Source organism: Papio anubis, chromosome 2 (genome assembly GCF_008728515.1).
Source record: "Papio anubis isolate 15944 chromosome 2, Panubis1.0, whole genome shotgun sequence".
NCBI lineage: Eukaryota > Metazoa > Chordata > Mammalia > Primates > Cercopithecidae > Papio > Papio anubis.
Window position 1 is genome coordinate 47316842 of NC_044977.1, and position 104907 is coordinate 47421748.

The 104907-nt window shown below is 40.8% G+C and overlaps 1 protein-coding gene and 1 long non-coding RNA gene across 4 annotated transcripts; one reads left to right on the plus strand and one right to left on the minus strand.

Annotated features, from left to right (window-relative positions):
* The first annotated feature begins 23680 nt into the window (after positions 1–23680).
* Positions 23681–100081, plus strand: KBTBD12 (kelch repeat and BTB domain containing 12). Of its 2 annotated transcripts, XM_009181374.4 has the most exons (7): positions 23681–24058; positions 31262–32443; positions 36203–36473; positions 38583–38733; positions 69213–69410; positions 96478–96660; positions 99906–100081. In XM_009181374.4, the coding sequence occupies exons 2-6, from the start codon at positions 31374–31376 to the stop codon at positions 96657–96659; spliced, it is 1872 nt and encodes a 623-aa protein (XP_009179638.2). In that variant the 5' UTR covers positions 23681–24058; positions 31262–31373; the 3' UTR covers position 96660; positions 99906–100081. The 2 variants fall into 2 exon arrangements, with proteins under 2 accessions (XP_009179638.2, XP_009179639.1); XM_009181375.4 differs by lacking the exons at positions 69213–69410; positions 99906–100081 and having other exon boundaries at positions 96478–98958.
* Positions 60543–94124, minus strand: LOC116273730. Of its 2 annotated transcripts, none has more exons than XR_004182080.1 (3): positions 94037–94124; positions 67176–69004; positions 60543–65021 (listed from the first exon to the last, which is right to left on the minus strand). It is a non-coding gene; the product is annotated as an uncharacterized LOC116273730 (long non-coding RNA). The 2 variants fall into 2 exon arrangements; XR_004182081.1 differs by lacking the exon at positions 94037–94124 and adding an exon at positions 69137–69223.
* Positions 100082–104907: the final 4826 nt, after the last annotated feature.

Genomic DNA, 104907 nt, shown 5'->3' on the forward strand with positions numbered 1-104907 from the left:
CAACCTTTTTTGATCACCTACTCCACCCTGACTCATTCCGATCACCTGCTCCACCCTCACTCATTCTGATCACCTGCTCCACCCTGACTCATTCCGATCACCTGCTCCACCCTGACTCATTCCGATCACCTGCTCCACCCTCACGCATTCTGATCACCTGCTCCACCCTGACTCATTTCAATTACCTGCTCCACCCTGACTCATTCCAATTCTGATTTCCTGCTCTGCCATAACCATTTTTCCCGCCAAACCACTCACCCTGTCACTCTAAGTTAGCCAATTGGAATTAGTTTAGCCTGTGTAGTCTAACCCTAGCCAATAGACACAGCAGCAGGTGCCACATGCATCAGGCATAAGACCCCCTTGCCCTCCATGGTCCAGGTGTGTGCTCACCATTGCTCCATCTGTGAGGGCACACCCTTCTATAGAAGTTAATTGCCTTGCTGAGAAGAAAATAAAAGAACATTTTATATTCAAGTGCTATTTCTTTTGCGGCACCAAAACTTTATAACAATTTGGGGGCTTGCCCATGATTACATTCCCTCTGCGGGTGGTCTCTGGTTCTTTCTCATGAGGAAGCACGCCCTTCCCCCTTGTGGCAGCCTCAGGGGTGAGAAATCAGGACCCCCCCAGTGCAAGGAATAACCCGAGCTCTCAGCAACGTGGAAAGAAACTATCCAGCAACCTAGAGTAAAGGATCCTCACACACTGTGGCAACGGCTCTGTGCACAGGACAAGGAAGGAGAAGCCACAAGACCTGGTAAAGTACTTCCTTGGTGGTCAAATTCTAGAGGGCTAAATGTATGTGTGCACAAATGATCACAAACAACCCTACTTGTGGTGTTGTTCATGTGGATGGTGACAAGTCCTACTGCTGGACAGAGTGAGTAGGTCCTCTCTGGTTCTGTAGCTACCTCATATGGCTTAGGACGGATCCTGCTGTGGGATTTATACTGGTACACCAACACTAAGCGGGCTAATTCTCCACTGGGGGAGCAGCCAGAGAGGACAACATGAGTGGGAAATGTGCAAGGGACCTTCAGAGAGAGAAAGGGAGGAAACAGGTCAACCTTCCAGGGCAGCAAGGCAAGACACTCGCTGGTTTGAGGGGTTTTGCCTTCCAGGACAGGCAAGGCAAGACACCCCTGGTTTGAGGGATTGAGACTTCTGCAAATTTCAGGGGATTGAACTTCACACAAACCTCCAGTAATAGAAAAGGCAAGAAATTTCCAGCAGAGGAAGTTGAGCCTCATCCCAAAAGGTGAGAAATTTCCAGCAAGGAAAATTGAACCTTACCCCAAAACCATCAAGATGGGAGGGATAAAGATGGTAACAAGGATATCCCCCCAGATAGCTCCCTAGGTCTCATGTTAAAATACTGGAAGGATAATGAAAGGAGGCAAGGACAGGTCTTTTTTCCCTTAAAAACAAATAGGGAAAAACCCAATCTGGCACCTCAAATGAAAAGTCAGAGAAGCCAGCCCTCATTCCTAAAGACTCCAGTGCATGAGATCCCCTAGACTATCTTCCTTTGCTCAGTATCCCCAATCCTTTCCCTTAGGCAGCCACTGCCACCTCAGATCCCATTCCAAATCCTTCCTCTACTCATGTTATCCCTCCTCCTTATAACCCTGACTCTTGGGAATTGCCATCCCACCAGCCTGTTCCCTCCCAATCTAAATACCCCTATCTAAAAGGACTCCAGCGTGAGGTAGAACAGTGTAAAAAAGATATTCAGAATTTCCCATTTCCCTCTGTACCTAAGGGGCCAGCCCCGACTCTCTTCCCTTTGAAAGAAGTGCCACAAGGAGGGGAGGCCATTGACTTCATAAATGCTCCCTTTAACCAGTTTAGAAGTCCAGGATTTTAAAAAGGAGCTTAAACCATGTAGTTGAGTGGTTTTGAGCGAGTTTCTTAATCCTGAGTTCTAGTTTAATTGCACTGTGGTCTGAGAGACAGTTTGTTATAATTTCTATTCTTTTACATTTGCTGAGGAGTGCTTTACTTCCAACTATGTTGGAAGCAATTTCTGCACAGCAAAAGAAACTACCATCAGAGTGAATAGGCAACCTACAGAATGGGAGAAAATTTTTGCAATCTACCCATCTGACAAAGGGCTAATACCCAGAATCTATAAAGAATTAAACAAATTTACAAGAAAAAATCAAACAACCCCATCAAAAAGTGGACGAAGGATATGAACAGACACTTCTCAAAAGGAGACATTTATGCAGCCAACAGACACATGAAAAAATGCTCATCATCACTGGCCATCAGAGAAATGCAGATCAAAACCACAATGAGATACCATCTCACACCAGTTAGAATGGTGATCATTAAAAAGTCAGGAAACAACAGGTGCTGGAGAGGATGTGGAGAAATAGAACACTTTTACACTGTTGGTGGGACTGTAAACTAGTTCAACCATTGTGGAAGACAGTGTGGCAATTCCTCAAGGATTTAGAACTAGAAATGCCATTTGACCCAGCCATCCCATTACTGGGTATATACCCAAAGGATTATAAATCATGCTGCTATGAACACACATGTACACATATGTTTATTGTGGCACTCACTATTCACAATAGCAAAGACTTGGAACCAACCCAAATGCCCATCAATGATAGACTGGATTAGGAAAATGTGGCACATATACACCATGGAATACAGTGCAGCCATAAAAAAGGATGAGTTCATGTCCTTTGTAGGGACATGGATGAAGCTGGAAACCATCATTCTGAGCAAACTATCGCAAGGACAGAAAACCAAACACTGCATGTTCTCACTCATAGGTGAGAATTGAACAATGAGAACAGTTGGACACAGGATGGGGAACATCACACACTGGGGCCTGTCGTGGGGTGGGGGGAAGGGGGAGGGATAGCATTAGGAGATATACCTAATGTAAATAATGAGTTAATGGGTGCAGCACCCCAACATGGCACATGTATACATATGTAACAAACCTGCACGTTGTGCACATGTCCCCTAGAACTTAAAGTATAATAATAAAAATAATAATAATAAAGGAGCTTAAACCACTACTAGATGACCATTACGAAGTGGCAGATCAAATTGACCAATTCTTAGGACCTCAGTTATACACTTGGGTCAAGTTATATTTACATTCAAGTGCTATTTCTTTTGTGGCACCAAAACGTTAGTTATAACAATTTGGGGGCTCAGCCATGATTACATTCCCTCTGGGGGAGGGTCTCTGGTTCTCTCTCATGAGGAAGCATGCCCCGCCCCCTTGTGGAGGCCTCAGGCGTGAGAAATCAGAACCCACCCAGTGCGAGGAATAACCTGAGTTAATGTCTATCTTGGGCATCCTCTGTTCAGGGGAAGAAAGGAGTATGATTTGTAGGACTGCTATGATAGTTTGGGAATGTGAGCATCCGCCTGGTGAAAACATTCCACCACGGACCAGAAATTCCCCACCTGAGACCCCCAGTGGGACAATAACAATGCAGACCACTGGGAAAATATGCAGTCCTTAAGGGAGATAATAATAAAAGGAATTCAGGAATCAGTACTCTGAACCTGAAATCTTTCTAAAGCATTTGATATACAATAGGAAAAGGATGAAGGGCCTATGAGATTTCTAGATAAGCTGAGGGAGTAAATGAGGCAACATACAGCCCTCAGTTTGGACAATCCTCTTGGGCAAGGAATGTTGAAACTCCAATTTGTCACTGAAAGTTGGCCAGACATTTCAAAAAAGTTATAAAAGATAGACAATTGGGAAGACTGTCCCCTAAGTGAGCTTCTCAGGAAAGCTCAGAAAGTATACAGTGAGAAGGGATGAAGAAAAACAGAAACAAAAGACAAAAGTTATGTTATCCACCTCCCAACAGATGGCTCCAAAACCAGGTACTTCTATACAGAGTTTCCAGGGAGCCAGAAACTGTAAAGGGTCCAAACTCTCCTTTAAAGGACCCCAGCCTCCATCTGAAGGGCCAAGGTCCTCATGCACCAGGCCCCCTAAAGAGCATGGGGGAGCAGGGTTAAAGAATCCCAGAACTAAGAGAGTGGAAGGGCAAGATAGGCGCTATAGATATGGAAGAACAGACCACTTCAAGAGGGAATGTCCCAAACTAAGAAAGGAGAAAGAAGCCCTTCCACTCACGACTTTCGAGGAAGAATAGGGGTGTCTGTGGCTCTGTCTCTTTCATCTTGAGTCCCACCAGGAGCCCTTGATAAGTTTAGAGGTGGGACCTAAATATGAGCTTATCAAAAACTTGCTCAGGAGAAGTCTAACTGTCTCCTGTGGACTTTTGAGTAAGTCCATCAAGTCAAGGAGCTGAAGGAAAGGCTCATAACTGCCCCTGTTTAGGTTTTCTAGGGAGGGTAAGGCTAAAACAAACAAATACATTTTTTTTTGCAATTCCAAATTAAATTACAAAAATATTTTTCTTAGAAAATTTTAAAAACTGAAGTTGAAAAAACATATGCATAAGGATAGCCAAGAAAATTTTGAGAAAGACAAGAAACTTACCCTGGCACATATTAAAGAATATTATAAAGTTAAAGGGATGAAAGTATAACGTTACTGAGCCAGGACAAACAAATAGTATAGCAGGAAAAAAAAAAGAGTGCATAAATGGACAGAAGTAAATAGGGAATTTGTTATAGGAGAAAGAATTTCAAATCAGATGGATCATGTAATAAATGGGATTGGAACAACTAGCTCAATACCTGGAAAAGACAAAAGAAACCTGAATCTCCATATTACTCTGTTGAACAAAATAAATTCCAAATGGGTTAAAATTTAAAGATAAATATATGAAGTCATAAACCATTGGAAGAAAAACTGGTACATTTGTAATAAACTTGTGTCCATTTTGTGTTGCTATAACAGAATACCTGAGACTGGGTAATTTATTTTTAAAAGAGGTTTATTTAGTTGTTGGTTCTGCAGGCTGGGAAGTTCAAGAAGCATGGCACCACATGAGTTAGGTTTTGGGGAGGGCCACATGCTGGGTCAGAACACACGAAGAGGCAAAACCCACGGGCACCTGCTTTATAACAATGTGCTCTCTTGTGGGAACTAATCCATTCCCAGGAAAACTCCCTCATTACCAGGAGTTCAGCACCAAACTGTCCTGAAGGAACCATCCTCACCAACCAAACACCTCCTACTAGGCCCCACGTCCCAACACTGCCACACTGGGGATCAAATTTCAACACGAGTTTTGGTGAGGACCAACTCAATCCATAGCAACTTGGATGGGAAAAAACATTTCTAATCATGTTGCAACACCCAGAAAACACCAACAACAAATATTTTTAAAACTCCACAGAGTTAGAAGACAAAAGGAGGAAAGTATTTGTAATACACTACAGAAAAAAAAAAAGCTAATGTTTAAAATATCATTTATATCTCAAACCTCAAATAAACCAATAATAAATAAGCAAACTTGTAAGAGAAAAATGGGCAAAGTAGAATGAGAAATATTATGAAAGAATACAAATACAAATGGACAAAACCATGTGAAAAGATTTACAACTGTACCAACAATAAAAAATGAAAATAAAAATAAGATAACATTTTTTGACTAACAGAAGAGTACAGATGTAAAGGACTAGGCCAGGCTCAGTGGCTCACACCTGTAATCTCCGTGCTTTGGAGAGGCCAGGTTGGAGGATCATTTGAGCCCAGGAGTTCAAGACCAGCCTGGGCAACATGGTGAAACCACAATTCTACCAATAACCCCATCTCTACCAATTAGCTGGGTGTGGTGGCACACACCTATAGTCTCAGCTACTCAGGAGGCTGAGGTGGGAGGATCACCTGAGCCCACGAGGTCAAGGCTTTAGTGAACCTTGATCACACCACTGCACTCTAGCCTGAGTGACAGAGTGAGACCCTGACTAAAAATATATAAAAATAATAATAATAATAATAATAACAACAACAACATAAATAAAGATGCAACCTTTAGAAGAGTGTATTACTGATAGAAGTGCAGGAAGAAATTTGAAGTGAAGAGTGAACAGGGGGTCCAGAAAATGATCCAATTACATATGAGAGTTTAGTTTATGATAAAGGTGGCATTTTAAGTTAGGAAAAAGATAAATTATTTAATAAATGATGGATTTACTGTACTATTTAGGAAGAAGAGGAATACTCTTCTTTCATTACAATTGATTCAAGATGGATTAAAATTTCAAATGTAAAAACTACATGCAAAAGAGTACTAGGAAACACAACAGAACAATTTATAATGTTTAGTTGCATCTGTTCAGGGAGGGGGCTCCTAAGTATCTAAGTATGAAACCCAGGAGCCCTAAAAAGAAAAGATAAATAAATCTGATTGAATAACAAAGTTTAAATTCTATGTTTAAAAGCACCATCAACAAAATTAAAACAAAAAAAATTTTTTTTTTTTTGAGATGGAGTCTCACTGTTGCCCAGGCTGGAGTGCAGTGGCACAATCTCAGCTCACTGTCACTGCAACCTCTGCCTCTTGGACTCAAATGATTCTCTTGCCTCAGCCTCCCAAGTAGCTGGGATTACAGGCACATGCCACCACGACCGGCTAATTTTTTGTATTTTTACTAGAGACAGGGTTTCACTATGTTGGCCAGGCTGGTCTCAAACTCCTGACCTCAGGTGATCTGCCTGCTTTGGCCTCCCAAAGTACTAGTATTACAGGGGTGAGCCACTGCACTCAGCCTAAAACACAAATCTTACAAAAGGAAAAATACAATATTTACAATCAATATAACAAAGTCTTCCTGGAGAAAGAGAACCAAAATGTTAACAATGGTTATCTCTGGGTGATCTTTATTTTCTTTTTTACAATGCTTCATATTTCCTTATCATTGAGTATAATATTTTCATAAAAACAGAAACACTTAACAAATTAAAACCAAAGAAAAGAGAATTGTTTATAAAAAATTTTAAAACAGGAGTGGGGAATTGGACTTTCTGAGCCCAAATAAAGGCATGAGAAGGAAAGCAAACCTTTTGCTACGTGGGGCCAGACCCACTTATCTAATGGCATTCCCAAAATCTCCACCTGGGTGTCTCATAGGCTCTCAAACTATTCAACCACAATGCAACTCTTGGTGCCTACACACACAGAGGATATGAGACATCTAAACCTCAGGTGCCAAAACATGAAGTCAATATAGAACTTTTAAAACGGATAAATCAAGAAATAACAGGGTTTGCTATTTTTTTGCTAAAAGCCTTTTTAGTACTCTCATCAGTGAAAAGGGTAAGGAAAGAGGATGTCCCTTTGTCCTTGAGGATGACCCAGAAGTTGCCCACACGACTTCCTCCTACATACCATTGGCCTGACCTAGCCATGGCCATATCTAGCTCTAAGGAGGACGAGGGAACATCGTCTTTATTCTAGGCAGTCAGGTGTATAAATTCTGTTACTATGGAAATAGGGGAGGATGGGTATTGAAGGCCCACATATTCTGCCACAATTCCAGCATAGCATGTAGTACATAACCTTGTCTGTATAAAATATACCCCTACACTCAACACACAGGCACCTTGAAGGATTTGAGGATACTTTAAAAATATTGGGACTTTGGGTAACTTTTATTTTCTTCCTTGAACTTTTCTGTATTGGTTGAATTTTATATAATGGGCATATTTTTCACTATGGCTTTATTTTTCCCAAAATGAATAACGTAGATTAAATCTAGAGCCAGAGACTGTCACCAGGCGTCACAGGTCACCTCCCCAGGAAACAGTCTCTGAGTCTGAAATGTGTGTATAAGTGGCCTACTAGGGAGTGCACGTGGATCAACACCTGTAAGGGGGTTGGAAGCACGACTGGCCAGAGAGAAGCTGGTCTGCCATGCAGTTGCAATCCAGGCCTCAGCTCACCTCCTGGGGGCTCTGCATCTAAGATGACCCTTTGAAATTATCCCAAATTCAGGACCTCTGTGACCTGTTGCAGACAACCTCTAGGAGAGGAAGAAACCTCAGACAAGAGAGCTCCCTTCAGCCCAGGGCAATTCCCGGAGGGGACTGAACTAGAAGCCCTCAGAAGCTAGCACTCCGCTGGTGGAATGCATTTCCATGCTGAAGGGGGCATGTGGGTGGGCACCATTGCAGCCACAATGCCAGGGGTAGAGATACAAAGGCATGGCTTGGGGCTGGTAGAAGGAAGGAAAGGAAAGTGAGAAACATTCTCTTAAACATACTATGTGCCATGTGTTTGTCACTCTGTGTTATTTAATCTTCTCAATAGTCTTGCAAGATGAATCCTTCATTTCACCATTTTTATATGTATAGAAACTGAAGTTCAAGGATATTAGCAAAATCTGTCTAAGAAGAGGCAGTAGGTAAATAATAGAATCAGGATTCAAACCCAGACAGGGACATCTTTCTCCAAAGCCCTCTGCTACCACCAGCATTAAGTCACAAAAATTGAGGCCTTGTTTGGATTGACTAGGATGAAAACTGTTAACAGCATCAAAAAAGGCCTTTAAAACCACGTGGGCAACAAGAACAAAGAAGTGAAAGTTCTGCTGTAAGGGAAGAGTAGTGTAAGTAGATTAATAATAGAAGGCAAAACCACTTCATGCAGCTACTATTTTTCTTCAAATCTCCCTCAGGAAAGACACTGGTTTTAAAATTAAACGTGTGGCAAAAGTGCGTAACCTGAATCTAAGTAGGAAAAAATCACTAGACAAACTCAAATCGAATAACTCTATAAAATAACTGGTCTGCACTTTTCAAAAATGTCAAGGTCAGGAAAGGCAGAGAAAAGCTGAAGAACTGTTCCTGATGAAAGGAGGCTGAAGATAAATGATAAGAAAAGGAATGTGTGCTCCCGGATTGGAGAAAACTGTGTAAAGGATGGCGTTAGGACTTAGGCAAATTTTAATATGGGTTGTATATACAATAATAGTTTTGTTACTGATGTTAAATGTCTCAGTTTTGGTAATTACACCATAGATATGTAAAAGAATATACCTGTTTCTAGAATTACATGTTTAAATCTTCTTTTTTTTGGGGGGGGGTGGGGGGTTGGGGGAACAGAGTCTGGCTCTGTCACCCAGGCTGGAGTGCAGTGGCGAAATCACAGCTCACTGCAGCCTTGACCTCCTGGGCTCAAGTGATCCTCCCACCTCAACCTCCAGAGTAGCTGGCACTGCAGGCACATGCCACCATGCCCGGCTAATTTTTTGTATTTTTGTAGAGACGGGGTCTCACCATGTTGCTCAAGCTGGTCTTGAATTCCTGGGCTCATGCAATCCTCCCATCTTGGCCTCCCAAAGTGCTGGGATTACAGGCATGAGTCACATGCCCAGCCACTTAAGTCTTTAGGGTTGAAGAGTTACAGTGTCTGGAGTTGACTCTCAAATATTTAGAAAAAATAAAATTATATAAATATAAATAAATGTGTGTGTGTATGCACACACACATGAATAAACATGGTAAAAAGCTAACAACTGGTCAATCTAGGTGAAAGTTATATGACGACGCCCTGAAATAGTCTTGCAACTTTTTTGTATGTTTGAAAATTTTTCTTTCTTTCTTTGAGACGGAGTTTCATTCTTGTTGCCCAGGCTGGAGCACAATGGTGCGATCTCCGGCTCACTGCAACCTCTGCCTCCTGGGTTCAAGTGATTCTCCTGCCTCAGCCTCCTGAGTAGCTGGGATTATAGGCATGTGCTACCACCACCTGGCTAATTTTGTATTTTTAGTAGAGATGGGGTTTCTCCATGTTGGTCAGGCTGGTCTTGAACTCCCTACCTCAGGTGATTTGCCCACCTCAGCTTCCCAAAGTGCTGGGCTTACAGGCATGAGCCACTGCGCCTGGCCGAAATTTTTCAAAATGAAAGGAGAGAGAAATATATTCCAAAAGCAGGAGAGCCAGTAGGATGAGAGTATTCAGCCACTCTAAAGGAACTCAGATCTGACAACACAGGCTCCTGATGGGCAAACGTTGCAGTTGACAGAAAGTGGATTATGATCACTGTAAATTGGTAAGCTTGAACTTGTTTCATGAACAAATTCTGGTATGTATTCTCTAATGGATAGTTTGTTAACACTTAGAAAAAATTGTGAGGGTCCCTATGGGTCAATATGATCTCCTCTACAACAGTAAATAAATAAATATATGCAAATTATATCAAACTACCCTTATTTTCTTTTCTAAGATAAATTTTTACAAATGATCATCATCAAAGTGAACCTTAATTTTGGCAAAGTTTTTTTGTTTTCTGTTTTTTGTGTGTTTTTTTTTTTAATGGGTCTCACTCTGCTGCCTGGGCTGGCCTTAACTAGGCTCAAGTGATCTTCCCACCTTAGCCTCCTGAATAAGCTGGGACTATAGTTGTGTGCTACCACATGCTGGCTTGATTTTAGTCGTTTTTAGCTAAGTAGTTCGTACATCTTCCTGGATAAGCCAACACAACACTTGAGGGCATTTTTACAGCAACTTCAACATCACTCAGAGAAAATGGGCTGAATCTGCTTAGGGTAGTATATTAATTTCCTGAGGCTGCTGTCACAGATTTGGGGGCTTAAACCATAGAAACTTATTTTCTCACAGCTCTGGAGCCTGCACGTCCAAGACCAAGGTGTTGGGAGGGTTGGTTCCTTCTGAGGGCTGTGAGGGAGCATCTGTTCTAGGTCCCTCTCCTTGGCTTATAGGCGGCCACCTTCATATTCATGTGGTGTCCCCCATATGTGTGCCTGTCTCCAAATCCCCCTCCTTACAAGGACACCAGCCAGACTGAATTCGAGCCCACTCTTATGGCCTCATTTCCACTTGATCGCCTATATACACAACCTCTCTCAAATGAGGTTGCATTCTGAGGTACCAGGGGTTAGAACTCCAACACATGAATTTGCAGGGGGTGCACAATTCAACCCTTAACAGGGGAGTACCCTCTAGTAGAGTGCCACAAAGCCCTGCTCTGTTAAACTCTATCCAGAGAAGACAAGAGAGGACCCACCGATCCCATTTGGGGACCGTATGAAGATGCAAAGGGAAAACACCAAGTAGATGATGTAGCAGGGAACAGGTTGGGAGCTAGAGGATGGGGCCCATGGCCAGCTCCCTTCCCAAGAGCTGTGCCATCCTGGAGGTCACTGTTTTCCATCCTGAGACTCACATCTTCCTGGGTGGCGTGGGGATTACAGGAGAGAAGGAGCAAAAGGCATTATGCAAACTGTGAGCCCAAATAACCCACTAATCACAGGCACTGCCGCCTGCTGGGAGGCTTTACTAGGAGCTGCTGAGACGACAACTGGTCAGCTGGATCCAACAGTCACTGCCTCTACAACTGTCTTGAGTGGACTTGGAAGACAGGGATTTACTAATTTTCAAATCCAATTGTGTGCATTTTCATAAAACATATTCAGACTTCCATTCATCTCTATTCTTCAGAAGAGTTTAAACATTCAGTCCTTTGATACTTCACAGCTTCCCTCTAGACGCCTTCTTCTCAGACTTCTCATGCCATCTCCCCTCCCAATCACCCTAAGGGGCCATCCAGAGCCCCCTTATTTCTTCCAGTCTGACTTTTACAGTAAAAGTCTATTTCTCCACACCGCCATGGAGACGGCTGATGTTCCTGCCTCTGCTTCGGCTGCCATTCCTTCTGCTCACCCTGTCTTAACCCCACAATCTCCTTCCTCCTCTAAGGTTTAGAATATCCCCCTCACCAAGGGGTCTTGGTGTTCACCTTTATACAAGATTTTGCCCTTCTATCTTAACACGTCCTTCCTTAGCATGAGGTCCTCTCAGGCCTCAATGGTGTTTCCCAGGTTTGTCTCACATGATCTTAGTCTGCATCATACCCAGACCCACAGTCACATCAGAAATCCAGAGGTCCCTAAGTCAAGGACATTTAGGAAATGCTTTGTCTCTTAACCACAGGATCACTAGCATCTTTAAGACTGCATTCTAATTCTCCAAAAAGGGACGTAGAACTTGGCATTTTCCAAACTGTTCTTAGAACTCTGTCCTCCTGAATATCCTGAGGGACTGATGTCCCATTATCACAAGTGCTGATCTGGACCCAGCGTCCCCACTTCCTGTTGTTCTGTGAAAGAGATGGCCAACTGTTCACCAAAAATCCTTTCTGCCCTTCTTCTTGGACCCAGAGTCAGACTAGTTTCCCAAACTTCCTTGCAGCTCGATGTGATCATGTAACCTAGTTCTTCCCAGTGGAATGTGAGCAAGATGAGACGTGCCTCCTGTAGGCCTGACCCACACAAATCTCCCACATGGTCTTTTCCACACCCTTTCCCTTCTGAGTGAGCAGGAGGTCATGGCAGAGCCACCAACAGCCGGGGCCCCAGCGGTCACGGAGGAAGCTGCCTTGATAGCTGACACCTGCCTGAGGCTGCTGCCTGGGCAAAAGATAAGCTTCTAGTGTGGTAAGCCACAGCATGCTGAGGCCGGTGATTCCTCAGCCTCACTCTACACTGCCTGCTTTCTCCTTTACTCCACGTAATTTACCCTCTGCTCTCTGTCTTGCCACTGACACAGCCTAGGAACATTGTCAGTGAATTTTTAGCCAAATCCTGAGGCCTTGTCCCAGTTCTTTACCTCTTTACATAATCTGACCCTCTTCACCACCACTTCCTCCTTGCTGGGTATCTGCAACCACGTTGTCTCTGTCTGTTGTTCTTCGGCTGTAGAATATTTAATCTTTTTATCTCCTTCATTATCTTCTCCTCCCCCACTCTTTCCCCAGCTTTCGGTGTGCCTCTGCTCATTGTCTTTGGTCTTGCTTTTCTAACACAGTTTCATCTCTGATCTCATGGCTTCTATCATCTCATCCATGCAGTCATTCAGGGCTCAAGGCTGAGGCAGCTCATCAGATCCATATCTCTCTCCCTAACCTGACAGCTATGCCCCAGTTCCTAATTTCTAAGTTATTATAGGATGTCTTCACTTAGAATCACAGACCATACAGTGGAAGTGACCATGGAGACGGTCCACTGAATTCCCTGAAATTCACTTCTGTCCTTCAGATTACCTCCTCAGAGAGGCCTTCTCTGATTGACTTATATATGGTATCACCCTCACCTTTTCTAGCCCCTTATCCTGATTTATTTTTCCTCACACCACTTATCACTGCATGGAAATATATTCCAATCTTGTTTGTGGTCTGTCTCTCCCACTAGAATGTAAGCTCTGTAGGGCAGGGGCTTTCATTTTTTGCTGTATTATTGGTGTTTAAAACAGTGCCTGACACTAGCAGGTATTCAATAAAACCTTGTTGAAGGAACTTAGTCTCAAAGGTTCTTCTGCTCAAAGTCTTATAGTTAGTTGTAGCGTTTAGACTTCACTCAGTTCTTCTGACCCCTATCCTGCGCTCTTTCCATTGCCTGATCATCTTAAATCACTTCAAACTCACAATTTCTAAAAAGGAGCACTGTCTATCACCATTTGCTGATCCCATTTCTATCACTGATCCTTTATTCTTCCAGTCTCCCACATTAAAGGCTGCTAAACCTGTAGCTGTCTTTGACTCTTCATCCTCCTTATCATCTAAGTAGAATCTCTTTGCTTATCTTTGCCTCTATTCCAACACTTCACCTTAGACTCCCAAAATAAATTTTTGTTATCTTCCTGCTTCCATCCTCAGTTCCATAGAAAGTATCTTGGTGACCTCTAAATATTAAGTTCCTAGAATAATTCTGGAGGGACATCCAAGAAACTGATAGTAGTCCCTTTGGAGATGAGAAACTAGGATTTGGGGGATCTGGGGTACATTTTTTATTGCATATGCTTTTGAATGGCATGAATCTTTACTACTTGCCTTATGTATTTTGCAGTAAAAAAGAGTTTTAAAATATTATGTTTTATGTCTGGATTTATTTTGAGGCTCAACTCCTTCGAGGGGAAGATAAATCTCTTAAATTGCCCAGGCTAAAGCTATAACATGAAATCACTGTCGGATAAAGAATGTAATAGTTCCAAGAAGGAAGGGAGAATCTATTGCTAATGAGCCTGAGAACAGGGCATTGGTTTCTTGGACCTTTTGTGCCCATGAAGAGAGCAATTTCAGCACAGTGGTGAGTGCAGAAGCAGGGAGGTAATGAGTAGCAAGGAAATCAACAGCACCAGTTCATGCTACACATTTTACACTTTGCCAGTGAAAAGGAAAGATGAGAGAAAGTTGCTAGGAAGGGTAGCAAAAGTAGCTAAGAGGTTTATGGAATTTTTTTTTAAGATTAAGAAATCGTTTCTATGTTTGAAAACAAAAGAAAGGGAGAATTAATATGTGAGAGACTGATTACCCGGCACCTCACCAGATTGTATTCTCTAAGGGACCATGTCTGTCTTACTCACACAGCTGGATCTAGCTATAAGACACGGGATAGATAGACCAATGGAATAGAACAGAGGCCTCAGAAATCACACCACACATCTGCAACCATCTGATCTTTGACAAACCTGACAAAACAAGCAATGGGGAAAGGATTCCCTATTTAATAAATGGTGTTGGGAAAATTGGCTAGCCATGTGCAGAAAACTGAAACTGGACCCCTTCCTTACACCTGATACAAAAATTAACTCAAGATGGATTAAAGACTTAAACATAAGACCTAAATCCATAAAAAACCCTAGAAGGAAACCTAGGCAATGCCATTCAGGACATAGGCATGGGCAAAGACTTCATGACTAAAACACCAGAAGCAATGGCAACAAAAGCTAAAATTGACAAATGGGACCTAATTAAACTAAAGAGCTTCTGCACAGCAAAAGAAACTACCATCAGAGTGAACAGGAAACCTACAGAATGGGAGAAAATTTTTCAATCTATCCATCTGACACTGCAATCTATATTAGACAAAGGGCTAATATCCAGAATCTACAAAGAATTTAAACAAATTTACAAGAAACAAACAAACAAACAAACCCATCAAAAAGTGGTGAAGGATATGAACAGACACTTCTCAAAAGAAGACATTTATGCAGCCAACAGACATATGAAAAAATGCTCATCATCACTGGTCATTAGAGAAATGCAAGTCAAAACCACAATGAGATACCATCTCATGCCAGTTAGAAGGGCGATCATTAAAAAGTCAGGAAACAACAGGTGCTGGAGAGGATGTGGAGAAATAGGAACGCTTTTACACTGTTGATGGGAGTGTAAATTAGTTCAACCATTGTGGAAGACAATGTGGTGATTCCTCAAGGATCTAGAACAAGAAATACCATTTGACCCAGCAATCCCATTGCTAGGTTTATACCCAAAGGATTATAAATCATTTTACTTTAAAGACACATGCACACGTATGTTTGTTGCAGCACTGTTCACAATAGCAATGACTTGGAACCAACCCAAATGTCCATCAATAACAGACTGGATAAAGAAAATGTGGCACATATATATCATGGAATACTATGCAGCCATAAAAAAGGATGAGTTCATGTCCTTTGCAGGGACATGGATGAAGCTGGAAACCATCATTCTCAGCAAACTAACACAGGAACAGAAAACCAAACGCTGCATGTTCTCACTCATAAGTGGGAACTGAACAGTGAGCACACATGGACACAGGAAGGGGAACATCACACACCAGGGCCTGTCAGAGGGTTGGGGGCTAGGGGAGGGATAGCATTAGGAGAAATACCTAATGTAGATGGGTGCAGTAAACCACCATGGCACATATATACCTATGTAACAAACCTGCACGTTCTGCATATGTATCTTAGAACTTAAGGTATAATAAAAAAGATATAAACATTAAAAAAATAAACACAGGCACTAGTATATCTAGACATAGTACCTACCTATATGTGGCACAAAATAAGTGCTCAATAAATATCTATTAAATGACTAGAGGGTAGACAGATGGAGAGGGAGGTATTACCCTGTCAACATTAATGCCAAGTTACTCTGATAACAGGAAAATAAAACATCCATAGTTCAGGTGAGAGTTTAGAGAGAGGCTGGGGTCCCACAGGTCACATTGGTGGATCATACGCTGCATGGTCCCAACCTTTCTTATGCAACATGGTGTGAGGTTCTCTGCTCCTACACTTCTCCCATGCTTCTCTGCATTAGCAGGTGGAAGGAAAGGGCTGGAACATTATTAAAGAAGAATTATTTGGGAGAGGAGCTGTAACAACAACAGTAGGTGAAAGCACATGACTGGAAAACAAAAACTTATATTTTCTCTACATAGAAGCTGTTCATTTTCAAACACAAATCAATTCACCTTGTGGGCCTCCTATGTGCTAGCCGTGTGCTGAGCCCTGGGATGCAGAGATGATGCGACCACTCTCTGCCCTGGAGAAGCTCAGCAGTAAACAGGGCACAAGACCCTAAACTACTGTGATGCCACGGGGCAAAGGCCATCTACCAGGGCAAGACAGAGTGCTCTGGGAACATGGATGACGGCATCAGTAACTCCACAGTGATGTGTTCCAGGAAAGATACAAGAAGAGGTAATGTTCTAGCTTGGGAGATAGTGAGAAGTTTCCTAACTATATTTATTAATTTACTCAGCAACTATTTATTGAGCTCCTAATCTGTGCCAGGCACTGTGCTAGGCTCTGGGGACAGATGAATGAGCAGAGACAGATACCATCCCTGCCCTCACAGCATTTACAGCTTAGTTGGGAGAAGAGTCATTAATCACACAGTAACATGTGCCAAGGCAAAAGTAAACCTGAGACAAGGGATGGAAAGGAGAGGCACAAGGCTTTACCAGAGGTGACAAGGAGGTTTGTGTGAATCCGTAGAATCTATAGAAACCAGTGCATTTATAGAAAGTGTGCATGGCAAAGAGTGCTCCCTGTATCTTAATGTTGTCCTCTCCTTCTTCTGAATAAAAGAACTGCTGGCCACCCAGGAAGACTACATTTCCCAGCCCCAACCCCCTTGGTTTGCCACGTGATTCAGTTAGGGCCAATGGTATGAGCAGAAGTGACATGTGTGATTTCCGGGTGTGCCCTTAAAGGGAAGGGTTTATCTTCTCCTTCCTGTTTTAACTTCCCCCTCCTCTCTCTTCTCCCATTGGAGGTAGGGTAAGCCATCTTGGAGCATGTGGATGAGAACAATACTTTTGGGAAGGTGGAACAAGAAGAGAGAAGGAACCTCATGGGGCAGTCAGTGACATCCTGGAGCCACCTTAGAGCCTTGGAATGCTCCCACCTTAGCAGTTGTGTGAACGAGAATTCACCTCTCTCTGGTTTAGGGAACCCTCATTCTAATTCTTTGTTAGAGCAGCCAAGCCTATATATCTTAATTCATACAGTATACAAGATCACTGGTCATTGCTTAATAATGTAACAAACAATAACAATTAGTCCTGCCTGTGTTAAGAAACTACTTGGATCCTGTCTAAAACAGAAGTTGCATATTTATATATTCAGGATTCGAGGATTTAATTGTGGGTGGAAATGAAATTATCTTGAAATATGGAGAGAATGTTGGCTTCCAGAGGGTTTCATGATCTTTTAAAAACCCGATATCTACTAGATTAAGTTGTGTGCAACCTCAAATACCCCAAGGATGGAAAGTCTGAGCATGACTTATCATCATGGGCATGGAAGAATGTGGCTGAGGAGACAGATAGTAACTCCATTCCCCATGCTTCCCTGAGATGCACTCTTAAAGCGGAAGAGTCTCCAAAAGAAATATAGTCCATCTCTTGCCTCAAGACAGGATGAAATCAAGATCTGCAATAAGAGAAAGCTTTACGTCCCATTTTAAAGATCTTTAGGAAAGGAGTTTCTATTAATAACACATGCCTTATCAGGGAAAATGACTTCGTATTACTATACAGTTTATCAAAGCACTTCCACACCCATTAGCTCTCCTATTTCATCCTCCTAATAACATGGATGAGAGACAGACCCATTATCATTTGCCTATCATACTTCAAGAATCTGAGTGACTTCCATAGGCCAAGAAGTCTTAGGGAGCAGAGCTGGGCCAGGGCCCCAGGGGTCTCATCCCCAGGTCCACCTTCCTCTTTGCTTACCTGCTTTTCCTCTCAGTAACCTCAAATCAGTGAACATTTCCTGATCTTCTGTTCTCTTGAAGGCCTGAGCTAGGCAGGTGAGTCAACCATAAAGGTGAACAGGACAGAGTTCTTGGCCTACAGGAGCTCATGGGGTTGGACAGGGAAACAGGACAGGTACGTCCACATGGCCACTGTGTGAAGCTCTGTAGGGAGAGCATCATGTAATGGGCACTGGCAACAATGCTCCGAGCTCCAAGCGCTTCAAACCAGGACAGTTAGGAAGGACAAAAAATGAAGGAACTGTGACTGCTGGAAGCCCCACCCTCCCACAGGTGCTGACCCTGAAGCTGTAGGCACTGATGCACACACATACACACACACACACACACACACACACACACTGCGGTGGGTGAGACTAAACACATCAGGCCTGCCAGCCTGTTCTTGGAAGTCAGCTCTCAAGCTCAGGCTCTCTGGCCTCTGCTCTCCACCACGTCGTCACCATCTAGTGTTTTTTACGTGCTGCTTTTAGTCCTGTTCTCCACTCCTCCTTTTCTCTGAGCCCTTCCTCTGTGCTCTCCGGACTGTCCCTTATGTGGCCACCCCAGCTCTCTTTAGGATGCCGCTCACCTTTGGCCCTCTCCAGTGGTGGTGATTTAGCTTCTCACAGGTCACGAACCTCAGGCTGAGGGGGCAAGGGGCAATACACCTTCCAACCCTCCAACTAGGGAAGCTGAAACAGATCAAAGAAATGATTAAGCTACATTTCCTGGACCATCCCAAAGTCAAGGTGCAGACCTGTGACCTGCCTCTGTCATCAGAGGCCCTCCCAGGAGACCCGGAGGTGGAGGGGAGGCGGGAGCCTGAGAGAGACAGTCATCTGGCAGGCACTACGAGGGGAGAGTCTAATGCAGCTGTGGAAGCTTCTGGAGTTCCGTCTTGGAACAGGGGCAGAGCAGCATGGGGCAGGGGCATTTCTTTTGGCCGAAGAAGAGCCATCGCTCCCAGGGCTGTAACATCTGAGCCCGATTGTGTGGTGTTCCCAGACAAGCCAGAATGAATTCCACTCTGTAACTGAGACTCTGACCCACTCACTTGTTCATTAACTGTGCTGACATTTGCTGAGTACCTACTTTGTGCCAGGCACTTTCCCAGGGGTTGGGGATATAGCAGTGAACAAGACAGATGTAATCCCTGTCCTCAGGGAGCTCACATTTGGGCATGAGAGTGAATAGACAAGACGAAAGGAATCAACAAATGATATAGTGGTAATTAGCTCAGCTCCTGTTTCTTCTCTCTCTTTCAAGGTGCTCTTTGTAGCATGCTGAAACTAAGGTTGAAAGAAAAAGCACCATTCCCCACTTCTGCAAGGGTTCATTCTCCAGGCCAGACCTTGTATTATGTCAAGCTTTCCATCTTAACAGTCCACAAGCTAATGTATGTGTGAGATAGAACCTGATTATGCTAACAAGTTCTAGTTGAAGCCCCCAGGCCACCAGGATGCCCAATCCTTCCGCTTTCCCAGGGTCACCTCTAAGTTTGGGCGGCAGGGGGGTGCTCTTACCAAGACACCAGAGTCAGGGGAAGGGACGTCCTTCTGGAACTCGACGTCTGCCATCAGTCTGCACTGACATCCACAGAGAGGTCCACTGTCCTTGGTTCTTGGTTGTGTGAGGGCTCCCCACGTGCCTGTCTGCATGGGCCCCCTTGGTTCAGTGGCTCTCTCTACTGTATCAGAGCCCTGGGGACACCAAGGCCTCTGGAAGGGTTATCTGCAGCCCTTGCCGTTCAGTCACACTATGAAGTCGTTGCTGCCCACTGGGTTCTGGCTGCCTCCCTGTGACCCTTCTCAGCAAGAGAGACAGCCATTCCTTCTCTCCTCAGATCCCACAAGCCTCCCTACAATTAGTCCAGCCAAACAGGACGCAGGTCTTCTTCCTCAAAGCCTAGGAAAACCTATGCTCTCCTTCCTTGCCCTTCAGAGACCCACTCCTCTCCTCAGCTGGGGAAGGGGATATGGCAGGAGGATGCACTGCTCAAATTTAGGTTGTCTCCCAAATGTTTCATGCATGCCAGTAATGCATGGCTTTCCTGAAAGGGCCTGGACTTCTGGAATGGAAAGTGTCATGAGCAGACCATTTCCTCCATTCTCTCCCTGTTTTTCACTGTCCTGACTCTCCCCCTGAGGCAATGAGCCTGGAATAGTTTCACTTTTTGGAACGGATTAGAGGATCAAAGTCTCCTAAGGAAATACATGATGAATGAGGATGGAAAGAAGCAGCCGATACTTTTTAAAAAATGGCTCCACAGACAATATGATGCAGCAGCAGAACTGGTGCAAGCTAGTAAGAGGGCAGACATGGAAAAAAAAAGAGAAGAAAGCTGGCACCACTAGGTTGTGACCGCTGCTTGTGCTGCGGCAGGCTGTTTGGGGGATTGAATGAAGTTGCTTGTTTTTCATTTAAGAGCCAGGTTTACCTAATGAGGAAACTGCTTAAGCCAAGTTACAGACTTGGCTCAAGACAAGAACCAGGCTGCACTGTGTGAGAAGTACTATTTCAGACACGTGTATTCCTCCTTCAAAATGTAGGAATGATATGGGGTGGGAGTGGGTGTGTGGAAAGAAAATGGTTTCTGTGTCAAGAAAAAGCTGCCTGGGGTCTAGTCAAAATAAAAGGGAGCCAGACACAGGTAGACCAGCTACAAAGGACCAGAATAAAGGAATAAATTATATAAAAATAACAAAATCTGTACACAGGAATACAGATAAACAACTCAACACTGTAAGAAAGCAAAGACTGAAAATAAAGCTTTGAATAGAAAGAGGAGGGAAAATGCCTCAAGAAGAGAGAGACAGAGAGCAAGAGTGAGAGCGAAAGAGAGACAGCGAGAGAGAGACACCCAGTAGGAAGGAGCAGTAAATAGAAAAAGAATAGTAAGTTACTGCTGGGTAAAGAAGTACATATTCATATATGATATATTCCAGATGCATATTCCTTAAATCAAGTTATTGATAAATCAGTGGATTTGGTAAATATTAATACTTCATTAATCATTTGGCAAATGGATGTTTTGAGAATCAATTATAGTCACTTAGTGATACAGCCCAGCATCTAAATTAGCCTCCAGACCCCAAGCCCTGACTCTTCATAGCATATTCCACTTCTTCCTGAAACAAATGAAAAAGGTAAAATAAAGTAGCCCAATAGGAAATTGAACGGGGCCTTCAAATCAAGCTGAGAAAGATTCATTAGGTTCACACAAACATCTCGTAAACAAAACCAGAAGCAGGAAAGGAAATAGTTGCAGAAGGATCTAACCAGGACTAACTGGATCAAGGGATATTTGTGGGTAAAGGACACAGGAATTTCCTCAAATAACTGTAAGTATGTATGTGTATGCTTGACAGGCTGAGGCGGGAGGATGGCTTGACCCCAGGAGTTTGAGACCATCCTGGGCAACATAGTGAGATCCTATCTCTCTAAAAATAAATTAAAAATTAGCCAGGCATGGTGGCACGCACCTGTAATCCCAGCTATTGGGGAGGCTGAAGTGGAAGGTTCACTTGAGCCCAGGAGTTTGAGGCTGCAGTGAGCTATGATTGCACTACTGCACTCAAGCCTAGGTGACAAAATGAGACCCTGTCACTAAAAAAGGAAAAAAAAAAAAGTGTAAATACAAATGCATGCAAGCATTCTTCATTGACATGAATACCTTCTAAAATGTTTAAAGGGACTTTACTTACCAATATAAAATCTGTTTTGTTTTCAATGTGGCATATAAATGCACACATATATACAGAGAAATATTATTCATCCTTTAGAAAAGAAAGGACATTGTACTTAGTTAAATAAGCCAATTACAAAAGGAGAAATTCTGGCCAGGCGTGGAGGGTTACCCCTGTAATCCCAACACTTTGGGAGGCTGAGGCGAGTGGATCACTTGAGGTCAGGAGTTTGAGACCAGCCTGAGCAACATGGTGAAACCTCATCTCTACTAAAAATACAAAAATTAGCTGGGCGTGGTGGAGCACAGCTGTAATCCCAGCTGCTAGGGAGGCTGAGGTAGGAGAATCGCTTGAACGGGGAAGGCAGAGGTTGCAATAAGCTGAGATCACACCACTGAACACCAGCCTGGGCGACAGAGCGAGACTCCGTCCCTGCCCCCCTCCCCGCAAAAATGACTAATTCTGTATGATTCTGCTCATATAAGGCACCTAGAATAGGCAAATTCATAGAGGCAAAAAGTAGATTAGAGATTAGCAGGTGCTAGAGGGGAGGGAGAAATAAGTTACTGTTTAAGGAGTACCAAGTTTCTTTTGAGATGATGAAAAAATTCTGGAAATGGGTACTGGTTATGGTTGTACATTATTAACATAATGCCACTGACTACACTTAAAAATGATTAAAATGGTAAATGTTATGTTACGTATATTTTACCACAATAAAAAAAAAAAAAAAAAGGAAGAGGTGGGCAGAAGAGTTAGTGTCAAAGGGATGCTGAGAGGTGAAGCCAGCTGGACTTCTGGGTTGGGTGGGGACTTGGAGAACTTTTTTGTCTTACAAGAGGATTGTAAAATGCACCAATCAGCACTCTGTAGCTAGGATTGCAAATGCACCAATCAGCACTCTGTGGCTAGCTAGAGGTTTGTAAAATGCACCAATCAGCACTCTGTAAAATGGAACAATCAGCAGGACACGGGCCGGGACAAATAAAGGAATAAAAGCTGGCCACCCAGCCAGCAGAGGGAACCCGCTTGGGTCCCTTTCCAGGCTGTGGAAGCTTTGTTCTTTTGCTCTTCACAATAAATCTTGTTGCTGCTCACTGTTTGGGTCCGTGCCACCTTTAAGAGCTTTAACACTGTGAAAGTCCATGGCTTCATTCTTGAAGTCAGCAAGACGGAGACCACGAACCCACTGAAAGGAACCAACTCCAGACACAATGCATGTGAGAAAGACTCAGCCCTATTTTCTGACTTTGAAGCTGGAGGAAGGAGCCAGGAGCTAAAGAATGAAGACAGTTTCCGGAAGCTGCAAAAGGGGAGGGACAGATTCGCTCCCGGAAGCCCCAGAAACAAACACAGCCCAGCTGACACCTTGATTTCAACCCAGTGAGACATATTTTGGACTTCTGACCTATAGAGCTAAAATACTAGTAAGATAATAAAGTTATGTTGCCACCACTGAAAACAATTTTATTTTGCTTTGGTTTAAGCTAACTGAGCCAATACAGCTGCCATATTTTGTGACACTTGCCTAAGGAAGGCTTCCCATAGCTGCACCGCTCCGGGCTAACCAGTCTTTTCTCAGGAGTCCTGGAAACCTCCCACTCAGAGAGGTGTAGGGCAAAAAATCACAAGCCGATGGCTCAGGATGTAGCAAATAAAAATACAAGACCAAAATGAAACCCAACCGGAACACCGAGTTAAACGTGAATTGACCGTGCGATATTTGGGACAAACTTAACACTAAAAATTACTGGTTGTACATCTGAAATTTACCTTTAACTGGGCCCCTGTATTTCACCTGGCAAGCCTACCCCCAGGTCACAGTGAGACTACACATGGGGTCTTTTGGTCATTTTGCAAGTTTAAAAGACTAAAGGGAACACCAGCATTTTTCAAAGCTCGATTTCCAAACCCTCTTTAAACACTTGTCCCCGTCCCCTCCCCGCAGGCCTTCAGTAGCTCTGGCACGCGGGCCAGCGCAGGAACACCCTGCGCAGGCGCACAGCGTTCCGCAGGGGGCCGCTCAGTAGGGTCTGGGACGCGCGCGGGGAGACCCTGTGCATGCATAAAGCCAACACCAGGGCTGTAGTCGCCGTCTGGAACCAGCGCGGGAATAGGTGCGCAGGCGCAGAGTGGCTGGCTGGGCAGCGGCGGCGTGGTCTCCGGCCACCTCCAAGCCGAGGGCAGCACCTGTCGCCTCGGAGGCGCTGCCAGCCCCCTCCCTGCTCCTCCGCAGGGCGCGGGACCTCTATTTATATCGTTCAGCCGGCACAGCCCCATATTGGGCAGTGGCGTCAGTCAGGCCCGCTGGCCGCCCTGCCACCCGGTAGCGTCCAGGCCAGGTCGTGGCCCATCGCGGGGCCCCTGTGGAGCGAGTGGGGACGCGCCCCGAACCAGGCAGCACTTTCGTAAGTAGGGGTAACGTCCCAGGGAACGCGGCCCCAGTCACAAGTCCTGCCTCAGCTCCGGGCGAGGCTGAACCAGGGCGCCGGCTTGGGGCCACCGGCACTTGCAGCCTCTTCTCTAAGTGACTTTCCTCGTGGGCCGGCGCCTGGCGTCAGGTCGGGCTCAGCAGGAGCTTCCCCTCCAGGCCATCTCCGCCCGGCCAGGGGTCTCCGCCCTTCCCCTTCGGGTTGTTCAGGCTAGTAGTCTTCATAGTAGTATCATCCTCTGAATTACCTGACCAATGTGTTATTGTGCCTTCCCTCACTAGACTGTAAGCACAACAAAGGTAGGGGCACTTCTCTGTTCCTGTTTGTCTTCCCGGAACCTAGGATAGTGCCGGGCACTTAGAAGGGTTCGTTTAAGTTTAGTAAATGCTGAATGTATCCCTGAGCAACTCTCTTAACTTTAAAGCCAGGAGAATAATTGCCCTACATTTTCCCCCAAATGCTTCTTAAAAGGAACTAATGAGCTATAATGCAGATTAAAGCACTTTGAAAAGTATAAAAACACTGTGAGAATGCAAAACAGTGTGAACTCAGCAAAGAAAAGAAAAGTAGTCTTATTTGTCTTTATCATCCATGTGCCTGGCTGTCACTGGATGCCCGGTGTGTAGGATGGGTTGTTATGAAATGAATCAGGTCTTTTTCCCCGCTAGTGAGAAACACAGAGTACATTTAGGGTGGTGCGTGTGTTCTGAGCCATTTCCTACCAGCCTCTCCAAGTGTAGGATTTGAGCAAGATGGTGTTGCTGAAGCAAAATAGGGTGTGGAGACGTAATCGTATAAACTGGGAGTCACAAACTTAAATGGCTGTAGGATAATGTAAATGGACAGGAAAGAGAAAAGCAACAGCGTAAGAATTACAAATAGTGACCGTCACTCAGGTCTCAAAGGGGATAATGGGGCCCAGTAGATGTGCCAACTGAGAGGTGGCAGCTGGGTACTCAGGTCCTGCACATTGTTGCCGCTTGGGAATTAAGTACTCAGTGTTGCCATAGCTTTTATTTTTTTCAGTAGATGCTGGAATATTTCAGCTTAGCATGTTGACAACTAATTTACCAAAAACAAAACAAAACAAAACGCAAAAACAAAAAAAAACTGAGCAGCCAATTTGTAATCTCAGGCGTAAGTGAAGCCAATACATGGCTTCAGTTGTTCCTTAAGAATGGGGCCAAATCCCAGAAAGCAGATGATGACTGGGAATTAATTTTGAGGGTGCAAGTGAAAAGTGGGTGTCATAGTGCAAGCTGTAAGCAAGGGAGTCACTTCACTTCACGATTCTGAATGATTTATTTGACTGGGACAAGAGGATAGTAACTTGAAGCATTAGGCATTGATGAGTAGGAAAAAACACAGAACTGTTTTTCCACTGCTGTCACACAACAATCAACACAGAAAATGTCTGTGACCTCTGCTAACCAAGAGGTATGTGGGGATTTCTCCCCAACAGCAAGCAATCACTTAGTTCTGCAGCAGACACCAGCTGGGTGTCCGCTAACTCAGTGCCATTCTGACACCATCTACCTGGAGACAGCGTCAGATCCCACAGGTTAAGGGCTCAGTTCCACAGGGCCACCACTGTCTTCAGGCACTAGTCCCAGCATCCAGAGCTTCTGACTGACCCACCTCAAGTTGGGGTTCCTTCTTTGGGTTTAATTTGCTAGGGCAGCTCACAGAATTCAGAAGAACGCTTAAGTTTTCCAGTTTACTGTAAAGGATATTAACATGGATACAGATGAAGAGATATATAGGATGAGATATGGGGGAAGAGGTACAGCCAGGGGCACCACTCTTCAGGAACCCACCACATGTTCAGCTATCCTGGAAGCTCTCCAAACCCTGTCCTTTTGGAGTTTTTATCAAGGCTTCATTACATAGGCATGCTTGATTGGTGATCAACTTAACTTTCTGCCCCTCTTCCTGGAGGTCAGGTGATGGAACTGAAAGTCCCAGTGCTCTAATCCTGCCTTATTCTTTCTGGTGACCAGCTCCTATCCTGAAGCTCTAGAGGCTGCCAGTCCTCAGTCAACTCATTAGTGTACAGAAAGGTATTTATCACTTTGGAGATTCCAAGGATTTTAGGAGTTGTATGTCAGGAAAAGGTCAAACACCAAATAAATATTTTATAGTATCATAATACATTTTATATGTAGAAAAAAATCTTGAATATGATGTTTTATTAACATGTATAAAACCTAGAAAAAAAAGATTATCATTAACTTGTAATTTAGCACTAAACAACACATTAGTTTAATTGAACAAACCATATCGAGCAACTCCTGTGTGCCAGGTGTCATCACAGACAAGACAGAAGTGGCTAGGTATGGTGGCTCAAGCATATAATCCTAGCACTTTGGGAGGCCAGGTCAGGAGGATTGCTTGAGGCCAGGAGTTTGAGATGAACCTGGGCAATACAGTAAGACCCTGTCTCTACAAAAAAAATAAATTAAGTGTAGTGGTGCATGTAGTGGTGCAGCTACAGGGGAGGCTGAGGTCCCAGCCTGGGCAACAGAGCAAGACCCTGTCTCTAAAATAAATAACTTGAGACGTGAGTCTCGCCTGTAGCCCAGGTTGGAGTGCAGTGGCCGGATCTCAGTCACTGCAAGCTCCGCCTCCCGGTTCACGCCATTCTCGCCTCAGCCTCCCAGTAGCTGGGACTACAGGCGCCACCAGCCTCGCTATTTTTTGTATTTCTTAGTAGAGACGGGGTTTCACCGTGTTAGCCAGGATGGTCTCGATCTCCTGACCTCGTGATCCGCCCATCTCGGCCTCCCAAAGTGCTGGGATTACAGGCTTGAGCCACCGCGCCCGGCCGACCATTTTAAAGAATACAGAAGTGATGCAGACAAATCCCTTACCTGCAGTGTGCTCATCATAGACAGGAGAGGCAAGCATCTGCAAAAGTGAATGGCAATAGCAGTGCAGCAACCACAGCGTATACACAACACAGGCAAAGGGATGTGTCAGTGAGGAAGTGATATCTGAGTTGAATTTTGAAGACCCGGTTATATTTTTTCAGGTGGATGGGGGAGATATTTCTGACACAGGTTTACACGTGTAAAGACAGAACAGCATGTTAAAGGCCCATATGCATTAGAACTGTAGTAGTTTGGTACTACTCAAAGATTGAAAAATATAAGGAAGGAAAGTCAGGAGATGAGGCAGGAAAGGTTGGGAAGTGCCAGAATGCCTGAATGAGGGGTAGTGTTGGTGAAAATCAGCCTGGGATATTTTTTTAATATGGGGTAATAACTTTATACATGGTGGTGGCCAATGTACAAAAGGGTCCCACCCTTAAAAATGGTTTTGTTTTAAACATTGAAACTGGGACATCATTTTCTGACATCATAATGTCGATGTTCCTTGGTTTGCCAACCAAAGTCTGTTGGAAGTTTTAAACAGACTGTGGAATTTAGCCCTGTCCAAATCATTTCTCTTGTCTTCAGTTTTTCCTCCATAAAAATCACGGGTTTCATGTTGATCAACTCTATCATGATTATAAGCTACTCACCATACTGAACTTTTTTTTTCGAGACAGAGTCTTGCTCTGTTGCCCAGGCTGGAGTGCAGTGGCGCGATCTCAGCTCACTGCAACCTCCACCTCCCAGGTTCAAGTGATTCTCCTGCCTCAGCCTCCTGAGTAGCTGAGACTACAGGTGCACGCCCTACGCCCAGCTAGTTTTTGTATTTTCAGTAGAGACGGGGTTTCACCATGTTGGTCAGGCTGGTCTCGAACTCCTGACCTCGTGATCCACTCACCTCAGCCTCCCAAAGTGTATACTGAACATTTTTATGGGAAAAAATACATGCCAGTTTAGGAATGCAGTAACTTCTTTTCCCACTGAAGGAGGATTAGGAATTGTATTTGCCCTTCTCTCTCATGCAGGCTGATGCCAGGGATATTGAGGCGGAGGGAGGGCTATAACCACAGTTTTCAAAGCAGTTCTCATTCAGACTGGATAAGGAGGTCATAATTTTTTGTTTTTTCCAATCACTCATAAATTGGGCTACCTACACCCTGACACATTAAAAAGAAAATTCATGATGTATCTATTATCTCTCTCATTCATATATATACATATATATATATATAAATCTGATAATGCACACATGGTTTACATGGTTTACAACATTTAGGTTTTTCAAAAGCTGTAAGTGACTCTAATGCAGTTTAAAAATTTTTTTAACTTATACAATATTTAAGATATACGAAGAGGCATTAAGAATAATAAAGTGTGTCTTGGATACCCACCAAACAGCTGCATAAATTAAACATTTATACAGTTGAAACTCCTTGTCATCCTTCCCTGCTTGCATCCTTCTTTTTCTGCAACTCCTGAAGGGAAACACTGTCTTGAAATTGGGGTTTATAATTACCCTTTACGTTTTTATATTTCACTACAGTTGTACAGATCCTTAAAGAATTTATAATTCCAAACTTACAGAAAAGTTCCAAGAATGGTAGAAAAAACTCCTATAGGACCCATGCCAGATTCACCAAATATTCATACTTACTTTGTCGGAATCGATCATCAGTATTCACTCTACTAGAGTATTTAATATTGTTTTGCATATTAGAAACACATCAATGGTAAGTGGCATGTATATTCTACAGTCCTTTTCACACATTATTATGTTTGTGAGATACAGCCATGTTGACACATGTAGATCTAGTTCATTTTTTTTTTTTTTGCTGTACTGTATTCTCTAGTGAATATACTACAATCTGATCTCCTATTAATGAATGTTTAAGTTATTTCCAAATTTTTGCTATTTCAAACTGTGCTGCTGTGAATTTAAACTAGTGAAACTTCAGCAGAACATGGAGAGTTTCCTAGAAAAGAAGGTATAGTCATATATCAACCATTATTTAGAGAAAGTAGCAACTTAAGCAGTAAAAATAATATAGTAAAGATAATGTAAAGATTATAAAATTAAACACTGTCAAACATTCGTGGCTTAAAGAAATTGACATTTTTGTACCACACTAACATTTACAGTGGTCCATTTCTCAAAACGAAATATAGTGGACAGGAGTATAACTGCTTTTTGGACTTGCAAAGTAATTAGAGTTTATTCTTGTGATTTATATGCATCTTTGCTACTCCATTTTCTCTATTACTATGGGTACTATTATTATGAATGCACCAGTTCAGTCTTCTATAAATTGAAGCAGTGAGTAACTTCCCATTTATATCACCGAGAACATTTATACAGTTTTGTTTTGCTGATGAAAGGAGAATGTACTCTGCCCTCATTACAAGGGAAAGTTACTGTCAGCTCTCTTCACTTAGGAGCTGTGTCTGTACCCAAGCAAGTTTTACCAAGCAAGTTTTACCAAGAAAATTGTATATTGTACATGCATGGCCTTACTTAATTCTCCCAAATATTCTTATGGAATTCTCAAAATGAACTTCAGGTGAGAAAACTAGAACATAAAGAGGCAAAGGAACGTGTTCATATTGCTAGATAATGGAGTAAGGATTCAAACCCATGCCTCGGTCACCCAAGCCAGAATCTGTGTTCCTAACCTTTGAGTTTACTATGCTATATCACTGGAAACTAATAATAATGTCCATTTATTGATCATTTGGATGCCAAAGACTAACTTAGCTACTTTATTTATGTACATTATTCCCATTTTAAGATGAAGAAGCCAAGGTTGAGGCTAAACTGGGATCCAAACCAGGGCTCTCTCACTTTAAAGCCCCCATGTGCCATGCCAGTGTCTTCTGTGTACCTTATATGTACAAGAAACAGTGCTGAGAATGTTTTTTGAGGTGTAGTGGCTAATATTACTGCCCAGGTATTTTTCTGGATTTCCATCAGTAAATTCATTTGGTCTGTAAACCCCTAACAATTAGAGTAACTTTCAGGAGTTGTATAAATTGCAGTTGGAAGGAAGGGATACAACAAATATATATAGGCCAGTTATTTCCATTTTAAAATAAATTGTTTTTTGTGATTGTTGTCAAAACCAATGTTTTTGAGACAGAGAAACTGCATCCAAGCAAAATATTTATTCAAGAAGTTGATTTATGTTTGGGAATCTGGGGATATCCAGATGTTCTTTTTAAAATGGATATTTCACTTCTCAAAACTCTTCTGCTGGATTTAAGCAGAGAAGTAGAGAATAGTCACCCCAAAAGGATATTATCTTACTCGTAATCTAAAAATGTATTAACTCTTGACTTTTCCCATCAATGTTATTCTTGCTGCTTGCAACTTACAGCCAAGTTAGAACTGGAAACGGTGGTAGAGACTTGAGATCCTCTTGTAACATTAAGGTTTCTGACTCTAGGAATGTCCTTCTTTAAAACAAAAGCTAATTTAAATTAACTTCCTTGAAACATCCCATTTCCATGTATCCAGGGAAAGTGAAGATGAGACAGCTAGCTTTAAAAAACAGACCAGTGCTTGTTAAGGTGAAGAGAGATTCAGTCTCTGCCACTATGAACTGGGGAAATAATAAAAGCTGAGCAAGGAGGGAGGATAGAGAAATCATATGATTTTAGGCAGCTGAGGGTGATTTAGTTGTGTGTTTTAAATATTGTGATTTTCAGATCAGCTGACATTTGCCTTCCAAAGCCCAGTAGATACGATCTCTGTGTTATTTACTGCTTTGAATTACATGCCCCACATTAAAGTTTGAGCAGAATTTTAGTGGACTTTTTTTTCCGTTTTTCCTCTTCTGGGGTATATTGTACAAGGCCCCAGTCATGAATTTATGGACTGACCATTATAACAGTTGGGTGTGTTTTTTGGAGGGGATGCATATAACCTTTGGGGTGATTTTGCATCTCCTCGGAGAGAATATTAACTGGTGCCCCTATATCTTCTGCCTGCAGGTCAACTGCATTTGGTAACTGGAAATGGAATTGCAAATGTGCCCAGTTTATCACTTCTCTTTCCATACATGTTGGGAGGGAAGTCTTTGCAGTCCTAGAAAAATCTCTGCCACCGATTAGGAGAATTTGTGACAGCAGTTAATTTGTTACTGTTTACATAATCATAATTAATATTTTTAGATACAAAAGTAGTTGTCTTAAACTGCTCTGCTTGGAGTGAATAATACTTGTTTATAAATACTTTTTAGAACTAACGCTGCATATCTAAATTATAGAGAATTTTTTCTTAGAAGAAAACTGCCTTTTTTCTTTCCCTTAGAAATGTTTCCTGACATCTCTGTAGCTTCGTGAGTAATCAGACATGCAAATAGCCCCTCAGGAATCAAGCTACACTTAAAGAAGACTTAGTTGGAAACTTTGGAGAGTAGATCATGGAGTGCAAGATTGAGGGAAAAGAAAAATACCAACATAGCTTGCATTTACTGAACAAAATTAAGAACATGAAAGAATTAGCAGAAATGATTGACGTGGTACTCATAGCAGAAGGAGAGAAATTTCCTTGCCACAGACTGGTCCTGGCTGCCTTTAGCCCTTATTTCAAAGCTATGTTCACCTGTGGACTACTTGAATGTAATCAAAGGGAAGTCGTACTTTATGACATCACAGCAGAAAGTGTGTCAGTGTTATTAAATTACATGTACAATGCAGCCTTGGAGATCAATAATGCCAATGTACAGACTGTAGCTATGGCTGCCTATTTTATGCAGATGGAAGAAGTCTTCAGTGTGTGTCAAAAATATATGATGGACCACATGGATGCCTCCAACTGTTTAGGTATCTATTATTTTGCAAAGCAGATTGGAGCTGAAGATTTATCTGATCAATCGAAGAAATATTTATATCAGCACTTTGCCGAGGTCAGCTTACATGAAGAAATACTAGAAATCGAAGTGCACCAATTTTTGACACTTATTAAATCAGATGATCTTAACATATCCAGAGAAGAGAGCATTCTGGACTTAGTTCTGAGATGGGTAAATCATAACAAAGAATTGCGTGCAGATCATCTTGTTGAGCTTTTGAAGCAAGTCAGATTGGAACTTGTAAATCCTTCTTTTTTAAGACAAGCCCTAAGAAGGAACACAATGCTTCTGTGTGATGCAGATTGCGTTGACATAATTCAAAATGCATTCAAAGCCATCAAGACACCCCAACAGCACTCTCTAAATCTGCGCTATGGCATGGAGACTACCAGTCTTCTGCTTTGCATTGGCAACAATTCTTCAGGAATCAGATCAAGACATAGGAGCTATGGGGATGCCAGTTTTTGTTATGATCCTGTATCACGGAAAACCTACTTCATCTCATCTCCCAAGTATGGAGAGGGTTTAGGAACTGTGTGTACTGGTGTTGTCATGGAAAATAATACTATAATTGTGGCTGGAGAAGCAAGTGCCTCTAAACTCTCTAGACAAAAGAACAAGAGTGTTGAAATTTATAGGTTTGTATCTAGCAGCAAATTTGCTTAATTATGTTGTTTTGATACTAGCAGCAGTAGAAGAAAGAACTGCAAAAAGTCATCACATCTTAAATTATTTGTAGTCAAAATTACCATATACATCTCCCATAAGGAATAGTATACAGAATATGCTTTTGCGTGTCTGTGTGTGTGTATACATTTATATATATATAATCTATGACTCTAAATATAAATATAGTATATATAAAAATTTATAAATATATCATGTATATTATATAAAAATATAAATGTAGCACATATAACTTTCATAATTAAATCACCAACACTTTAAAATTATTTTTTCTGTTCCTTTGTTAACATATAGTTGAATTTGCATAAGTTAAATGTGTTTGTTATGATCCCATTTTAGTTTTCACTCTTAGCTTTATTTATCCATAATAGGGTTTAATATACTGCTTTGTTTTTAAAGATCTTAATATAACAAGAAGGAAAGTTTACTAACACAGACTCCTTTGAATGTATTTTTTAGTTCATAGTTTAGAGTAATTAGTAATTTTTTCCTTAACCATAAATTACTAATAATCTGTCAGCTTTCATTCTGCATCCTTAATTTGTGGATTTTGCTTAAATCTCCAACACTGTAAAATGTTTGTAGCCAAAGAATGCTTTAATCCTACAATTGTAGTAAGAGGAAAGAATGCCTGCTAAGAAGTAGCATATCATCTAGGTTTTGCTTATGAGAACACATACATTTATTTACTATTTATTCAGCCAGTATTAAATGAGTATTTAGCAATTAAATGTAAGTGAGAAAGCTAGAAATATGCACATGGAATACATTCTAGATAATAAAACTTTCCCCCAATATTTTTCTCCTCTCAGTTCTCTTTTACCAGGGTTTGTTCAGACTTTTCAGTCAGAAAGTAATTCTTAGCAGTGAAGATGGAACAAAAGAGGGAATGAAGAGGTCTACTATTTTTCTGTCATCTCCTAGCATTACATTATCTGTCTCAAGTCATAGACCTGTCCCTTTTCCACATTCATACTTTGAAGACATGTCTAATCTCCCCTAGTAGGAGAGAGAATGCAGAGCCCTGGCTGAGTGACCTAGACCCATGCCCATGGTGACCAAGCATGTCCCTGAGCCACAGGAGCAGCCTTCTTCAGAATTATCAGGGAGAGACTACCGAGCCAGGAGAGCAGATCCCCACAGGAAGAGGAAGCCTTGGCTTCCCGACGTGGTTCTCACGGGTCCATGCCACCCGTTTTACACTTGCTCCTGGTTGGGTGCCCTTCTTTCCACCTTAGAACCTCTTGACCCCGTACTTCAGGATCTTTACATTATTTTTTTCTTCCTCCTCAAGATAGTCTACAATTCTGCCATCACATCTTATTTTTAATAAACCTCCAACCCTGTCAAACTGTCTTTCAGTTTTGGGCCTCAGACATCTTTCCTTTTAACTTGTTGAAAGCCCATTTCCGGCCGGGCCCGGTGGCCGGCGCCTGTAGTCCCAGCTACTCGGGAAGCTGAGGCAGGAGAATGGCGTAAACCCGGGAGGCGGAGCTTGCAGTGAGCTGAGATCCGGCCACTGCACTCCAGCCTGGGCTACAGAGTGAGACTCTGTCTCAAAAAAAAAAAAAAAAAAAAAAAAGAAAGCCCATTTCCCTTTCCAACAGCAAATGTCTAACTATACCCCATGTTTTCCTTCCTATTTATCTTGAACTCAACGAGGTTCTCACCACCAACTGTTTCCTCCACATTGGTCAGAGTTAAAGTTATTAGTTACTCCCATCATTTCCTCCAATAATGAAATTGTCAGAAGCGTTGCTTTAGGCTTAAATGAGACTTCCAGCTGATGTTCTGTGTAGTTAAAATCTCCTAGCATTACTGGAGGTTACTGTAGTGCCAGTTTTGTGATATGCATATGAAATTTATCATCCTGTGCTACATCCCTGTTATATTATTTGTGTATCTTATTCTTTTTATCTTCGTCCAGATGTTCTTCAGCTTGCCTCTACTCATAGATTTCCATGCAGATATATTTCTCCTTGACTTAAAAAAGGAAGTAGACTAGTCCTCTGGAAGATTATTTCTTTGTAAAAAAGACGTACCTTTCCATCTCCTTCACTTATCTCCATTTGCCTTTAAACTATCAATCTCTATTAGCAATGAAGGCCTTTGTCGCTATTGTTTTCTTTTTTATGTCATATCCACTTAATAGTAAATTTTAGAGTTTTATCTGAGCATTTTCTCTCCCTGTTTTCAGTTCTAAATGTGAAAACAAAAATCAGATTAGGAAGTCACCCAGCAAACATCTACTTCCTAACCTTTACGGGATGTACTTCATTCCTAGCCTATTTTCTTAAACTATGTCTCAGAAAACCCAAACCCATTTTTTAAAGTTCATTTATATATTCATTCAGTTGGCCTTACTTTGGCAGCCCCCACATATATTACAGATACCTATTCCTCCTGTCTCTTCTAAAATTCAAACAATTAAAAATAGTGATGAAAATATCGCCTGTGATTCCAGAGACTTTGGTTCTCTGCCTAGAATTACATAGAAGACAGCCATCATAAGGTTTGATAAATTTCTGCATTCAGCTGTGACAAGCCAGACATACCCTCTTAGAAAGGAGCATGCCTTCTAACTTCCCTGTCAAGCCTCAAGTAAAGATGTCTCTTTGGGAAAGAACGTTAAGAGTTGGCCTGGACAACTGGGAAAAATTCCTATCATAGAATTAACTGGCAGGTGTTAAATGCAAAATAAGTAGTCTATACTTAAAAATTGTACTCTGTATAAAACACACATAAGTTCCTAATTTGTGTGTGTGTAATTTTGAATTCCAGATATACTTTCTAGATTTTCTGGGACGTTTACTTTCACATATTTTATCCCTCTGTCCCCATGAAGTACTTTTGTCCTTCTCAGACTGTGTATCTTCAATCATGATTGGAGATAAAGATTTACCATTATCATGATGCAACACAAAGGATAGCTACAAACTCATCTACCCAGTGACCATACAATGCCCCATCACACACATAATCAGTTAATGTGTTGGATTCTGGAAGGCATTGAGAGACCATATATACTATTGTCCATAGCTCTTAAGACTCTTCTTAGAGTGATACTCTGGAAGAAATTACTGAAATTGCCACATCTAGTAGATTAAAATAGATGTTAAGTGCCCAGCAGACATCTACAGGTAGGTTTTTATACAGTGCTCTTAACCCAATTGTAAGCCAGCTGGAACTACAACAGTTCTTAAAATTCTACATATTCTAAATCATCCTGAGAGAAATATATGAATTGAGATGTTTTTAGATTATCTGCCCTAAAACTGTGATTTCTTTAATGTTCGTGTTAAAGTGATATTTCTTGTCCACAGAATAAGGCATTCTTGTATTTTTGCTTACTTTTATGGTAAAATTAGAAATGATTTGCCAAAAAACTTACTATTCATTCTTGATTTTCTTTCCCAGAATTATAAAATGAAGGCTACTCCTGGATAGTCTATACTTTTTCTCTATATTTTTCCTAAAACTCTTCAGGTATATGTGGTTAATTATTTTAAAGCACATTATATTTTGTTCATCATTCCTTTAAAAAAAAAAAAAAAGCAAACCTGTATCACTTTCTTGTATTAATGTTTTTTGTCCTCCAATTGGAAGAATCATATCTCATTATTTTTGGTCAGATAATAAATAAGTGTATTTCTTGGGTAAATTGCTTTCATGTTACCTCTAATCCTGGATACTCTTTCTCTCTTTTGCAGGTATCATGATAGAGGAAACCAGTTTTGGGAAAAGTTATGCACAGCTGAATTTCGAGAACTCTATGCTCTGGGCAGTATTCATAATGACCTTTATGTTATAGGAGGACAGATGAAAATTAAAAACCAGTATCTTATTACAAACTGTGTGGATAAGTACTCTGTAGAACGGGACAACTGGAAAAGGGTGTCTCCCCTTCCACTGCAATTGGCATGTCATGCTGTAGTGACATTGAATAATAAACTTTATGTGATTGGAGGCTGGACCCCTCAGGTTAAGAAATTTCCTGTATACATAATTGGCATGGCAATACTGAGTCTGGCTGCTATGTTAAAAAATTGTTGTGGTTGTTGAATACTAAAAGAGTGTGACTTACATTTTGGTAAAGTGCTTTCTGCTTTATAGAATATAACTCAAGGTTTTAAAGTGTTAAAGCAATTTAGGAGAATAGATTTTTAAAGTGTGTTTTCATAGACGTGACTTGATTCAGTATTCATGCTGTGCTCTTCATAATCCTCCCATTCTTGCTAATTATGAAAAATATTTGTGCTGAGGGATTATCTGTAGGGAGCATCTAACTAGGGGTAAGAGAAGCTGGATCCTCATCCAGTTCTGTGTGTCTAATAGCTTTGTGACCTGAGGCAAGTAACTCATAGGCCTTTTCCATTTTTCAAAATTCTTACCCTAAGTGAGACACCAAAATACCGATCTGTGATGGCACAATCATTTCTATGAAAGCATATTGTGATTGTAACACTTGATGTTTTTATTGGGCATCAGCAGGCAGAGAAACCAGAATGCTGTTTCTATTGAAGTCCAGTGAAGTGATGGCAAACCAGAATGAAAAGTCAGGGGTGTGTGGCCATAGTGGCCTTCTCCCTCCCTGCTGGATGTCCTCTCCTGGTGCCTTGGTGCACTCTTCTTAGGATCACTTCAGCTGCCTCATGCCCTGACCAACCGGACTTTCTAATAAAAATTAATCTCACTAGCTCATTGGTCATCCTCATGGCATACAGTAAATTTATTTTTGCCTGTATTATTTTTTGTTTCTCCAAATTTGCTTCAGGATAAAACTGATGCTATTTGCATTCATTTCAGAAGCTTGGAATTTGCCATTTATTTATAGTATATCATACCTGTTTTATAAACTTAAACCTCACATTTAACACATTTAATTTTTTCTGCTATATGTCAGAAAGTAGTACAGATTTCATCACAGCTAGCAGGAGAAACCTGACAGATTATTTGTAATTAAACTTTTTCAAAATTATCCATTTACATAGTTAATTTTGCATGCATAAGCTCCAAAAACAACTTAGAAGCTTTTCTTTGCATTTCTTTCACTAGAGATTAAATACTTAAATTAGAAGGAAAATTAAAACCATAAAGTCAACGATTGTTAATTTATAAAGTTTCTGAACAGATAACATGAACGTTTACCTCATAGAGGAAAGGCTTTGCTACCCAATTGAGTACTTGTATAACAATTGCAAGATCACACAGGGTTGTGCGTGTGTCATGGTGAGCATAACTCTTGGTATATTTAAAGTAGTTAACTAAAATTAATTGCATAAGCTTTCATAAGTATGCCAGTTATTTCTTTGTTGAATACTTGTATCACCCAAAAAAATGACACTCATGAATCCTTAGCTTGAAGTCATATAAAGTTCCATATACATGTATACAAAAGACATCATTTCACCTAACATTTATGAATAGGAAAAGCCACTTCTGTGTAAGAGTAAAATTGTTTAATTTGTACCTTCTCTAGTCATTAAAAAAATATAAAATAAGTGTGTTAAAATAACTGCAAATAATTTAGATTAGTCCATAAGTCTTGAAAACTGAATTCACATCATTCCTATATAGGCCATAATTATGGTGTAAAAATAATTATGAAGACACTAAAATGTTTTGGCAACTTTGTTTCATATGGATTAGAAAAATATAAACAAAATGCCTTCTATATTATTAAAATTAGTTTCTCACAAATATTAAAATCAACAACTATGAAGTTTGGTAAAATAGAATTACACTTTAAATACTATTCAAGAGAGGTTGGTTTTTTTTTTTTTTTAAGGCTTTGCAGTTGCTTCTTAAAAAAAAAAAAAAAAAAAGCTGTAATGAATGTCTCACTGCTAAGATCACAGATTGTTTGCTATACCCGAACACCTTTGGCCCATTATTTCAGAATATAAATCCCTCTGATAATGACAGTACACTTATAACCCCCGTCATGGGGTTTGGTGGGTTTGTGAGTATGAGTCACTGCAGTTAACCTCTATTTATCTCTTTGGCTGTCTGCTTTGATTAATTGCATTCATGTACTCACAAAGATCGCTAAATGGTATGTTGTTATATTGGCTGTCATATTTCATACAGATGGATCTTCCTGATGAAGAACCTGATCGATTAAGCAACAAACTGTTGCAGTATGACCCCAGCCAAGATCAATGGAGTGTGCGGGCATCCATGAAGTACTCTAAATACCGATTCAGTACAGCTGTAGTCAACAGTGAGATTTATGTTTTGGGTAAGAAGAAGCAGATTGCTAACAGTATAACTACTTTTATTTTCCTCAGCAGTTTGCCTCAGCAAAAATGAAATGTTCTCCTTTGCACTTGTATCCCAGTTCAAATTTATATACAACTAGCTGAACTTTGTCTTTTATTTCTTGTTTTCTAGAGCAGGGTCAAATAAGATTAAAGGAAGTCCATTGACATTGAGAGCAAAACTATTTTTATGGCATTTATAAGTGCCTTGGAATGTAAAAACAGTAATGATATATCCTTATATATACTACCAAGTAATATACTTTGAAATAGGAATAAGCCTTTGGCCACTTTTAGTCAATGAAATGTGGGCTTTGCACCAACTGTGATGGATCTGTGCCATTAGAAGAGAAAGCCACCATAGGTAAGACTGTGCCACAGATTGTGCCAATCCTCATTTTGCCTAACCCACTAAATTTCTAGACAGGTGTTATCAAGCAATTTTCATTTGAATGCACTTTTTTCTTATGTGTGTTTTGTACTTCTTATATGTATGGTCTTGCACTAACTATAACTAGCAAGAATTGGTAAAAGACTTCAGTCCCACTAAGGTGGGTACAATAAAAACAATTCCACAACATCCCCTATGTATCTGCTATCCTTCTCCACTCCTTGATTTTTCCTGTTAAGTCCCTAGCTCTTTTAAGGACATTCCATCTACCTAGCATTATCCTCTATCATCTTCCCTCACCTTCCATAAGTATGGGAAAGAAACACTGAGGCAGGGAGGTTGACTGGACTGATGAAATTATACCTATGCCAATTCTTTATTTCATCCAATCGGCATTGATGGCTAATGGGAAAAACATGGAAAAGATGATGGATAGCAAAGAAATGGCAAGGAAGAAATATGACATAGGGGATGGAAGCAAACTAAGCATTTAAATAGAAAGTATTATGATGATGATTTTTTTTTACTAGAGGGAGGCCATTATCTCTTAGCTGTTTGCACAGCATGAAGCAAAATAATTAATGCACTCAAGCATTAGTAGTTATTTTATGATTTTAAGAACAAGAACATTATGCAACATAATTTATGACTACCTCAGTTATGAGATTCACTTATAATTAAGTTTTTTCTCTTGATATGTATTTCTTTGTTATAACCATATACTATGTCACAGGCCCAGAAGAGACAATCCCTAACCTATGATAGATCACCTAGGATAGGTGTATCACTCAAGGGGATGAAGGGCCTTTCTACTAAACATATTAAAGTTGGGGGCAGCCAAAAGTGGGATAAAAGTGATATATCAGTTGGACCAGAATAAGATTTCCCCCTAATGTGGAGCCACAACTATGCTAGATGTAGAATTTAAATGATAGTATATTGTTTGATAAACTACATGGGAAAGGCACTTGTGGGAGCTTACACTTCATGGCATGGACACTGTCCATTGAATGAATGAAAGGAGGCAGATTTAAAAGAACATGTAAGATTTGAGGGGATGAAATCTAGAAAAGAGTATGTTCCAGGAAAGGGTGCAATGAGAGGGGGCAAAAAAGAACAAATAAGGAGAATGAAATAAGCAGTGGTTTGGAGGTGAGGATGAAAGTGGTGAGAGTAGAGGATAAAAAGAGCATAAATGAGTCCACCAGGGACAGGGAGTTGTGAGAGAAAGAGCTGAGTAGTAAACTGAGAAGCAGATTATAGAGGCCCTTGGATGAAGAATTCAGGAAATACTAGTGAGCAGTAAGAAACCACACAGAAGCAACATGATTAAAATGTTTTAGAAAACCTGGTGAGATAAGCATATAAAGAACACAGCAAAGACAAAAAGAAACTGGAAGTGGAGAGACTAATTAGCAAGGTTTTTACAGTAGCTTACGCTGTAGTTTCTGAATATTCAGAACTGGAGAACAGATTCATGATCACCCCAGTAAGCTTTACCACCCTGTAAGATTCAGCCCAAAAGAGTCAACTTCCTCAACATTTGCTACTTAATTCCCAAATATATTTATAAACTTTGAAATGGAATGTAGTTCAGTTGTTTAGGTATTTTTGTAGTAGTCTTAGTTCATATTTAATTGTTCACTGTATATATAATTGGAATTTGGGCAATTATCATATAGAATCCTAAAACCTTATTAGTTTCAGTGACTCACATTATCTTAGCAAAAGCTCTGTCTGCTTTTAGGAATCTATATGTACCCCCACTGTGTTTTGGGTCACTGTCAATTAGTATAACAATGAGCCCTCTTTCTAATCCCTATAATGGATTTAATTTCTTACTATGTCCTAGATAGTCTACAGGGTGTCTTCCAAAAAGCAGCCACTGAAACCTCCTTCACCAGGAAGGCAGCATGGTAAAGTAGGGAAGGCACTAGCTTTGGAGTTGAGTGTGTTTGGATTGAAATCCTGATGTGCCACCTATATATTCTTGGTCTGGTAAATATTTTTATGTTGTTGTTGCTAATATTAAAATGGGAATGCCTACCTCTTTCGAGATATTAAGATAATATATGTATAATTCCTACAATATAAGTGTTCAGATATTGTAACTTCTGTTTATTGAGCCCCTTTGTTACAGACACTTTGCTAAATTCTTTGCTTAAAGTTTCACTTAATGGTCATAAAAGCAGATAAATTATTAACTGATCTGTATAGCTGGCTAGATATCTAGACTCATTCTCCGACTGAAAAAAACCTAAAAACGTTGTAAAGCATATCTTTAGAAACCTTTTAAGAGCTGACGTGCCAGTAAGAATTTAGCAGACCAAAAGCCAAATGAAAGCAGATTTCCAACTATGAAAAACTGAAAAAGTCAACATTCTATACTTAAAAATAAAATAAAACCAGACATATTTGTCAAAAACAACCATTTTAGATCTCTAGAAATCAATCTGAAGTAACAAATTGAGAATAGTTTCTTTGTTTAAAAACAATACTGAGCTTGAAGTAAGACTTCAGGCAGTCTGCAGCATTCTCTTGTGAGGCTCTATTCCTTACCCCAGGTCATTCAACATGATAATACTGCTAGAGTGGGGCTGGCTACAAAAAGTAGCAGCTTTTTTTTGCCAAAGGGGGCTGACATGTTTGTGAGTAGAGGGTGGAAAACCCACACTCACAGTGGAAAATAGGAAAAGCCTACAGTTCTAGGCTGAGGTCTTAGTCCTGGTTGGTACAACAGCAGACAAAAGAACTGGCCAGAAATTTAACAGGAAGATCCTGGAAATCAGAAAGTCACAGAGAGACTTGATAAACTCATCCCCTGGAGGCCAAGAAAGCTGCATAAACATGCAGCCCCATAGAGAGCCCAAGCTCTCCACACATTCCTAGATGACTGGTAGGTTGAGCACATGTACAGAGCAGATCCAAGAGGACCAGGCAGAAAGTGAAAGTCATAGTAGACTTGGAAACTATCTGAACTTTTAAGGTACTCCCATGCAGATCCACCAGGAGAGAGTGGAAGCCTTACTGGTGTTTGACTACAACCACCAGTCATTGACAGAGACTAAGCTATGCAGAAATAAGGGTAACTCATAGGCTAAAATATAAAAATGTATAAGATTTCCCCTCTGAAAACAGAGGGGAAACCGCAGCAAACAGTAGAAGAGGCATATTCAGTTTAGGTAAATTACTTAAAAACAACAACAAAAGGCAGTCAAAAAAACAGAAAAGAAAGAAACCCTCAAGGAAAAACAAAGAAAATCAGGATAAAAAGTTGCTACAATATATTATCCATAATGTCCAGTACCAACAAAAAATTACAACACATGCAAAGGAAAAGAAACAGAAAAGCATAACCCATTTGGGGGTGGGGGTGGTGCAGAAGTATTCAATAAAAGTTGTCTCTGAGTGAGCCTGGATGTTGAATTTGGGAGACAAAGTCTTCAAAGTGACTATCAAATATATGTTCAAAGAATTAATGGAAACCAATTTTAAAGAATTAAAGGAAAATATGACAATGAGTCCACTATAATATTGATAAAGAATAGAAATTATCTAAAAGAACCAATGAAAATTTTAAACTTGTAAAGTACAATAAACCAAATAAAAGTGCACTGAAGGGGCTCAGTAGCACATCTGAGATGTTAGAAAAAAGAATCAATGAACTTGAAATCTATAGAGATTATATAATCTGAAGAAGAGAGAAAAAATTGGAGAAAAATTAGCAGGGCTCAGAGTCAGGTGGAATAATATCAAACCTATGAACAGATGTTTAATGGGAATCCCAAAAGGAAATGAGAGAGAGAAGTAATGGTCAAAAATTTCTGAAATTTGATGGGAAAACATTAATCTACAGATCCAAGAAGTTTATCAGACCTCATATAGGATAAATTCCCAGAGATCCTTATGTAAATACATAATAGAAGAACTACTAAAGACAGAAAATTCTTAAAAGCAGCAAGATAAAAATGCCATATCATGTAGAAGGAAACAAGAGTATACTTAACAGATGAGACTTACCAGAAGCTTAGAGGCAAGTAGACAGTGGAATATTATATTCAAAGTGTTACAAGAAAAAAATGATCAATCAAGAATTCTGTATCCAGCGAAACTGTGCTTCAAAACTTAAGGTGAAACAGACATCCCCAGATGAATAAAGATGGAGATAATATGTGGCTAGCAGACTTACAAGAAATACTAAAGGAACACTAAAATCCTTCAGACTGAAAGGAGGTGATGCTAGACAGTAACCTGTGTCCACAGGAAGAAATGAATAGCACAAGAAATGGTAAATATATAAGGAAATATAAAGGGCTGCATAATACGTGTTTTTCTTTTTTCTTCTCTTAGTTTCTTTAAAAGATATAAAAGAATACAGATGCTCCTCAACTTACAGAGGCATTACATTCCAATAAACCCATCATAGGTTGAAAATATAGAAAGTAAAAAATGTGTTTTATGCCCTGATAAGCCCATCATGAAGTTGAAAAATCTTAAGTCAAACCATCATAAGTTGGGGACCATCTGTAAAGCAGCAATTGTGATACTATATAGTTGGTTTTTTCACATATGCAGCTGTAATATATATGACAATATCAGAGAGTAGAGGAGGAGAAAAATGGGGTTACTTTGGAACAAAGTTGCTGTTTGTAATGAAACCAACTCAGTATTAACCTAAAATAGAGGATGATAAAGTAAAACACACATTAGACTTTCTAGAGCAACCACTGAAATTTTAAAAAGTAGTTTAAAAGTCAACTAAAGAAGCCAGGCACAGTGGCATGCACATGTAATCCCAGCTACTTGGAAGGCTGAGGTGGGAGGATCACTTGAGCCCAAGAGTTCAAGACCAGCCTGGGCCATATAGTAAGCCCCCTGCTCAAAGAAAGCTGCAAAAGAAAATGGTACACTTAAAAATGTGTTAAATACAAGAGAAGGCAGCAAAGGAGGAACAGAGAAAAAGACTTTCAAGAAGTAGAAAATAAATAGCAAAATGGCAGATATATAGCCAGTCACTATCAAAAATTACATGAAATGGGAATGGACCAAACACCCTAATCAAAAGGCAGAGATTTTTCATACTGAATAAGAAATTAAGACCAAATATATGCTCTCTATAAGAGACATATTTTGCATTCAAATACACAAATATTTACTATCATTTTACAATAGAGAAAGACATAAAATGCAAAAAGTAATATTAAGAGAGGTGCAGTGACTATATCATCAGACAAAATAGAGTAGAACTTTTACTACAGATAAACAGAAAAATTTCATGATAATAAAATTGTCAATAATATCAGGAAAATATATCAATTATAAATGTGTCATACCCAAAAAGAGAGACCTAAAATACATGAAGCAAAACCTGAGATGAAGTGATGAAGCTGTGCACGGTGGCTCATGCCTGTAATCTCAGCACTTTGGGAGGCCGACGTAGGCGGGTCACTTGACGTCAGAAGTTCAAGACCAGCCTGGCCAACGTGGTGAAACCCCGTCTCTATGAAAAATGCAAAAATTAGCCGGGTATGGTGGCATATGCCTATAGTCCCAGCCACTTGGGAGGCTGAGGCAGGAGAATCACTTGAACCCGGGAGGCAGAAGTTGCAGTGAGCTGAGATCATGCCACTGCACTCCAGCCTGAGCAACAGAGCAAGACTCTGCCCAGGAGTCCAGGGAAAAAAAAAATGAGATGAGAAATAATCAAACAATCATCAATGGAGATTTATTATCAAGAATTGATAGGATTAGACAGAGTATTAGCAAGGTTTCAGAAGATTTAAACAGCACTATCAACCAACTTTACTTACCTTAACTGGCTTGTGCTGACGGCTGCATAGCTTTGTAAATATACTAAAAATCACTAAATTGTACACACAATGGGTGTATAATGTGGTGTCTAAGTTGTCTCAATAAGTAAATGTGCAGGGCACCCAATCACTTATCAAGCCTGGAAAATTGTAAGCTTTAGTTTCCCAGGCTTGCAGCTTACCAAAATTACTCCAGGTGGGAAATCTAATTAGAGTTACTATGCACATAAAGCTGGTACTTCAAAGAGCTACAGCCTCTGTGTAACCATATTCTAGAAGTAAACCTGCCTTACATCTCTCATCTCAGAGGACTTCAAAGAAACATCTTGGCACTGAGAAACTTACTGACGAAAGGCTCATACATCCCTGAGAAGTAATAATCATAAATAAGCTCTTGAGTGGAATTTCAACCCAAATTTGCATACCCAAGTGGGAAAAAAGAAAAGACAAAGCTTGAATCATGAATTTAGTTTAAGACGCCTCAGACTGATAGTGTGCTCAGGTACCTGGAAAAAACAAATTCACATTCTCTCAAGAAATGTATCTTTATCCTAGACCTCAAAAATCCCCCACAAATAATTTTCCAAGGAAAACAAGCATTCCACAGTTAATGAAGCAAGACAACTTGAGCAAGAACCCATGGAAATAATGGCCAGTAGAAAAAACAAGCAACAACAACAAAAAACCAGTGGAGACCTCACATACTGGAAGTATCAGACAAATAGTGTGCTTACTCTGTTTAAAGAAATAAAAGATAAAATTTACAATATCATCAGGAAATAGAAAATGATAGAGAATGATAAAAAATGTTTGGGTAAGAAGTGACTTTATAACTGCAAGGAATGTAAAAATATATAACAATATTAAAACCCAATGGGTACATTTGAGAGCAGATCACACAAATATAAAGAGAAAATTAGTGAATAGAAGAGTTCTGAAAATTAGTTAATAGAAGAGAGTTCTGAAGAATTTGCCCAGAGTATATCACAAAGATTTTTTTTAAATAGAAGAAAAGTTAAGATAGATGGGTAATAGAGTGAGAGGATTAATAATGTTTAACAAAGTTCTATAAGGAGAGGAAAAAGAAAACAGTACAAAGGCAATATTTGAAGAAAAATGGGTGAGGATTTTCTAAAACCAGTGAAAGGCACTAATGCACACAAACAAACAAAAATAATGAATGCCAAGCACAACAAACAAGAAATGTATACATACATTTGTAGTTATCATGAAACTGAAAAACACCAATGAAAAGAGAATATCTTAAAAGCAGATTAAGAAAACAGACCGATTACTTTTAAGAAGTGACAGATTGACATCTGACTTATCAACAGAATAATGGAATCCAAAAGACAGTCAAATTACATGTTTAATGTGCTAGCAGAAAATAAATGCTAAAGTGGAATTCTATACCTAATGAGACGGTCTTTCAAGAACACGGATGAAAGAAAGACATTTTCAGATGAGGTAAAACTGAAAGCACACCACCAGCAGACCACCATAAGCAGGTAAAACTGAAAGCAGACCACCATAAAGGAATTTTAAAGTATGTTTTTAAGCAAAAATTGTGATCCCAGATTGAAGGTCTAAAATGCAAGATGAAATGAAGAGCAAAGAATGTGGTAAACAGATGGGTAAATGGAAACATTTCACACTTAAATATTTAAGATAGACTTTTAATATCAGTTATAAATATTAAATTGACTTATAAAAAATAATAATAGTTTTTAAACAGTGATAAAATAGTAGTAAAATAAATGAAATCAAAATTATAATAACAAGTTGGGACAGAGGTGAGTGGAGTGAAAGTGTCCTAAGATCCCCTTATTATCCAGGAGGAGGACCAAGGAAGGGATTAAATTTGCAACATTTGATGCAGACATTAAGTATGCATGTTAAATTTCTAGGCTTACCACTAAGAGAATACAGAGTATACAAATTTTAAACTTACAAATGGGAAAAATAGAATTAAAAATCAGTGCAAAAGAATGCAATAAATAAGAAAGAAGAAATAGAATAAACAAGACAACTGCTAATATGAAATAAAAAGCTGGATATTAGATGAAATGTATCAACAATTATATTAAATGAAAATGCACTAAATGCTTCAGTTAAAAGACAAAGATTATCAGTCTGTTGGAAAGAAAACCAACCATATTCTGTTTAAAACATGACTTGATTGAAAAATACATTTTGGGTAAATTTTAACTAAAAAAAAAAAGCTAGTATAGCTGTTTGTTAATATTAGCCAAAATATACTTTAAAGCAAAATCAATTAATAGAGTTTCTGGCTCCATGTAGAATGGAGTAAGCACACTTCACGTTCTCTCCCACTGAATACAACTATAAAACATGGACAGAATGCATGGAAAAGGTATTTGAAGACACTGTAAACAGAAGTAGGTGCATCAAGAAAGAACACCAGAATTTTAAGTACCACCACCATATGACTTACTATGTTCTCTCCTCTGATAGCCCCTAGCCTGAAGTCAATGCAGCTAGAAACCCAGAAGTGGGCATTATTCATAGAGAGAGCACCAAGAAAATCTGTCTAGTTTTGGCATGAGTTACTGAAAAGAGAGGTTATAATTATCAGAATGTAGATATCCCCTCACTTTTTTCTCTCTGTACTCTTACATCTCAATACCTAGACAATCCCATGACAATGATGACCAGCAAGAGCCAAAACTCAAAGGGAGAAGAAACTTCCTCTCCATTTAGTCAAGCTGCAGTTCCAAGAGGGTGTGGTCAACCCACATTGCTGTCCCCTTTTCCTTTCTCCCTTGTCCTGTCACTTGAGCCCAACAAGAGTTCAAATACAGAAATGTGTGGCAGAGAGGGGTAACTAGAGCCTCAAGTTTCCAGCCAGAGAACCAAAAAAGGGAACATTTGGGAACTAAAAGTACCAGGGAGATCTCAGGGAGGGTTTTTTTAATGTATTTAGGTGTAATCTATGAGACATATGTTTACATAGCGTGAAAGAGGGAGGGTAAGTGGAACTATAAGGTGAAGATTCCAACATTCCAGTTACTGTGATAAAACACTGATACTAAGTAGACTATGAAATAAGTACATATTTTGTAATCCCAAAAGAAACACTACTCAAGGAGATACAGTAAAAATCACAATAAATGCATTGAGATAGAAGACTGAAAAATGTTTAAATAATTTAAAAGAGATCAGACAAGGTGAAAAAAATACCACAGAGAGAACAAACAAAACAAGCAATAAATCAGTAGATCTAAATCTAGCCACAAAAATAATTACCTTAAATGCAGATGTTCTAATGACATCAATTAGAAGACAGAAATGGTCAGAATGGCTTACAAATAGAATGACCTAAAAATATTCTGTGTATGTGAAACATACTTCAACTATAATGATATAGGTAGTTTAAGAGTAAAAGGCTGGAAAATGTATGCCATGCAAACACTGATCAAAAGAAAGCTGAGGTGGCTTTGTGAAGATCAAATCAAGTAGACTTCAGCAGAAAGAAAGCTACCAGAGATACAGAAGGACATTACATAATGATAAAATGATTGATTCACTAAGAAGACACAACAATACTAAATGTGTATGTACCTAACAACAGAACCTCAAATTATATGCAGTGAAATCTGAAAGGAGGAATAGACAACTCCACAATTATAATTGAAGATTTCAACACTCCTCTCTCAGTAATAAATAGAACCAGTAGATAGAAAAACAACAAGTACCTGTATATAGAAAGAGCTCAATAACACCATCAACCAACTGGATCTAACTGACATTTATTGCCCACTCCACCCAGAAAGAGCACATGGAATGTTCACCAAGATAGATCATATCCTGAGACATAAAACAAACCTTAACAAAATTTAAGGAAGTAAAATCATACAAAGCATATCCTCTGACCACAGTGGAACATAAGGATAACTGAATAGTCTTCAAACACTTGAAAACTGAGCAACACATTTCTAAATAATCCATGGATCATAGAGGAAATCTCAAGAGAAATTCAAAAATATGTTAAGCTGAATGAAAATGGAAACACAACATATCAAAGTTCGAAGAGTGCTGCTAAAGCAGTGTTTAGAAGGAATTTATAGCATTAAGTGTTTGTATTAGATAAGAAGAAAGTTCTCACATCTATAGTCTAAGCCCCTGCTTTTAAAAACTAGAAAAAGAACCACAAAAATCAAGTGAAGAAAGTAAATAAAGATAGGAGCAGAAAACAGGGCAATTAGAGGCTGAAAAAATAAGGAAAATCAATGAAACCAAGCTGTTTCTTTGAAAAAGCCAATAGGGTTGGTAAACCCTAGCAAGACTAACTAATAAAAAGAGGAACAAGGTACAGATTACCAATATTAGAAATGAAGAAGGAGGTATTACTACAGTCTCTGTAATTATTAAAAGGATAATAGGGCAGTGCTACAAACAACTCTACAGAAATACATTTGACAACTTAGATAAAATGGATCAATTCTTTGACAACCACAAACACTAAAAGCCACCCAAGATAAAAGAGATAACCCCAAAATGATTAAATACATTGAATTCTTAGTTTGAAACATTTCAAAAAAATAAATACCTAGGTCCAAATGGTTTCACTGGTGAATTTAACCAAGCATTTAAAAATAACAGCAATTCTGCTACCTCTTCTAGAACATAGAAGAGGGAACACTTCCCACCTCATTTTATAGGCCAGCATTACCTGATACCAAACCAGACAACACAGTACAGAAAAAGAAAACTACAGATCAATATCTCTCATAAACACAAACACACAAATCCTCAACAAAATATTAGTAAGTTCAACACAGCAATATATGTAAAGAACACACTGTGCCAAATGGGTTTTTTCCTGAGAATGCAAGATTAGTTCAATATTCAGAAATCGATCAATATGATCTACCATATTATAGTCTGCAGAAGAAAAGCCACGTAATCATATCAATTGATGCCTAAAAATCGTTTGAAAGAGTATAACATTTGTTCATGATGAAAAATTCTCAGCAAACTGAGAAGAGAATTTCCTCAACCTCTCAATCTGATAAAGGACACCTATGAAAAATCTACAGGTAACATCATTCTAATTTTTTATTATTTTTATTTTTTGAGATGGAGTCTCACTCTGTTGTCCGGGCTGGTGTGCACTGGTGTGATCTCAGCTCACTGCAACCTCCATCTCCCAGATGGAATCTTTCAGATTCAAGCAATTCTCCTCCTCAGCCTCCCAAGTAGCTGGGGTTACAGTCACCTGCCATCACACCCAGCTCATTTTTGTATTCTTAGTAGAGACGGGGTTTCACCATGTTGGCCAGGCTGGTCTTGAACTCCTGATCTGAAGTGATCCAACCACCTCAACCTCCCAAAGTACTGAGATTACAGGCCATCATGCCCGGCCAATATCATTCTTAATGGCAAATTTATATGCTTTCCCCCTAAGTTCATGAAAAAGGCAAGAATACACTTATGACTATTATTCAACATCATAGTGGAAGTCTTAGTACAATAAAGAAAGATAAAGTTGTGCAGAAGGGAAGAAATGAACTTGTCCCTATTTCCAAATGATATGATCATCTATGTAGAAAATCTCAAAGGGCCTATATTTTAAATTTCTAGAACTAATAAAGGGGCTTAGTGTAGTCAGCAGATACAAAAGGTCAATCATTTACTTTTTAAAAATGTGTATATTTAAGGCATACAACATATTTTGATATACATAGTGAAAAGATTACTATAATCAAGCTAATTAACATATCCGTCTCCTCACATAGTTACCTTTTATGTGTATGTGGGAGTACCTGATATCTACTCTTAGCAAATTTTCAGAATATGGTACAGTATTAACTGTAGTCATCACATCATGCTGTACTATGGATCTCTAGGCTTATTAATTCTACATATATTCCACGTATAGCTGAGCTCATGCAATATTTTTCTGTGTCTGGCTTATTTCACTTAGTGTAATGTGTAGTTTATCCATGTTGTTACAAATGGCATGCTCTCATTTTTTAAGGCTGAATAATATTCCGTTTCTTTATTCAGTCATCCATTAATGGACATTTAGATTGTTTCTGTATCTTGACTATTGTGAATGCTGCAACGAAGATGAGAGTGCATATATCTCTTAGTCCATCTTGTGTTGCTGTAACAGAATACCAGAGACTGAGTAATGTACGAGGAAAAGCGGTTTATGTAGCTCATGGTTCTGCAGACCAGGAAGTTCAAGGACATGACCTTGGCTTCTGGCAAGGGCTTTCTTGCTGTACCATAACATGGCAAAGAAAGTCAAAGAGGAAGCTGACCTGTGTGACAGAACCCAGGGGCATCCTGGCTTTATAACAACAGACTCTTGCATGAACTAATTTATTCTCATGAGAACTAATCCAGTCTGCCCAGAGAGAGAACTCACTACTTGGCTTTTACTGTGTTGGGGAAATGGTCTTTTCTACATTTTATTCTATTTTACTTTAATTTTTGTTATTTATTTTATTTTATTTTCTTGCTCTGTTTCCCAGGCAGGCTCAGGTGCTCTTCCCACCTCAGCCTCCTAAGTAGCTGGCACCACAGGCTCATGCCAACCCACCCAGCTAATTTTGGTATTTGTTTTGTTTGTTTCTTTGTTTTTGTTTGTTTTTTTTTGTAGAGATGGAGTTTCGCCATGTTGCCCAGGCTAGCCTAATACTTGTTGTTTTCTGTGTGTGTGTTTTTTTAATAGTAGCTATCTTAATGGTGATATCTCTGTGGTTTTGATTTGCATTTCCATAATGGCTAGGGATGATGAGAATCTTTTCATATGCTTGTTGGTTATTTGTATTTATTTTGAGAAAGGTCTGTTTAAGTCCTTACCCTAGTTTTCATTTGGGTTATGTTTTTATTGAGTCTGAACTGGTCTTTTTATTTTTACTTTTTTTTTGGACACAGAGTCTTGCTCTGTCGCCCAGGCTGGAGTGCAGTGGTGCGACCTTGGCTCACTGCAACCTCTGCTTCCCAGGTTCAAGCGATTTTCCTGCCTCAGTTTCCTGAGTAGCTAAGACTACAGGCATGTGCCACCATGCCCGGATAATTTTTGTATTTTTAGGAGAGATGGGGTTTCACCATGTTGGCCAGGCTGGTCTCAAGCTCCTGGCCTCAAGTGACCTGCCTGTCTTGGCCTCCCACAGTGTTGGGATTATAGGCGTGAGTCACCACGCCTGGCCCATTTATATTATTTTGTATTAGTTGCCCCAGAGATTTCAATATGAAGTCTTGACTTATTACAGTCTACCTTAAGTTAATTTACTTTTACCTCTTCTCAAACAGTGTAAGAACCTGACAATAGTTTAATTTCATTCCTTCTACCCATCGTACTTTTGTTGTCATATATTTTATATACCCTTATATTGTGGTTGTGGTTCTTTAAACAACCTGTTATGTTTATTCACAAAATTGCCATTTTCAGCATTCTTCATTCCTTCCTAAAGTTACAGGCTTCCAACGTTTCAATGAAATGTCTCTAGCTTTAATATTTTTTCTTTAATACTTACGGTAGTGCAAGTCTTCTGGTAATTAATTCTCTTGGCTTTTGATTGTAAATGTCTTCATTTGTCTTCATTTTCGAGGTATATTTTTTGCTGGTTATAGAATTTTATATTGGCAATATATGTCAATACTTTAATATGTCAATCTATTTCATCTGGCTTTCATAGTTTTTATTTAAAAAGCAAATGTCAGTCTCATTGTGGTTCCTTTGAAGGTAATGTGTCCTTTTTTCTCTGACATCATATAAGATTTTTCTTTTCACTGTTGTTTTCAGCAATTTGACTATGATCTGCCTACGTGTAGGTTCTTTGTTTTTTTTCTACTTGGGGTTCACTGTGCTTTTGGAATTTATAGACTGATGTTTTCATCAGTTTTGGGGAAATTCTCAGCTTTTGTCTTTTTAAATATTGTTTCTATTTTGTTCTCTCTTCTTTCCTTGTGAGATGCTCATTTCCTGTACACTAGACCTTTATTTATGTGCTCTGTGTCTCTTGGGGTCTTACTTGAATTCTTCCATACTTTTATCTTCCCATACTTCAGTTTGAATATTTTTTATTGAAGTATTTTCAGGTTCACTTACCCTGTCTTCCATTGTATTCAGACTGCTGTTAACCCAGCCATTTTCTTCTTTTCAGATACTGTATTTTTTAATTCTAGAATGTCCACCTTATTCTCTTTCATAGATTCCACTTATTTTGTGAATTTCTCTACTTTTCTCATCCATTTTGTCTATGTTTTTTTCTATTTTATTTATCTTATTATTAATCAGTTATTTCAATATTTAGATAGTTCACAAGTCAGCTTCTGTTACATTTTTGTCTTTGATCAGCCATATTTCCCTGCCTATGCCCATGTCTGGTGATTTTTTTCTTGTATACTGAACTGTGGAAAAGAACCAGAGGCTCCTGATGATCTCCTCCCTGAAAGGATTCTGCCTTTCCTTGCTAAGTCAGAGCAAGGGACTGATTCCCTCAGTCCAATCAGGGCCTGGACCGGGCCAGGGTAAGTTGCAGCCTTAATAAGGCTCAGTGTTCTGTGATTCGGCCCTGTTCCTTGGGCATGGGCCACTCTTCCCCGCCACTCCTGACTTTGGATGGTGAACTGGAAGGATTTGTCTCCTCTATCCTGGAAGGCTGTGGGGATTCTGTTCTTTCCTTCAGAGTTGTTTAGCTTAGCTTTTTAGCCTCCCTGAACAACTTCAAAACCTGACAAATATCTAGAGATGGAGACCACATGTGTGTTTGTGGCAAGCCACTCACTTAAGCCAGACTTGATCACCTATATACCATGCAGCTGCGAGAGATTTCTCTCTGACCATTAAAAGCATTTGGTCCAGAATCCAGATTGCCCCAGTAATCAGTGCTTTTGAGGAGAAAGTTGGCAACGTGTTTGAGGTTCCTCTGTGCAGATCCTCTAGCTACCATTCTGTCACAACAGCCCCACACAACTGCCAAAAACTTCCCTGGTCTCACTTTCCTTCACCAGCGTTCCTCTGTCTGTGCTAAATCCAGTTCTTAGCCTTGGTCCAGAATCAGCAAAATCCCTCAAGGGCAGAAAACAGCCTAGAAGAAGCTCTTCCCTCTCTGGAATGTTAACTCATCTAGTTCTTACTGTTTCCGCACCTCTCTGATGCCTTTCAACATATGACTTTTCCATACATCCATGATCGTAATGATCACTGCATTACGATCACTGACCTGCCATGCCATCTTATAAAGAAGTGGAAGAATGGTTATCATACTTGTTAAGTTTTAGACACATTTCTTTTTGTATATTTGTTTTATAATTTTATAAAGGGAAAAAGGAAAAGAATGGGACCTCAAAGAGGTTAAGAACCTTATTCAAACTGATGGTTACTAAGTAGCATAGCAGTAATCAAAGCCGGTTATCTGACAACAAAACCTTTACCATGCATTCCTTCCTGACCTCAAGATCATGGACTTTTGTCCTGCTGTTCCACTGAGGCCACTTCAGTGCCATCCTAAGCAGTTAGCAGAGGCCTTGGGGAGCCCCTAGTTCTGTCTTGAGGCAGCTGAGGGTGGAGCCAGTAGCCCTGATGAGTTACGTATTGGTTGATGCTGGCCCCGTACTCTCTGGTACTCTTGCTTTCAGGATTTGGACTTCAGAATTACAGTATTTCCTTATATCTTGCCAAAGATCATAAACTAGACCCTCCCCCATGGGGTGGCTTAGGGAAACTGGTTCACATTATGTAAGCATATCATTCTGTGAAGTTTTTCCATAACTGGAAGAGTGGGATAAAGCACAGACAAACCCTAGTCAAGATCAGCATCTCCTCTGTAAATGCTCATTTTGCAAAGGTGGTTTTCAAAGTACAGATGGCCCTCATGGTAGCAGTGAGAATCCCTGGTGTACTAGGTAAGCCTCCAGCTCTGGGCTAGGCTCCTGAGCCCATCTACAAAGTGTCTTCTTCCTCCCAGCAAGCAGGTGGACATTCAGTCACGTTTGTTAGATCCATTTACCTAAGATTATCTTATGAAATAGTTTGTACTCAAATTAGGATTTAATAGCAAAATCATCACAAAACAAGCAAAGACAGTGAAAGGGGAGGAAAGAGGGAACTAACATCAGCTGCAAAACTGATTAGAAATTTTCCTACATTCAACCACTCTAGCTTAATACCTGTCTGGCATATAAAAAGTACTCAATAAACATTTCTGACAGAACACTAGTAGGGGTAAATTTTCCCTTCCCTGCCCACAACCATTATTACATGGATATAATGGACACAGTTGCTGCACAGATTAACCTCAAGAAAGCTGGCAGGGAAGACACACCAAACAGAAATAATTACATGCGATGACTGCTACTTACAGAGGCCTATACAAATCTAGGGATTCGGAAAAGATGTCACAGAGAGATTGACCCTGGGCTTACTTCAAGAAGCTGGGATTTGCCCAACAGAATAGCACAAGGAGAGAATTCTTGGTCGTTAACATACCAATTGCATGTCATGTTACCTGACGGTAGTTTTGAGTGTCAGGAACATCAGCTGCACAATGAAGCAGTAGCAGGAGGTGAACCTGGAGAGCTAGACAAGAGCCAGCCCACAGAGCGCTTCAAATATCATGCTTTAGAATTCATAATTTATCTCTAAATGATGGTGAGCCATTGAAGGATTTCAACAGTAAAGTAATGACAAATTAGTGCTTATTAAAAGGACCAGACACCTCAATTCTACCTACACACAGATTCAAGAGAGTAAAAGGGATTGCCTATTCAGAATTATTAAGTGTGGGGACTATGATTGTCCTAGAGTTCACTCACTGCCCCAGGTATTTGCCCTAAATATAGCTCTTGAGTGGACAGATGGGCAAGAACTCCATCTCTGGTATCCTGAATTAACAGACTCTGTAAGGCCCTTTCACAAAATCCAAGTTGTGAAACAGAATGGATGAAATTTTGAAGCTGAAGTAGCTGGGTCTTGAAATTCCTGGTCTCTAGAGACTGAAGGAGATGAGGCTGCTGCTCTTCTCTATTTCTACATTTAGTCCCCGTTTTGCGGCTGTGTAAGCCAGGTGATGAGCCAGAGAAGGGGAAGGAGCTGGAAATCAAAGGGGAAGGAGCTGGAAATCAAATTAACTGATTATGACCTCTGACTTAATAGCATTTATAAATAGTTTATAGGGTAATCACTAAATTATTGCTTAGATGAAGGGTACATTCTTGTCTACATTTTCTTTGTTCCCTCTTAGAATATGAGAATTTAAGAGTTGGCTTTATAGTTTGACCCACTGGGTTTGAATAAGAATGTAATGTGACTCCTATTACTTTTTCAGTTTTTGAATTTTGCTCTTGAGTAATTGAACTTGACATAGTAATATTTGCAATGCACCTAAAAATTAAAATTACAAAACATGCCATTGAGCTATAAAAGATGTAAAGGGAAGAAGAGAACACACATGCAGGGGAAAGAAGATATAGTATAGAAATTCAGAATTATCACAGGGAGGGAAGTGGGAAGAAGGAGGTAGAAGGGCCCTAGGCTAACGGAGAGGAACAAACATCCAGAGATTTATAGACAAAAGTAGTTCTTAGGAACTAGATGAGTGAAAACAAGCAAAGTTTGGCCTCTCAGAATTGAAGGGAGAAATAATTCAGTGGAAAGTAAGCCTTTTTAATAACAGGTAAAATTCAATTGAGTAACTTTGATGTCAAATAGACTAATAATGTCCTTTGAAGAGATACTGGATTTTTTTTTATCACACCGTGATTTGACTCAACTAATACTTGTTGCAGCAAAGAATACATCAGACATTAGGCTGGGTGCTAAGGACCCAGAGATGAAAGACACACTGTATGCCCAGAAGGAACTCAGAGACTAGGGCAAGACAGATCAACTGTGCATATAGTTAAGTGCATGTAACAGAGGATCAGCTAACTCACTCCATAGGGAGGAATTAGTCAAATAAAGAAAAATGAGGCCGGGCATGGTGGCTTACTCCTGTAATCCCAGCACTTTGGAAGGCTGAGGTGGGTGGATTACCTGAGGTCAGGAATTCGAGACCAGCCTGGCCAACATGGTGAAACCCTGTCTCTACTAAAAATACGAAAAACCAGGCGTGGTGGCAGGTGCCTATAGTCCCAGCTACTCAGGAGGCTGAGGCAGGAGAATCACTTGAACCTGGGAGGCAGAGGTTGCAGTGAGCCGAGATCACCCCATGCACTCCAGCCTGGGCAACAAGAGCGAAACTCCGTCTCCAAAAAAAAAAAAGAAAAGAAAAAAGAAAGAAAAATGAGAAAGTTGCTTGTACTTTACACCAGGAACAATATATATCAAAGTATGGTAGAGAAAGATTAGGTTGAGTTACTTTAATGTTTTAATGTCTTCATTCTCTAGTATTCATGAATGAATCTTTAGTCTATTTTTTTATTAAATGTCAATTATTGTTAAGAGATAAGACCACACTCAGTATATGAAACCACGAAAGCTGAATTTATTGATTACTTAGTGTAGGAATGGTTACTTGGTGAGAGATATTCTCATTGAACAAAGCAAACTGATGATTTTATATAGGATTGTGGGCAGGAGTTGAGTCTGATTTTTGGTTACAAAGGCAAGAGTAGATTGCTGTTCCTCAGAAGTGCGGATTATGTTTGTTCATTACTGAGGCAGGAGGGGGTCAGGTCAGCCTTAGAAGAGGACTCAGTGGAGTGAGTCAGCCTCTGATTGGCTGCCTTCCAGAGTGTGAGTCTGTCTCTGACTGGTTGATTCCAGAGTCATGGTCACTGAAGCAAGTTGTCATTGATTGATTAATCAGGTTGAAAACCACTTCTAATGTTGACTTGTCATGGCTCGGGAACAATTAGTCTTTTCCCAGGAGCATGGGACTTTTCTGTATCCCACACCCCTCCCTTTCTCATCTTCAATCAGCCAAAGCAGCAAGACAGACCATCAGGGATTGTCCCCGTATTCACCATCATTGTTAATTTTGTCTTTAAATTGTTCGTTGAAACATTTCTTAGGACAGTGGCTCTGTGGATTTAAGACTCTGGATAAACATATCAGACTGTGCAACAAAGTATAACAAAGGTATTGCAAGAAGGGATTAGAGGGCAATCTAAAGGCATGATCTAGATTTTCCAAGGTCTGACATACTCTTAAGTAGATAAGCTACCTTGACAGTTTGAGTTCTGAGTAGTACAAACACTGTCTTCCTGGCTTTGTTGGAAAATGAAAGATTCTATATAGTTACATTTTCCCAACAATTCATGCCAGCCCCTTTAAGTGGCTAAATATGATTACATTTTTAACAAGGAAGAACGTTTCCCAAGTTATCACACTCTTCTTTGCCTTCTGAAAGAGTTCTTTGAAGGAAAATCATATTTTTTTGAAGAACTACTACATTCTAGGTGATTTCATGTATTGTCTCAATTCTCACAATATCCTACAAAGGTAAATTCTTTATTTTTATTACACAAATACTGTGATAAAACCAGGGTTCAAACCCAAATCTGTCCAATTTTAAAGTTAAAATAAATTTTTAAAATATCTCAATCATTAAGAGCATCAAAAATTGTGCTTCTCTGTATGTGAGTGATGTCCATTGGCCATTGAGTAATGTAGTACTACTGTATTTGCTCCCTAAACTAGAAGGCCACAAATTACAGGGTTTCATGGGATTTTTCCTCTCCTTCCCACTGCTCCTTCCCATTTCTTTTCTTGTTGCTCTCTCCCTCTTATGTTACCAGATTGTACATACAAGATTATACATCAATCATACATATAAATAGATTTTACATACAAGACTATATATGCAGGCAATCATACATAGGTGTAGATTATACATACAGTTAGGCCATTAGACCTTGCGTCATTAACAATGTCTCCAGTTTTTTCAGAATAAAATTCAAGGTCTCTTATCACAGCACCAATACTCAGACACTTGTTTTACATTGCTCAGGGTTTTCACTTGTGTTCTGGGCACTGGCAATTGTCTGACTTCCTGTTAAATGAGGAGTTACTGTAACAGGCAGCATCTAACCACCACAGGGAAAGATTTAGGCAAGAGGGATAATCGGAATCATTTGGTTAATGGCCCTTGCCTTTACCTGATTACGTGTTTTATAAATTTTCTGAGTAAATCTCATGTGTACAAAGGTTTCCCAGGTATCTTCTCTAACTGAAATAAGTCATAGAAAGGAAAGGTCCTTCTGCAGACAAATCTTATCTCTGCAACTTAATAGCACCATGTGATTTTGAGCAAGTTGCTGAATTTTGCTAAATCTGTTTTCTTTATTCATAAAATAAGGGATAATAATACATTATTAACTCTTGCAGTTGTTGCAAAGCTTAAGAGAGTATTATGTCAAATGCTGAACACTGTGCTTGGCATACGAAAAATGCTCAATAGATGGTAGTTATAACAATCATTTTGCTTATAATAAGTGGCAAGGAGTCCACTATGCTTTAGTGTCCTAATAATGCTCAGCTTGTCATCTTATTGTTAGTGCCCTGCCAGGCCCAAATGAGGAGGCATACTGAGATGAGGTCGTTCTGTCCTCATGCATTGGGAGTCAAAGGACTGAGTCTTTCTACTTTCTTCGTTTCCTCCCATTGTAAATATGTGCTGATAACATACTTACTGTACATTCACACAGCCTGCTTTTCTGTATGGAGCCAGGTACACATTTTCATGTAAGGAACTCTTTGAAAATATTGTCCAGAATGTATTCTTCTAATAGGAATTAAAGATGAAAACATTATACTACTGGGCATCGTGGCTAGCACTGACCCTGGAGGTTTGCTTTGAGTTGTAAAGATTTTAGAATATGGGCTTCAGCTAAAACCTGTGCTGAATTTTTCTTGTGTAAATGTTTGTCTTTAAAAAGTGTGTTGTCACAGATACCATGAATAATTTGGATTTAGATGAAAACAGCTTCTGGAATTATGGCGAACTAGCCAAGGGGCATATTAGTCATATACTGGATAGTTTTTCCTGGAAATCTATAAATTGCCTTCTTAACTTAAAAATAAAGGAATAGATATGGCCAGATTGCTCAAGCGACTCCATGGCTCATGTGGTTACATGTGCATTTTGTCAGCTTTGCCACACTGTAATTGGCTTTTCTGTTGGATAACTTCCTAGAAAGTCTAAAATAATTTAGTCTATATAAGCCTTATGAGTCAATGATACCCTAAGTGGAAACACAGGTATTTAAAACCAGCCAGCTTTCCTTTTGACTTTTTTTTCCTGAGGCCCTTCTCAGGAACGTAACTATTTTTGTTAGGAAGTACAGAAAGGAGTGGTCTGTTGTTTAATGACAGAACCACTGCCATGCAGGAGGAGACCAAAGGGAAGGGTGCCGTTTAAGGCTATGCACTTTAAGGTGCCTTAGTTCTAAAGAAAAATCTTTTGCCATTTGTACAATGAACGCTTATTATAAGAGCTAGTTAAGCTTCTTTAATCCAAAGTACATCCTAATTTCCTAAAAAGGTAGTCCTGAAAATTTAGGTTAATATATCATATTGCTATAGAAAATATTAATGCATTGTTTTCAAAGTTTTATATCCATTTTATGAATAATAAAGTAGAAAATGAATCAAATACAGACTCCTATTAGTAAAATTTTGGGGAAGGTAGAACATTCTGGGTTCAACCTCATTGAAATCTCATTATGAGTCCTTGGGGAATGCTTCTGTTATAAAATACTGATTTAAATATGGTACCGGGGCTCTCTCTTTGAAAAGAAGTTTGCATGTAAGATAAACTGGCAAGCATTTTAGATATCATACTATTAGTTATGCTTTTGAATAAATTATGCTTCCTTCTGAAATGAAAATGCATATTCATGAATATGCTTTGGATTTCCATCAAGTGTTCTTAAAATGTCAAATTGCATTCAAAAGTTGCTTCAGCTTGATGGGTCAGGCAAAATCAAATATAGAAAGTGAGGCCAGAATCTATTTATGGAGGCAGTAGACCTTTCACACATGACCCCAGCCTGCCCCTGCAGCCCCAGCTCCTCCTGCTACTCCTCCACTCCACAAAGCCTAGTGCCAGCCACAGGGACTCGGGGTCACTTCCTGAACATGCTTTCCTCCTGTGCCTTTGTTTACCCTGTTCCCTTTGCATGTAGGGCCTAACTCAGCATCCTCAAAATCTGGCAAAAATCCCATCTCCTTGTAGTGGTTTATGTAACCCTTTGGCCGGAATGAACCGCATGCTGCTTTGCCAGTCGCTGCCCTTGTCACTCTGTACTCAGACTGTCTAAGGGACGAGACATTGTTTTACTCATCTCTGTGTCTCCTCTGAAAGCCAGCCCAGGACCTGGCTTTATGTTATAGATGCTCAGTAAGTATTTGTTTACTGAATTGCATTTTCACATCTCTGTAACCTGTCCTATTCTTCTATCATATGAAATGCCACAGAAATTATCAGAGTTTTACAGGTCTTATGGAGAATGTTTTGAAATGGGGACTTTTTATTTCCCTCTCTAGGGAGACAGCTAATGGAGTTTTCCCACATAGCTAATGTCCCAAACTATCAATGTTTTCTCCAGGAAACCATTTTGTGCCTCATTGGTTTACTGAAAACATAACAGCACTGCCCAAGTCTGATTCTCAGCTTGAATGCCATTAAAGAGTAATGAAGGGAAAAGTTACATAAAAGGTTCAAATTATTACAGTAAATGCATTTCAAAGATCATTCTAATGGTGAATTAGTTTATGAAATGAGAGGATCAAGCTTCATTGTGGTAAGATTTTACCCTTTTCTTTTGATAAAATTCTAAGCAATTTTTATAAAGTGTAAGTCTCAAGTTACCTAGGTTGCCTACCAAAATGGCAGATCCCTGGCCCTCACTATTGGCAAATTCAGAGTCAGTAAGTCTAAAATGAAACCTGGGAATCTGAATTGTAGGAAATACAAAGGCAATTCTGGTGTGAAAAAAATCACAGGATTGCACTTTGAAAAACCCAGATGTTCTGAGGAAAGTGGAAAGGTAATATCATATTAATGGACGTATTATATGCTCAAAATATTTGCTAAGCATGTGTTACACAAGCCAGGCCCTGGGCTGGCTTTTAGAAGAGATACAGCTGAATAAGGCAATATCTCTTCCTCTAGACAGCATCATTGTGTACTTGAATATTCTAGGAAGTTGGATAAAGTTACTTGGTCGAAGTGTCCTGGCACTGATAAGCCAAAATAGGCTGTCAGTTATGTTCTGCTCTAATTGCAAGAGTGTTCTGGGCTTAGATACACATTTCATACATTCATGATGAACAAGGAAAGGAATGCTTTACCATGGCCAAAGAAGTCAGACAGGATATTCCTCATGCCTCCTTGTTCTGAAAAAAGACTTGGATTTAGAGATTCAGTAGCTCTGAGCTGGAGTGAATGGTTCATTATGTTTTTGCTATAAGTATCTATAAAATATATTTCCAGTTAAGCACCTGAGGGGTTTTAAACCTTTATTATCTGGCACCCTCAATGAGTAACTCAGAAATAAGTATTCTAAAAGACAACAGTTTACCTGTGGCTCCCAAATTGCAACTTAGCTATAGTAATTTTTATCATTGATATCCCACAAGTTCACAGAGAGTTAGCAGTCTATGTATTATTGGGACAGTGAGTTAGAAATTACACTTTATTCCATCCATGTGTAATTATAATCCTGTATTATATATGTTTTCATATTTGTCCTTTATTTCCCAGCAGACTCTGAGTGCCTTATGGACAAAAAAAAAAAAAAAAAAATCCTCAAACTTGTTATTCTGTGACACCTAGTACAAACATGAGTGGGTATCCAAAATATACTTTTAGATTGCTTAAATTAACTACAAGTTTAAAATGTGTTTGATTCTGAAATTAGAATATTTAGAAGCTTCTACAGTGTGAAAGCCCCATAGGACAGTGCTCATGTTACTGCGGGTGGATGAGAAATATCCTAGGAGAATGCTGTCTCAGGTTCTGATCTACCAGTGTATGTCTGCAGGAAAGCTTAATGTTACACAGGCAAAGAGTTGTACAACTACACAATCTGTGCTTTGCTTTTATGAAAAAGAGGTAAATTGTTAAAGAAAAAAAACCATGCCAATAACAAGGATTTGTTTAAGAAAGCAAATCTTAGGCATGTCTTTGTGCAGCTTAATATGTAGAACCATCTATATCCATGGCATATTATACACAGCAGATCATTTTGTTACTCCTGAGTCCTTAAGAAAATATTCCACTATATTTGGTGTCTTCAGTTCACTAAGGCAGAGAAGAACGTAATACATATTTTAAAACAGTATAAAGAGTTGAAATGGAAAATTTTTGTGCTTTAAAGAGGAAAGTATCAATTACCAAAAAACTGTCATTTGGAGTAAAATGTACTATCTTTCTTCCTTTATCCTAATTCATACATGTGATCAATATTTTTATCACTCCCTTCCTCTGCCATTTCTTGGTTAAATATGGAAATGAGCACAAACTATCATTTTCTGTAAAACATTTCACTTAGACACAAGATAAATATGCCAAAGACTTATTACGATCCTTCTGTCTTTGATATTTATTTCACAAATACTGTCAAGCATCCTTTAGAAGATATTATGCTTGGCACCTCAGGGAATATAAAGATGTAGACCTTGCCTTCAAGGACTTACATTTTGTGTCTCTTTCACTTCTAAGCTGCAGAATAGGTTTGACTAATAGCTCTTTGCAGGACCATTTCATGGAAGTATTAGTATTAGGCAGGCAAATCTGGGGGGAAAGATCAGCCCAATAACAGACAGCAGTCATTTTTCTCTGTATCTGAGATTAGATTCCTATATTCTTAGGAAGATGACTTTTATAATCGGCCAACTTTTAGCTCTTTGGATTTAGGACTTGCCATGTTCTGAAAAGCAGATTAGACATCTACCCTCAAGGGACTTACAGTCTCATCTAACAAGGAGGCGTATAGGAAGATAAATCAGAGCAATGTATTTTCATAGAAACCTTGATTTCTGTTCAGGACAGAGGGAATGGCCAATTCTGTGTAGAGATATAATAGGCTTTGTGAGAGGTTGAAGGTGGAGCTGAACCTTGAAAGAGGAGTAGGGGTTTGCCAAGTTGAGGAGGAGAAGAGGCCATTCTAGGCAGAGAGATCAGCCCAAGCCTAGGCCTAGAGAAAAACAGCCTCCCTTATTTGGTGAATGGTTGAGTGTTCTGGAGCCTCAGGTGCAGGGGCGGTGCAGGAGGGAAAAGGGCAGACCTGACATATGAGGAGTTAGGAGTAGCTGGGTCACCAAGACTTGGTGTCTGCAGGGGAGGGGATGGGTATGGGAGGCACTGAGGAGGTAGTCAGCAGAGTCGGTGACTGCTGAGAGGAGGGCTGTGGTGACATTCATCTGCAACTGGCACCTCTAGCCTGTTGTGGCATCTACAGGCCATCCCCTAAGCTCACTCCCACCCACCATGTCCAGGTTCTCCCCTCTGTGCTTTTTCCCCTTACAGGCCCAGGCTTTAGACCTGCTGGGACCCCTGCAGGACAAACTGGTAATGGGATGGAGAAGAGGCAGGGAAAAGATGGGCCCAGGGTTTGAAAGCCCCAGACCGACTGAAAATCCACTAAGACACAGTGCTGTGTTGACACAAAAGCCCAGGGATCACTCAGGATCAGGTGGGACAACATTGTGTAATTGCAGCTTATTTGGCACTCAGGGCCCAGCTCCAGAACGTTCTATTAAACCATCTATATGTCCACTTGGAAGTTATCAGACAATCCCAACACTTGATTTTTCCCTCCAAAATGAAGCAAAATCAAGCTGTAACAAATGGAACTTGGTCTTCCCCTTGAAGCTCTTTTATTTGATTTTCATAGTCATTTGTGTGGGGTAGCAGACAAAAAGCAGACAGATGATCGTGTTTTCCTGGCCTGACAAGAACAAGCTGGTCAAGGGCCATGAAGGCCAGCAGATAGAGAGAATGGAGAATGGCCACAGTACGGGGGGCCCAGCAGCCCCGTTCTGTGAGCCCAGGCACCCTGTTGACGAGCACTGCACAGTATCAACCGGAATCCCGTAGAAGGCAGGTAAGCAGCTGTCAGCCTTGTACTGAAGGGCTTCATTCTGAAAATACACAAGAGTCTCCTGTGTCAGACTTTAGAATGTGGCAAGAAGCTAGGTTCATGTTTTCTAGGGTTTTAGCACCAAAGCTAGAATTCTGATACGAGGTTTGGAAAAAAATCAGAGAGCTGACAACTTGTGTGAGAATGAAACAAATCGTCACAAGCATTATATTAGCAGTGAATAGATCATGTTTGACATGTGAGTCAGAAAGTAGCCCATCCACTCAGATATATGGGCCAGTTTAACTCCTAGAAGCCTATGGATTGCAAAATCCTTTTCTATTGTTATGTCCACCAACAGCTCCTACCTCTCTCAAACGTTTATGACCAAATGAGTTACTCTAAGTCATGTCAGGGAGCTTTCCCTCCGCCTGAAGGCTGAGAGGAAGGCTCTGCCCATTCCTCAGCCCTTTGGCCTTCTGAATCTCTCTATCCAACCCCAAAAGAAACTATTAAGGTCAATTTGACCATACAGTCAGTAAACTATCAGTTATAGACATAGCAAATAATTAAATTGAGAGTAATCAAAGGTAGGATTTCAGCAACTTTAATAAACACCGGTTACTCATGCAACATCCTAGAACATGAAAGAGGATGAGAATTAACATTTGGGAGCTTCCTGCATGCTAGCCATTTTGTTTACACACCGTGCGTGAGAATAGATATTAAAAGAAAATTCCTGTGGCAATACTTGTGAATAGGTATACAACAAATGTGAGTTCTTCCTTACCCTTCTTCGCCTTTACCTGGTTGCCTAATAAGTTAATCTTTGCAACAGGTTATGGAATTGCTGTCATTATCCTTAATTTACTGATGAGAAAAGGCTGAGATAAATTAAATTGACCAACTTTGTCTAGCTAGCAAATGGTGACACAGATAGGGACCAGGGTCTGTGTGTTTCCAAGGTCCACATACTTTTTCCAGGGCATATGGGTGCTGACAATAGTAAATATAAATATATGTATATTTTTCCCCTAAGTCTGGTTTAGCACGACAGGTAACTTTGGGAGCTTATCCGAAGGATTACAAAATCCCCTTCCTGTTCTGGATCAAACCCAGAGGAAAATAGAATACGCCTGCCACCTTGAGGTGACCCTGTAGGCAGAGGGCATTGGGAGCCAGCATCGCTGCATTCAAGGGCACCTTGGGCAGCGAGTACCACTCCCCTCTGCCTCAGCCAGCTCCCTGCCAGGCTTTGTGTGGGAGGAGAGGTTCACTCCTGCACTCCCCCAGAAGGGAAAGAATCTAAAATAGCCACACCTACAAGAAGGAGGGAGTCTTTATAGAAATGATGAAGAAGAGAGGGAGGCATTGTCCTCTTCTATAATTTCCCCCTTTCCACCTCACACACACCAAAAAATATAAATAAAAACCAGGGTATATATTTTGCATTTAGGTCCATTTGGATATGATTTGCAAAGATAATTTCTATTCGTCTGTCTGTTTTTGAATAAAGGAAAGTCATGCTCAGAGGTTCGTATAAATTAAAGATATGGAAGTATCTCATTGAAATTCTACTGATGTGCTGATCCTACCCCAGGACACCTCTCATCAAAAGATTTCTCTTGTAGTGCTGGTGCTAACTTATTAATAAAGATCATGCTTTCATTTGATTATCTACCTAATCAGGATTCACCTTCAGCTTAAGCTCATTAAGTCTGCTGCTGATAGAGTGTACTTGATGGTGGAATTACATCCACGCGAGACAGAAATGTGTTCAGGCATTAATGGTCAGAAACAAAGACAGAGCACCCTGTAAGCTCATGTCACCCCTTGAGTGGAGCATGTGAACTGCCTGCCCACCAAATAGAAACGGCTAGTTTTGTAGAGTAAGGGCTGAACATTATAATTAAATACACTTGGTAACAGAGCAACAAAAGTGACGACACACTAATTATTGCAAAAATCAAGAGAATAATACCCATTGTGTATATGCATCATGTTTTGGAAGTCTTCTAATGGGCTTTTATGTGAAACTTGTGAGCTAGATTCAGGATGCTGGTTGCTCCGTGTGCCCTAACCCAACTCCAGTGACTTGCATTTGACCTCTTTGCTTCCACTTGCTGGTCTTCTGGAGGAGTTGTAATACAAACCAGCCTAGTAACATTTCTCCTGGATCTCACAAAAACAGACAACTAGATCATCTTATTCTTACCTTATGGGTGGTTGCTCAGTTCAACTCCTATGGATAAATCCTCTTCTTTAAGTCCTTCTTGCCCTACAAATAGGAAACTTCACTTTTTGTTAGGCTGAGAAAGCTCTCGCTACCACAGTGCCACATTGAAAGAGGGCCCAGGAACAGCAGAGCTGTGCTGTTAACCGAGGCCAGGGTGTCCCCTCCTTGGAAACGCTGCAGCTCGGACTTGGCACTGTAATGGGCTAAATTATTTATCCAGTCGGATAAGAGAGAAGGCCACTAAGAGCCTCCTGAGTTAGTTTATAGCCTCAGTCCCTGGATTCAAACTGAGACAGGAAACAGGCCAGTTTACATCAGCAAAGAGAAAAAAAGACTTTTCCTTCAAAGTGCTGTTCCATCAGCTTTTATGCCTGGCATAAGCCCCATCCATGGTGAAAATAAGCTGTTCCCATCAATCTTCTAGGATTCATTGAGTACTGTGTGGCAGGCCCTGTAATATAAAAGATGCAGAATAGTGGCCTTTGCTCCCAGTAGCACACTCACTTGGACAGGCAGGGAAAGCATATGCAAAATTAAGCTTCTCATTCTTCATTTCCATACACACAACATGTCAGGCACTGGGCTAGGTACCGGGGATGCAATATGGAAAACTACAGGCCAGTGAGCAAGATAGGAAAGCAGGTGATGGTGAAAATAACACCTGACTGATGCAGTGATGGGCAAAGGGTGTAAAGTGACACTGAGATAAGACGGGCCAGGAGACACATGAGATTAATTTCTCAGTAAGTGATACACATAGTAAAAGCCATGAGATCAAAGCAGAGTTCTTAATTTTGGTTTTGAGATCGCTGTCAACAATATACTCCAGTATCAGTCACCACTCCACATATGCAGTTTGCGCAGTGACTCTTCCAGGACCTTCTCTATGTGAAGGAGAGCTGGTTTACCTGAGGCCAGTGCTTTACAGGCTTTTTGATTAGTCACACAGACCAGGCTGTGAGTCTGGATAGAATGAGGTCATTGATGAGAGGCGTGTCTGCAAATAAGTCATGTCCCTCCTTCCGGGGGGTTTACCTCAGTCTCCTGAGCCATCCTTCAGATCAGGAAATATGGCCCTGACCTTGATGACCTTTCACTGTGGACTTGGGAGGGGAAAACAAAAACAGTGCATAGAAATGTTCTTCTTATAACAGTGGATAGGAAATTTGTATGCAATTACTTTTCCAATGGAGAGTTGTACTTAAAGTCATGATTCTCTAAGTGTTATTTATATTCCTTGTTACAGTCCCTGGACTTCTAAATCTCATTTTTATCTCTTTTAAGACACCTGTCTTGATGTCCTCTATTTTGTTTATTTGCAAACATGGCCCTTTCCATCCCATTAATTTCTTAAGAGCAAGAAATATGCTTTATGCATCTTTCAGAACTCCTTATTATAACTTAGCACATTGCCTTACATATAATAGGCACTTAATAATTATCTGATGAATGAACTATATCATCCAAAACTGGAAGATGTATGGGGCATTTAGGTTTAGGGCCTTTCCTGAAATTTACCGAAAAATAGTCCTTCCCTAGTTGGGAAAGATCATGCAACTTAAGAAGAGAGGGAGAAACCAGCTTGCAATGATAAGTGATGGGAAGAACACGTTCCAAGCTAGCCCCATCAGCAAAAGCATTGCTAACCATCAACAGCAAGGCAGATGTCAAAGTCAGATTACCTTTACAGTCAACCGTGAAATTCTTATTATAAAGGAGATGCTCATGATGTGAACCAGCATTGGATATTGTAGAATATAATCCAGTGGTGGACCCAGTCTCACGCATGATCACAAACAAGGGGAACACTATGAATAAAAATGACATTAAATGTGGCTATGGAGTACATAGTAGACATCACTACTGCTTAGAAGTTGTCTTCAAGGTAGCACCTGGCATGAAAGAGTAAAGTTACAGTCCCATAAACCTTTGATACAAACCATTGCAGGGGGCGGTGCTGTCCACAATTGAGTTTCAGTTCCTGATCCTCTCATTTCTCCACATCATTCTCTGCAGGGGGCATTGGCTGTGTAGGTCGAGACAAGGGCCAGGTTCGAAAATGCCTTGACGTGGTGGAGATCTACAACCCAGATGGGGACTTTTGGCGAGAGGGCCCTCCCATGCCAAGTCCCCTCCTCTCACTCCGCACCAATTCCACCAATGCAGGGACAGTGGATGGGAAACTCTATGTCTGCGGGGGATTCCATGGAGCAGGTATTGGTCCAGTTTTAAACATTTTGTTACCTCCTTTGGTGTTGGTTTGACCTTCTTTAACTGATCCAATCATCACTAATACCCCTGAGAGCAACGTGAGCACTGCAAAAGCATGGCTTTTAGAGTCAGGGACCCTGTGCAAAATCTCTGGGCCTGGGTTTCACATGGACAAAGTGAAGCTGGCACATCCATAGGCTGTCGTAAGAATTAAATGGAATCAGTTTACAGCTATACCATCCTGAACACACCCGATCTCGCCTGATCTTGGAAACTAAGCAGGGTCGGGCCTGGTTAGTACTTGGGTAGGAGAATTAAAAGGGAATCTAGTTTGTACAGCATCTAGCACATAGCAGACATTCACTATATAATAGCTGAGTGTGAAGAGAAGAGAAATGGGAGAGGTAGCCTAATGCTTATGGTGAGACTAAAGGAGAGATTTTAAAATGGGAAGAGTAGATGAAAGTGGAGTAGTGACCAGAAGTGTTGGGTTTTATCTGATCAAGACTCAGAAAACTCTCTTATTCCTACCCCATGACTACCACTTGAAATAAATGGCTTGAAAGCATTTCTAAAATAATACCTAATGCATGTATTTATTACTAAACTTGTTTTCCATATATCTAATTGTACCATCACTGCCTTCTACAGTATGGATTCATAATTTTTTAATGTAACAATGAGATTCCAAACTATGCATAAATCTAGTAGGCACATGCCTCCAAAGTTTGATTAGTGGCATAAGTAAATAAGGCAGAATGCAGTTACATTAAAAATGACTAACTGTTGAATTACATTCTCACTAACAGAAGCACAAGGCCAGTACATACCTATGAAACATGTGCCTCAAGAGCACTTAGAATTTTGGAAGAATGCCAGGTTAAAGTAAAGCTGATACTGCAGCAAAGCAGAGCCTTTTGCAAGCCTGCCTTCACTCTTTAAGCACATGATATGTTAAAGAATAAGACGGTTGCTGGGCACGGTGGCTCACGCCTGTAATCCCGGCACTTAGGGAGGCCGAGGAGGGTGGATCACGAGGTCAGGAGACTGAGACCATCCTGGCTAACACGGTGAAACCCCGTCTCTACTAAAAATACCAAAAAATTAGCCAGGTGTGGTGGTGGGCACCTGTAGTCCCAGCTACCTGGGAGGCTGAGGCAGGAGAATGGAGAACGGCATGAACCCGGGATGCCGAGCTTGCAGTGAGCGGAGATTGTGCCACTGCACTCCAGCCTGGCAACAGAGCGAGACTCCAGAAAAATTAAAAAAAAGAATAAGTCGGTTATTACAAATTAAAACAGACTCAGGAGATAGAGGAACCAAATGCAGTGGTGCGATTCAAACAGATAATCTAGGAAATTTGAATGTGGACCAGGGTATTAGATGACATTGTGGAATTATTAGTTTTGTTGGGAATAATAGTTGCATTGTAGTTTTATATAAAAGATAAAGAAAAAGCCTGAATAATAGAGATTGTTTCGAAGAATTTGTGGGTGAAGGCCGAGCACAGTGGCTCACGCCTGTAATCCCAGCACTTTGGGAGGTTGAGGCAGGTGGATCACGAGGTGAGGAGGATCACGAGGTGAGGAGATCGAGACCATCCTGGCCAGCATGGTGAAACCCCGTCTCTACTAAAAAAAAAAAAAAAAAAAAAATACGAAAATTAGCTGGGTGTGGTGGTGCATGCCTGTAATCCCAGCTACTCAGGAGACTGAGGCAGGAGAATTGCTTGAACCAGGGAATCAGAGGTTGCAGTGAGCCAAGATCGTGCCACTACACTCCAGCCTGGCAACAGAGCGAGACTTCATTGGAAAAAAAAAAAAGAGAAAGAAAGAAAAAGAAAAAATAATTTGTGGATGAAAATGATATACTGTCTGAAATTTGTTTTAATCTATTCCAGCAAATATTGTTTTTAATGGCAAGAGGTGGCAGGAATACATTGAAAGTTGCCATAATAAAAACTTTACTTTTTCTTTCTCTATTTGTTCTTCAAAACATTTTTCAAAGAGGTTTTTAAAAAATTGTTTTAATCTCTTTTACATTAAACATTACGTGCCATGCTTGGGTAAAGTTAGAAGAGTTTCTTAGAGAGATGAGAGAAAATATTGCATCAATAGAACAGGAAAAGGATATTTAAAACATTTCTTGGAGATTAGAAAATATAGCAGAAATTAAATCCAATGGAAAATTTGGAAAGTATAGTAGAGGAAACTTCTCACAAAGCAGAACAAAAAGCAATTGTATGGAAAATTAGAGAAAGAGAAATTGAGGTCAAGAGATCCAACAGGAGTTGGTTAATGGCTAAACAGAGAAAACAGAGGGAAATAAATTATCCATGAAGTACATTTAAAAATTTTCCCCAAACTAAAGTCATCAGATTGAAAGGATATACAAATGCCAAGAACAAAGGATGAAAATGGACCCAAACTAAGGCACGTCATTGTGACATTACAGAACACTGGGGAAAAAATAAAAGGTCGTAAAAGTTCCTAAAGAGAAAAAAACAATAGTTTTACACTAAGTGCCAAGAATCAGCCTTCTGAATGACAACATTGGGAGCTAGAAGAAAATGAAGCAAATGCTGTCTAAATTTCTATGGAGAAAATTACTTTCCACCTATGATTCTATGCCTGCTGAACTATTAAGTGTGAGGGTACATTTTCAGACACCCAGTGCCTCCAAAATTTTTTCTCCCGTGTGCCCTTTTATCAGGACATGCTTCACCAAAAATGAACATGTAAACCAAGAAAGATAGACATGGAACCCAAAAACAGAATTAAACATAATAGACAGAAAAGGAAATCAGTGGAGGATATTGAGGGGAGATTCAAGAAGCTACACAGCAGGCCGAAAGAGTGGCCGGAATGGAATGGAGCTGGTCAAAGGGCTCTGTGAGAGATGCCTTCAAGATTCCAACATTTGGAGAAGAGCAATGAAAACCAGCAAAAACAAAATGAGACAAAACAGTAAGTTGTGCAGAAAAGGAAAAGTATGCCACACAGTCCATTTGTGAATAGCATTTATAACAATATCGTAACAAAAATACTCGATACTGAGCTGACCAAAACTATGCCTTAACTGTACTGGAAAATGTGGAAACAGACCATAGGTAGATAGGGTAGGAATGTGAGAGGAAGCCAAGTCCACATTCTTCACAGTGGAAGTCAAGAGTTAATGCCTTCATCTGACAAAGCAAGAGGCGGAAGTAATATAAAAAGTGTTATTTATAGAGACCATGGTCAGTGTCAGCAGAATCAGCCGGAGTGGAAAGAGAAGCAGTGAATGGGGAGCAGGTCAGGGAACAACTGTTTTTAAGGAATAAGACTTGTAAAGCGGATCTTTAAATCATGCAAATGTGTAACTAATAAAACAAAACCTAAATTTAAAATATGTAAATATAGTGCATATAATAGAAGAATAACAAGAGTATTAAGAAAAATATGAACAAGTGAGTCTTTTGGGAGATAATTTTCCATGGGTCTCAAGTGTTTATGCATGTCTTATGAGCAGAGGTACTGACTGCTTTTGTTCTGGACTATTTCTTCAAGCATCTTTGATAGCATATAGCCTTAGAAGATATAGTATCTCCATAGCAAAGAGCAGGCATGCTCACCGGTCATTATGAAAAATTCAGGTTCCCTAAGCTCAGCATTTCTTTCCAGTAATGCAACCCATTGATTGTACAGGTGTCAGCTGGCACTCTGCATATTGTCCTGTGAGAATAGGTCAAAAAACTGGCATAATAACTGGCATAAAAATGCTGATATACTAGTTGCCACTATTGCTGTAACACTGTCTTTCATCTCTGACCCAGAAATCTGATGTCTTCTATTAGCATCCATGAAACTGTAGCAAGCTTACTTACAAAATCCCCGACTCTTTGCAGTTCTTGACAGAGTCCTGGCACTCACCAGGAGGCTCTGTTCTCCACCTCCAACACAGAATGAGGGAGCCAATATTGTGTTTCAAAAAGGTCAGAACTCATAACACCAATCCTTCACAAACTCTTACAAATATACAAGAGGAAACAATTCCAAACTCATTCTTTGAAACCAGTGGAATTCTGATACCAAAACTAGGCAGAGACTGCAAGAAAACTATAGGTTAGTAACCTTTATGAATATAGATGCAAAAATCTACAACAGAATACTAGCAAACTGAATCCAGCAACATGCAAAAAGAGTTATACACCATGACCAAGAAGGATTTATCCCAGAAATGAAAAGTTGGTTTACCATTTGAAAATGAATCAATGTGTGGGAGGAGGGAGAGCATCAGGAAGAATAGCTAATGGATGCTGGGCTTAATACCTTGGTGATGGGTTGATCTGTGCAGCAAACCACCACAGCACACATTTACCTATGTAACAAACTTGCACATCCTGCACATATACCTCTGAACTTAAAAGAAAAGTTGAAGGAAAAAAAAAGAAAACAAATCAATGTAATACACTATATTAGTAGAATAAACGGGAAAAACAGGATTATTATCTCAATAGATTCAAAGAAAAAAAAATAGATGTACCCTTTCATGATATAGATACTTAACAAACTAGAAATAGAAAGTAACTTCCTCAGCCTGATAAAGGGTATTTATGAAAAATCTACAGCTGACATCATACTTAATGGTAAAAGACTGAAAGGGTTTCCCCTAAAATCAGGAAGAAGACATGAATGCCTACTCTTGCCACTTCTCTTCAGCATTATACTGGAGGTTCTAATCAGTAAAATTAGGAAAGAAAAAGAAATATAAAGCATCCATATTGGAAAGTAATAACTAATTGCATAAGACATAATTTTTTTTAGAAAATCTTAAGGAATTATTTGAAAAAGCTACTAGAGCTAATAGGTTCAACAAGAGTGCAGGACATGAGATCATATGCCAAAAAGTTGTGTTTCTATATACTTTTAATGAATAATTAAAAACTGAAATTAAGAAAACAATTCTATTTACAATATCATCAAAAAGAATAAAATACTTAGGAGTAAATTTAACAAAAAAGTATAGGATTTGTACACTGAAAACTGCAAGACATCATTAAAAGGAATTAAAATTCTATGTAAATGGTAAGATACTACATACGAAAATTGATAGGATGATCCTAAAATCTATATGGAAATGTTAGAGACCCAGAAAAGCCAAAACGATCTTGTGAAAGAACAAAGATGAAAGACCCACACTTCCTAACTCCAAAGCTTACTTCAAAGCTATAGTAGTCAAGATGGTGTGGTACTGGCATAATGAGACAAAACATATTGATCAGTAGAATAGACTTCAAAGTTCAGAAATAATCCCTCCATTTTGGTCAACTGATTTTCAACAAGGCTGCCAAGACAAGTCAGTGAGGAAAGGATCCTTTTTTCAACAAATGGTGCAGGAATAATTGGATATCCACATGCAAAATAATGAAGTTGGAATCCTACCTCACACCATGTACAAAAAGGAACCCAAAGTAGATTAAAAACCTAAACATACAACCTAAAACTCTTAGAAGAAAATGTAGGCATAAATCTTGAAGTCTTGAATTAGGTGATGGTTTCTTAGAAATATCAAAAGCACACATACCAAAAAAAAAGTAGATAAGTTGTACATCAAAAATTAAAATATTTGTGCTTCAAAGAGCAACAACAAGAACATGAAAAGACAATCCACAGGATGAGAGAAACTAATTGCAAATCATATCTGGTAAGAGACTTGTATCTAAAATACATTAAGAAATCTTATAACTCAATAATAAAAAGATAACATATTTTTAATGGAAAAAGGACCTAAATAGACATTTGTCCAGTGAATATAAACAGATGACCTAGTGCTCAACATCATTAGCCATGAAGAAAATGCAAATCTAAACCATGATGAGATACACTTCATACCCTCAAGGGTGACTATGATGAAAAAAAGATAAATAATAACAAGTGTTGACAAAGTTTGGAGAAATCAAAACCACCATACGTTGCTGGTGATAATATAAAATGATGCAGCTGCTCTGGAAAAGTCTGGCAGTTCCTCAAGAGGTTACCACAGAGTTGCCATACGATGCAGCAATCCCACTCCTAGGTATACAGTCAAGAGAATTGAAAATGTATGCCCGCCCTTGTACATGAATGTTCACAGCAGCAGCATTCGTCTCAGCCAAAAAGTGGAAACAACCCAAGTGTCTGTCCACAGATGAATGGATAAGTAAAATACCGTCTGTTCTAACAGTGGAAGATCATTTGGCAATAAAAACGAATGAGATACTAATAGATGCTACAACATAGATGAACCTCGAAAGCATTATGCTAACTGAAAGGCAATCACAAAAGACCACATATCACATGATTCCATTTATATGAAATGTCCAGAAAAGGCAGATGGATAGAGACAGAAAGTAGATTTGTGATTGCCAGAAACTGGAGAAAGGGTGAATGGGTAGAGACTGCTAATGTGCAGAGGATTTATTTTGGGAGTGATGAAAATGGACTGAAATTAGATAGTGGTGATGGTTGCACAGCTCTGTGAATATACTAAAAACCATTTTATTATACATTTTCAAGGGGTGAATTTTATAATATATGAACTATACCTCAATAAACCTGTTGTTAAAGTGAGAAAGTCAGAACTCTTTCTCTTATTTCCCTCACAGTAATCAGCTTGGTGTTTGACACTAACGAGGAGAATTAAGCTGAACTGCCCATGGGGAGGGTGCTTGGAGGCAGGTTCCTTGAGTGAAAGAGGCAGAAATGGCCCATTCCGGAGACAGTTAGGCTTCCTGAGACAGAGAAGACAGTGGTGGCAGATGACACCTAGTGGCAGGAAACTATTCACTGCTATAAGAACATCCAAGGGATAACAGCACTGTGGCCTTAGGTACCTGCAAAAGATTTCTGTGGTTGGCACACAGAAATCCTGCCTTTTAAGGGACCCCGTGGGCTTGGACAGAGGGCATCTTGGTGATAACCACAATGAACTGAATACTGAAGAGCCACTCTCATGTTTTCTAGCTCAAGTGTACCCTCAGGATTCTTGTATATCTCACAAAGAGGAGTTGCTCCCAGAGGGCTCAGCCTTGTCCCTGCTGACAAAGCCCCTACTTTGGCTCTTGTTCCAGCTGTTGGCCCTTTGAGACTCAACTGCATCTTCCTTCCAGGCTCTGGTTTCTGTCTGTTTCCCCGAACTCTGGTGCAGGGTCCCCGCATTCCCTGCTATGGCAGCCCATCGGCAGGCACACTTGTTTGCCACCTGCGGCTGTCTTCCCTTCCGCCAGGATGGCAGGGGAGCTCAGAGAGCAGGCTGAGGGAGCAGGGAGGTCTCCTGTTTCTCCACTTCAACTCTACACTGGCTGCCAGTGGGACCCGCTCTGGGCAGGGGGATTTCTTCCCAGAGTCCAGGCTAAGTCCCTTCTGCCTTCAACCCATCTGAGCCATTTTCATCATCTTGTTTGGCTAACTTCTAGGGGACCCAAGCAACGTTTTCACCTCGGTATCAGCCCCTCCAAGTCTTCCTTCCTTCACCCAGGACTGGAAAGGCTCTCTGCCTCCCCTATCTGTCCAGCAAGAACTTCCCTCAAATCACCCCTCTGCCTCCTCTAGTTTAGCATTGTGGCACAGTCTTAATGGTGAAAAGCCTCTCTAGGACAAATGTGAATTATCAGAAAGAGAAAATGCACATTGGGAAGTACTTCAAAAATGAATTCTTTTAGTAACCAATGCAGATTAAAATTGACAGCTGACAGTTAACTGGTTACCCTGTGCTAAGGAAAATTCTAAGCACTTTGCACGTGTTAATTTATTTGATTCTCTCAACAACCTGCAGCTATTATTTCCCTTATTTTAAAGGTGCAGAAACTGAAGACATATAAAGAAGTCAAACAGAGGGTAAATGTTGAATTTGGGATTCAAAGTTAGATAGTCTGGCCCCAAAGTCTGTATTTTTAGAAGTAGGCTAAACTGTCTCTCCATACCAGACAAATCAAATCAGAATATTTGGTTATGGAGGCTGGGCATCAATATTTTTTTTAAGTCTTCAGGTTATTCTAACATGCAGTCAGGTTAAGAGCCACTGCACTGGCTGATGTCTGTTGGGTTTTCATTCAACAAACTTGTATTGAATGCCTTTCTAGGTAGTAAGCCCATGCTAAACCCCAAAGATACACATACAAACATGTTTGCTTCCAGCCCTAACAGAGCTAAGTGAGGGCAAAATAAGGAAGCTGCTGTATTGGTGGGATGATGGACTCAGCTAGCTGCTTAGAATGTAGTTGTGCTTCTTCAAGAAATAGCTGATTCTAGGTTTGGAGCACAGAAATTGCAAGGTAGGTTGGGATATCCTGTTATACCAGAAAGCAGGTACGTTGTCAAAGACTTAAGGGAGTCATGAAAAGACAGAGAAGCCAGCCTCAAAGGGCAGTCAGTGGCCAGATGTAAAATAATTCAAACATCAAAAATCATAATTGACTATAATTGACTGAAACACATTGAATCAAAAGCCAGGTAATAAATGTAGAAGTCATGACAGAAGGATAGCCAAGATCCTAATTTGTATAATAGTTGGTTCAGTCAGAAATCAGCAGTGGATGCTAAAAGCATCGGTTGAAAGGTTATAAAGAACAGGATAGTCACATGGCACTGACGATGTATTACCTGATAAATCACAGACTAATTACAACACGAAAAAATATGTACTTTTACAATGGAGAAACTGGATGGCCACTGCTGTAACCAAATAATCATCACTAATAATGATACAATTTTGTACTATTTGCTTCCTATGTCATTCAGTATAGAGTCTTCTCATGTCCCCACCACCACCAAAATACTTAACTTGTGTCTAATCAAACCTCTACATTTTACCTCCAGTTGATAGGAAATAGAGGAAGAACAAAGTAGACGACCCTATGAGGAGATAGGTGAATTCAGCACGTGGGACATTGTATGAGAAAACTGACCCTGACTCAAAAAAATTAATGTCACGGGGGGGGACCTCAAGATGGGGGCCTTCCTAAATGAAACGAGACCAGAGAGACATAATGACAAAATATAATGTGTGAAGGGTGGTTGGATGACGGTTTGAAAATAACAGCTATTTAGTTATTCTGGGGGCAACTGGGGAAAGTAGAACATGAACAGGATTTTATTCAATTTTATAGAATTAATGTTATTTTTTTCTTAGGTATGATAATGGTTTGTGATTATATAAAAGAATTTCCTCATCCTTAGAAGTATGCTGAGTATTTAGGAGTGTCTGTAATTGATTTTTCAAGGTTTCAGAAAAAAAAAAAAAGACGTGTGTGTACGGGGTGGGGATGTACAGCTAATAAGGCAATATGCTAGCTATTATTGACTCTAGATGCAGAATACACCGGTATTCATTGTACTATTCTTTCACCTTTTCTGTGTGTTTGAAATTTCTCAAAATAAAAAACTGCTAAAGGAACAAAGCTTTGGTAGACACTAGCTATGGTGGCCACTATACTACAAGTCTGTTTTATCCTAGTACCAACGTCTACAGAGAAAAAGATGGTATGATGGAAGTACTTTGTTTTACCTTTGGCATCCCTGTGTCCCCCAGCCCCATCCTGGAGAAATTGTATTGAACTTATGATATCCTGGAGGAGAGTTACTATTTTCATTTTCAACTTCATATCCGTCCTACAATATATACCATATATCCATACATACATACACTGTCTATATCATATATATATATATATATATATATAAACCCTCTATTTCCACAAGGAATGGAGACAATTTACAAAACAGGCATAGACAGAATAAAACTAAAAACATGCTTAGCGGTAAGTGCAGAGAGCAATTATATTAGCAAACCTAAGCTAAGAAACATTTCCAGAATTTGGCCCAGCTTCCTAGTCGCCAAAGCGAAGAAAGAAAAATGATGGGTTTTGAAGCTTTTGTGGGAGGCATCTGACTCTCTGCTTCTGCTGCTTTCCCCTCCTAAGTCTGCCTCATGCTTTCCTTTGTCTTCTGACTGTGTCCTTCCCAGGGGCTTCCATGATACGGAAAGAGGGCTCCACAGCCATCAGTTTCATCCTGCACTGTCCCTCCAGCCTGACAGCACTGCTCTCTTTGATGCCAGAGCAGCAGACTGTGGACAGATTTTTGTATGGGCCATCAGGAAGGGAATGTCCTTCAACGGACAGGAACCTCCTGTCCCTTAAGAGTGAGAAGCTAAGATCCCGTCCCCAAATCCTGGAGCCTCACCACATTCATTCACCACCTGACTGCTGAGGGCCAAGTTCCCTGTTCCATACATCTGACCTGTTCTTTCCCCTCCAGACCACTCTGCTTTATTTTCCAATCCAGTTTCCAAGTATAAAAATAATCGTCTGTCTTAATTAGTTTGAGTTCCCCCAAAGCCTACCTTGAAACAAGGCTCTGGGTGCAAACAGTTTTTTTGATGGGGAGGTGCTGCCAGGAGGCTACTAAGAGGGGAGAAGAGTAAGATGGGAAAGGAGGGGCACCAGAAGAGCAGAGTGACCTGACAGGTTACCACTGTGGGCCACTGGGGGTCAGTCCCACTGAGAAACTCTGGGGGGCAGTGTAGAACACACCTCGCAGCTGTCTCACCCAAAGTGTGAAGGATCTGGAGGTGTTCATCCTCAGACTAACTTCCTATCTGACCCCCTGGAGCTAAGAGAAAATCCTCAGGCAAAGAGTAGCAGATGGATGTAGTCAGCCTGTTCTGGAACAGGGATCACAGAGGAGATATGGCTGACATCTGGTATGTCAGCTGATACTTCTGACAGTCTCTTCTATGGCATCCTAACCACCCGCCTTTAAACAAAGAAGGCTTATTGCTTTTAACCAAGAAGATACACATGACATCAGGAGCACTGTATGGGTCAGCAAAGACAACTTCAGCTTGCAGTGATAGCAGGCTGTCATTGTCTCACCTTGCACCAGCTTCTTCTTACCACGTAGTCATTGGTTCTCCTTTTCCTAGAATGCATCCAAGAATAGGAACTCAGTCTGTGTGCTCTGTGCTAAGCTGACATGCAGATCTGTAGATCCCTAAAGTTTTCTATGTTTTATAAGTTTTTGCAAATTTGAAAAATTGACAGTGATTTGTTAGCGTGAGATAGAATTTTCTCTCTGAACTCTAGCAAGCTAGAAAAGGCTAAAGAGGTCTGCTCTTGGCTTTGGACTTTAGGCAGCATTGGACTTTAAGCCTGGCACTGGTTACTGCTGTTTGCAACATTGACATTACAGCGACCATGAGAGAATAGAATCTTGATGAACTCTTTTCTTGTTTAAACTTTTTATTTGAAATAATTTTAAACTTTCAGAAAAGTTACAAAAAAGAAGATGGTATAATGAATACACAGATTCATCTATTGCTAAAGTTTTTCCTCATTTGCATTATTTAACATTTGCTCAATCATAAAATACCCATACATATAGACAGATACATAATTTTGTTCTGACCATATGCGAGTAAGTTGCATACATCAGGCAATTTACACCTAATTACCCAGTGTATAGAATCTGAATATTTTCTTACATAAACACAGATAGCTAACAATTTTAGGAATTTTAACATTGATTCCATATTTTTATTTATTCTACTCTTAGTCTTCTGATTTTTTTCAGTTGACCTAGTAATGTTCTTTTTATAGCACCTTTTCTCTCCATGCCAGTCTAAGTATTGTGCTTGTTGACATGTCTTCTCAGTTTTCTTAAATCTGGAACAGTTTAACACATCTTTTTTTTTTTTTTTTTTTTGCTTTTTACAACATTAACATGTTTAATTAGCACAATTTCCCCCTTTTAGAATAAAATCTTCCTCTCTTGAGATCTATCCGATGTTTCTGGTGATTAAATTCAGTTTATACATTCCTGGCTGCAATATTACTTAACTGATATATGTCCATCTCAGGACATCACATCTGGAGGCAGACTGTGTCTTTCTGCTCCTTGCTGGCAAAGTTCATTTTAATTACCTAGTCAAGATATGATCTAATTTCATCATTGTATAGTTACTGTTTTTCCTTTGCAAATAGTAGAAAATGTGGAAGAGATCCCGTAAAACTATGCAGTTTACTTTTTGCACTTAAGTTGTCTCCCAGAAATCTTTTCCATGTTAAGTAGTAGAGGCTGTCCTTATTCATTTTTATGGGTGGATGCTGTTCCATCGTGTGTATGTATAACAGGACCTCTGTTCTTTTTGTGTGTGTTAGTTCGTTACACTTTTAATTAAGTTATTTTTTTAACTTTTAGTTTCAGGAGTACATGTGCAGGTTCGTTATCTAGGCAAATTGTGTGTCACAGGAGTTTGGTGTACAGATTATTTCATCATCCAGTTTCTTGATCCTCACCCTCCTCACCCTCCTCCCACACTCCACCCTTAAGTAGACCCCAGTGTCTATAGTTCCCTTCTTTGTGTCCATGTGTACTCAGTATTTAGCTCCCACTTATAAGTGAGAATATGCAGTATTTGGTTTTCTGTTCCTGTGTTAGTTCACTTAGGATAACGACCTCCAACTCCAACCATGTTGCTGCAAATGACATGATGTTGTTCCTTTTTATGACAGCATAGTATTCCATGGTGTCTACCACAGTTTCTTTATCTGGTCTACCATTGATAGCATTTAGGTTGATTCCAGGTCTTTGCTGCTGTGAATAGTTCTGTAGTGAGAATATACGTGCATGTGTCTTTATGGTAGAACGATTTATGTTCCTTTGGGTATATCCCCAATAATGGGATTGCTGGGTCGAATGATAGTTCTGTTTTAAGTTCTTTGAGAAAGTGCCAAACTGCTTTCCACAATGGCTGAACTAGTTTATATTCCCACCGGCAGTGTATAAGCATTCCTTTTTCTCTGCAAATTTGCCAGCATCTGTTATTTTTCACTTTTTAATAATAGCCATTATGACTGGTGTGAGATGGTAGATGGTATCTCATTGTGGTTTTAACTTGTCTTTCTCTAATGATTAGTGATATTAAGCATTTTTAATATGCTTGTTGGCTGTGCGTATGTCTTCTTTTGAAAAGTGTCTGTTTGTGTCCTTTGCCTACTTTTTAATGGGGTTGTTTTGGTTTTTGCTTGTTAATTTGCTTAAGTTCCTTATAGATTCTGGATATTAGACCTTTGTCAATGCCTACTTTGCAAATATTTTCTCCCATTCTGTAGGTCGTTTGTTAACTCTGTTGATAGTTTCTTTTGCTGTGCAGAAGCTCTTTAGTTTAATTATGTCCCATTTGTCAATTTTTATTTTAGTTGCAATTGCTTTTGGCATCTTTGTCATGAAATTTTTGCTGGAGTCTATGTTCAGAATGGTATTTCCTAGGTTATCATCCAGAGTTTTTATAGTTTTAGGCTATACATTTAAGTCTTTAATCCATCTTGAGTTGATTTTTGTATACGCTGTAAGGAAGAGGTCCAGTTTCAATATTCTGCATATGGCTAGCCAGCTATCCCAGCACAATTTATTGAATAGACAGTCCTTTCCCCATTGCTTCTTTTTGTCAACCTTGTTGAAGATCAGATGGTTGTAGGTGTGCAGCATTATTTCTGAGTTCTCTGTTCTGTTCCATTACAACTTCTGTTCTTTACCTTTTGCTGAGACAACATCCCAACATCTCTTTGGGTCAAAAACTAAGGCCATTCCCTGATTGTAACAACAGACTGGAATACTGGGCTCTAGTCAGCACACTCCACCCTGTCTGTCCCACTAAAGGCAACTAAACCTTCTGGCCAGATGCATCGAGCAGCAATCTGAGAACTCTGAAAAGTAAATGTTAGTGGGCAGATTGGGGAAGAAAGTCAGAACTTGAAATACCACCAAATCAACAATCATTGTCTCATTTTTTTCCTTGATATCTCCTGGCCTGAACTCAAAGACAGCCTGAAGCCTGGAACTTCAGACCAAGTATGGACAGAAACTCTAAGAAAACCCCTCCTTTTCTGTTCCAAGGAGGAAGAAAGAGGGCTCCCATGGGTCAGACAGAGTGGGGGAGGTTTTTTTCCTTTTTTCTTTTTTGCATTCTTTACCCCACCCCCTTCCCAAGCCCCCAGGCATTCCCAGGTGGTAGCAGCAACAGGGGCTGGGCTGGCCCCCTTTTCCCTGACCAGGGAAACTTTGATCCCAAGAGTCTGAGTAGAGTCCCCATTGCTTTTGCATCTTGGACCACTGGCCACGTCACCTTGGAGGCATGCATATTCATGGAAAGTGTGCAGCAGAAGAAAGAATCCAAAGCTCCAGCTCTTTAGCTCGAAGGCCAGGAAGGGGCATAAGGATGTTCCTGGAATCAGGAAAATGTGAGGAAGATTGCAGACAGAAGGGAGCTCAAGAAAGTGATCTCATAAAGTTGGATGTGAGCTCCTGGGCCACACACCCATGATTTAGCCCTAAACTGTCTACCAAAGCCTTTGAAAACTGAGCTGACATGGGAAACACAGCACACAGAAGGTAGCCAGGAACTTGTGGCCTACCCAACGGGGTCAGTTTTTGATTTTTTTGCTAATACAAATAAACAAAAAAATCAACATTTTCCGTAGGATTTAAACAAGACCTAGAATCATATGATATAATATTCAAAATGCCTAGCATATAATCCAAAATTACTTGACTTACCAGGAACCAAAAAAAATCAGATCATACAAGAGAGAAGACAATCAACAGATACCAACTCCAAGATGGCACAGATTTTGAAATAACTAGGCAGAGACTTTAAAGAAATCTCTAAGACTTAGTGCTCCAGGGATTAAGAGCGACCACTTTTGAAAGGGATATAGGCCAGGCGCGGTGGCTTACGCCTTTAATCCCAGCACTTTGGGAGGCCGAGATGGGCAGATCACCTGAGGTCAGGAGTTCGAGACTACCCTAGGCCAACATGGTGAAACCCCATCTCTACTAAAAACAAAAATTAGCCAGGCATGGTGGTGCACACCTATAGTCCCAGCTACTCAGGAGACTGAGGCAGGATAATCGCTTGAACCCGGGAGGTGGAGATTGCAGTGAGCCGAGATCACGCCATTGCACTCCAGCTTGGGCGACAGAGCAAGACTCCATCTAAAAAAAAAAAAAAAAAAAGGTATATAAAGTCTCAGTTTCAACAGAAAAATCAGTCTCAGCAGGAAATAGAAGTTATGTTTTTAAAAAAGAAAAAAACCAAATGGAAATTTTAGAACTGAAAAAGAAAATAACTGAGATTTTTAAATGGCTGAATGGACTCAATAGCACAATGGAGATGGCAGGGAAAAGCAAGCGCATTTGAAGACAGACAAACGAAAATTACCCAATCTAAATAACAAAGAGAAAAAAATTTAAAAAGTGAACATACCTCAGCGACAATACCAAAAAGTCTAATATTAATGTCATCATGTCCCAGAAGGAGAGGAGAAAGGGTGTGGGTGCATAAAAATATTTGAAGAAATAACGGCTGAAACTTGTCAAATTTGACGAAAGACATACATTTATAGATTTTAAAAGCCCACAAAACTAAAAAGAGAATAAACTTGGAAAAACCCACATACAAATACATTATAATCAACCAAAGATAAAGAAAACAATTTTTGAAAGAAGCCAGAGAAAAACAAAAGATAACAATGAGGGAACAATTATTAGAATGACTGAATTTCTCAAACCATGCAGGCCCGAAGGCTGTGGAACAGAATTTTTAAAGCATTAATTAAAAGAACTGTCTAGATTCTATATCCAGCAAAAATATCCTTCAGAATGAGGGCAAAATTAAGATAAGATATTCCTAGGTGAAGAAAAACTAAGATAATTTATTCTCAGCAGAACTACTCATAAAGAGAAAGCTAAAGAAATTCTTCAGATGGAAGGCAAATGATACCATAGAGAAACCTGGAACCTCAGGAGTCAAGGGAAAGAAACAGAAAAGACAAATACCTGGGAAAATATAAGGGACTGTTTTTCTTGTCTTCAATTCTCTAGAATACGTGTAACTGTTGATAGCAAAAATGTTCACATTTTCTAGTGATATTTTCAATGCATGTTTATGTTACATAGCAAGGGTCATTTCCTTGGACCATGTTTGTGACAACAATTACAACGTAGAGGGGGAGGGTAAGGGACTTACGTGGTGGAAAGAGTCACACGTTCCACTTGACGTGATAAAATGTTATACCAAAGTAGTCTGTTAAAAGTTAAGTATGTATATTATGCTTTGAACAACTACTATACAAACTCAAATTAAAATGGAATATTTAAAATACTCAAATAATCCAAAAAGAAGGCAGGAAAGAGAAAACAAAGGGAAAAAAAAATTTTTTTTTAAATGGAGTCTTGCTCTGTCATCCAAGCTGGAGTGCAGTGGTGCAATCTCGGCTCACTGCAACTTCTGCCTCCAGGTTCAAGCAATTCTCCTGTCTCAACTTCCCAAGTAGCTGGGATTACTGTGCCACCACCCCCGGTTAATTTTTGTATTTTTAGTAGAGACAGGGTTTCACCATGTTGGCCAGTCTGGTCTCGAACTTCTGACCTCGTAATCCACCCACCTTGGCCTCCCAAAGTGCAGGGATTACAGGCATGAACTACCGTGTCCAGCTGGGAAAAATTTTTTGAATAATAAAATAGTAGACCTAAGTCCAAATGTATTAATATTTATTAAATATAATGGTCTAACCCAAGGATTGGCAAATAATAGCTCACAGGTGAATTTTTATAAATAAAATATATAAATATATATTATATATAAAATATATAATATATTATATGATATATAAATATATAACATATAAATACATAATATATAAAAAATATATAATAAAATAAAATATTATTTAAAATAAATATTTTTATAAATAAAATTTTATTGGAAAACACCTACACCCATTCACTTGCATCTGGAGTCTAAACAAATTAATTAAAAGACAAAGATTGTTACAATGCATAAAGAAACCAGACCCAACTGTATACTGTCTACAAGAAATCAAATTTAATTAGAATGCCATAAGTAAGTTAAAAGTAGAAGTAGGGGAAAAGACATACCATGCATAAACTAATCAAAAGAACAATGGAGTGGCTGTATTAATATCAGGCAAAGTAAGTTACCAGGGGTAAGAAGGAACATTCCATGGTGATAAAATGATTAATTTGCTTAGAAGATATAGCCATGCTAAATATATCTGCACCTAACCAAAAGCCTCAATATACATGAAACTAAAACTGATAGAATGGAAAGGAGAAGAAATGAACAAACTCATATATATAGTTGGAGACTTCAATGTTCTTCTTTCATTAAACAATAGAATAAGTAGCCAGAAAACCAACAAGGTCATAGAAGAACTGAACACCACCACCAACCAACTGGATCTTATTGACATTCATAGAACACTTCATCCAGCAACAGCAGAATACATATTCTTTTCAACGGCACGCAGAATAGTCATCAAGATAGACCATATCTTAGTTATAAACCAAATCTTAAATTATTAAAAGAATTAAAACCACAAAAAAAAATGCCCCCTGACCATAATGGCATTAAACTTGAAATCAAATACAGAATGATAACAGGAAGATACTCAGAAATTAAACAACACATTTCCAATAATGTACGTGCCAAAGAGGAAGCTTCAAGGGAAATTAGAAAATATTTTGAACTAAGCAAAAACAAAAATAGAATAAAGGTCTCAAGTCAACAATCTGAGCTTCTACCATAAAAAACTCGATAAAAAAGAGAAACAAAGATCCAAAGCAAGTGAAGAAAGGATATAATAAAGATAACAGCAGAAATTAAAAACAAAGGAACAATTGAGAACATGAATGAGCCAGAAACTGTTTTTCCTAAAAATAAAAAATAAAAAAAATAAACCTCTAGCCAAACTGAAAATGACAAAAGTAGAAAAGACACAAATTGCCAATAATCAGGAATGAAAGAAATAATATTATTACAGACCTCACAGACATCAGCAGGCTAATAAGGGGAATCCTACAAACAACTCTATAGATAAATTTCACAGCTAAGATAAAATGGACAAATTCCTCAAAGCCATGAAGTACCAAAACTCACCTATGAAGAACAAATGATGTTGAAACATTTGGACCCCCATATGCAAAAAAAGAACCATAACCCATACCTCACAAAAACTAACTCGTAATGGATCTAAATATAACATAAAACTTTAAAAGTTCTAGAAGATAACACAGAAGAAAATCTTCATGACCTTAGATTAGGCAAATTGTTCTAACATGTGACACTGAAAGCATGATCCATAAAGGAAAATGGATAGATTGAACTTCATCAAAATGAAAAGTTTTTGCTGTGCAAAAGACAGTTGAGAATGAAAAGAATAACTGCAGACTCTGAAAAACTATTTGCAAACCACACGTCCAACAAACTTCTATCCAGAACATAGAAAGAATTCTCAAAACTCAGCAGTAAGGAAACAAACACAGGAATGAATAAATGGGCAAAAGATTTGAGCAGACGGTTCACTAAAGAAGATATATAGATGTGAAATAAGATGTTCAACAACATTAGTCATTAGAGAAATGCAAATTAAAATCCAATGACATATCACTACACAACTATTGAAATGGCTGTTTTTAATACAACATGAAGAGCTGATGAGAGTGTGGAGCAACAAAAACTCTCAGTTATTACCAGTTGGGAATGTGAAATGGTACAGCCACCCTGAAAAAGTTTCCAATTTCTTATGAAGTTAAAATATAGTTACCACATGACCCAGCACATGGTATTAGTATTTACCCAAGAAAAAAAACTTGTATTAACATGAAAACTGATACATGAATATTTACAATAGCTCTATTTATAATTGCCAATATTGAAAACAATCCAAATGTCCTTAAACAGATAAATGGATAAACAAACTGTGGTACAACCATACAATGGAATACTACTCAGCAGTAAAAAGGGACAGACTAATAAAACATCCACCATGTGGATGAATATCAGAGACACTGCTGAGTCGAAGAAGCCAGGCTCAAAAGTTTACATACGGTATTCTGTTTATATGGCTTTCTAGAAAAGGCAAAACTACAAGGACAGAGAATAGAGATTCTTGGAGGAATGAAACTGATTGTGATAGTGGCTACAGAAATCTACACATGTGTTAAACTCTGGCAACTCTAGACTCCCCAAAAAGTTAGTTTTACTGTATGTGAATTTTTAAAATAATAAAAAGCTGAGTGGACATACCCTCCTAGGTACTTAGAATGGCAGTTCCGGAATTTGTGTCTACATACATATGTGTAGGCTGAGCTTTTGAACCACACTGTTAGACTACCACACTCTTCCAAACTTGCTGATCAAGGGCCTAACCCTTTGTCATATAATTTCATCACATAGGCCTTCCACTTGTGGTTAAAGAAAACTTAATGCATTTTCTGAAAATGTCTAAGAACCATTTCCTGTTTTAACTCTTACATGTGACTTGATGCATAAAACACTCTATATGTCTTATAAATAAACCCAGAATAGTTAGAGTTCATTTCTAATCTATTACATGGAATATCAATTATCCCTTAATAAAAAGTGACTTTACATATCCATTTTTTTAATTTGATAGAAATATAAAATCTGTGATTAATTAAATTCATACACAGAGAATGTTGCTATGCAGCCTTTTATAATTATGCTTGTATACGCTAGAGAACAATAAAGAACTCTGCTCCTCTGTTCCACTTCTTTTGCAGGTAAGCAACTACATACATACAGACATTCATTTGTTTCTTTTTTTGCCCACTTGGCGGATGATCAGCCTCCTCCACTGACCAGGGCCATCTGCTGGTCATGCCCATTTGTGACAGTCATGATGCTCCCTTTTTTGTTTGAGTCAGGGGCTGTTAAATTGCCTCTTTCACTGACAGGTAGCTCCTTCACCACTAGAGAGGGTAGGTACCACCCCTTACTCAAAGACAAACCAACCAGCTGGGCTAGCCAAGTTAGCCTGGGGTCAGTTACTCACTGTATGGTTTATTATTTATTATTTATTCATACACCCACTCATGCAAGACAGAATGAGATTCAAGATGGCTTATCATAGGCCATCAAATCATCAACACAATAAGATCAAATACAACACACATAGCATCAAACACAGCCAGATAGAAATGATGAAGGGAAAATAAAGACAGAAAAAAAAGTTAAGCAAGACAGAGGTAAAGTTGGTATGCAAGTATGCCCTAAAGCTCTTATGCACTGGCCATATACAGACCACTAGTTTATCTCTGATCTCACGAGAGCCCAGAGCAAAAAGGAAAAGAATGTTCTGTTACAGATTTGCAGTATCCTCCAGGGAAGAACAAATCCCTTGTTAGAGGACACACATCTTTTAAACATGAGAGAAACTTCTCCCCATAGCCTCACATAGGGTAGTGGGAAATGTCCTCAATAATATTCCTAAAATAAATAAAATAGCAAGCTAGTATTTCACCAAAGAGCAAGTCAGAGGAAATCTACATGGGATGAAAAAGCACCCGATGGCTTCAGTTTTCTGATAGTCTGAGTTCAAGGATGAAATTTAAACTAAAGCGTTGTTTCTCAAACTTCCCCACTGAAGTACCTCCAGCAACAGAGAGCACCCCCTAAAAAGCATGAGGTGCGGCCCACGGCAGCCTACCATACACAGGGAATTTCTATGACGCCTTATTATTTACCTTAAGAAAACATGTCAATTTCTTATTTATTCCATAATGTATCTGTGCCTGTTTTCCTGTAAAACAGTGTTTTAAGTTGCTTACTATTGGGGTGGCAAGGTGCAGGAGAGTTTCCTGACTGCCCTAATGAGTGCTTTAAGTGTGCCTGTTTCTGGAAAGTTAACTGAATTGAGTGGCGCTAACACGGGTTCATCCTCCTGTTTCTTCTTCCTTGTTAGTGGATGATACCTCAAGAACCCAAACCCACATAAATAGGTGGCTACAAATACCAATCACTTTCTCCTAAAGTGATTTATTCTTACACCCACTCATGCAAGACAGAATGAGATTCAAGATGGCTTATCATGGGCCATCACATCATCAACATAGTAAGGTCAAATACAACACATATAGCATCAAGCACAGCCAGATAGAAATGAAAGTCAATCAGGAAACAAGATGAAAGGAAAATAAACACAGAAAAATAAGTTAAGCAAGACAGGGATAAAGTTGGTATGCTCTCCTAAAGTTGGCCTCCTCTCCTAAAGCAGAGCTTTAGGAACTCTGCTAGAGTGAAAATTTAGGAGAGCACCAAGAATGACCCCAAGAAGATGCACAAAGTCTTCAGGGTGAAATGTTGACATGTGTGTTCTTCCTGAGAGTTCACCTCTGGGGCCATAGGAGAGATCTGCCAACTAGCACAATCTCATTCACAGTTCAGAAAACTCACTGATGAGCTTCTTTACTTTGCATTAATGTGATGATTTTCATCCCTGTAAATAAGAGATTTCTAAGAAAGATGTGATATGTATACATGGTTTAAAAAAAAAAAGCCTCCCTAATAAACACTGAAACAAACAAATTAATGCAGAAAATCCATCTATTCTGAAAATTTAAAAGGTCCACCCTGCGTTAATTTGAATAAGGACACTGAAAGCCTTCATTCAACTAAAACAAAACAAAGCAAAACCCAGCCATGGCAATGGTAAAAGATGCACTCCAAGACGTGCAGTGAATGAGATGGGAAAGGCTACTTCACCTGGGTGGGAAGATAATTGAGAAGATGTCACAATTGTACCAGACACCTGTCATTGTTTGGGCCATCCATTGTCCAAGCCCTCTCCCTTCACAGTGGATGCAGTGCCCTGCTCCCACTGGAAGGCCAGGAGCGGGGCCTTCCTCAGCTACCCTCTGACAGACAGTACCAGTGTTGTGCCAAGCAGCTTCTCACTCCAGGAGCCAGAGGGGTCAGCAGTGTGTCCCGCAGTTGTGCCCACCAGCTGCAGCAGGCAGTGTGAAGGAACAGTGGTGGCTCTCTGGCCAGATTGGGCCTCTAGCTCTCCTCAGTCTGGAGAACTGCATTCTTTCCAACAAATCCCCATTTTGCTAAAGCCGGCCAACATTGGTTTCTGTTGTTGCTACCAAGAACTCTGAAATAACAGGCATGACCCCTTGTGCATTTAACACACAACTTTAAAACATATAAAGCAGAAACTATTGGAAACAGTCATGTAAATGGATAAATCCACAAAATTTGCATGGACTTTTTCAGAAATCCATGGATCTAATTGATTTTTTAAAGCTAAAGCAAAAAGAGATCCAGAACTAAGCTGCCCAACACAGCACAATGGTCAGCAGCCACTTACATCTATCTGAATTTCAACTTAAGCTAATTCAAATTAAATAAGATGGAAAAATCACTTCTCAGTCTCACTAGCCACATTTCAAATTACTCCACACCACATATGGGCAGTGGTTACTCTATTGGACAGCACAGATTACAGAACATTTCCCTCATCACAGTGAGTTCTCTTGGACAGCACTGGTATCAAGGATTTAAATAGCATAATTAGCAACTTAAATGTCATAGAAATATAGAAACTTATGCCAAGCAAACAAAACCTATACCTTCCTTTTAAATACTTATAGAACACATACATTGACTAACCATAAATTACAGCAAAGAGGCCAGGCATGGTGGCTCACGCCTGTAATCCCAGCACTTTGGGTGGCTGAGACGGGCGAATCGCCTGAGGTCAGGAGTTCGAGACCAGCCTGACCAACATGGAGAAACCCCCGTCTCTACTAAAAATACAAAATTAGCCGGGTGTGGTGGCACATGCCTATAATCCCAACTACTAGGGAGGCTGAGGCAGGAGAATTGCTTGAACCTGGGAGGCGGAGGTTGCAGTGAGCCGAGATCAAACCATTGTACTCCAGCCTGGGCAACAAGAGCGAAACTCCGTCTCAAAAAACAACAACAAAAAATTAGGACAAAGGAAAATCTCAATATATTTCCCAAAATAGAAGTTATAGAAGCAATATGTGCTGTCCATAATGCAGTTAAATTAGAAGCATTCAGTGAAAGGGTAGTCAAGTGCACATGCGTGTACTAACACATACACGCAGCTGGAGAGGTTAAAACATTTTCCTAAATAAGTCTTGGGTTAAAGCAGAACTTAGGCCTGAGATTGCAAACTATGGAGAAATTTGAACTGCACCAGAAATCTTCTAAAAAGAGGCACTCTTTTTTAGGAGAAATTTATAGCCTTAAGTGCACATGTTAGAAGACATTGAAATATGAAAAAAAAGGAACTAAGCATCCATTTCAAGAAGATAGAACAAGAGAAGATAAAACAAGCTTGGTTCAAATTAATCTGTCTCTAGCACATTTCAAAGTTTTTGGTTTGAGGTAAGAGGTCTAACAGAATTCCCTAGTTTTGGCATTGCTAGTGTAATCATTGGGTTACTTTATTTAATTTATTTTTTATTTTTTTGAGATGGAGTCTCGCTCTGTCGCACAGGCTGGAATGCAGTGGTGCAATCTCAGCTCATTGCAACCTCTACCTCCTGGATTCAAGTAATTCTCCTGCCTCAGCCTCCCAAGTAGCTGGGACTACAGTTTGGCGCCCCCACACCCAGCTAATTTTTGTATTTTTAGTAGAGGCGGGGTTTCACCATGTTGGCCAGGCTGGTCTTGACGCTCCTGACCTCAAGTGATCCGCCCACCTTGGCCTCCCAAAGTGCTGGGATTAGAAGCGTGAGCCACCATGCCCGGCCAAGTGTAGTTGTCTTTGATTGGATTATAATTCCATCCATAAACTACCCCTCTGTGGCCAGGAGGAATGCAGTACTCTGAGTCAGCCAATGGGTTATTTTAAATAAATTACACTGAAAGACATAAAACATTTCTCCCACTCCCAAAATTGAGAAATATATCATGCTGCATGATTAGAAAACTGTTAAGATGTTACCTTTCCCAATCTGATTTATAAATTTAATAAAAATCCAATCAAAATCATACAAATTCTGTTTTAGATTTTTGGTTGGTTTTTACTTTTAGAAATTTCACATTATATACCAAATTAGAAAGAATAATACAATTAAGCCAATCTGACCACACCAATTTCAACAATTTTGCTGTTCTTATTTCCAAACGTACTTTTTTTTTCTTCTTTTTACTTTTCTTTACTGGAGTACTTTAAAACAAATCTAATAATCAGGTCATTTTATCAAAAAATACATTAATATCCATCTCTAACTGGATGGATATTTTAATATATCTACTGTGCGAAATTCACACCTATGCACATAATCCCTTACTATTGTCTGATATACATCCCAGATTCTAGACTTTCTAAGACAGCTTGTTCCATGTGCTTCTTCAGAGCCTGCTTCTGCCACGTATCAGTTGTCAATCCTGAGGCAAGTTAACTGGCTTTTCTGGACCTGTTACCTTTTCTACAAAATGGAGAAAATAATAAATCCTTCGCAGATGATTGTTCAAAAGACTAAATGAGATCATACATTTAAAGCACCTAATACTATCCAATAAAATAGTCATTATTATTAACTTAACAGATTCTGATATAAATAGAATTGCTTCTAAAAACAATTTATCCCACTTTTGATGTTGCTGAGATTGGTTAGTGGGTTCAAGTATATTTGGGGATTGGGGATTTATTTCATTAGGTTTTGGAGGAAACAAATTCTGTAATCCAGTGTCCTGCCAGTTTTCCTCAAAAGTTCCCACTTTTTCTCCAGCATGTTTGTGATACATACCCAGGTGTGAGAAAGATCGTCTTTTTGGCCAGGCACGGTGGTTCATGCTTGTAATCCCAGCACTTTGGGAGGCTGAGGCAGGCGGTTCACAAGGTCAGGAGATTGAGACCATCCTGGCCAACATGGTGAAACCCCGTCTGTAATAAAAATACAAAAATGAGCTGGGAGTGGTGGCAGGTGCCTGCAAATATGTGGAAGGGTTGAATAACAAGGCCTAATGAACACGTGGAACACCACAGCTAACAGCTACAGGATATGCATCCTTTATGAGCACACGCAGACCATTTTCAAAAATTGACTTCCACATGCTGAAACCAGGCTGGGTACTTTACACACATTATGTTCTTTAGTTATCATAAAATTGTTAAATAGGCATCCAAGCTGGGAATCTTCCGTTTGTCCCTCCACACTCACCCGCTACCCTTCCCCACCTCTCGCTGTGTCCTTCCAGGATGGCCTCTACAGACAGCATTAACGGTTCCTTTCCTCTCTGGCTTCTGGTTGGTTCAGTTAGCAGGAGGAAAGAGCAGGAAATTATCAGGTGAAAAGAAAGGAGAGTCAGGGTATATTGTAAACATTTAAAATTTTATGTAGATTGTGATGCTTTGACATCTTAAGAGACCTTTCTGCTTGGGGAATGATTGCCCCCAGGCTGGACAGTCCTTAAGGACAAGAAAGGGCTCTGCCTAGAGCACGTCTTTGCTGTGCACACGAGCCAGCCCAGAGCCACACCTCCTCTGTCTGGCCCCAACACCCTGAGAGACAGTGTGCCTCTGCCTTAGTCATCCCAGGGCCAGGCACCAGGTAACCAGAGACCACTCCTGTCCCACACCCACTGAAATTATTCAAATGAGCCAGCCCTAAGGTGTCCACTCTCCCCTGCCTGGACTCTCACCTTCCCCTCACTCCTGTCTTCTGCCTCCTGCCTCTGGGATCTGTGAGGATGAGAAACCTTGCTTTCCTGAGCCTCTCCCTTGCCTGCACCTGACTTTCACATAAAAAGAGAAAAAATGCAGGGTATTTGCCCTCCCTGCTGCCTCCCTGCTGAGGATGGCTATGTCCGTCTTTCTCTGCCCAAGCCAGGTGCTGCTCCCCAGACAGGTCCCCTGTTGCAGCTCCAGTGCTCACTCCCTCCCTCGCCTTCCAGGTCTAGGGACAGTGACAGCTCCTTGCTGTGATTAGTCCTGGGTACTGTGCCATCCCCCATGGGCCTTCCTAAGCCCTGCTCACAGTGTTCTAAAGGTCCCTTGACTGAACCGTTCATGTTGCCCAGGTGGAGTGTGCTGTGTTTCCACAGGACCCCAGCTGACAGCGTCTCTATCTCAAACACAAGCTCGGAGGGCAGCGCTAGCCCAGGACCACATGACTCCAGCCACGCCTCCTCTATGGGGGTGGAAATAGGGCAGTTTCAACCCTTGTTCGCATCATTGCTAATCATTTGTATGGCATTGGAACACTTTTTCATCTGGAGACAACGGCATGCCCCATCAGAACTTCTTGAATACTTTTTGACTGAATTGTGAACGTGGCCTTTCTTCATTTCTTAGAAGTCAGGAACACTGTCTTCCATTTAAAGTATCTTTATTCAGTTGTTAATTAATTTTTGGTGCTTACGTCCTGCTGTGATTTGAGTTTGTTCTCTCTGAAACTCATGTTGAAATTTGGTCCCCGGTGTGGCGGTGGGAGGTGTCTGGTCATGGATCCCTCATGAATAGATTAATGCCCTCCCTTGGGGGTGAACTTGGGCTCTCATAAGAATGGATTAGTTCCTGGGAGAGGGGCTGTTAAAAACAGTCTGGCGGCCGGGCGAGGTGGCTCACGCCTGTAATCCCAGCACTTTGGGAGGCCAAGGCAGGCAGATCACAAGGTCAGGAGTTTGAGACCAGCCTGATCAACATCATGAAACCCCGCCTCTACTAAAACTACAAAAATTAGCCAGGCATGGTGGCACGTGCCTATAATCCCAGCTACTCAGGAGGCTGAGGCAAGAGAATTGCTTGAACCCAGGAGGCAGAGGTTGCAGTGAGCAAGATTGTGCCAGTGCACTCTAGCCTGGGTGACAGAACAAGACTCCATCTCAAAAAAAACAAAAAAAAACAAAAAAAAACAGTCTGGCTTTCTTGGTTTCTCTCTTTTACTCCTTCCCTGTCCCAGTGACCTCTTTGCAAACACCCACTCCCCTTCCATTTTCTGCCATGAGTTGAAACAGCCAAGGCACCCGCCAGATGCAGATCCCCAGTCTTGAACTTTCCTGCCACCAGAATTGTGAGCCAAATAAATGTCTTTTCTTGATAAACTACCCAGTCCTAGGTATTCTGTTACAGTAACAGCAAGTGGACTAAGACATTGCCTTTTGGAGGAAGTTACTCAGTATGGTGCTGATGGCCTCTGAATTTAATACCCACATAAGACTTTTGTCTTCCCACTTTGCTGTTTTTCAGATCGCCATGAGGTTATCTCCAAAGAAATATTGGAACTGGACCCATGGGAAAACCAGTGGAATGTTGTAGCCATCAACGTCCTCATGCATGACAGCTATGATGTCTGCCTGGTGGCCAGGATGAATCCCCGAGACCTCATCCCCCCGCCTTCAGATTTGGTGGAAGAAGGCAATGAGCACTGAGGTGACCTTGCTGGAGGACCTCCCGCTGTGTCTGCAAACAAGGCCTTCAGAACGGAGAGGGCCCACAGCATCTCTGTCATGCCAGTCATATGCACTGCATGCGTAGTGGCCTGTGTGTGAAGAAGCAGTGTGTGCTGGGCACTGGGCAGGGAGCATGGGGAGTCTCCCTTCAGGGACTTCCCAGTCTGATAGGGTAAATGAGACACTACAAGGAAGAGGTGATGATGGCCACAGGAGGGGCACAGGGCCACAGGAGGGCAACAGATGGAGGCTCTCACTCTGCTGGGGACTCACAAACAGCATTGCCAAGGAGCAGACCTTTGACTGGGGCCCCAAAAGGATGAGGAGGAAGCGGTCCCATGGGGGCAGTCGATGATGAGTTCATGGCAACAGCCGAGCAAGGGCCCAGATATGGAAAGCTCGTACCTGTCTGCAGCACCCTGGCTGGGCCAGATTGCCTGGGACACAGGGTTTGCGGTCAAGGCTGGAAAAATAGGTTGTAGCTAGATGACCAATGCCTGAAAGAATGAGGAGTTGGACCTGGTCTGTAAGCCAGGGAGCTGTCTCAAAATAGGGAGTTAAAGGAGACTTCTCTCTGTGCTCTGTTCCAGCTTCAGTCTTATAAACACTGGCCATTCTCCTTCAGAATCTCCTTCTACTGAAGCAATGCCACCCAGCCCAGCGCTAGCTGTGCTACCAGCCCCTAACAGCCGAGACACTCAAGCCAGACCACAGTGGCCAGAGAATCCTGCCCTGGGCTGACTCTGTCCGGGACGGGAATGTGGGGTTTTCTGTCCACTCCAGGTGGAGCCTGGTCCACTCCGGGGCTGGCAGGGGGTGTCCTGGAGTGGGCTTACCCAGGCTGCCTTTGTCCACCTCTCAGACACATACGACCTTCTGTAGGGTAGTCCTGGCTGAACAGGACTGGCCCAAGCCACCCAAGCCAGGGACACAGCAGGCTCTGGTTGAGGACAGGGGAAGTAGCATCTCCTCCAGCTGCTGCCACCCCTGTGGCCCGGCTTGTGCAATAAAGATGGAGCCACCCACTTCAGCCCACAATTGAGCATAATCAGAAGACAGTCACTCCCAAAATATATGTTAGAAACAACATTTAAATGACACATGGGAAGTCCGTCTATCTTACTTCCCATCTCTAATTCTGGAAGCACAGTGGAGTCAATGAGTGCATCTTCATAGCTGTTCTTCAGCAACTTCTCCAAAAAGTTTCACATTGTACAAGGCTCTTTTGGAAGCAGGAGTGGTCAGTAAATTCAGAGAGAGACAAACCCTAAGTAGAGACAGCTTTGTTTGGTGCTGAGCTGTGTGACTGTGATGACCGCTAGCCTGTGCCCCCAGGTTCCAGCTGCCCACCAGGCAGGACAAGCAGGTCTTGCCAAAACTGGAGGCTGTTGGAAACCTATTTCTGCCACCAAGGAGAGGGACCAGGAGACCCAGCGTAGGTTGGCCCCAAGTAGGCTCGACTCTGGGAGGGTGGGGGCCCCGCCTTTCTCTTCACACTTGTGCCCCAAGTGCACTCACAGTACCTGGCATATGGGTGACATTTTGGATGGCCAGCATGGGGCAGTGTTTCTCAGCCAGAGGGCCTGGGCCCCGAGCATGTCCAGGAATCTGAGTTAAAGTGAGCTTACTCTTTCCCCAGTGGATGGTCATGATTGATCTGTGCGTTCTTTTTCTTGATACAAAGATGTTCCTCCTAGCTGCTGTGTTGGCTGTTGGCGCCCAGGGTTGAGGATGGCCTCCGCAGGGCCTCCACTTCCCTGCATTCCTCTTCACAGAGTCACTGGGCCTACTCCACCTGCTAGAACAGTCCAGAAAGCTGCCGCATCTCCCTGGCTCGAGGAGGCCTTGTTGGCACGTCATGGCACATCTCCTAGATGTTCAAGATCTGGGCTCCAGCCCCAGCTCTGCTAGTTAGCTAACCATGTGAACTCGGGCAAGATGACCTTTCTAAAGCCTCGTTTCCCTCATATGCAGATTTGAAGGAAAATATTAATACATACTTTATAGGGTTGGTGTGAGGATTGAGTAAGTGCTGAGCAAAGTGTCTGTGAAATCCTGAAATAAGAAGCATGTTTTAGCTGCTATTATTATCATCACTGTCATTATCATTGCAGTCAGCACTTCCCAAAGTAAGGTGCCCAAAACAGACTCAGTGCTTTAGTGCAGTCCCTTGGGATTTAGGGGCAGATGTGCATATGGCTTGAGATGGTTCTTTTTTTCTTTCTTTCTTTCTTTTTTTTTTTTTTTTTTTTTGATGGAGTCTCTCTCTGTCACCAGGCTGGAGTGCAGTAGCACGATCTCGGCCCACTGCAACTTCCACCTGCTGGGTTCAAGTGATTCTCCTGCCTCAACCTCCAAAGTAGCTGGGACTACGGGCACCCACCACCACGCCCAGCTAATTTTTATATTTTTAGTAGAGACAGGGTTTCACCATGTTGAGCAGGATGGTCTCGATCTCTTGACCTCGTAATCTGCCTGCCTCGACCTCCCAAAGTGCTGGGATTACAGGTGTGAGCCCCTGTGCCCGGCTGAGATGGTTCTTAATTTCCCATACCCTGTTGCTTGGCTCCTCCAGTTGGCAGCTGAGAGTCAAGCAAGGGTTTACTCAGATCTGAGGCCCCTAATGTCCTCAATGGACACATTCAGAGCCCTGCGGCAGCTTAGCAGAGACACCTGAGGGTCACACTGGGTGAGACCATCACCCGCCTGTGGGAGGCAAGATAAATGGGTAAACACCATTCCTGTCGAATGCGAGGTCTGGGCAGTGTCCCAGTGGAGCTTTCCAGAGAGTGCTGAGGGAGGACCGAGAAGGGGCATGACCTCTGCTGGAGCCAGGATCGCAGTGACCAGGAGCTGGCTTAGCACTGAAGGGAGGCAGGCATCCAGGGCAGGATTTCTCAAACTTCTTCTGAGGAATCCCTGAGGTTGAAACTGGTGCTTCACAGATTTCAGATGTCTGATCTTGATTTTTCTTTGATTCCATACAACAGATTGCTTGCCTGGGTTAGTGCCTATTTTAAGTTCTTGGTGCTTCTTGTCTGACTTCTGTATTTGCAGTTAAAAACAACATGACCCTCCCCACCTGCAGCCAGATACCGTTAGAAATTCAACTTTGAAATATATTCCCATCACTCCTATTTTCACTTTAATAGAAGGCTGTTGCAGTACTGCACGATGGGCTCTTATAAAACTTCTACTATCTGCTAATTCTTATCTTTGTGACAGGATTGTCTGACACTGAGCAAGGAAACACAATAAGGAAGTAATTGGGATGCTAGACTGGCAGAAGCCTGCAGCTGTCAACCCAGTGTGTTCAACACGGTGGCATTGTTCTCCCTGACTTCATAATGAGCAAATGCTTCACATTTGAACTTACAGAATAAATTTTTACTAATAAAAGATCACTTTCATTTTGTTTTTCACATTGCAGTCCAGGAGATGTTGAGGGTCCCTTGAGTTGGGGAGTGGCAGCGAGGGGACAAGCAGCAGCAGGCCCGGGGCAGGGCCGTGAGATGGCTGGGGCAGCAGGGGCATCCCCAGGGTGCTGCACAAGAGGGCAGCCAGGAAACTGGGGAGAGGCTGGGCACGGTGGCTCATGCCTGTAATCCCAACACTTTGGGACGCCTAGGCAGACGGATCACCTGAGGTCAGGAGTTCGAGACCAGCCAGACCAACATGATGAAACCCTGTCTCTAGTAAAAATACAAAAATTAGCCGGGTGTGGTGGTGCACACCTGTAATCCCAGCTACTTGGAAGGCTGAGGCAGAAGAATCACTTGAACCCAGGAGGCAGAGGTTGCAGTGAGCTGAGACCCCACCATTGCACTCCAGCAACAGGAATAAAAACTCCATCTAAAAAAAAAAATCAAAAAGGTAGACACCATTCACAAAAGACCTGGAGGCCACACCAAGAGTTGGGTCTTTACACCCTAGCAACACGGTCTCAGGCAAGGACGTCTTCTAAGAACATCATCCACAGCCCAGAGCCACTGAGCAGGGTGGAGCAGGCCCGGCAGCCTGGCGAGACGTGTACTGGGGGCCAAGGTAGGGGGAGGCTGGGCAAACCTGAGCAGTGAGATCAGAACAACAGTGTGGGTTGGGTGCAGCCCAGGATGGAGGATGTCTGTGTTTGCTGTCAGATTCAGAGAGCAGGGACAGGCCAGAATTTTGTTCAGAAAAGAATGGCCAGTCGGCCAAAATCAAAGACCAGAAAATCTTTCAGGGAGTACCCTATTGACAAGGGGACCTGCCTCTCCATCAGTGTTCCTAAAACAGAGCCACTACCCAGTGGCTTCGGCTGTTCAGCCTTGGCCCACCCGGGGCACCAAGAGACAGGAGAGGAGGCCCTGGGGTATAGAGTCCTGTCACCCACTTTGTCTACCTAGCAGACAGTCGAGTGTGTCCCTGTTCTTCCTCATTTACAGACACAAGGACCCTGACCCAGCTTACATGCCCAGCACAACCCAGGCATAACAATAAACGTAACAATCCCATTCCTTTACCAGGGGTTAGTTAGACATGGCCATGTGGCACAATCCCGGCCAAAGAGACATAAAGGCAAGTTTGCAGAGGGGCTAGGGAAAGTTTCTCTCACCTTTGAAAGCGATGTTGAGGAAGAGATGGGCTATTTGCTGCTTAGCAAGTCAGCCTGCCCCCTGCACCTGCAGCTACCGCCCTGCAGTAGTAACAGAGGTGGCTGGAGACGGCTGCAGGTGATCCACAGAGGGGGACGGGCCCTGCAGCATCCGGGGCCTTGGTGATGTAATTGAACCACTAAACCAACCAGGTGGGAGGCTTTTTGCCAGGTGCTAATTGTTACAATAAATGCTTCTTATTGTTCAGGCCACCTGGAGTTACTTGTAGCCCAGCATTTCCTAAGTAGTACTCCAACCTTCCCTGACAATGCCACCTTCTCTTAGGATGGCATTTGTTACCCCTGCCAAAGAGGAGGACTCAGACAGTCCCTGGTCCCTGGGATGTCAGGTGACAAGGTTGTCATTCACTGCAGTAGGGTAGCTTCTTCAGGGCTACTGAAAGCTGATGGTTTATGAACCTGAGTCACTTCTTAGCTATTTATCCAGTATTGCTTTTTCTCTCAGATCTTCAACATATTTGTTTGTTTACTACAAGTCCCACCCGACACTCATTTTGGTAAACGTCTTATTGGAACACAGCCATGCTCATTCATTTCTGCATCATCCGTGGCTGCTTTCTGTATTGTCTATGGCCATTTGCAGAGAAAGCTTGCCAACTTCTGGTGTATTCCATCAAATTTTCTTTTGATGGAAGAAAAATACTGTATTAAGGGAGTATATGTACTATAAAGGAATATATATGCATATTCCTTTATGATAATTACACATGCATATATGTACACACACACACACACACAAAAGACATGGTTCTAACTTATTCTTTCACCAACAATATCTCTTAAAGACAGTGCTCCATATGGGAGCGTGTGGATCTGCCAGTTTCTAACACCTGCACAGTAGTCCATCATGGGTGTAGCAGAATTTTGTTAACAAGTCACCCAGAGCTGGAAATTCTTGTTGTTTCCCATAGCTGTTGCTTTGGTGGGCCACAGGCGTAGGGGTGTCTGACCATCCCCTCTTTTGCTAGGGGTTGGCAGTTGTTTAGAAGGTGACCTTTACAGCGTACTTAGGTTTTCTGTGGGTGCTCAGGAGCACCAGAGACAGCCCTGGGAGGCTCCCGTTGTGCTGTGAGTGGCTTCAAGCCACTTGGAGGCACTTGGGCTTATTGAGAGATGTGGCAGGTGGTAGCCAAGTGAGGAGGCAGGCCAGCCTCACACGAAGCCTGGTCTCCACTGCAGAGAGGAGCCCAGGTAGGGAGTGGACGGCCAGCCTGGAGAGGAGAGCTTGGAAGCCACACTCGCCCTGCAGCGCTGAGACACTCAGGAGCCCATGATCCTCTACCAGCCGTGAAGCAGCTGAGAATCTCACAGCCCGAAACGCAACCGAAGCCTCCAGCTCCATGGCCAGACATGGGTGGAGGCAGAGGGAAGACCCACAGCCACCCCGCAGTGTGCCTGCAGCCTCGTGTCCACCCTCTTTCGGCCACCGGCCTGCAGGGTGCCCGGCATCCTCAGGATGAAGCGTCTGAGGGCTGAGCCATGATGAGGGTGGCCCCGGAATGGCAGGGAGCAAAGTGTCCCCAAGGCTGGGAACCAGCAGGCCCAGCTCCAGGGGCAGGCCTCTCCTTCCCCCTTCTCCAGCTCTGCAGAGCATGTGCTGGTGCTGATCAGGACTCCCGGAACAAAGCAGGAGGCCACCTCGCCATGGAGGATGGTCTGGGGGAGGACAGTCATGGCGATGACCTCAAGGCACTGGTCACACACTCAGCATTTTCTGAGCCCTTTTCAGCACCAGCACCGCACTGGGCAGGGAGGTGAAAGATGAGACACAAGGCCCTGCTCTGATCCTGCTCGCTTTCTGGAGGAGAGGGAATGTGCAGACGCAGAGGTTACACAGCAGGCAGAAGGCCACACTGTCCCCACTTGTGTTCACTTCCTGCCACCACCAGAATACATGACCACAAATTTAGTGGCTGAAAACAAATTTATGTTCTTGCAGCTCTGTAGTTCAGAAGCCCAAAATAGATCTCCGTGAGTCAAAATCAAGGTGTCCACAGGGCCGCGTTCCCTCTGGAAGCTCTAAAAAGAATCCACTTCCTTGCCTTTTTCAACCACTGGAATCCGCCGCCATTTCACGGCTTGTGGCCTGTCCTCCACCTTCCAGGCCAGCAGCTGAGCCACCCAGCTTTGCTTTTTCATCACACCTTCTTCTCTGACCCCTCTTCCACTTTTCAGGACCCTGGGGTTACACTGGGCCTGTCTGGACAGCCCGGGATGCTCTCTCTGATCGGCAGCCCCAGCCCCCCTGCTGTGTGATGCCACCCACTTGGGAGGTTCTGGCTTCTGTGGACCTTTTAGGGGAAACATTATTTTGCCTACCACAACCCCCAAATCCCCATAAAGTGTGGTCATCACAGATGTGCACATGCAGCGTCTATAGGAGTTCACATACACACCAAGTTTGGGAACCCAGCGAGGAGGGAAAGAGGAGCACACACACAGATGCCTGGTCCTTAGAGCACACTGCCCTGGGACCTCCGTGACCGGCAAGGGCATGCTGAGAGGTTTTGGGAGATCCTCTGCTCCGTGGAGGAGCTGGAGGAAGCACGCAGGCCTGGGGCTGGCGGCGGCCCTCTTCCAGCCGCAGATGAAGCTCACAACATGGAAGGAAAATAGCAGAGCAAGAGGAACTCAGGCCACTGACGATATCACTGTGCCCCTGAATGAAACCAGGCCCGAAGCCTGCTGTACCTCTGGCCCTCCCAGGTTTCGAGCCAACACATCACATTCCCTTGTGGGTAGGTTTGTTGTTTCTTACATCCCAAGATATCTTGAGGATGGTGCAAAAAGTGGGATGTTATCGGCAGGATGCAGGGAGCAGGGTGGAGGGTGCCCCAAGGCCACACTCCAGGCTGAGAAGCTGGCATCCAGGCTCTGTGACTGTGCTGTCATGGGCTGAGCTGTGTTCATTGCACCTGGGACGAGGCTCACTGCAGATGGAGGCTTAACATTCAAAAGGGCCTGTTGAGAAAGACTCCTGATGTTGGAGCGTGAGGCTGCCTCATGGGGCCTTATTGTCTGTCTCACAGGACCTCCAATAAGGCCCTATGGAGCAGAAAGAAGCTACTTTGAAAGTGGTCCATTAGAAAACAGGAAGGAAAAAAAATATGCTTATTAGGAGATGCCCTTCCTGGGAAACTGGGTAAAGGCTACCCAGAATCTCTCTGGTATTATTTTTGATAACTGCATGAGAATCTACAACTATCTTAATTTTTTTAAAAAAATTAATTTTTAGAAGGAGAGTGAGAGATGCCCCTTCTACCTACAGATTATAGTAAAACAGCTCCCGGCCCCTTCTACCTACAGACTATAGTAAAAACAGACCCTTGACCCCTTCAGGATTCTGGCAGGAACATGTGAAGTAAGATCACGTAGCCTGGGCCCTTGGGTTCCTAACCTGGCTCCACTCTTTCCTTATGTGACCTTGGGGAACTTAGACACCCTGCTCCTCACTTTTCCCATCTACAAAAAGGGAATAATGATGATACTACCTAATAGGGTTATTATGATAATTAAATGAGATAATACATATTACATCTTAAAACAGTACTTAGCATAGTAAGTGCCCCAAAA

Bases quoted from the DNA above. Each gene is read 5' to 3' on its own strand.
- KBTBD12 (XM_009181374.4), top strand. From the start codon at position 31,374: ATGGAGTGCAAGATTGAGGGAAAAGAAAAATACCAACATAGCTTGCAT. The intron at 38,734-69,212 runs GTAAGAAGAAGC...CATTCTCTGCAG, and splicing joins CAGTGAGATTTATGTTTTGG to GGGGCATTGGCTGTGTAGGT. The intron at 69,411-96,477 runs GTATTGGTCCAG...GCTGTTTTTCAG, and splicing joins CGGGGGATTCCATGGAGCAG to ATCGCCATGAGGTTATCTCC.